The 120,660-nt window shown below is 46.7% G+C and overlaps 2 protein-coding genes across 2 annotated transcripts in view; both read right to left on the bottom strand.

The window, feature by feature from the left end:
- Positions 1-11,432: 11,432 nt before the first annotated feature.
- On the bottom strand, positions 11,433-96,296 carry LOC137525344 (zinc finger protein 585A-like). Its single transcript, XM_068246398.1, has 6 exons — positions 96,214-96,296; positions 90,346-91,258; positions 39,378-40,669; positions 38,893-39,047; positions 23,427-24,000; positions 11,433-13,568 (listed from the first exon to the last, which is right to left on the bottom strand). Exons 1-6 carry the CDS (start codon positions 96,221-96,223, stop codon positions 12,622-12,624), a joined length of 3,891 nt encoding a protein of 1,296 aa, XP_068102499.1. The 5' UTR covers positions 96,224-96,296; the 3' UTR covers positions 11,433-12,621.
- A 22,023-nt stretch (positions 96,297-118,319) lies between these two features.
- LOC137525343 (uncharacterized) overlaps positions 118,320-120,660 on the bottom strand; it is a 440,546-nt gene continuing 438,205 nt past the window's right edge. The window contains 1 exon segment of the mRNA XM_068246397.1: positions 118,320-120,660. This exon segment is cut by the window's right edge and continues 17 nt beyond it. Within this exon segment, the coding sequence (XP_068102498.1) occupies positions 119,723-120,660 (938 nt within the window). The 3' untranslated portion in view covers positions 118,320-119,722.

The following is a 120,660-nucleotide window of genomic DNA, read 5'->3' as shown; positions in this document are numbered from 1 at the left end:
GTACTTTGCATGAGAAAATGTATGTGTGCTCAAACACGAAGTTTAAGGCCTCTTTTCCATGGACTGTTGAGCTGTGTGCGCAGCAAGCAGTTACCAGGCAGCAGCAAGCAGTTACCAGGCAGCAGCAAGCAGTTACCAGGCAGCAGTGAGCAGTTGTGAGAGTTTGAGAGGCATTTCACTGCCTATCAACAGTCCATGGAAAAGAGGCCTTACCCTAGCAAGTCTGACTTTGCAAATCTGGCCTAATTGACTATTCATGAGGCAATGCTCATGCAAATGCATGCACAAACCAATACCACAAAGCAGTCACCCTGCTACATGCTACATTAGCACTATCCAGGAGCGCCACGGGAAGGATTCCCAATGCCCCCTTTTTATACAACCGGGGGGACCGCAGGGTCCCAGGCTCTCTTACCGCCTGGGAACCACAGCGGCACCCCAGAGGGGGAGGCTGGGTGGCGCAGATGACCCCCCCAAGTGTGGCCAGCGCCGGGGAGAGCCGTCCGCACCCACCTCCCAATATTAAAAACAAGCACTTACCGTAACGTCCATTGCGTTCTGCTACATGTGCATTAACTTGGGGGCACCACATGAGAAAGGAGAGAAGCATGGGTCACCCTGAGCTTTAGAGCTCAGGGCTGGCTCACATACAGCACTCCAGAGGGAGGGGGGGGGGGGAGGACAGGCGCAGACAACTCACTCCAGGGTTCACACCACCGGAGCAAGCCATCCACCACCTGCCTCCAGAGGATACAAACTGCACAAAATGCTTTCCATGAGAAAATTAATGCGCATGTAGCAGAACTCAATGCACGTTAAGGTAAGTGGCTGTTTTTAATATTAGGAGGTGGGTGCGGACGGCCCTCCCCAGCGCTGGCCATGCTTGCATGCTTGGGAGGGGGGGGGTGTCGGCTGCACCACCCAGCCTCCCACTCCAGGGTGCCGCTGTGGTTCCCAGGCAGCGAGAGAGCACTTTGCGGTATTGTTTTTTTGACCCTGCATAGTTTGGCATGCGAAAGCAAATGCATATTTGCATGAGCATTGCCTCATGAATAGCCAATTAGGCCAGATTTGGAAAGCCAGACTTGCTAGGGTAAAGGTGCATACACACATCAGACTATAGTCTTTGGAAAATGAAAGATCACAGACCAATCTTACCACCCTTCATGTAGTATGAGAGCCATACCTACACAGTCTTTTCTATGGAGCTGAACTCCCCATCAGAAAAAAATCTTTGCAAGATGCTGCACACACAGATGCTGCACAGACACAAAAGATCAGTATCTGCAAAAGATCTGTTCCTGCCAAAAATCCATTCCTGCAAATTGCAATGAAAGTCTATGAGATCTGCAGATCATCATACACACATGATTTAACTGATATTCATCTGCAGATCAAGCAATCATCCGCTGATCTGAAAATCCATCCTGGTGGATCTGATCTGCAGATGAATGTCAGTTAAATCATGTGTGTATGATGATCTGCAGACAGGGGCGTAACTAGGCCCCACCGGGCCCCCCTGCAGATTTTCTGAGCGGGCCCCCCCCCCCCGGGGCCCGCTCGCGGCCGTTTTGTGGGTGCTGGAGGGGTGGCAGCATGAGGGGAAAGCCTTGCCCACAGTCGGCGGGGAGAGGGGTAGTTCCCCCCTCTCCCTCACCTCGGGGCTCTCCCCTCTGCGCTCCCCTCCAGCTCGTAAGTGGCTGTGGTGGGCAGCGAGCGGCGGGCAGATACATACCTGCTTCCGTGCGTTCCATCGGAGACTTCTCCCTCTAGCGGCTGACGTCACTTCCGGAAGTGACGTCAGCCGCTAGAGGGAGAAGTCTCCGATGGAACGCACGGAAGCAGGTATGTATCTGCCCGCCGCTGCCCGCTGCCCACCACAGCCCCACAGACACTTACGAGCTGGAGGGGAGAGCCCCGAGGTGAGGGAGAGGGGGGAACTACCCCTCTCCCCGCCGACTGTGGGCAAGGCTTTCCCCTCATGCTGCCACCCCTCCAGCACCCACAAAACGGCCCCGAGCGGGCCCCAGGGGGGGGGGCCAGGCCCCCCCGCGGGCGCATGGGCTGCAGGGCCTATTGTTACGCCCCTGTCTGCAGACCTCATAGACTATCATTGCAATTTGCAGGAATGGATTTTTGGCAGGAACAGATCTTTTGCAGCTACAGATCTTTTGAGTGTGTGCAGCATGTTTGTGTGCAGCATCTTGCAAAGATTTTTTTCTGATGGAGAGTTCAGCTCAATAGAAAAGACTGTGTAGGTGTGGCTCTTCTACTACATGGAAGGGGTAAAATTGGTCTACGATCTTTCAGTTTCCAAAGACTATAGTCTGATGTGTGTATGAGCCTTATGGCTCTCATACTACATGAAGGGTGGTAAGATTGGCCTGTGATCTTTCATTTTCCAAAGACTATAGTCTGATGTGTGTATGCACCTTAAAACTTGGTGTTTGAGCACGCATAATTTTTCTCATGGAAAGCATTTTTTGCAGTTGTATCCTTTGGAGGCAGGTGGTGGATGGCTTGCTCTGGTGGTGTGAGCCCTGGAGTGAGTGGTCTGCGCCTGTCCTCCCTCCACCCCGGAGTGTTGTATGTGAGCCAGCGGTGAGCTCTAAAGCTCGGGGTGACCCATGCTTCCCTCCTTTCTCATGTGGTGCCCCCAAGTTAATGTGCATGTTGCAGAACGCAATGGACGTTAAGGTAAGTGCCTGTTTTTAATATTGGGAGGTGGGTGCGGATGGCTCTCCCCGGCGCTCGACACACTTGAGGGAGGGGGGGCGGCTGCGCCACCCAGCCTCCCCCTCCGGGGTGCCGCTGTGGTTCCCAGGCAGTGAGAGAGTCTGGGACCCCGCGATCCCCCCCGGTTGTATGGGGGCATTGGGAAGCCTCCCCGTGGCGCTCCTGGATAGTGCTAATGTAGCATGAACTAATTCCCGCAGGGCGATCGCTTTGCGGTATTGGTTTTTGGACGTTGCATAGTTTGGCATGTGAAAGCAAATGCATATTTGCATGAGCATTGCCTCATGAATAGCCAATTAGGCCACCTACACACATCAGACTATAGTCTTTGGAAAATGAAAGATCACAGACCAATCTTACCACCCTTCATGTAGTATGAGAGCCATACTCTACACAGTCTTTTCTATGGAGCTGAACTCCCCATCAGAAAAAAATCTTTGCAAGATGCTGCACACACGGATCTGTACAGACACAAAAGATCAGTATCTGCAAAAGATCTGTTCCTGCCAAAAATCCAGATCTGCGGATGATTGCTTGGTCTGCAGATGAATGTCAGTTAAATCATGTGTGTATGATGATCTGCAGATCTCATAGACTATCATTGCAATTTGCAGGAATGGATTTTTGGCAGGAACAGACCTTTTGCAGATACTGATCTTTTGTGTCTGTACAGCATGTTTGTGTGCACTGTGCAGCATCTTGCAAAGATTTTTTTTCTGATGTGGAGTTCAGCTCCATAGAAAAGACTGTGAACGGTATGGCTCTCATACTACATGGAAGGGGGTAAAATTGGTCTGTGATCTTTCATTTTCCAAAGACTATAGTCTGATGTGTGTATGAGCCTTTAGGCCGAATTTGCAAAGCCAGACTTGCTAGGGTTAAACTTGGTGTTTGAGCACGCATACATTTTCTCATGGAAAGCCTACTTCTTCTTCTTGCTTCAAGGTTGAGGCACGTGCTCTATTAAATAGATAGATGCGGCGTATGCTAGTATTATATAACAAGCAATCCTAATCAGGCTGTCAGCTGCCTCTGCATAAATACAGGGACTGTCTGTACTCTTCTGTTATAAAACAGGGCTTCCTAGTGACTGCAGTAACTAGCCAACAGCTCATCAGCGTGATACCGTACCTGGGCAATCCTACACTAGCTGGCAGCATGCCTATGTACTGTGCCCAGAGCTTGCAGCTCCACACCAACCTCCTGTCATGCCCTCACTGGCATTAGTTGTGTATGATGCAGTGGAGGGCAGCTGGGAAATGTACCGGGGGAGACGGAGGAGGAACGGAGCGGCCGGGGAGGACGGTGATGGAGCCCAAGGCCTGCATGGGGCTGGAGGAAGTCTCAGGTAAGTATAAAAGGTAGTACATGTATCTGTACATACACCGCTCAGCCACCATACCTTCCGAGGGGAGGCAGGTCCCAGCAGCCAACACTCATATCCAACATTCCTTCACAGGAGACCGCTCTGCTCATCAAGGATGCACTTACATTGTCTTTATTGATAAAAGCAGAACATCCAGGAATAGATAACATGTGCCGGACAGAAATGAGCTCTTAGTCACAGCCTTAATTACACTCAACAGATGTGTGCTTAAAGTGGACCTGAATTCCTTTCACAGGACAGAAGGAAAACAGAGAGAAATGCCCCCTGTATGTATTTAGAGAGTTTAGTGTGAGAAAGCGCGGAGGAGCCGCCGCCATGAGCCGGCGGCGGGCGGCTCCTTCCGCACTCAGCCTTGTCTCGCACGGAGAGGCAGCCGCCTCCTCGCATCATGAGGCGGCTGCCTCCGTGCATGAGGCCGCAGAACGCGGCGAAACCGCCGCGTTGGGTGCGGCGAGTAGCCCGCAGGTCCCCGCTGCGGAGTCACCGCTGAGCGGGGCTGCGCTGGCTGGGACTCGTAGTCCCTCTAGTTTTAGAGTGACGCGCGCGCGCGCATTCAGGCAGGGGATATATGGCAGCAAGGAAGGGGTCAGCTGACCAGGCTGGTCAGCTGATCCTGGCTCCACACCTCATTGGTCCAGCACTTAGGGAGGTGCTGGAGAGAGGATATGTATATATACTGCTAGCTGTTCATTTGTTCCTTGTCTGGCGTTGCGTTCACATACGTGGGAGCACCCAGATCCGTTAGTCAGATCCGTTAGTGTGCCGGGACCAGCTGGAGCTGTAATCCTACACTAAGCTAGATTTGTTGATAGCTTAAAGTACTAGTTTGATTGTGATTATTTGTTATGACCTTTGCCTGCCTCGACTATCCTTCTGAACCTTGACCTTGTACCTCGTTATCTCTGATACTCCGTTGCTGAACCCAGCCTGTTCCTTGACTCCGCCTCTGCCTCCTGATTTTGTACTCCGATATTTCTGATACCCCGTTGCCGAACCCTGCCTGTACTTTGACTCCGCCTCTGCCTCTCGATCTTGTACTTTATCTGTCTGTGTGTGTACGACCTGGCTTGTCCGACCTCGAGAACCGACCTCACCATTGGAGGAGGTTCCTCGTTCTGTTAGTAACCCTTCCGCCTGAGGGTGACTTTCAGAAGATACTTCCTGCTAGCAGTCTGACTCCTCCCGTCTTGGAGAGCTCAGGGTTGCGGAAGTAATCTGTACAGTACGTCTTACTGTACTGAGGCCTAGTCCTCTAAGTGTTACTGTTACACCTAAACACTACACTCTACTCCGGTGAACAGAGGTTAGCTAGTATATTGGATTATCGGTGATACTGCAGATCACATATAATCTAGTATACGTCTGTATTCCCCGTGACGCTGCAGGTCACCGGTAATCAGACCTCTCTGCGCCCACCGATCGTTACAGAATGCCAGACCCAAAAAAAATGCAAATGGACGCACATACTGACCGTCTGGGCGCACTTGCCACTTCGGTGGAAAACATCAACCAAGTGCTGGGTAGCCACAAGACTATGATTGATGTCCTGTCAGGCTCTGTGCAAACCCTCCAGACGTCAGTTGATTCAGTGCGATCCTCTCCTAGTACTGACATACGTATGCCTGTACCTGAAAAATTTTCCGGCCACAAGTCTGACTTCCGGAATTTCAGGAGTAGAGTGCTATCATATTTTGAATTGAGACCCCGATCCTCGGGGACTGAGACCCAACGGGTCATTTTTATTAAAACGTTGCTGACTGGCGACTCCCAGTCCTGGGCATATAACCTACCCTCTACTGATATAGCTCTGACCTCAGTAGAAGAATTCTTTAAGGCCATGGCCGTAATTTACGACGACCCTGACCTTGCTGCGTCCTCTGAGCGGAAGCTCAAACTCCTGCGGCAAGGCAGAGGTTCGGTTGAGGATTATGCGGCAGAGTTCCGTAGGTGGTCAGTCACGGCTCGATTTGACAACTTTGCTTTAATGGACTACTTCTTGTCTGGGTTGTCGGAGGAGGTCTCCGACTTAATGTTAACAGTACCCGAGCCCAAGACAGTTGACGAGGCCATATCATCGGCCATCCGAGTGGATCGCAGGTTGCGCCATCAGAGGCAGGTTAGGGGCAGTCACCGTGTCAGGGTGACATCATATGTGGCACCGTCCGCTACACCCCTAGTAACACCTTCTCCGCCTGTCTCTCCCTCCCCAGCCTTTCCGCCGCCCGAACCAATGCAGATTGGTCGGTCGAGACTGACCCAGGTAGAGCGAAGGCGAAGAATGACAGAACAGCTGTGCCTGTACTGTGCAGCAGCAGGGCATAGGGTGCGAAACTGTCCTAACAGGTCGGGAAACGAGTTTGCCTAGGAATAGTGGGGGGTGACACCCTAGGCACACAAACTGCACCCCTTAAGGAAAAGAAGTTACTGCTCCCTTGTACGGTTACATGGGAGAATAAGTCTATGGCCACTGAGGCATTTATTGATTCGGGCTCAGCGGCCAATTTTATGAATTTTGAGTTTGCGCAGGAATTGGGTATCCCTCTTTCTCCTGTGAGACCCCCCATTCAGGTCACAGCAGTGGACGATTCCCCTCTGCAACGGAATCGTGCACTGTCTCAGACTCCGGAGGTGAAGGTCACCATAGGGGTACTTCATGGGGAACAATTATCGTTTTTTTGTATTGCACATGTCAACCTCCACTATCATCTTAGGCATGCCCTGGTTGCAACTCCACTCACCTCAAATAGACTGGGCCACAGGGCAGCTAACCACTTGGTCACCTCGTTGTTTTCAGCAGTGTTTGGGGAAGTTGACCCTGGGGCAAACCAGAATTCAGGTGGAGGGGGTACCCGACCAATATTCCGAGTATTCCGATGTGTTCTGTCCCAAGGCAGCAGACAAGTTGCCCCCACATCGCCCTTTCGATTGTCCCATTGACCTCCGTTCAGGATGTGTACCTCCCCGGGGTCATTTGTACAACCTGTCGGGACCCGAAAAAGTAGCCATGCAGGATTATATACGTGAAAACTTGGCCAAAGGTTTCATTCGGCCGTCTAGGTCACCTGCTGGAGCTGGTTTCTTTTTTGTTAAAAAGAAAGACGGAGGCCTGCGACCCTGCATTGATTATCGCGGCCTTAACAAAATTACAGTCAAGAACCGCTATCCCCTGCCACTGATAGACGATTTGTTCACACAAATTACAGACGCTAAAATCTTCTCTAAACTAGATTTGCGGGGCGCGTATAACTTGATACGCATAAGAAAGGGCGATGAGTGGAAGACGGCCTTTAATACACCAGACGGGCATTACGAGTACCTGGTGATGCCCTTTGGGCTCTGTAATGCCCCGGCCGTCTTCCAGGAACTCATTAACGAGGTATTTAGAGAGGTGTTGGGGAAATTTGTTTTAGTCTATCTTGATGATATTCTTATCTTCTCCAACAACCTCTCTGAACATAGAGACCATGTGAGGTTTGTTTTGAATCTGTTAAGGCAGAACTCCTTATATGCAAAACTTGAAAAATGTATCTTTGAAGTAACGTCCGTCGCCTTCTTGGGGTATATAATTTCCACCACAGGCCTGTCAATGGATCCTGCTAAGGTTTCGGCTGTGCTGGAGTGGCCACAGCCGGTGGGGCTGAAATCTCTGCAGCGCTTTCTTGGCTTTGCCAATTACTATAGACGGTTTATAAAGGGGTACTCCACAGTCATTTCTCCCCTTACAAGTCTCACCAAGAAAGGGGCAGATACAACTCACTGGTCTCCTGAGGCTTTACATGCTTTTTCCACTCTGAAGGGCCTATTCTGTTCAGCACCCATCCTCAGACATGTGGATACGTCCTTCCCGTTCATTGTGGAGGTGGATGCTTCAGAGGTAGGAGTGGGGGCTGTGCTGTCTCAGCGATCAGGCTTGCAGGGTAGAATGCACCCTTGCGCTTATTTCTCTCGCAGGTTTTCCCCTGCAGAGAAGAATTATGATATTGGTAATAGGGAGCTCCTGGCCATCAAATTAGCTTTCGAGGAATGGCGACATTGGTTAGAAGGAGCTGAGCATACCATTACGGTTTACACCGATCATAAGAACTTAGAATACATCGAGGGGGCTAAGAGGTTGAGCCCTCGTCAGGCTCGATGGTCGCTATTTTTCTCCAGGTTCACCTTCATCATTACATATACCCCGGGGAGCAAGAATGTTAAGGCAGATGCCTTGTCCAGATGCTTTGAGGCAGAGACAGCACAGCCCTCCGTTCCTGAGACCATTATTCCTCAGAGATTGATACTGGCAGCCACTGGTACTTGGGAGGATTGGAGGGAGACGCTGAGTCCCTTTCAGCAGGACATCCCGGAAGGGAAGCCCGCAGGGGTTCTGTTCGTTCCTCTGCCGTTTCGCCTTCAGGTTCTGGAGATGTTCCACGCACATAAGAATGCAGGGCATCCGGGGGCATCCAGAACACAAGATTTAGTAGCCAGATGCGCCTGGTGGCCTTCTCTGGCGGCGGATTGCAAGGAATATGTGAAGGAGTGTGTGACATGTGCCAAGAGTAAACCCTCCCGGCTGGCACCTGTCGGTACCTTGCAGTCATTGCCCACCCCGACTGAACCGTGGACCCACCTGTCCATGGATTTTGTAGGCGAACTTCCCAGGTCTGAGGGAATGGCGGTCATTTGGGTCGTGGTCGACCGGTTTAGCAAAATGGCCCATTTTGTACCTTTGAAAGGACTCCCCTCCGCTCAAGAACTGGCCGAGTTGTTCATTACGCATGTTTTTCGTTTGCACGGTATTCCCGAAAACATAGTTTCAGACAGGGGAGTTCAATTCGTCTCACGTTTTTGGAAAGCTTTTTGCCAGCTCATGGACATAAAACTATCTTTCTCGTCTGGATATCACCCTCAGACCAACGGCCAGACTGAGAGAATAAATCAATCGTTAGAGCAGTTCTTAAGGTGTTATGTAGCTGAAGCACAGGACGATTGGGTCAGATTTCTGCCGTTTGCAGAATTTGCCCAAAATAATTTAAAAAACTCGTCCTCCGGTTTTTCGCCTTTTCAAGTAGTGACGGGAAGATCACCCAAATTTTCCCCATTGCCGATAGCCTCCACTCCGTTTCCAGCCCTGGAGGTCTGGCAAAGGTCATTCAAGGACCTGTGGGGGACAGTAAGAAATAACCTGGAGAAGGCCTTCTTGAGTCAGAAGGGTCAAGCCGACAAGAGACGGTCGGTGGAGTGGAGATTCCAACCAGGAGACCCGGTTTGGGTATCCACACGTCACTTGGCCCTAAAACAACCTTCTAATAAGCTTGGTCCCAGGTTTGTGGGCCCATTTCCGATAACCAAAAGGATCAACAATGTTACTTATACTGTCGAACTTCCCACTAGCATGCGGGGGGTAAGGTCTTTTCATGTTTCCCTTCTTAAGCCAGCGGTCCAGGTGGGTCCCACTCCTCCCCCTCCTGTGTTGGTGGATGCCCAACCTGAATACGAGGTGGAGAAGATAATTGATTCACGTACTGTACAGAACTCGGTGCAATATCTCGTACATTGGAAGGGGTACGGCATTGAGGAGAGGCAATGGGTGCCTGGGAACCGCATGCATGCGGACAAGTTGGTGAGAGAGTTCCATGCTGCACATCCAGGGAAACCTGGAAGGAGCTGTCCGGAGTCCACTCCTCGGGGGGGGGGGGTACTGTGAGAAAGCGCGGAGGAGCCGCCGCCATGAGCCGGCGGCGGGCGGCTCCTTCCGCACTCAGCCTTGTCTCGCACGGAGAGGCAGCCGCCTCCTCGCATCATGAGGCGGCTGCCTCCGTGCATGAGGCCGCAGAACGCGGCGAAACCGCCGCGTTGGGTGCGGCGAGTAGCCCGCAGGTCCCCGCTGCGGAGTCACCGCTGAGCGGGGCTGCGCTGGCTGGGACTCGTAGTCCCTCTAGTTTTAGAGTGGCGCGCGCACTCAGGCAGGGGATATATGGCAGCAAGGAAGGGGTCAGCTGACCAGGCTGGTCAGCTGATCCTGGCTCCACACCTCATTGGTCCAGCACTTAGGGAGGTGCTGGAGAGAGGATATGTATATATACTGCTAGCTGTTCATTTGTTCCTTGTCTGGCGTTGCGTTCACATACGTGGGAGCACCCAGATCCGTTAGTCAGATCCGTTAGTGTGCCGGGACCAGCTGGAGCTGTAATCCTACACTAAGCTAGATTTGTTGATAGCTTAAAGTACTAGTTTGATTGTGATTATTTGTTATGACCTTTGCCTGCCTCGACTATCCTTCTGAACCTTGACCTTGTACCTCGTTATCTCTGATACTCCGTTGCTGAACCCAGCCTGTTCCTTGACTCCGCCTCTGCCTCCTGATTTTGTACTCCGATATTTCTGATACCCCGTTGCCGAACCCTGCCTGTACTTTGACTCCGCCTCTGCCTCTCGATCTTGTACTTTATCTGTCTGTGTGTGTACGACCTGGCTTGTCCGACCTCGAGAACCGACCTCACCATTGGAGGAGGTTCCTCGTTCTGTTAGTAACCCTTCCGCCTGAGGGTGACTTTCAGAAGATACTTCCTGCTAGCAGTCTGACTCCTCCCGTCTTGGAGAGCTCAGGGTTGCGGAAGTAATCTGTACAGTACGTCTTACTGTACTGAGGCCTAGTCCTCTAAGTGTTACTGTTACACCTAAACACTACACTCTACTCCGGTGAACAGAGGTTAGCTAGTATATTGGATTATCGGTGATACTGCAGATCACATATAATCTAGTATACGTCTGTATTCCCCGTGACGCTGCAGGTCACCGGTAATCAGACCTCTCTGCGCCCACCGATCGTTACATTTAGCCTGTCTAATTCATCCTTATCTGTGACAAGTGTATTTGATCTCTCAGTTGTCAGCCTACTGCCTCTGCAGAACAGCTAATTTGTAAACAAAGGATGTTAACCCTGAGCTATTTCCTTGAAAGCAGGAAGTAGACACACTGCAGAGTAATTGCAGGATTTGTATCCTCTGTAATAAATGTTATTATGCTGTTGCTTATCTTTTAGAGCAGAGAGGAAGATCTGAGTTCAGGTCTATTTTAAATAGTAGTGTGATGTCCCCCCGCCAGGCAATGCAAATGACAGTCTAAAGGGGAACACAACCTCACATAGAGTAACAGACATGATGATGTAGTAAGAACAGGATAAGAGCATCTTCCATGAGGAAATATGAGTAATTACAACCATAACACATTTTTTTTTAAAGTAACCAAGTTTATTGTAGAAGTAAGGCAAATACACATTAGTGAGAGAGTACAACAAAGTGTCAGATGATACATTAGAGGCCTGGAATAGGCACATCAGGATACATGTAAACGTCAAGCACTTGGCCTACTTTTAGATATATAAAAAACTATAAAACAGCCATAAACATTAACAGTTGCCCTACAGGATACAAAACAACCAGCAGTAATATGAAGGAGCTCGGACGTCAGCTGGAGATTAATAACAGTGATGGGTACTCAGTATAGGGGATATATTATAATTAGTGTGTGGGGAATTTATCCAGGTAGAGCAGATTTGGTCACATTAGATTGGGTACCTCTGCGGTGATATACTGCCTTGTGGAGGGGGAAGCATCCGATTCACAGACCTGACCCACTCAGTGCACGATGGCGCTGTGGTAAGTCTCCAACACTTGGTGAGGAGTTAGCGAGCTATGTGACGCGTCTCTATAGCAAACTGTATCAGAAATTTTCCAGTAAAGGATTCAGGAAATATATAGAGAAGCCACATCTCTGGGGCAGCCCATATAGTCATTATGGAAATAGATGACTTGCACCCAATATGTGAGTCTTTCATAGCTCACATGTGTACACAGCTGTGACGGTACAGTCAGCACTGTGACACGAACAGCTACATTTCCAGCAAGCGGTTCCAGTGACTCTCCCTCCAACTACAAGCTTCCTTCCTGGGGGGAAAAGAAGCTGCAACCAACCTGCTCCCTGGTCAGAAGGGGACATAAGCCTGCTTGCTGATAACTCCAGTATGGGCTTGTCAGCTATATCTTCAGGTGAGATCTGTCTACGACCGTCTAGCTTTCTTCCTATTTCCAGTAGTCTGAGTGCACTCTTTGTTTTCTCCCTACCCCGGTCCTCTGCAAACCTCCTCAGCAAGCGCTTGTGGAAGAATGTGTCTGTTCACACTCCATTCCATGACAAGTGTGGCTGCACTGGTGAGAAGCTCTATTACTGCACTGAGTGTGAGAAATGTTCTGGTGGTAAGTGTTATTTTCCAATATTTCTTTTATTTCTTGCTAGATGCACCTGGCAGCATATTATACAGATCCCGGGGCTCTTTCATGCTACTCAGTGCATTGGTTTATAAGGCATTAAAGCGGAACTGAACAAGCCTGTTATTGGCCGCTGCACGCCACTCTCCATACTCCCTACTTCAGTTTTCTTGAGGAGATGGAGAGCAGTATGCTGTGGCCAGTTCAGGCTCACTAAAGGTGAAGTTATGTTTCACTGATTCTTACTTACCACCAGTGTGAGATCTCATGTCTGAGAAGATGAGATTTCTGTACAAAACATTTCCCACACTCAGCACATGAATAAGGCTTCTCTCCAGTGTGAGATCTCTCATGGATGACAAGGTTTGATTTCCGTACAAAACATTTCCCACACTCAGCACATGAATAGGGCTTCTCTCCAGTGTGAGATCTCTCATGGATGTCAAGATGTGATTTCTGTAAATAACATTTCCCACACTCAGCACATGAATAGGGCTTCTCTCCTGTGTGAGATCTCTCATGTATGACAAGCTCTGATGTCTGTACAAAACATTTCCCACACTCAGCACATGAATATGGCTTCTCTCCAGTGTGAAATCTTTCATGTATAACAAGACTTGATTTGTTTACAAAACATTTCCCACACTCACCACATGAATAGGGCTTCTCTCCAGTGTGAGATCTCTCATGACTAACACGTTTTGATTTCCGTACAAAACATTTTCCACACTCAGCACATGAATAAGGTTTCTCTCCAGTGTGAGATTTCTCATGTATGACAAGACTTGATTTCCATGCAAAACATTTCCCACATGCAGCACATGAATAGGGCTTCTCTCCAGTGTGAGATCTCTCATGGATGACAAGCACTGATTTCTGTACAAAACATTTGCCACACTCAGCACATGAATAGGGCTTATCACCAGTGTGAATTCTCTTGTGTATGCCAAGACTTGATTTATTCACAAAACATTTCCCACATATGGAACAGGAATGAGACCCTCCAGCAGAGGGAGAGCGGTGCTGGGTATGAGGCCCCTCAGGATCATACAGGTGAGGGGGGTCTGGGGGAATATTTGGGGTAACCAGGATATCTGCAGGAGACTCTTGTCCAGTGACATCATCATCCGTTGTACAGTCTGTGGATACAGAGAGTCGAGTCTCTGAGAGGTTCCTGATGCCGGGACTCTGTGCTGCAAATAGAGAAACATCATCACTTCCTGTTAGATAATTCTGAGGGGAGGAACAATTATCATTAGGGATGGTCAGTGAGCTGCTGATAATTCCAAGTTGAGGCAAAGTTTGTGCAGGCTGGAAATGGACCAGATGCAGCAGCTGCATAGCTTTGCATAAAATTAGCATACAGTTTGCACCATCTCAGAGTTATTGGCATGTCACTGACCATCACAAGTTATCAGCCTGACTGAGAACTGCAGAAAGTGGAGCTCATTACAGGCGGCCAATCACATGACTACAACTTTGGCTTGCATGAAAATTTTATGTAGCTGGGAGTTCAGCCAATCAAATGCATTTCCTGACCAATCTGATTATCTGCATACAATCTGCATTATATTTGCATACACGTCAGAGTTATTTGCATCTCACTGACCCCTCCCACACCTAAAGCATTGGCCATACATTGAGCAGCAGTGAATGTAGAGCTTGATGAGACAGTGGAAACAATGTGTTACTCCTGTGACAACAGACCTATATGTACTTATAGCAAGAGATCTGTGTTATGTTTGTAGAGCAATGTGGTGTCACTTCCACATTCTTATTACCGCTGTGTCCTCGTGTCACTCATATGCCCCGTGTAATGTACATGTTTCTCTCTCTTATTCCCAATTGTGCAAAATAACCACTTGAGGACCAGAGGTTTATACCCCCCTAGTGACCAGGCCATTGTTTACAATTCTGCACTTCACAACTTTAACGGTTTATTGTTCGGTCATACACCTTAGCACCCAAATTAATTTTACCTCCTTTTCTTCCCACAAATAGAGTTTTCTTTTGGTGTTATCTGATTGCTGTTGCAATTTATTTTTTTATATTAATAAAAAAAAAGGAGCGAAATGTTTGCATTTTTTTTTCTTTCCTTCCCCCCTCCCCCCCTCCAAATTGGCCCTACACTACGATACATACGCTACACTGTACATATATAGACATAAGGAGTTTGCGCTCGTGTGAGCTACTGTCACATCTCGCTCCTCGTGAGATGATGGCATATGGCGGGGCTAAAAACAACAGAACCACTCTGCAGCCGCCAATAAAGGTTAGGCGGTCGCAGGATGGTTAAGAAACTGTGACTAGGGATGGTTTGAAATGTCTATCGGAACGCTGGTTTCCAAAACATAAATGCAGCAATGTCAGAATGCCGCATTACAGCAACTCGGAAATGTCACCCAATCACTGAGCTCAGAAGCATCGGACCAATCAGAGATTGGTCCAATACTTCCGAGTATTTCCCAGTCCTGTGATTGGACTAAAATTTCTGAAAATTACCATTGAAAAAAAAAAACGGGGTCATTTTAGTCCAATCAGTGTACCACGGTGTGCATATAAGAGAGGTGAGACTGTCAGCCATTCTGTGGGCTCAGTGAGGAGGAGGATATTGAGGGAGACAGTGCGCTGCATTGTGCTGCAGAGAATCAGTTGTGTGTGGATTGAGTTGTGTGACAGAATCTGGTGAGTTGTGAGATAGTGAGTGAGTGAGGAGTGAGTAGATAGACAGACACTAGTGAGTGCACTCGTCTCTGTTCTGTTACTGATTTTACTAATGATCAGCTCCCTCTCTCTGACCATAACTTGCTAAACTTCTTTCTCTCCTCCTCTTTCCCTACCACCCTGGCACAAGCACACTCACATACTTGCAGAAACTATCACAATCTAGACATGCAACCTGTCTCTGATGCCCTGGCACCTCTCCTCACACAATCCTCCACTGACCCAGACTCAGCAGCTACACATCTAGACATGTAACCTGTCTCTGATGCCCTGGCACCTCTCCTCACACAATCCTCCACTGACCCAGACTCAGCAGCTACACATCTAGACATGCAATCTGTCTCTGATGCCCTGGCACCTCTCCTCACACAATCCTCCACTGACCCAGACTCAGCAGCTACACATCTAGACATGCAACCTGTCTCTGATGCCCTGGCACCTCTCCTCACACAATTCTCCACTGACCCAGACTCAGCAGCTACACATCTAGACAAGCAACCTGTCTCTGATGCCCTGGCACCTCTCCTCACACAATCCTCCACTGACCCAGACTCAGCAGCTACACATCTAGACATGCAACCTGTCTCTGATGCCCTGGCACCTCTTCTCACACAATCCTCCACTGACCCAGACTCAGCAGCTACACATCTAGACATGCAACCTTTTTCTGATGCCCTGGCACCTCTCCTCACACAATCCTCCACTGACCCAGACTCAGCAGCTACACATCTAGACATGCAATCTGTCTCTGATGTCCTGGCACCTCTCCTCACACAATCCTCCACTGACCCAGACTCAGCAGCTACACATCTAGACATGCAATCTGTCTCTGATGTCCTGGCACCTCTCCTCACACAATCCTTCACTGACCCAGACTCTGCAGCTACACATCTAGACATGCAACCTGTCTCTGATGCCCTGGCACCTCTCCTCACACAATCCTCCACTGACCCAGACTCTGCAGCTACACATCTAGACATGCAACCTGTCTCTGATGCCCTGGAACCTCTCCTCACACAATCCTTCACTGACCCAGACTCAGCAGCTACACATCTAGACATGCAATCTGTCTCTGATGCCCTGGCACCTCTCCTCACACAATCCTTCACTGATCCAGACTCTGCTGCTACACATCTAGACATGCAACCTGTCTCTGATGCCCTGGCACCTCTCCTCACACAATCCTCCACTGACCCAGACTCAGCAGCTACACATCTAGACATGCAACCTGTCTCTGATGCCCTGGCACCTCTCCTCACACAATCCTCCACTGACCCAGATTCAGCAGCTACACATCTAGACATGCAATCTGTCTCTGATGTCCTGGCACCTCTCCTCACACAATCCTCCACTGACCCAGACTTAGCAGCTACACATCTAGACATGCAACCTGTCTCTGATGCCCTGGCACCTCTCCTCACACAATCCTCCACTGACCCAGACTCAGCAGCTACACATCTAGACATGCAACCTGTCTCTGATGCCCTGGCACCTCTCCTCACACAATCCTCCACTGACCCAGACTCAGCAGCTACACATCTAGACATGCAACCTGTCTCTGATGCCCTAGCACCTCTCCTCACACAATCCTCCACTGACCCAGACTCAGCAGCTACACATCTAGACATGCAACCTGTCTCTGATGCCCTGGCACCTCTCCTCACACAATCCTCCACTGACCCAGACTCAGCAGCTACACATCTAGACATGCAACCTGTCACTGATGCCCAGGCACCTCCCCTCACACAATCCTCCACTGACCCAGACTCAGCAGCTACACATCTAGACATGCAACCTGTCTCTGATGCCCTGGCACCTCTCCTCACACAATCCTTCACTGACCCAGACTCAGCAGCTACACATCTAGACTAGAGATGGGCAGAACCTCCGATTTTAGGTTCGCGAACCGGGTTCGCGAACTTTCGCGTAAAGTTCGGTTCGCGTTAAAGTTCGCGAACCGCAATAGACTTCAATGGGGATGCGAACTTTGAAAAAAAAAAAATAATTATGCTGGCCACAAAACTGATGGAAAAGATGTTTCAAGGGGTCTAACACCTGGAGGGGGGCATGGCGGAGTGTGATACATGCCAAAAGTCCCGTAGAAAATTCTGGATTTGACGCAAAGCAGCGTTTTAAGGGCAGAAATCACATTGAATGCTAAATGACAGGCCTTAAGTGCTTTAAAACATCTTGCATGTGTATACATCAATCAGGTAGTGTAATTAAGGTACTGCTTCACACTGACACACCAAACTCACCGTGTAACGCACCACAAACAGCTGTTTGTGTAGTGATGGCCGTGCTGGACTGGTGCGCACCATGGCGAGAGTGCAGGTTTTGGTGGCTTTACAGCCCATATGGTCGCCTGGCTGATGTAGCTGAATGACAGAACAGTGACTGTCCAGCTGATCAAATTTGGTCTGACCACAATGAAGCAACGACCTTATTATCTTTTGTGTGCCCCCCGAGACACTCATCGAGGCGCCGGTCATTGCTTCATTGTGATACGCAAGCCCCTTCACCACGGCAAGGTAATGATCACGAAGGGGAATGGGCGCATGTACATGCCTTTTCTTTTGTTGTTGCAGCTGCCCGCAGTGCAGCCAGAAAAATTAGGCAGTCATGTACACGCACCAGAAAAATTATTACAGCGGCTGCTGCTAGCAGCGGCCTAAAAAAATTCAGCAATCCACTGAACAGTACAGGTATACAGTGGCAGGTTCACTGAACAGAACAGGTATGCAGTGGCGGGTTCACTGAACAGTACAGGTATACAGTGGCAGGTTCACTGAACACAACAGGTATGCAGTGGCGGGTTCACTGAACAGGTATACAGTGGCGGGTTCACTGAACAGGTATGCAGTGGCAGGTTCACTGAACACAACAGGTATGCAGTGGCGGGTTCACTAAACAGGTATACAGTGGCGGGTCCACTGAACAGAACAGGTATGCAGTGGTGGGTTCACTGAACAGGTATGCAGTGGTGGGTTCACAGCACAGGTATGCAGTGGTGGGTTCACAGCACAGGTATGCAGTGATGGGTTCACAGAACAGGTATGCAGTGATGGGTTCACAGAACAGGTATGCAGTGGCAGGTTCACTGAACAGGTATGCAGTGGTGGGTTCACAGTACAGGTATGCAGTGGTGGGTTCACAGAACAGGTATGCAGCCAGCCAGGAACAAGTTAAGCCTAACTAATCTTTCCCTGAGAGACAGTCTGCAGCAGCTCGCCCTACTCTCACTAACGCAGGCAGCACACGAGTGACCGTAATGGCCGCCGCTGCCTGCCTTATATAAGGGGGGGTGGGGCTCCAGGGGCTAGTGTAGCCTAATTGGCTACACTGGGCTTGCTGACTGTGATGTAGAGGGTCAAAGTTGACCCTCAAGGTGCATTATGGGGCGAACCGAACTTCCGCAAAGGTTCGCCAGCGGAACGCGAACCACCGAAGTTCGCGTGGAACCGTTCGGCCCATCTCTAATCTAGACATGCAACCTGTCTCTGATGCCCTGGCACCTCCCCTCACACAATCCTCCACTGACCCAGACTCAGCAGCTACACATCTAGACATGCAATCTGTCTCTGATGCCCTGGCACCTCTCCTCACACAATCCTCCACTGACCCAGACTCAGCAGCTACACATCTAGACATGTAACCTGTCTCTGATGCCCTGGCACCTCTCCTCACACAATCCTCCACTGACCCAGACTCAGCAGCTACACATCTAGACATGCAACCTGTCTCTGATGCCCTGGCACCTCTCCTCACACAATCCTCCATTGACCCAGATTCAGCAGCTACACGTCTAGACATGCAACCTGTCTCTGATGCCCTGGCACCTCTCCTCACACAATCCTCCACTGACCCAGACTCAGCAGCTACACATCTAGACAAGCAACCTGTCTCTGATGCCCTGGCACCTCTCCTCACACAATCCTCCATTGACCCAGATTCAGCAGCTACACGTCTAGACATGCAACCTGTCTCTGATGCCCTGGCACCTCTCCTCACACAATCCTCCACTGACCCAGACTCAGCAGCTACACATCTAGACAAGCAACCTGTCTCTGATGCCATGGCACCTCTCCTCACACAATCCTCCATTGACCCAGATTCAGCAGCTACACATCTAGACATGCAATCTGTCTCTGATGCCCTGGCACCTCTCCTCACACAATCCTCCACTGACCCAGACTCAGCAGCTACACATCTAGACATGCAACCTGTCTCTGATGCCCTGGCACCTCACCTCACACAATCCTTCACTGACCCAGACTCTGCAGCTACACATCTAGACATGCAACCTGTCTCTGATGCCCTGGCACCTCTCCTCACACAATCCTCCACTGACCCAGACTCAGCAGCTACACATCTAGACATGCAACCTGTCTCTGATGCCCTGGCACCTCTCCTCACACAATCCTCCACTGACCCAGACTCAGCAGCTACACATCTAGACATGCAACCTGTCTCTGATGCCCTGGCACCTCTCCTCACACAATCCTCCACTGACCCAGACTCAGCAGCTACACATCTAGACATGCAACCTGTCTCTGATGCCCTGGCACCTCTCCTCACACAATCCTTCACTGACCCAGACTCAGCTGCTACACACTACAACAGCTCCATCACAAAAGTTATGGATGACTTCACCCCTCTTACCAATTTCCGCCCTCATCGGGTCAGTCGCCAACCCTGGCTGACCATAGCTACTAAACAGTCGAAAAAATTCTCTAGAGTAGCTGAACAGCGTTGGAGGAAAATTAACACAAGTGAGGACTTCATCTCATTCAAAACAGTCTTGAACAACTTCAATAATGCACTCTCTGTGGCAAAACAGTCCTGTTTTTCATACCTAATATCCTCCCATTTCCACAATCAAAAGCGCTTGTTCCGCACCTTTAACTCCGTTCTCCACCCCCCTCCCCCTCTTATTTCTTCATGCTTATCAGCTGAATATTTTGCAACATACTTCTTGCCTTCCTCTAGCCATCACTCTGTGCATCATGTGCAGCCTGCCCAGTCCCACTGCACGCAAACCCTCTGCACACCAGGCTGGAAGCAGCATCCAGACCTCATCAGCTGTCTTCTCCCCCCGGTTTGTCGCCCAGCTCCAGGCCTTTCTCCCAGAAATTATTCCCCCAACATTGATGCACAAGAATGGGCTCCTGGCAAGATTGTTGGCCCAATAGCTTTCTGCCCTATCAGCTGGTATAAAGTGTCCCCTTCCACCAGTTGATGTGCTTTTTGGAGCCACAATGGCAGAACTTCTGCCTCCATTATTTTACCAGGGCTGCTATCCCAGCCCTACATCGGCATGTAGTGGAATGTGTATCCTGGTTGTTGGACCACACAGTCGGCAGCAGGGTGCACCTCACTACACATGCCTGGAGCAGCAGGCGTAGGCAGGGACGGTACCTCCCTTTCACTGCCCATTGGGTCCCCCTACATGGTGCTGGGAAGGGTAGGAGTTGTGGGGCAGCATCTGGTCTGGTGGTGTCGCCCTGGATGGTCAAGGGGAGGCCAGTCTAACTCCCTTTTGCCACCTCCATTGTCCCATGTAGTGTTGGGCGTAATGATTTGTAATTAATGGATATCTGTAGTGACAAGTCTTAATAGTGGACTACAGCACCGTAGTCATAATCCGTATTTTGTCGCGATTACAAATTCTCACTACCAGTGCACCCATGTCTACGGATGCAAGCTGTAATTATGGCTTTGAGTCCATTACAGAAGCACAATTTTTTAAAGCTGAGCTCTGGGCACACCCTTTCCTATATAAGGCGGATGCCATCTTGGATTATCTCCTTGCTGTTACTCAGTACTGTGTGAGAGGTTGTGCTGGAGAGAGCAGTGCTGTGTATTTGCATTTTGTAATTGATTTGTGCACATTTGAGACTCACTGAACCTGTGATTGATAGTTTAGTGATTCAGTTAGAGAGTTAGCTTAATAATTGTTAGCTTTGTCATTCAGTTAGAGTTAGCTTATTGCACTAGTGAAAGCAAGAAGTTTTGAATTAAGATGATACCATTTATTGGCTAACTTAGAAGAAAAGTAGTAAAGTTTAAGCTATGAAGCCTTCCTCAGACTCGACTCCTGTATACATTTGGAACACACAGCTTACAGTGCTGCCCATAATTACTCATACCCCTAGCAAATTTTGACTTAAAGTTACCTTTATTCAACCAGCAAGTCATTTTTTGACGGGAAATGACATTGGTGTCTCCCAAAAGATAATAAGACGATGTACAAGTGGCATTACTGTGGAAAAAAACAAACATTTGTCAGCTTTTATTTACACTTGAGCAAAAAGTGTCCAGTCCAAAATTATTCATACACTTCTCAATAATCAATAGAAAAGCATTTATTGGCTATTGCAGCAATCAGACGCTTCCTAAAATTGCAGACCAGCTTTTTGTATGTCTGCCCAGGTATTTTTACCCATTCATCTTTAGCAATGAACTGCACATTTTCCAGGTTGGGGGGTCTTCTTGTGTGCCGTCTCCAATTTGCTCCAGTGGGGGGTCTTCTCGCCATCACCCTGATCATTAGCTCCATCCACAGATTTTCAATTGGATTCAAGTCAGGACTCTGTCGGGGCCACTCCAAAACGTTAATGTTGTTGTCTGCTAACCATTTCTTCACCACTTTTGCTGTGTGTCATACTTAAATGTCCACTGGTGGCCAAGGCCAAGTTTCTCTGCAGACTGCCTGATGTTGTTGTTGAGAATCCTCATGTATTGCTCTTTTTTCATGGTGTCGTTTACTGTGATTAGGTTCCCTGGTCCATTGGCTGAAAAACACCCATAAAGCATTAGGTTCTCACCACCATGTTTGACAGTGGGGATAATGTTCTGTGGGTTGAAGTTTTTTTTTTTTTTTTCCCAAATGAAGGAAACATCATTGTGACCAAACAATGAAATCTTTGTTTCAACTGACCATCACACAGAAGTCCAGAAGTCTTCTTCTTTGTCCAGATGAGCATTTGCTAAGACCAAGCAAGCTTTTGTGTGCCTTATATGGAGAAGTGGCGTCCTCCTTGGTCTGCATCAGTGGAACCCAGCAATGTGCAGTGTCCGTTGGATTGTCTGCCTCGAGACATTGCCACCTGCAGAGCCCAAATTCCTTATGATGGCCCTGTTGGTGATCCTTGGATTCTTTTCACCTCTCTCACTATCCTCCTGGCCAGCACAGGTGTCACTTTTGGCTTCCGACCATATCCTCTGAGATTTTCCACAGTGTGGAACATCTTGTATTTTTTTAATAATAAACACTGGTCCACATGACAGCCCAGGGGCCGCAGGTCTCTCTCACTCGCTGGGGCCCTCAAACCACCATGCGACACCTAGAGGGAAGTGTTGGCAAGCCCTGGACCTCTCACCTCCAGGGAACTCACCCCACCACCTCTAAACTGAATGCCAACTGCACAAAAACACAATTGCTAACTTCCAGCTAGAGCAATATCCTGCCTCTATCTGGCCAGCAGACGCCAGTCAGCCAATCAGGTGTACGGTCATACACCCTTTGCCTGCTGTACCGAATCTAGCAGGAATTACATAAATTAGCATTCAGGTGGGAGGCTTCAGTTGGACGCAATCGTGAATTGCATCGTTTACAGGGACGCCCCGTGTAGGCACATCTCCCACACGGTCCCCTCCCTAACCACTCACCTGTCAACTGCATCCTAGAAGCTGCAAAAAAGAAATTTAAAATCACAAACACTGGTCCACATGACAGCCCAGGGGCCCCAGCTGGAAGTTAGCAATTGTGTTTTTGTGCAGTTGGCAATTTTTAATAATACTTTGCACTGTAGCCACTGGAACTTTCAGAACATTTAGAAATGGTCTTGTAGCCCTTTCCTGAGCAGCCACAAAGCACAGCCGCAGGTCCTCACTGAGCTCCTTTGTCTTAGCCATGACTGTCTACAAACCAACTGCAGAGAGCTGCTGTTTTTTACTTGCTGGGTTGATTAAAACAGCTGTTCCATATTAATCAGGGTATTAGGATGCTTTAGAAAAGCTTGGACTATTTGGAGTGGTATAGAACTTTGGATTTTCCCACAGACTGTGACAGTTTGTGAAGGGTATGAATAATTTTGGACTGGACACTTTTTGCTCAAATGTAAAAAAAAAAAGCTGAAAATATTTTTTTTTTTTGTTACATCGTCTTATTATCTTTTGGGAGACACCTATGTCATTTCCCGTCAAAAATTACTTGATGGTTGAATAAAAGTAACTTTTAAGTCAAAATTTCCCAGGGGTATGAATAATTATGGACAGCACTGTATATGCCATGGACATTGAAAGGAGATACATTTATCACTCACCAATGCTCATCCCAGTAATAATGTCCTCTTCACTAGTCCTTATCACGTCACCCTCCTCCATAGACTGCTGGTCACTCCTCACATATGTTTCATCTTCTTCCTTTTTAATTGTCATCATCCTCCCACCCTCCACCACACACTGCTGATCACTCCTCACATATGTGTCTTCTTCCTCTTTAATTGTCCTCATTATGCCACCCTCCTCCGTAGACTGCTGATCACTCATCACATAGGTCTCTCCTTCTTCTTTAATTGTCATCATCCTGTCACCCTCCTCCATAGAATGCTGATCACTCCTCACATAGATCTCTTCTTCCTCTTTAATTGTCCCCATCATGCCACCCTCCTCCATAGACTGCTGATCACTCCTCACATTGATCTCTTCTTCTTCTTCTTCTTCTTCTTTAGTTGTCCCCATCATGCCACCCTGCTCTATACACTGCTGATCACTCCTCACATAGGTCTCTCCTTCTTCCTCTTTAATTGTCCTCATTATGCCACCCTGCTCTATACACTGCTGATCACTCCTCACATAGGTCTCTCCTTCTTCTTTAATGGTCCCCATCATGCCACCCTCCTCCATACACTGCTATCACTCCTCACATAGGTCTCTTCTTCTTCCTCTTTAATTGGACGCATCATGACACCCTCCTCCACAGAATGATTATCACCCGTCACACAGGTCTTTTGTTCTTTGAGCTCAGATCTTAGCTCTAAAAAAATACATTAAAGCAGTGAAATATTAGAAAATATTAGAAAGCAGTAAAATATTAAAATCAGAGCACAGAAAAGAACATACATTGCTAGAGGGTGATAATATCCCATAAGCTGTGGTATCTGCACATTCAGCACCACAGTTCTCTCTCCCAGTGCGCCTTGCTCATCATCTGGTGCTTCTCTCCTCCTCTCCATGCTCACATTCCTGGGAGGTTACAGCAGTGCCGGCAGCGGTAGATGGATGAGGGTGTGAAGAGAGAACAGCTTTAGATATAGGATAAGAGATAGAGATAAGGTAACACAGAGAGTGTCAGGCACCAGCTGGAGGTGGGAGCTGCTCCACGAGGATCTTATGGGCTCAGTATTCCATGGCATACAAGATCAGCCAATCACAGGTCTGCACTATTCACAGATTATATTATTCTCTAGGTCTCCCTCCCTAAGGGGCAATTATGTAAACAAACCCCCACACAGATACTTTGTATCATTCTCAGGAATAAAGGCAGACTACCCTAACAATAAAACTACTACTCCCTGCAAGCTCTCTCCATAGAGATGCATGCGCCTGGATTCCTGCTCACACCCTTCCTATCACTAAACATTCACCTTTTTCCTCGGTATAGAATTCAGACATCTCTCATCTGTAGATAGTCCTTTTCACTCCAGCCATTGATAACAGAGTGATGGAGCTCAAGGCAAGGGGTGGTCTGACTTGTCAGCATCTGGAAGACCCGGGAAGCCATCATAAAGGGGGTAAGAGGCACCCGGGAGTGTCTAAAACTGAGTTGAAAACAAATAAAAGAGAAAAGGGGGAGGTGGCTTACCTCAATAATGCCAAATTCCTTTATATAAATATTAATTTTTAATAAGCACAGGCAACATGTATTTTGTGTCTCTGCCCACTTCCTCAGGCCAAATAAAGTGCTGAAGGGTTTCAAATGCCAGGTGCATCAAGTAGTCTTCCTCCCCAAGTTAGATATCCAGATTTGCCTCCAGTTTTAAGCAGTCTCTCTCCCCAAGCTGACTAGGCAGAAGTAAAAGACAAAGAAGACAAACACTTATACAGCGCTTTTCTCCTGGCGGACTCAAAGCGCCAGAGCTGCAGCCACTAGGACGCGCTCTATAGGCCGTAGCAGTGTTAGGGAGACTTGCCTAAGGTCTCCTGCTGAATAGGTGCTGGCTTACTGAACAGGCAGAGCCGAGATTTGAACCCTGGTCTCCCGTGTCAGAGGCACAGCCCTTAACCATTACACTATCCAGCCAGCCCCACTATCCAGTACCCCCAGTAGTAGGCAGCCCACCCTCCCCATTAGAGATACCTGGATGTACCCCATATATAAGGCATCTCCCCTCCCCAGGTTACATGTACCCCCAGTATTAGGGATCCTCCCTTCGAGGATAGGCAGATGTACTCCCAGTATTAGGATACCCTCCTCCCAGGCTAGATAGCCAGACGTACCGCAAGTATAGATTTCTAAATATACCCCCAGTATAAAGCAGTCTCTCTTCCTAGGACAGGCAAGTGTGCCCCAATATTCAGCAGCCCCTCTCCCCAAGTTAGATAGGCAGATGCACCCCCAGTATGAGGCAGCTTGCTCCCCAATATAGACTGCCAGATGTATGCCCAGTATTAAGCAGCCTCCCTTCCCAGGATGGGCAGATGTAACCCCAGTATTAGGTAGCATCTCAAACATGCAGAGTCGTAACTCTAAACTGTTCGGGGAGGGGTGGGGGGCACAAACACACCCTCAGGGCTGCACTCCCAGAGACTGGTGCCCCGGGCCTCTGCCCTGACGACTACCCAAGTTTAGTATTACCCCAGGAGGGAGTTAAATACTGGGGGGGGGGTGGAATGATAGGGGATATGGCTATAGTGCATGGTTATAAGGCAATGCTGGAGGCAGAGGAGGGTATACGGGGAAATGCCAGCACTGGAGGAACATAGCTATATTCTGTATATATAGGGGCGTAACAATAGGGGCTGCAAGCCATACAGCCCTGTTTTGGGGGGCAGAAGGGGTCACAGCATGAGCATCAATCAGTAGCAGCTGCGGTCGGCAGCAACACATACAGTGTTCTCCCCAGAAGTTTTTCCAGCTGGGTGGCATGAAAAAGTAGCCAACCGTGGGAATGCATGGCCAATGCAAGTCTGCTTACAGCATAGGAGAAGAATGAGGAGGAAACAAGCTGATGTCAGCTTGTGGAGCTGGCTAAAAGAGCCTGGAGAGAACACTGAGCCTCCATGTGACTGTCAGTTCAGGTGTGCTTAAAGAAATGATCCATCTGTCTTAAAGTGAACGTGACAAGCCAAAACCTGGAAAAAGTACATCACTTTCAGGTGGAAAACCTCTACTCAATCAACTGCTCTGTACAACAAATACTAGAAGCTCTGGCATAGAACTATTAAAAAACTGGGGTGCATGGCTTAATTATCAACGATACCTAAAATCACCAATTTTGAAATGCTTGTGCAGTGCCCAGACTCACCGCTGCACCCATTAGTTACAACACTTTGTGTAGGCATTGGGGCTGCACATGCACAGCTCACAACGTGGAGCAAAAACTGGCTCTACCCACTGTTATCCATGTACAACTGCATATTCTAAAAGCCTTTTTCAGGATTATTTGCTGCTTATACAAAGTTTCTGCGTCTCATGAGGGGTAAGGAGGTATTCCTAGTACACACCATACAATTTTCTGTAAGATTTTCTGTTATGCTGGGTTTACACCATACAATTTTCTGTTATGCTGGGCATACACGGCGGTGTATTTTCTTATCAATCGAGCCGCTAATGGCTCAATTGATAATTTCCGACGTGTCCGATCACCGCTTGGATCGATTCCCGGCTCGATCCCCACGGGCGGACAATGGGCAAAAACAAAGCGCAGATAAGGAAGTGCCCACCGGGATGAGTGGGAATCGATCCACGCACCGCTGGCTCTATACCGGTGCATTATCGCGCCGTGTATGCCCAGCATTAAGCTAGCCATACACTGGTCGATTTGCCATCAGATTCGACCAACAGATAGATCCCTCTCTGATCGAATCTGATCAGAGAGGGATCGTATGGCTACCTTTACTGCAAACAGATTGTGAACCGATTTCAGCCTGAAACCGTTCACAATCTGTTGTGGTGGTGGTGGTGCTGCCGCCGCTCCCCATGCCTGCATACATTACCTGCTCCGCCGGCACGACTCCAGACCCCAGGTCTCCGCTGCTCCGTGTCCGCGCTGGTCTCCAGGTCCAGCATGCTTTACTTCTTCCTGCCCGGCAGGAAGTTTAAGCAGTAGAGCGCGGACACGGAGCAGCGGTGACCGGGGGGAGTCGCGCCGGCGGAGCTGGTAATGTATTGCCGCTCTATTGCGTCAGTCGTCGGGCCACTCGAACGCCGCTAGCGACGCGCTCCCTACCCGCGGGCGACCGACGGTAATTTTCCGCACGGAGCGATCGATGGGATCGGACGAAATGGATCGAAATTCGGCGTGTAGAGCGAACGATTGGCAGCAGATTCGATCCCAGTGATCGAATCTGCTGTCGAAACGGCGGAAAATCGGGCCAGTGTATGGCCAGCTTAAGATTTAGCTGCCAGATAGATAAAGTTCAACATGATGGAAATGTATCTATCTTACAATCTATTTCCCGAGCAATTAGGCATTGTTGTTTAGGAGATAAACAGAAGACAATGCACCAGAGATACTTATCATTCTCTACAGAAAATAATCTAATTATGCATTCTAAAGCCCAATCTACACGATACCATTCTTTGTACGATTCGATTACGATTCTATATACAATTTGATTAAATCCGACATGTCCGATCGGGATTCGATTCGATTCAGTTTGATTTGCCATTGCAAAAAAATGGCAAAACGAATTAAATCGAATCCCGATCGGACATGTCAGATTTAATCAGATCGTACATAGAATCGTAATCGAATCGCACAAAGAATCGTATCTTGTAGATGGGGCTTTACAGAATATCTAACAGAAAAATCTAACAGAAGAATCTAATGCTGGGAATACACGGGTCGATCCGGCGGCCGATTAGCCGCCGGATCGACTCCGTCCGCGCGGATCGATTACCGCCTGTCCGCCGGCCGGGATCGAGCAGGCGTGGGTCGAGCAGCGTGATCGGACCAGCTGAATATTATCAGCTAGCCGGATCAGCTGCTCGATACACGGTGCAGAAACGTACCGTGTATTCCCAGCATAACAGAAAATTGTATGGTGTAAACCCAGCATTAGATTTACCTGCCAGATAGACAATATCCAACATGTTGGAAATGATCTATCTAACCATCTATCTGCCGAGCAATTAGGCATTGTTCTACTCAGCAGGAGATCACCAGAAGACAATGCACCAGAGATAATGACCAGTCTCTACCAATACTTTACAGAAAATAACCTGATTACAGAAAATCTAACAGAATATTGTATGGTGTGTACTAGGCATTAGATCTAAACAGAGGAGCATGGCACTTTCCATCTGTTTGAAGCCTGGTACACACCATGCAATTTCCTATCAGATAGATGGGTCAATATTTTCCGACAGATCTGATCTGATTTCCAATCATATTTCTGATCACTTCTATGCAAATCGATCACAAAGATGATCAGAATTCAGATCGGAGCTGTCGGAAATTATCTATTCGACCCATCTATCTGATGGGAAATTGCATGGTGTGTACCAGGGTTTATAAAAACTGAATTAGTCTGCTAACAAGGCATGATACATGCCAAATTACAGGTGGCTCCCTGTGTACAAACAGGTTGTGTTTTGGGATATTGTATGTTGAAGTTGTAAGTTGAGTCCTGTATTCAACATAATGAAGCGTGGATAATCCTCTTTCGGACAACTCTGGATTTGGACATTTTAGTATAAACTGCTTTGTGGTTGTTTTCGATGTGATATGACAGTGCTTTTTGTTTGTTTTTGTTTTTTTAAAGCAAAAATAGACTTTTATTTGCAGCTACACAAATCCAGCTCACAGTGCAGGTGCAACACACATCACATAGCTAACACGTGTCCAGTACTATACAGTTATATGTATTGGGCATCGTTAATGGTAGCAATCAACCACAATCGTTCAGTTGATGTTTTGGGGTTTATTCCACCACCAATCATCTGTTTGGTAAAGTTTTCCCTGCTGTTTGAGGACACCATTGATTGTTTCCAGCTGAATGCATTAATTTGATGAGGAATCATTGTGGAACCACAAGGCTCAGCATGTCCTACAGATCAGATCACAAAGAGAAGCTGCAAACTCAAACATAGATATGAACTAGGGTTTTCTTTGTTAAAATGCAAAGCCCAGCATGGTCTGAAAGTGCATGCTGGCCCTGGTGATTTCAGAGTTTAATAAGTGCATCCTTAGGGTTAAAAAAAAAGGTGGGGGGAGGGGGAATAAACTTCAGAACAGAGCCTTATGTATGCAAACTAATCTTACCAAGGTCACAGCTGGGCTGCCAGCTACACGTGTTTTGCCTGTACCTGTCAGATCAGAAGGTTATTTTCCTTTCAGCGCTGCTGTCTGTGTGCTCTGTTCTCCAGGTAGGCCCGTTCTCTGCTAGTGGAGTGATTGCCAGCACTTCCCACTCCTCTCTACCGTGTTCTAAACAGAAGTGCCGTATTTCACTGAGACGGTTGGCAATTAATTACAGATACACATTCAGTGGGGAGGGAGAGATAATTGACTTCGTGACGCAACTGTGAGAAGGAAAGGAGGCACTGAATTACTAATTACAAAGTCAAAGAGCCTTATGCTGGGAATACACGGTGAGTTTCCGTGCCTCGATTCTGCCGCCCGATCGATTCCCCGCTTGACCCCGTGGGCGTTTCTCTTATCTTCTGCTCGTTTTCCTTATCTTTTTCCATTGTCCCCCCTGCGGTATCGAGCGCAGAATCGATCAGGCGGGTGATCGGAAATGTCTGAAATTATCAATCGAGCCATACCGTGTATTCCCAGCATTAGATTGCCCAGGCCTGCCTTAGCCACACAGGCTCCAGCGTCCCTTCTCTGTACTCGAGCGGGCAAATGGCTTGCTCGTTCCTGGAGGAGCACTCTGCAGTCAGTAGTACAGAATGGTCCCGCCTATTGCTATGCCGAGCCAATGACTGTACCAGCCTGCCGGAAAGCACAAGATCTCGTACACAGATGTGAGAGCCCAGCGTGTGTTGCAGCCGGACGGGAGCTTCGTGGGAGGTGCCGAGGGACAGAGCAAAAAAGACGAAGGTAAGATTAACTCCCCCTCGCCCATCCGCACAGGTGATGTAATTAGCGGGATGAAAGAACACCTATTAGGATTTCATCCAAATTAGTTATTTGAGCATGCCTGGCTGCGACCTCTCCTGCCCCCCAAAACGGCCTTGAGCTGGCCCCCATCCAAATTTTTACAGGGGGCCCGGTGTTTTCCAGTTACGGCCCTGAGTATAGATATCTTCTCTTGTCTCTGTTATGTGACTGAACTAAGTTATTACTAGCAAGGTGAGATGCCACGCATAATCTATGTAGGGGAGCAATAGAAAACTGTCACAGCAGTTATATATAAGTCTCATCAAGAGGGATGATCAGGATAGTGACAGGTGTACTATGTCCTCCTCTGTAACAAAGCATGCCCACCCCAAACCTCTGCTCTGCTCCATATATAACAAGATTCACACAATTACCTCTTCCAGCCACGTGTTCTCTCACCTCCTGCAACTTCTCTTCCTGCTGTTACATCATTTCCCTTCTTTGGGTAAATATAATCCTTTCTGTGCCTTCCACGTGGTAGAGGCGAGATCGACATCTTGTGGTGAATAAGCTAACTGCAAGCTCTTTTTGTGGAATCACGTGCAGTCAGCCTTTGATTCAATAATTACTTAACTTATGACCAGGGCCGGATTTGTACTTTTTACCGCCCAAGGCCAACTATATTGTTTGTATGGTTGTTAGCTCTGTGTGCCCCAACGAGAATTCTCCTTACTTTCCATCATTGGTGTCACAGACAATAGCGATTTTAGTAATATGCATATAGATTATATGTTATGTTTTGAACTTTTGTGGTATGCTTGCTATCTCGTTAATGATGGACCCAATGTGTCACCATGAGAGCTAGGCTGATGTGTACCTGCAAGATAGAGCTTACATATCTTGCAGGGACAGCACAAGTACAGGACAAAGAGTTCAAATGTTAAAGCTGTCCTTGTAGATAGGGATGGCTGCATAGAACAGCTTTACTGCCCCTCACTGAGCCGCCCCTAAACTTCTGGTGCCCTAGGCCATGGCCTATGTGGCCTTGCCAGAAATCCGGCCCTGCTTATGACTTAACTCAGACATGTGTAGGAGGCCCCTAAAATGCCAGGGCAGTATAGGAACCCCACAAGTGACCCCATTTTAGAAAGAAGACACCCCAAGGTAGTCCGTTAGGCATATGTTGAGTTCATAGAAGATAATAATTTTTGTCACAAGTAAGTGGAAAATGACACTTTGTGAAAAAAAAAAACAATAAAAATCAATTTCCGCTAACTTGTGACAAGGAATAAAATCTTCTATGAACTCACCATACTCCTAATGGAATACCTTGGGGTGTCTTCTTTCTAAAATGGGGTCACTTGTGGGGTTCCTATACTGCCCTGGCATTTTAGGGGCCCTAAAGCGTGAGGAGTAGTGTAGAAACTAAATGCCTCAAAATGACCTGTGAAATCCTAAAGGTACTCATAGGACGTTGGGCCCCTTAGCACACCTAGGCTGCAAAACAGTGTCACACATGTGGTATCGCTGTACTCAGGAGAAGTAGTATAATGTGTTTCGGGGTGTATTTTTACACATACCCATGCTGGGTGGGAGAAATCTCTCTGTAAATGGACAATTGTGTGTGAAAAAAATAAAAAAAAAATCTAATTTACAGAGATATTTCTCCCACCCAGCATGGGTATGTGTAAAATAAATACACCCCAAAACACATTATACTATTTCTCTAGAGTACGGCGATACCACATGTGACCCCTTTTTGCAGTCTAGGTGCACTAAGGGGTCCAAAGTCCTATGAGCACCTTTAGGCTTTACAGGGGTGCTTACAATTTAGCACCCACAAAATGCCAGGGCAGTAAACACCCCACAAATGACCCCATTTTGGAAAGTAGACACCCCAAAGTATTCAGAGAGGGGCATGGTGAGTCCGTGGCAGATTTTTTTTTTTGTCACAAGTTAGCAGAAATGGAACCTTTTTTTTTCTTCAAAGTGTCATTTTCCGCTAAATTGTGACAAAAAATAAAATCTTCTATGAACTCACCATGCCTGTTAGTGAATACTTTGGGATGTCTTCTTTCCAAAATGGGGTCATTTGAGGGGTATTTACACTATCCTGGAATTTTAGCACCTCATGAAACATGACAGGTGTTCAGAAAAGTCAGAGATGCTTCAAAATGGGAAAATTCACTTTTGGCACCATAGTTTGTAAACGCTATAACTTTTACCCAAACCAATAACTATACACTTATTGGATATTTTTTTATCAAAGACATGTAGCACAATAAATTTGGACAAAAATGTATATAGAAATTTTACTTTATGTGAAAAATGTCAACACAGAAAGTAAAAAAAAAAAATCATTTTTTTGACACAAATTCATGTCTTTTTTTGATGAATATAATAAAAACTAAAAATCACAGCAGCAATCAAATAGCACCAAAAGAAAGCTGTATTAGTGACAAGAAAAGGAGGAAAAATTAATTTAGGTGGTAGGTTGTATGACCGAGCAATAAACCGTGAAAGCTGCAGTGGTCTGAATGGAAAAAAAGACTCTGGTCCTTAAGGGGTGAAAAGACTGTGGTCCTTATGTGGTTAATTATACTAGCGAACACTACAAGCCATGCCAATGGCTAACAAAAATGTACCGTTAGGCCATTTTAAAAGGATCAGGAGGAACCAAAGATACAAAAACCACAGATTTTGAGGAACAGTCAAAGATCCTGAAGAAGAGATTCCTCCAAGAAAGGTCCCCAAATAAAACAGTTACCGACACCTGGATAAAAGCATTGAGATTCAAAGAACAGATCCCAGAAAAAGGGGACCCCGCTGCACCAGATGATTTGAAAGTAGAAATGTCTTTATTGTTCCACCCAGCATTACAGCAACAGATAAAAGCTCCCACGTATCGGAGCAGACGGCTACTCATATGATTATTAGGAGCTATGACTAAGGAGCCGTCTGCTCCGATACGCGGGAGCTTTTATCTGTTGCTGTAATGCTGGACTGAACAATAAAGACATTTCTACTTTCACATCATCTGGTGCAGCAGGATCCCCTTTTTCTGGTTGCTGTGGACTTTGGTGCTTGGTTTCCCTGCTCCCATTTGTTGGGTGAGTGCATGTGCAGCCGGCACCCTCCATTTTTTGCCTCAAAGAACAGATTGCTCGCTACCAAAAAAAAAGCTCCTGTGATCAATGTGAGCCAATGGGATTGGCTTACAGTGATGGCAGGGTCAGGAGCCAATGAAATCAGCTCCTGACCAGCCCATGGAGCTCTGCTGTCATACCGACAGAAGGGAGAGTGAGCTGCGGCGCAATGCGATCGGTGGGAGCTGCGAGCGAGGTGACAGCGCATGGCGGTGGCGAGTGAAATCTATGCTGTGGCAGGAATAGCAGCTCCCACAGATTTACATCATCCCAGTCCGAAACAAGTTAATTATTTAACTACCATTCAACCCACTATAAACATCAAAGTTAACGAAAACTCTAAATGCCACATATATTTCCAGTAATTACTAGCAAATAGCAATACAAAGGATTTTTTTTCACCTTTTTTTATTATGTGAAGAAAATATGACATTTACAGAGAATAGTTTTCACTGTGGGCATTACTATGGAGGACTGTGTCCAGCACATCCAACATACAGAGACAATCTTCACTGGCTGTAATACTGTGAGTAAAATCTCTTCAAAATTATAGAAATCCGAAATATACCTTCCAATAATGTGTAAATAACTCATCAGCTGCAGTTCTGTGTACCTGATTCTGTGTCCCTCTGCCTCACGCGGTCTGAAGTAAACAGAGTTTACAGCCTTGAACTCATTTTGAATGAAGGGGGGGGGGGGGTCATGCAAATACAGGAAAAAGTACAGGTGCTTCTCTTTAAAACCTTCTCTGTAGCTAAAAAAAATTCTCAGTTGTTCTTATATGATGTGTGAGAAAGCAGGCAAACAGCAAATCATTCCTCTGAATAGTGACAGAGAAGTGGAACCTATGTGGGGTTCACAGAAGGACAGTTTCTTTGATAGTTCCTCTTCAATGACTCCTAGCCGCAATTAAAGGAACACTATCAAAGTTTAAGTTGTTTTTTTCCAGAAGCCCTATAGGAGTTAGAAGAGATTTTTTATGGCAGATAATACTAGTAGACTAGGAAAAAAACATCCTCTCTTCCTCTGCACAAGCCTTGCCAGATGTAAATAAACAATCAATGCCGGGCCAACAACACAGAGACTTCTTGTTCGAGGGCAGATTATTTCACACGCTGTACTAATAGATTCACACTGATTCAGTCAGTAATTCTCTCACTACAGCATGTGAAATAATCTGCTCTCACATAAGAAGTCTCTCTGCTGTTGGCCCAGCATGGATTGTTTATTTGCCTCTGGCAAGGCTTGTGCAGAGGAAGAGAGACATTCCTGTTGTTGCCTAGAACGCTGAATACAGAAACTCCTCAGTCACCCATCACCCCTGCACTGTCCCAGCAATATACAAAATCTTGTAAGCTGTTGAATTTTTTTTTTCATTTACTACTATTATCTGCCATTACACATCCCTTCTAACGCCTAAAGGGCTTCGGGAAAAAAACAAACTTTGATAGTGTACCTTTAATGTTATTACTCAATCATTAGTGACCACTTATGTAAAAATTTATGTAACAATTTAGTAACAAGTTCTAGAAACAATTAATAACTACATGCCCCCCAAAATGGGGGAATGCACCCTCTGTTGGATGAGGATGGAACGGCAGGGTTTATTGGTTTAGATAAGTGCACTGTAGTGGCAGTTTTATTTTATGACTCTCTTACTCACTTTTATACCCCTTCATATACTTACCAAACCCACTTAGTGCAAGAAATTTTTTACATCTCATGGTCCCTGATTAAATTTGCATATAGACACGGATTGGCCCAGACTGCCTCAATGTCCTACCAATTGTTCTTTGACTTATTGTATTTAAATGTGAGACATGGCTTACCCCCTCTGACTCTGCAGCAGAGGCTGCCCTCTCCTACAGGGGGCTTCACCTCAGTCACACCCCCAGATCAGTCAACAGGACCGTGGGAGGGGTGGGTCTGCTCCTCTCCCCATCCTGCACATTCCATGTCCTCACTCCACCTTCCTCCCTACAATTCACATCATTTGAGGCCCACACTATTCGCCTCGACAATCCCCTCCCAGCCATTGTTGCAGTCTTATACTGCCCTCCGGGCTCCGCACGACAATTTCTCGACAACCTTGCTCCTGGTTCCAACACATCCTCGACTCTGACCTTCCCACCATCATCTTCGGGGATTTCAATATTCCCATCGATAAACCCCAGAACTCTGTTGTGACCCGGCTACTCACCATAGCCAACTCACATGGCCTAGTACAACACACCAACACACTGCAGGTCGCACTCTCGACCTTATATTCTCTAAATCCACCACCACTGCAGACCTCGACATCGCACCATTTCCACCCTCAGACCATCACCCTTCAACCTCCTCACGGAAGGCACCTCCAAACTACCCTCCCACCCACCTGGTCAATGGCAGCGAGACCTACGCAAGCTCAACCCTAGTGGCCTTGCTGACCCCCTCCATGCCCTCTCCTCCACTCTCCCCACCCTAACCTGTCCTAATCTTGCTGCAGCTCAGTATCGCCAAACTCTCTCATCAGCCCTAGAGAAAGCTGCTTCACCAATATTTCACCGCAACCGACCCCCTCACTTACTTCACTCCTACTACCATTGAGGAAGTCAACCACCTACTGCAGACTTCCCATACCACTACCTCCCCTCTTGACCCCATCCCTTCTGATCTTCTTCAGCCTCACTTCACGGATCTGGCCCCAGTCCTCACTACCCTTTTTAACCTCTCCCTATCCAGAGGCACCTTCCCTTCAGACTTCAAGCAGGCCACAGTACTGCCCCTGCTCAAGTAATCCATCGCTCCACCAGGGCTGCTCCCCTCCGTGAATCCCTCCACTGGCTTCCTATCCAGTCCAGAATCAGATTCAAGATATTGTGTCTGACCTAGAAATCTGTCCACAAAACCTGTCCAACCTACATTTCTGATCTTACTCAGAGATACACACCTAGCCGCTCACTCCGCCTGACCTCCCCCCGCATCACCCAGTCCCATGCACGCCTCCAGGACTTCTCAAGAGCCGCTCCAACACTATGGAACTCCCTACCTCCACCCATTAGGGCAGCCTCCTTCTTCAACATCTTCAAGAAGGCCCTCAAAACTCACCTTTTCACTCTGGCCTATCACACCTCACAATTGCTTTAAACCCACAGCTGAACTCTGGTCTCCTACCTTTCGTGTCTCTACCTCTCCCTCTAGATTGTAAGCCTTTGGGCAGGGTCCTCCTCCTTTTGTGTCCTACCTGATCATGAACTTCCATTACTGTAAACCCATGCTATGCATTTGAGTGAACCTAACTTGCCTAATCTCCATGCTCCCCTCCAGTGACTGACTAAGCATTACCTTGTACTCATACTGTGCTGTGTGATCTCCATGCTCCCCTCCAGTGACTGACTAAGCATTACCTTGTACTCATACTGTGCTGTGTGATCTGGTTTTCTTGTATTCCTGTATTGTCATATTGCTGTATGTCATCCCTAAATATTGTCTGTAATCTAAATTAATGTCCAGTGCTGCGTAATATGTTGGCGCTTTATAAATACAATAAATAAATAAAATAAATAAATATGTAGCAAAGCAACTACTATTTGCCTGATGAAAAGGGGGGTTGCCCCCCTGAAATGCAAAGAGATACTTTCAATTAAAGACAAAAAGTATTCCTCATGCTTTTATGGATTTTATGCGGGCCCTTTTATAGGACTCCACCAATATGATTGCTCACTTGATACCGCATTCTTTCCCACACTGTATTCTGATTACTCTTCATCCTTCTCTGTATTATGGCCAGCTATGTCCCCCTTAATAGGAATGGCCCCCTTTGTCCTTGTTAGCAATTATGGCTCCCATGTGCCTTCCCTTAATAACAAGTGTGACCCCCATTTGTGTGGCTGCATTTTCCCCCTTGTTTGTGGGACTGTCTCCTTCCCCCCCAGTTTGTGTGGCTTTTTTGTCCTGTTTGTGGTTGCTTTGTCCCCCGTTTCTGTGGCTGCATTGTCCCCCCTATCTGTGGCTGCATTGTCCCCCGTTTCTGTGGCCGCATTGTCCCCCGTTTCTGTGGCCGCTTTGTCCCCCCTTTCTGTGGCCGCTTTGTCCCCCCTTTCTGTGGCTGCATTGTCCCCCCTTTCTGTGGCTGCATTGTCCCCCCTTTCTGTGGCTGCATTGTCCCCCCTTTCTGTAGCTGCATTGTCCTCCCTTTCTGTGGCCGCTTTGTCCCCCCCATCTGTGGCTGCATTGTCCCCCCTTTCTGTGGCTGCATTGTCCCCCCTTTCTGTGGCTGCATTGTCCCCCCTTTATGTAGCTGTATTGTCCTCCCTTTCTGTGGCGACTTTGTCCCCCCTATCTGTGGCTGCATTGTCCCCCCTTTCTGTGGCTGCATTGTCCCCCCTATCAGTAGCTGCATTGTCCTCCCTTTCTGTGGCCACTTTGTCCCCCCATCTGTGGCTGCATTGTCCCCCCCATCTGTGGCTGCATTGTCCCCCCATCTGTGGCTGCATTGTCCCCCCATCTGTGGCTGCATTGTCCCCCCATCTGTGGCTGCATTGTCCCCCCATCTGTGGCTGCATTGTCCCCCCATCTGTGGCTGCATTGTCCCCCCTATCTGTGGCTGCATTGTCCCCCCTATCTGTGGCCGCTTTGTCCCCCCTTTCTGTGGCTGCATTGCCCCCCCTTTCTGTGGCTGCATTGCCCCCCCCCCCTTTCTGTGGCTGCTTTGTCCTCCCTTTCTGTGGCTGCATTGTCCCCCCTTTCTGTGGCTGCATTGCCTCCCCTTTCTGTGGCTGCATTGCCTCCCCTTTCTGTGGCTGCATTGCCCCCCCCCCCTTTCTGTGGCTGCATTGTCCCCCCTATCTGTGGCTGCTTTGGTCGGTGTCAGCGCAGGGAAAAAAAACCCATACTTACCATCTGACGTCCTTCCCTCCTCCTTGAAGCAGGGATTCTGTTTGAACTCCCGCGCGTGCCGGAACTATAGACCGGGCTTCAGGTGATGCGGCTGCTTTACAGATCCATCCACCACATCCCTCGCAGCAGCATGAAGGAATCTTTCCGCTGCTGCAGCCATATGCCAAAGCGGGACTATTTTGCCCCACAGAAATGGGGAAAGTGGGACTGTTGAATCCCACGGAAGTGTCAAATTGACATGGATCCCCGGTTGAGTATAGCTGTTCTACAGGGTGCAGCGCTGAATCGCTGGTCGGGAAAAGGATGTGGGGAGCCTGGGGAGGACCCAGAGGGGTACGGATCTGACTTGTGCTTTATTTTCAATTACATCTTTAACACTTGCAATGGAATAAATAGAAGATGAACACAACCAATTACTAATTAGGCTTAGTACTATATGTAGCCATGTTTATCCCATCATCCCACCTCAGCTCAGGGACTTGCTTTACAACCCAATGCGCTGAGTAGCATGAAAGAGCCCCGGGACTCTGTATAATATGCTGCCAGGTGCGTCTAGCAAGAAATAAACCACAACCAAAACATTTCCCACACTCAGTGCAGTAATAGAGCTTCTCACTAGTGATGGTCAAGTAGATGCAAATAACTTCAAGTTGATGCACATTCATGCAAATTGTTATGCAAATTTATTCAGATTGAAAATGAACCAGACTTTACCTCAGCAGGAATTGATTGGTTAATTTTCAAGCTGCATACATTTGCATCAACTCGAAGTTATTTGCATCGACTTGACCATCACTACTTCTCCCCAGCGATGTGAGAGGGATAAGCGGAACTGAACAAGCCTGTTATTGGCTGCTGCACTCCACTCTCTATACTTCGTACTTCCAGCTTTGTTGGGGAGATGGAGAGCAGTATGCTGCGGCCAGTTCAGGCTCACTAAAGGTGAAGTTATGTTTCACTGACTCTTACTTACCAGCTGTGTGAGATTTCTCATGTCTGAGAAGATTTGATTTCTGTACAAAACATTTCCCACACTCAGCACATGAATACAGCTTCTCACCAGTGTGAGTTCTCTCATGGAGGACAAGATATGATTTCCGTACAAAACATTTCCCACACTCAGCACATGAATACGGCTTCTCACCAGCATGAGTTCTCTCATGACTGACAAGTGTTGATTTTTGTATAAAACATTTCCCACACTCAGCACATGAATAAAGCTTCTCACCAGTGTGAGATTTCTCATGCCTGACAAGGTCTGATTTCTGTACAAAACATTTCCCACACTCAGCACATGAATACGGCTTCTCACCAGTGTGAAATCTCTCATGACTGATAAGGTCTGATTTCTGTACAAAACATTTCCCACACTTAGCACATGAATACAGCTTCTCTCCAGTGTGAGATCTCTCATGGACGACAAGATATGATTTCTGTACAAAACATTTCCCACAATCAGCACATGAATACGGCTTCTCACCAGTGTGAGTTCTCTCATGACTGACAAGAGTTGATTTCTGTACAAAACATTTCCCACACTCAGCACATGAATACAGCTTCTCACCAGTGTGAGATCTCTCATGCCTGACAAGGTCTGATTTCTGTACAAAACATTTCCCACACTCAGCACACGAATACGGCTTCTCACCAGTGTGAAATCTCTCATGACTGATAAAGGCTGATTTCTGAACAAAACATTTCCCACACTTAGCACATGAATATAGCTTCTCACCAGTGTGAGTTCTCTCATGGAGGACAAGATATGATTTCCGTACAAAACATTTCCCACACTCAGCACATGAATACGGCTTTTCACCAGTGTGAGTTCTCGCATGACTGACAAGAGTTGATTTCTGTACAAAACATTTCCCACACTCAGCACATGAATACAGCTTCTCACCAGCGTGAGATCTCTCATGCCTGACAAGGTCTGATTTCTGTACAAAACATTTCCCACACTCAGCACATGAATGCGGCTTCTCACCAGTGTGAAATCTCTCATGACTGATAAGGTCTGATTTCTGTACAAAACATTTCCCACACTCAGTACATGAATAGGGCTTCTCACCAGTGTGAGATCTCTCATGCCTGACAAGGTCTGATTTCTGTAACAAACATTTCCCACACTCAGCACATGAATACGGCTTCTCACCAGTGTGAGATCTCTCATGGATGAAGAGCTCTGCTTTCCGAACAAAACATTTCCCACACTCAGCACATGAATACGGCTTCTCACCAGTGTGAATTCTCTTGCGTATGACAAGACTTGATTTCCTCACAAAACATTTCCCACGTGTGGCACAGGAATGAGACCCTCCAGCAGGGGGAGAGCTGTGCTGGGTATGAGGCCCCTCAGGATTATACAGGTGAGGGGGGTCTGGGGTAATATTTGGGGTAACCAAGATATCTGCAGGAGACTTTTGTCCAGTGACATCATCATCCGTTGTACAGTCTGTGGATACAGAGAGTCGAGTCTCTGAGAGGTTCCTGATGCCGGGACTCTGCGCTGCAAATAGAGAAACATCATCACTTCCTGTTAGAGAATTCTGAGGGGAGGAACAATTATCATTAGGGATGGTCAGTGAGCTGCTGATAATTCCAAGTTGAGGCAAAGTTTGTGCAGACTGGAAATGGACCAGAGGCAGCAGTTGCATAGCTTTGCATAAAATTAGCATACAGTTTGCACCATCTCAGAGTTATGGGCATGTCACTGACCATCACAAGTTATCAGCCTGACTGAGAACTGCAGAAGGTGGAGCTCATTACAGGCGGCCAATCGCATGACTACAACTTTGGCTTGCACGAAAAATAATTCAAAAAGGATTGTCACATGTTTTCCTGTTTCCACCTCGTCTATGTTACATTTTTAGGCTTCCAAAGAGCAAAAACATAATATAATTAAGGTAAGAAAAGTAATATTGAAATAAAGTTAATCAGAAACAACTTACTTTGAGTGATTATTTTGCTTGTAAATGTGCTGAAAGGTTATTTTTATAAATGAGGTGATAAGTCATGTATGAGAAGTTTTGTGAATAGAGCCCAATGTCAGAATGCCGCATTACAGCAACTCGGAAATGTCAGCCAATCACTGAGCTCAGAAGCATCGGACCAATCAGAGAATGCAGAATATTTCTGTGGAAATGGGAATCCCGCGGGATGCCTCCGCACTCTCTGATTGGTGCAATACTAGCGAGTATTTCCCAGTCCTGTGATTGGAGTAACAATTTCAGAAAATTACTGTGGAAAGCGGAACACCATGGTCATCTCAGGCCAATCAGTGTACTGCGGATTACATGCAGAAATGTGCAAGTTATGCGTACATCCACAATTATAGCTTACATTGAATATAGCAGCATTATCCGGCCAATCGGATTCTCTACCAATCTGGAGCAATTATAGGCCCTAGCAACCAGATCCTAGCTACCTATCACAGGCTATCCCTCCCCTCTTGTATATAAGAGAGGTGAGACTGTCAGCCATTGTGTGGGTTCAGTGAGGAGGAGGATATTGAGGGAGACAGTGCGCTGCATTGTGCTGCAGATAATCAGTTGTGTGTGGATTGGGTTGTGTGACAGAATCTGGTGAGTTGAGATAGTGAGTGAGTGAGGAGTGAGTAGACAGACAGATTGTAGTGCACTAGTGAGTGAGAAGGAGGAGTTTGCTGAAGTTAGTGTGATACAGCAGAAAGTCAGATGTGAGTGTAGAGAGGCCTAGTGACAGTGAGAGAGGGTGTGCTGTAGTGTGACAGAGAGCAGAGGCAGATTGTAGTGTAGTGCAGGGATGGATCTGTACTGTCACCAGCCGCCCCCTGACCAACAGCATCTTCTCCAACATCCCCTCCCCCCTTCTCTTCAGTATTGGAAGGCAGATAACCCCCCTCTTCAGTATAGTTAGCCAACTGCTCCCCCGTCCCACAGCAAGACAGGAAGCCAGACACTCCCCCACTTGCAGCACAGGTAGCCAGATGCACCCCCCCCCCCCTTGTAGTATAGATGGCCAGATGTTTCCCCTCCCTCGCCCCTAAAAGCTTAGGTAGCTTGATAGTCCCATCCCCATTACGCAACAGCTACCCCCACAGCAGCACCACCAGTCACTCACCTCTCCTCCTGCCTCCAGCACCAAAACTTCCTCTTTCCCTCATTCCCATCATTAGCCACCACTGTGCATCTCATTCTACAGCCCGCATCTCTCACCTGTGGCTTGTCGGCACATTACTGGTGAATTATGATAGGAAACACCAGAAGCAGAAAGAGATGCACAGCGGTAGCTAATGATTGAGGAGGGGAAGAGGAAGCTTTGGCGCTGGAGGAGAGCGGAGGGGTGAGTGACTGGCGGTGCTGCTATATGGAGGAGGGAGGTGGGAAACATCTGGCGAGTGACGCTATGCCCACAAGACCAGGCAGTTCCGGTTGCCCGCAGCTATTGTGAAGTACTGAAACAATGAAGCAAGGCGGGCAGCCACAGACCAGGTCTGGCAAGCAGCCAAACACACTACACAGCCAGCCACAGGCAACAGCAGGAGAGTTCTGCAGTCACACGCTCACCCGATCTCTCCCTGCACTGCAAGCTTGCAACTGAAAATTCAATTGTTAACTGCACAGTAACAGCCCACTGCCCAACTGCCTTTGCTCCTGTGGCGCCCTAGGCCATGACCTATGTGACCTGGGCTTTAATCTGGCCCTGGTGTAGTGAGTGACTAGTGAGTGAGGAAGGTGGTTTGTTTTAGAGTGTAGTCAGTGATAGTGAGTGAGCGTTAAAAGGGAGCGGAAATATGAGGTATACGGCGGCTGCCATATTTATTTCCTTTTAATCAATACCAGTTGCCTGGAAGCCCTGCTGGTCTATTTCTCTGCAGTAGTATCTGAATCAAACCAGAAACAAGCATGCAGCTAGTCTTGTCAGATCTGACAATGTCAGAAACACCTGATCTGCTGCATGCTTGTTCAGGGGCTATGGCTAATAGTATTAGAGGCAGAGGATCAGCAGGAGGGCCTGGCAACTGGCATTGCTGAGATGGAAATAAATATAGCGCCTCCATATCCCTCTCACTTCAGTTGTCCTTTAAGCCCCCATACACACACTCAACTGCTGTCTTTTATGCAGCATAATTATCAAACAACTTTTGTTGTGAAACAAGTTGAACAACGAAAAAAAGTTGCATGCTATTGTTCAAAGAACTGATAAGACTGATAAGCCGTCAATCCAATTGTTGTGCTAGATCCACACCATACAATTTTTTGACAGATTTGCCTGCCCGGTCGAATATTTACAGCATGTCCAATCTGAAGATCAATTGATTTTTTTTAAGCGATTTTCTGACCGATTTCTGTCGAAACAGATGGAAATCGCTCAGAAAATCGCAAAAAAAAAAATCAATCGATCTTCAGATCAGACATGCTGGAAATATTTGATCAGCCAAGCAAATCTGGCAAGAAATTTTATGGTGTGGGTCAAACATTGGATTGACGGTTTATCAGTCTTATCAGTTTTTTGACCAATAGCATGCAATTTTTTTTTTGGGTTGTTCAACTTGTTTCACAACAAAAGTTGTTTGATAATTGTGCTGCATATTAGACTGCTGTTGTGTGTGTTTGTGTGTGTGTGTGTGTGTGTGGGGGGGGGGGGGGGCTTTACTGTAGTCTGTTTATCTTTTTATTTTATTATTTATTTTTTTATATCTTTTATTTAACCACTTGAGGACCTAGGGCTTTCTACCCCTTAAGGACTGGCCACTTTTTTTCCATTCAGACCACTGCAGCTTTCACGGTTTATTGCTCGCTCATACAACCTACCACGTAAATGAATTTTGGCTCCTTTTCTTGTCACTAATAAAGCTTTCTTTTGGTGCTATTTGATTGCTCCTGCGATTTTTACTTTTTATTATATTCATCAAAAAAGACATGAATTTTGGCAAAAAAATGATTTTTTTAACTTTCTATGCTGACATTTTTCAAATAAAGTAAAATTTCTGTATACATGCAGCGCGAAAAATGTGGACAAACATGTTTTTGATTAAAAAAACCCCATTCAGTGTATATTTATTGGTTTGGGTAAAAGTTATAGCGTTTACAAACTATGGTGCAAAAAGTGAATTTTCCCATTTTCAAGCATCTCTGACTTTTCTGACCCCCTGTCATGTTTCATGAGGGGCTAGAATTCCAGGATAGTATAAATACCCCCCAAATGACCCCATTTTGGAAAGAAGACATCCCAAAGTATTCACTGAGAGGCATAGTGAGTTCATAGAAGATATTATTTTTTGTCGCAAGTAAGCGGAAAATGACACTTTGTGAGAAAAAAAAAAAAAAAAAAAAGTTTCCATTTCTTCTAACTTGCGACAAAAAAAAATGAAATCTGCCACGGACTCACCATGCCCCTCTCTGAATACCTTGAAGGGTCTACTTTCCAAAATGGGGTCATTTGTGGGGTGTGTTTACTGTCCTGACATTTTGGGGGTTGCTAAATTGTAAGCACCCCTGTAAAGCCTAAAGGTGCTCATTGGACTTTGGACCCCTTAGCGCAGTTAGGGTGCAAAAAAGTGCCACACATGTGGTATTGCCGTACTCAGGAGAAGTAGTATAATGTGTTTTGGGGTGTATTTTTACACATACCCATGCTGGGTGGGAGAAATATCTCTGTAAATGACAATTTGTTAATTTTTTTTACACACAATTGTCCATTTACAGAGATCTTTCTCCCACTCAGCATGGGTATGTGTAAAAATACACCACAAAACACATTATACTACTTCTCCTGAGTACGGCGATACCACATGTGTGGCACTTTTTTGCACCCTAACTGTGCTAAAGGGTCCAAAGTCCAATGAGTACCTTTAGGATTTCACAGGTCATTTTGAGAAATTTCGTTTCAAGACTACTCCTCACGGTTTAGGGCCCCTAAAATGCCAGGGCAGTATAGGAACCCCACAAATGACCCCATTTTAGAAAGAAGACACCCCAAGGTATTCCGTTAAGAGTATGGTGAGTTCATAGAAGATTTTATTTTTTGTCAAAAGTTAGCGGAAAATGACACTTTGTGAAAAAACACAATTAAAATCAATTTCCGCTAACTTGTGAAAAAAAATAAAATCTTCTATGAACTCGCCATACTACTAACGGAATACCTTGGGGTGTCTTCTTTCTAAAATGGGGTCATTTGTGGGGTTTCTATACTGCCCTGGCATTTTAGGGGCCCTAAACCCTGAGGAGTAGTCTTGAAACGAAATTTCTCAAAATGACCTGTGAAATCTTAAAGGTACTCATTGGACTTTGGGCCCTTTAGCGCAGTTAGGGTGCAAAAAAGTGCCACACATGTGGTATCGTCATACTCGGGAGAAGTAGTACAATGTGTTTTGGGGTGTATTTTTACACATACCCATGCTGGGTGGGAGAAATACCTCTGTAAATGGACAATTGTGTGTAAAAAAATCAAAAGATTGTCATTTACAGAGGTATTTCTCCCACCCAGCATGGGTATGTGTAAAAATACACCCCAAAACACATTATACTACTTCTCCCGAGTACGGCGATACCACATGTGTGGCACTTTTTTGCACCCTAACTGCACTAAGGGGCCCAAAGTCCAATGAGTACCTTTAGGATTTCACAGGTCATTTTTGTTTCAAGACTACTCCTCGCGGTTTAGGGCCCCTAAAATGCCAGGGCAGTATAGGAACCCCACTAATGACCCCATTTTAGAAAGAAGACACCCCAAGGTATTCCGTTAGGAGTATGGTGAGTTCATAGAAGTTTTTATTTTTTTGTCACAAGTTAGCGGAAATTGATTTTAATAGTTTTTTTTCACAAAGTGTCATTTTCCGCTAACTTGTGACAAAAAATAAAATCTTCTATGAACTCACCATACTCCGTACGGAATACCTTTGGGTGTCTTCTTTCTAGAATGGGGTCATTTGTGGGGTTCCTATACTGCCCTGGAATTTTAGGGGCCCTAAACCGTGAGGAGTAGTCTTGAAACCAAATGTCGCAAAATGACCTGTGAAATTCTAAAGGTACTCATTGGACTTTGGGCCCCTTAGCGTACTTAGGGTGTAAAAAAGTGCCACACATGTGGTACCGCCGTACTCAGGAGAAGTAGTATAATGCGTTTTGGGGTGTATTTTTACACATACCCATGCTAAGTGGGAGAAATATCTCTGTAAATGACAATTGTTTGATTTTTTTACACACAATTGTCCATTTACATAGAAATTTCTCCCACCCAGCATGGGTATGTGTAAAAATACACCCCAAAACACATTATACTACTTTTCCTGAGTACGGCGGTACCACATGTGTGACACTTTTTTGCAGCCTAGGTGCGCTAAGGGGCCCAACGTCCTATTCACAGGTCATTTTGAGATTTGTTTTCTAGACTACTCCTCGCGGTTTAGGGCCCCTAAAATGCCAGGGCAGTATAGGAACCCCACAAGTGACCCCATTTTAGAAAGAAGACACCCCAAGGTATTCTGTTAGGTGTATGACGAGTTCATAGAAGATTTTATTTTTTGTCAAAAGTTAGCGGAAAGTGACACTTTGTGGAAAAAAACCAATAAAAATCAATTTCCGCTAACTTTTGACAAAAAATAAAATCTTCTATGAACTCGTCATACACCTAACAGAATACCTTGGGGTGTCTTTTTTTCTAAAATGGGGACACTTGTGGGGTTCCTATACCGCCCTGGCATTTTACGGGCCCAAAACCGTGAGTAGTCTGGAAACCAAATGTCTCAAAATGACTGTTCAGGGGTATAAGCATCTGCAAATTTTGATGACAGGTGGTCTATGAGGGGGCGAATTTTGTGGAACCGGTCATAAGCAGGGTGGCCTTTTAGATGACAGGTTGTATTGGGCCTGATCTGATGGATAGGAGTGCTAGGGGGGTGACAGGAGGTGATTGATGGGTGTCTCAGGGGGTGGTTAGAGGGGAAAATAGATGCAATCAATGCACTGGGGAGGTGATCGGAAGGGGGATCTGAGGGTTTGGCCGAGTGATCAGGAGCCCACACGGGGCAAATTAGGGCCTGATCTGATGGGTAGGTGTGCTAGGGGGTGACAGGAGGTGATTGATGGGTGTCTCAAGGTGTGATTAGAGGGGGGAATAGATGCAAGCAATGCACTGGCGAGGTGATCAGGGCTGGGGTCTGAGGGCATTCTGAGGGTGTGGGCGGGTGATTGAGTGCCCTAGGGGCAGATAGGGGTCTAATCTGATAGGTAGCAGTGACAGGGGGTGATTGATGGGTAATTAGTGGGTGTTTAGGGTAGAGAACAGATGTAAACACTGCACTTGGGAGGTGATCGGACGTCGGATCTGCGAGCGATCTATTGGTGTGGGTGGGTGATCAGATTGCCCGCAAGGGGCAGGTTAGGGGCTGATTGATGGGTGGCAGTGACAGCGGGTGATTGATGGGTGGCAGTGACAGGGGGTGATTGATGGGTTATTGATAGGTGATTGACAGGTGATTGACAGGTAATCAGTGGGTTATTACAGGGGAGAACAGATGTAAATATTGCACTGGCGAATTGATAAGGGGGGGTCTGAGGGTAATCTGAGCGTGTAGGCGGGTGATTGGGTGCCCGCAAGGGGCAGATTAGGGTCTGATCTGATGGGTAACAGTGACAGGTGGTGATAGGGGGTGATTGATGGGTGATTGATGAGTAATTAGTGGGTGTTTAGAGGAGAGTAAACGCTGCGCTTGGGTGGTGATCTGATGTCGGATCTGCGGGCGATCTATTGGTGTGGGTGGGTAATCAGATTGCCCGCAAGGGGCAGGTTAGGGGCTGATTGTTGGGTGGCAGTGACAGGGGGTGACAGGGGGTGATTGATGGGTGATAGGTGATTGGCAGGTGATTGACAGGTGATCAGTGGGTTATTACAGGGAAGGATAGATGTAAATAATGCCCTGGCGAATTGATAAGGGGGGGGTCTGAGGGTAATCTGAGCGTGTAGGCGGGTGATTGGGTGCCCGCAAGGGGCAGATTAGGGTCTGATCTGATAGGTAACAGTGATAGGGGGTGATTGATGGGTGATTGATGGGTAATTAGTGGGTGTTTAGAGAAGATAACAGATGTAAACAATACATTTGGGAGGTAATCTGACGGCGGGTTTGCGGGCGATCTAATGGTGTGGGTGGGTGATCAGATTGCCCGCAAGGGGCAGGTTAGGGGCTGATTGATGGGTGGCAGTGACAGGGGGTGATTGATGGGTGATAGGTGATTGGCAGGTGATTGACAGGTGATCAGTGGGTTATTACAGGGAAGAACAGATGTAATGAATGCACTGGTGAATTGATAAGGGGGGGTCTGAGGGCAATCTGAGCGTGTAGGCGGGTGATTGGGTGCCCGCAAGGGGCAGATTAGGGTCTGATCTGATAGGTAAAAGTGACAGGTGGTGATAGGGGGTGATTGATGGGTGATTGATGGGTAATTAGTGTGTGTTTAGAGGAGAGAATAGATGTAAACAATGGATTTGGGAGGTGATCTGATGTCGGATCTGCGGGTGATCTATTGGTGTGGGGGGGTGATCAGATTGCCCGCAAGGGGCAGGTTAGGGGCCGATTGATGGGTGGCAGTGACAGGGGGTGATTGATGGGTGATTGACAGGTGATCAGGGGGGATAGATGCATACAGTACATGGGGGGGGGGTCTGGGGAGAATCTGGGGGGTGGGGGGGGGTGATCAGGAGGGAGCAGGGGGCAGGGGGGGGGGGTATAAAAAAAAATAGCGTTGACAGATAGTGACAGGGAGTGATTGATGGGTGATTAGGGGGGTGATTGGGTGCAAACAGGGGTCTGGGGGGTGGGCAAGGGGGGTCTGATGGGTGCTGTGGGCGATCTGGGGCGGGGGGGGGGGAGAAAATCAGTGTGCTTGGTGCAGACTAGGGTGGCTGCAGCCTGCCCTGGTGGTCCCTCGGACACTGGGACCACCAGGGCAGGAGGCAGCCTGTATAATACACTTTGTAAACATTACAAAGTGTATTATACACTTTGTATGCGGCGATCGTCGGGTTAACATCCCGCCGGCGCTTCCGTATGGCCGGCGGGATGTTGCGGCGAGTGAGCGGCGACAGGCGGAGGCGGAGGATCGCGTCATGGATGACGCGATCGCTCCGCCCATGCCCAAACAAGGACCGCCGCATTTTGTCAATACGGCAGTCCTTGCGGCGTCTGCTTCCCGGCCGCCATTTGTCTATACGGCGGTCGGGAAGTAGTTAAAATTTGATAGAATTTATTTTTTTAAAATATATTTTGATTTGAATTTTATTTGATTAGAAAGTTTCAGTGTTCTTTTTATCTAATTTTTATTCTCCATTTCATTTATTTTAATTCTTTTTTATTTTCTTTTTATCAGGGCTGTGGAGTCGGCACAAAAATCCACCAACTTCGACTCCTCAGTTTAGGATTCCACCGACTCCTCGACTCCTCTAATTTGCATATTACAATCTTGTTGATTGAAAGTATGTAACATGAAATTCGTCTCTTAACTGCCAACGCTTAGGAATTTTAAAAGACGATTTAAGTGAGAAGGACATGGAGACTGCCATATTTATTCCCTTTAGTCATAGACTAAAACTAGTCCTTTGTAAGAATACTTGTAAAAAGTACAGACCGGAACAAAGAAATCTATCAGGCCCTAGGCCAGGGCTTTTTAACCTGTGGTACGCTTACCACTAGTGGTACTTTGCTGTTGGCCAGGTGGTACACTCCAAGCTTGCCTGTCACTTAATTGCTTGCCTGCCTGCCGCTTGTCCTGGTCCTGTCTTGCTCCTTGCTGTGCTGCCCTGCGACATACGGAGACAGCCAGGCGAATGGTGCACAAGGACGGCAGGTATACTTCAAATACAGAAGTAGTATACTTAAAATACTGGAAGTGAACAGTGATGTCACTTTATTGTATTTGAAGTAGACGTGCCAACACTGTGCACCGTTCACCTGGCTATCTCTTCACTGCGGCCAGATTACCACTGATCTGAGGTCTGAACTATTCCGCAGGGCAGCATTGCAAGGAGCGAGCAAGTGAGAACCAAACTTTGTGGTGAGTCACTGCCCAGCTCTCTGGAGGAGGGGGGAGGCTACCGATATTGGCTGTCTACCTGCAGATTGCCAGTAATGGCAATCTGTAGGCTATCAATATAAATTGAATCCTTTTCCCCACCAATGCCTCCTGCAATTCCCCTCCCATATGCCCTTCTTTTCTTAAAGTGTACCTGTAAGAAAAAAGTGCCCCTGGGAGGTACTTACCTCGTGAGGGGGAAGCCTCCGGGAACCCCCGAAGATCTCCTTCTCTGTGCGAGCACATGCACAGTAGCGACTTTCCGCTAGGGGTCCGGTTGAGACAGCTGAGCCTGATCAGGTTAGATCTACTGCGCAAGCATACTGGTGGTACATGAAATTTTTCAGGCAATACAAGTGGTACAGTTAGTGAAAAGGTTGAAAAGCCCTGTACTAGGCAATGTGACTGTGGGTACATGTAAGAGTGATGTGCAGGTACTCTGCAGGGGAATGAGGAGATTCTTCCTCTATTACACATTCTTCATGCACAATCTGAACTATGTTTATGGGTGATAGACAACACCTCTGTGTTCAATGTGCACAACATTCTCAGTGGATTCCCTGAAGCTCTGTGGGGAGTTCATATGTATAGTACTACTGTGTAAAAGTAAACCTGAGAGATGAAATTAAAGTTTTATACATACCTGGGGCTTCCTCCAGCCCCCTTCAGGCTAATCATTTCCTTGCTGTCCTCCTCCGCCACCTGGATCTTCTGCTATGAGTCCAGGTACTTGAGCCAGTCTGGCGTAGTGCGCATGCACACACTCCGCCGCCAGGAGCGTACTACACCTGTGCAGCACGAATTGCACAGGTGCAGAATGCTCCTGGCTGTGGAAGCGGCAAGTGGCCGGACTGCGCTAACTGGCTGAATTACGGGGACTCATAGCAGAAGATCCAGGTGGTGGAGGAGGACAGCGAGGGACTGATTGGCCTGAAGGGAGCTGGAGGAAGCCCCAGGTATGTATAACACTTTTCTTTTCATCCGTCTCAGGTAGCCTTTAATTCGTAGTCACCAAACCAAATTTTAACAACATAGCAAATTATTTGATTTCATGAGCAAAGAGAGTGCATACATTTGCATAAACCAGAATCAATGCAGAATTATTTCCATCTCATTGACCATCTCTATTAGTGACATGGCTACACATCAGGCTTTATACTTACAGCATAGATGTTATTTAGTATATATAAGAGATTCCTGTGTACACATCATATATACTGTACAGTCACAATCAGATATGTATCGTATATCTGACTTTAAAAATATGGGGACTGCTTTATTGAAGCAGCACAAGTAACTCATTTTAAATTGGTTTATTTCATTTTTGTGGACAAAGCACAGCTATTGCTGTATATATAAATTATTTATGATGACTATTATCTGATAAATAGAACATTTTATCATATTTTCTATTTTAATTACAATTTAAATTCATTAGGAGTCTGAGTATTTTTTCCCGACTCCGACTCCAGGCACCCAAAATTGCTTCGACTCCCCAGCCCTGCTTTTTATCTCACTTTTTATTTTAATTTTTGATTTTTTTCTGTACTTCAGTCTAAATTTTTTTATCTTCATAAAAAAGAATTCACAGGTCAGCAGTGGACAGAGTGTGTCAGGAGGAGAAGCAGCAGCAAGAGGCCCCTCTCGTCATCACTCTGTGCATCATGTGCAGCCTGCCCAGTCCCACTGCACACCAACCCCCTCTGCACAGCAGGCTGGAAGCAGCATCCAGACCTCATCAGCTGTCTCCTCCCCCCAGTTTGTCGCCCAGCACCAGGCCTCTCTCCCCGAAATGATGGCACGGAAGAGGCCTATCACCCCAACTGACCCAACAGTGATCCGCAACAATGGGCTCCGGGTAAGATTGTTGGCCCAACAACTCCTGCCCTATCAGCTGGTGGAAAGTGCCCCCTTCCGCCAGCTGATGTGCTGTTTGGTGCCACAATGGTGGATCCCCAGCCTCCATTATTTTACCAGGGCTGCCATCCCAGCCCCACCAGCATGTAGTGGAATGTGTATCCTGGTTGTTGGACCATGCAGTCGGCAGCAGGGTGCACCTCACTACAGATGCCTGAGGGCCCTTTCACACTGGCACAGCGCGGTGCCACATTTCTGCCGCAGCCTACCGCTAGGGCAATGTTAGTCTATGGGGTCTTCCATACCGACGTGGTGCGGCACAATGCGATGGAAGTGATGTTTTGCCTCATCCCTGATGCAAGTGCATACCTGCGTTACCGTGCAGCTCTTGCGGCGGACCGGAAGTCATGTAAGTCTATGGAGACGCACGGGTTTTTAAACTGACCGCCACATTTTGACACGCTGCGCATGCAAAGAAGCGTATTTAAACAAAACGAATCTGCGCACGTGATTGCTTCACCAACAGGAAGTGAGTGTCACTTCCTGCTTGGCCATCTGCCAGACAGGAATTACCGTGTACTAACGTGGTAATCCCTGAAGGCCTGTTGTTGGCGGTGCGGCCCCCAGGGGGTCAAGAAGAGGCCAGTCTAACTCCCTTCTGCCCCCTCCTTTGTCCCAGGTAGTGTTGGGTGTAATGACCTGTAATTTATGGATAACTGTAATGACAAGTTGTAATTGCGGCCTACAGCACCATAGTCATAATCCGTAATCCACCGCGGTTACAAATTCTGACTACGAGTGTAATCAGCTGTAATCACAACTTCGAGTCCATTACGGAAGTGCATTTTTAATCAGAATATCTCTAGCAACCAATAGGAATGAGCGGAGCTCTGGCCACACCCTTCCCTATATAAGGCGGATGCCATCTTGGATTATCTCCTTGCTGTTACTCAGTACTGTGCGAGAGGTTGTGCTGGAGAGAGCAGTGCTGTGTGTTTGCATTTTGTGAATGATTTGTGCTCATTAGAGACTCACTGAAACTGTGATTAATAGTTTAGTGACTCCGTTAGAGAGTTAGCTTACTAATTGTTAGCTTTGTCATTCAGTTAGAGAGTTAGCTTACTGCGCACTTATTGGCTAACTTGGAAGAAAAGCTCTGACTTGGGCTATTGCTGGGGGAAATTTTGTCACTTGGTGTGGGGACAGCTTTTACTGTATTTATTATGTTGTGCACTATTTTCTCCAGACGACGCCCTATACAAGGGTGAAACAATTGTTGAGAGCACTGTATATATACTTAGGCACCTTGGCACCCACTGCATATTGTATACCCCAGTTTCCTTCTGTGAAGGCGCATTACCTATCATTGTAACCCCTATGGGGTCTCTTTTTTAGTGCGGCCACATCCTACATAGAACTGTGTGCACAATACCAATGCCCTGAGATGCAATGCGTGATTTGCATAGGTAATACAATTAACCTAGAGGCAATAGGACTGTATTTCAGGTCTTTAGTGGCGATACCGGGGATGAGATAGCTACACTCCACTGTGTGTACAATCCAGTGGGGGGGATCAGCAACGACCCTCGCCCCTTAGTATTGACACCATTACCATTGACCATACAAAGCGCGGTCCACTTGTCCTCATTCTGTGATACAGCAAATCTTCCATATGTTTAGATGCGACTTCATCTTACATATGGGATAGTCTCATTTTGAGACTAATTTTGGTACTTTTTGGTCGAGTCCTGTGGGCAGTGTGTAATTGATTAACCTAGAAGAAAAGGAGTAAGCTTTCAGCTATGAAGCCTTCCTCAGACTCGACTCCTGTATACTGACAACATGTAGAACACACAGCTTATATGCACTGGACATTAAAAGGAGATACATTTATCACTTACCAATGCTCATCCCAGTAATAATGTCCTCTTCTTCCTTTTTACTTGTTCTTATTATGTCACTCTCCTCCATAGACTGCTCATCACTCCTCACATAGACCTCTCCTTCTTCTTCTTTAATTGGTTCCATCCTGCCACCCTCCTCCATATACTGCTGATCACTCCTCACATAGGTCTCTTCTTCTTCCTCTTTAATTGTCCCCGTCACGCCACGCTTCTCCATAGACTGCTGATCACTCCTCACATATGCATCTTCTTCTTCCTCTTTAATCGTCCTTATCATGCCACCCTCCTCCATAGACTGCTGATCACCCCTCACATATGTATCTTCTTCTTCCTCTTTAATCGTCCTTATCATGCCACCCTCCTCCACAGACTGCTGATCACTCCTCACATAGGCCTCTCCTTGTTCCTCCTTAATTGTCTGCATCATGCCACCCTCCTCCGTAGATTGTTGATCACTCATCACATAGGTCTCTCCTTCTTCAAATGTAATCATTTCACCCTCCTCCATAGACTGCTGATCACTCCTCATATATGTAATTTGCTCTTTAAGGTCAGATCTCAGTTCTGAAATGGATAACAAATTATAGCTGTAAGATATCAAATAATCAAAGCACAGAAAAGAACATACTTTGCTAGGGGTTGATAATATCCCATAAGCTGTGGTATCTGCACATTCAGCACCACAGTCCTCTCTCCCAGTGTGCCTTGCTCATCATCTGGTGCTTCTCTCCTCCTCTCCATGCACACATTCCTGGGAGGTTACAGCAGTGCCGGCAGCTGTAGATGGATGAGGATGTGAAGAGAGAACAGCTGGAGATATAGGAAGATAAGAGCTGAGGTCTGCAGCTAATTAGCTATGAATTATCGTTACTTACTCAGGGCTGTGGAGTCGGAGTCGGATGATTTTGTACAAAATCCACAGCTCTGGTAAGTATTGGACTCAGGAGTCTGAGTCGAGGAGTCAGAGCCATTTTGGGTACCTGGAGTTGGAGGTTTTATAAACTGAGGAGTCGGAAGTTGTTTTGTACTGACTCCACAGCCCTGCTTATGATGAACTGGGCAGATGGGACTGCAGCTCCATATACTGACCCTACCTGTCCACCACCTACTAACCCCAAACCATCCAAGAGCCATAGCAACAAATCTCCCAGCTGGGACAGTGCCAATACCAGGACAGAAGCAGCAGAGGCCACCCAACCACTTTTCAGCTGCAGCCTCCATCTTCTCTGCCTGTCCGACCATCATCTTTGTGCAGACTCCAACCTCACCCACTGTGGGCCACCCAACACCAGTGGCTCCTGACTGCACATTGGCATCTTCTCATCGGAGATACAATGCAGTGTTCTCCCCAGAATTTTTTTTCCAGCCGGTTGGCATGAAAAAGTAGCCGGGTGGGTCGGCACTGGAAAATATGGTGGCGTGCGTAAGTTACCAGAGCACACTATGCTGCTCTACCGCAACATAGCGTACGCTGGTCTCTCTAGCTCTGTCCACTTTTACAGTTTAGTTTCCAGTTGCATTGGTCACGGGGTATTGCAGATAGTGTGCAGGGGCCACATATAATGATTTATTAAAGGAAATGTCAGAGGAGTTAAAAAACAAAGATCTACTTACCCAGGCCAACGTAGGGGATCCCGGGACACCAGAGCTCCGGCGAGGTCACATGACGGCTGCCAGGGACTGGAGGAAGTAAACCTTTGTTTTTTAACACCTAGGAAATTTCCTTTAATATACTATGATTATTATAGGTGGCCCTTGCACACTATCTGCAATATCACACCATGCCCCCATTTACCTCTCAGCCCCCCTTCCGATATCGTACACATAAAATCATATCCATGGTCAGCCAGTGTCAGTGAACATCACAGCCTGCATATAGAATCTGATTCAGCGTCAGCCATCAGTGAACTGTGCGCATACCTCTGTCTCCTTACACATCTCTGCACAGCTCACAGACACACGGCTCTGCAGTCCACGGCCAGCGCTAATGGTCACGCCTCTTATGCGCTGAGCCAATCAAAGTACGAGCTCGCCGGGAAGCGCAAGATCTCATGCACAGAGGAGAAGCACCGCATCCTGACAGCCGGGCACTTGTCAGCGACGAGCGGGGCTCACTGTGACAGTGACACAGTGTCATCAACCGGGTAATTTATTTTACTTGGACGCGGTGATAGCGTGGCATGCAATCTCACCAGCCGGGCGGTAATTAAATTTACCCGGGCTCTCCGTCCGGCTGATTGATCCTGGGGAGAACACAGCAATGGATATAGTCATATGATGCACCTGTCTCATCTGCTGAAAATGGATGCAATGCATAGATCCTGCTCCTTCAGGACCTCCCTCCCCTGAGACCTCCACTGAGCCACAACAACTCTATTGTACAACATTGTATTCATGACTGTTGCTATGAACAGCTGCTGGTAAAAGCTATCAGGGAAAGTTTCCCCCTTCACAGGGAAGAGATACCGGCCTGCCTTCCATAACGCCTGGGATAAACATGAAACACCTCTGACAGCACAAGAAGTGAGGGAAATCCAGAGATAAGATAACACAGAGAGTGTGCATACGTGTGAGGCACCAGCTGAAGGTGGGAGCTGCTCCACGAGGATCTTATGGGCTCAGTATTCCATGGCATACAAGATCAGCCAATCACAGCTCCGCACTATTCACATATTATATTATTCTCTATGTCTCCCTCCCTAAGGGGCAATTATGTAAACTAACCCACCACATAGATACTTTGCAGCATTCTCAGGAATAAAGGCAGACTACCCTAACAATAAAAATACTACTCCCTGCAAGCTCTCTCCATAGAGATGCATGCGCCTGGATTCCTGCTCACACCCTTTATATCACAAAAAATTCACCCTTTTCCGCGGTATAGAATTCAGACATCTCTCCACATTTCACTCCAGCCATTAAGCCTCATCTACACATGTAGATGAGGCGGCGATCCGGCGGCTCGATTAGCCTCTTCCGCGTACCCGCCGCGTCCCCGCTCGATTCGATTCCCCGCCGGCGCGACTTATCTTCCGCTCGATTCCCTGCCAGTGTCCCCTCGGGGGAGCGAGCAGGGATTCGGCGGTGGGGAGATCCATCCTGTCGGATCTTATCAATCGAGCCGCATCAGCGGCTCGATTGATAAGGAACATCGCCGCCGCATCTATGCATGTAGATGCGGCTTTAAAGACATAGCAATGGAGCTCAAGGGGTGGTCTGACTGGTGGCTGGTCTGATGGATGACTAATGTCTGGAAGACTTGGGAAGCCATCATAAAGGCATTAGGAGGCACCCAGGTGTGTATAAAACTGAGTTTAAAACAAATAATAGAGACAAAGGGGAGGTAGCTTACCTAAATAACGATACATTCATATATAAATATAATTAATTTTTAATAAGCACAGGCAACGAGTTTCATAATTCTCTGCCCACTTCATCAGGCCAAATAAAGTGCTGAAGGGTTTCAAAAGCCAGGTGCATCAAGTAGTCGCTCTACCCAAGGTAACAAGGCAGACGTGCCCCCAGTATAAGGTAGTCCCCCTCCCCAGTATAGATAGCCACTATTAGGCAGCCCACCATCCCCATTACAGATAGCCGGATGTATCCCCAGAACTAGGCAGCCCCCCAACCCCAGATTAGATATCACAATGTACCCTGTGTATTAAGCAGTACCCCTAATCAGGTTAGATAGCAATTAGGCATTATCCCCTCAAATATAGGCAGATGTACCCCCAGTATTAGGATACCCCCTCCCAAGCTAGATAGCAAGACGTAACCCAAGTAACGATAGCCAAATATATCCCAAGCAGTCTCTCTTCTCAGTACAGCCACATGTGCCCCCAGACCCTTTCCCCATGTCAGACAGGCAGCCTCCTCCCCAGTATAGGCAGATGTACCCCCAGTATTAGGTAGTCTTCCAAATATGCAGAGTCGTAACTCTGAAGTGTTCAGGGAGGGGTGGGGGGGGGGGCAGGCACACCCTCAGGGATGTACTCCCCGCAGGGCCGGGCCGAGGCATAGGCTGGAGAGGCTCCAGCCTCAGGGCGCAGTGTAGGAGGGGGCGCAGAATTCATTCAGCTGTCATTCCTAATTGTAGTAAATACGAAGGAGGCACTCAATTGGCTTCAAACTTGCGTTTTATAAAATCCCAGTAATACACGACATGTTTCGGGGCATATCCCCTTCATCAGGTGTACATACATTGAATGGCACACAGTGAATAAATACATACTTCTAACCACCACACCCTAAATTGGACCACCTCCATCTTGTCAGCTGACAAGTCAGCTGATCACTGACATCACACAGTCCAAAGTCTTGTTAACCCCTTAGGGCACTGATCAGAGGCATTACTATATCCGTCTACCTCGGTAAACCTGATTAACAAATCAAATTACTGCATCTTAGGTAAACCTAATACAGACAAAACTGCGAAAAACTTCTGTTGCAAATACTTGGACCACAGATCCATCTTACCACCCTCCAACCGACACCCCCAACCAATCACGATGGTGTGTGTCCCATTAATACCTGGGGATTGGAGAGAGAGAGAGAAATTAAGTCAGTAACACATAATACAGCATCATAAAAAACATTTCAAGCTGAACATTTCATTCATCCCCTTGGGGTTGATGGACTCCAACTTTCTCATCCACCGGGCCTCCTTCTGTAGGAGAATCCGGTCTCTGTTCCCACCTCTCTGCAGCGGTGGTACGTGGTCCAAAACTAGCCATCTTAACTGTGACACCCTATGTCCGCATTCAAAAAAATGTCGGGCTACTGGGGTGTCACAGCTTTTTTCTCCTGGCTTATAACCACGAATGTCACCCTTATGCTCCTGAATCCTAGATTTTACTATTCTGGTGGTTTTACCCACATAGAACATCCCACAAGGGCATTTCAAGGCATAAACAACAAACATGCTGTTGCATGTATACATTGAGTTAATCTTTATTCTGACACCAGAGTATGGATGTTCAACATAAGCACCTTTTATAATTGCATGGCAGCAATTGCACTCCAAACAGGGAAAAGTTCCCCTTTTCCCTGTCAGATCACCAATACATTGTTTCCTGGTTGACAGATCAACCCTGCTCACCCTGTCACGTATTGTTTTACCTTTCTTGTAGGAGAATAAAGGTGGCTCAGTGAATAACATTCCAAAACTTGGGTCATGCTGAAGTATGGGCCAATACTTCATAACGACCCCCTTAATCATTCCAGACTGTTTACAGAATGTCTGCACGAACGGGATCTTGTTTTTCCTCTGGTTGTTCCCCTGTCTACTACTATTCAATAGGTTATCTCTTGAGATTTGAGCCACCTCCTTCTCCACTTTCTCAAGCTCACCTTTCTTGTACCCCTTCTCTAGAAATCTGTTAGTAATCCGTTCTGCAGCAACCCTGTATCCATGGTGTGTGGATGCGACTCTCCTTGCCCTAAGATATTGCCCCTTAGGGATACCTTTCACCACTGCGGAGTTATGGAAACTGTCCGTTCTTAAAAGATTGTTGCGATCAGTCGGTTTCGTATACAAATCTGTATGTAACCCCTGGGGTGAAACCGAGATCGCCACATCTAGATAGTGGATAACCTCTGTGGAGTGTTCCAACGTAAATTTAATGGTTGGATGCGCATGATTTGCCTCATCCACCATTTCCCTCAGAGTTTCCACTGGACCCTTCCATAAAATTAGAATATCATCCACAAACCGCAGATACCTGTGTATCATGTGACAATATTTGGGATTCTCAATAAACATTGATTTCTCTAGTTTATGCATGAAAAGGTTTGCAAAAGAGGGAGCTACAGGGGACCCCATGCTCGTGCCCTGTTTCTGTAAATAAAAATCATCACAAAATTTGGAATGATTAAGGGGGTCGTTATGAAGTATTGGCCCATACTTCAGCATGACCCAAGTTTTGGAATGTTATTCACTGAGCCACCTTTATTCTCCTACAAGAAAGGTAAAACAATACGTGACAGGGTGAGCAGGGTTGATCTGTCAACCAGGAAACAATGTATTGGTGATCTGACAGGGAAAAGGGGTACTTTTCCCTGTTTGGAGTGCAATTGCTGCCATGCAATTATAAAAGGTGTATATGCATTAAAAAAGAGAAATATAGGGAGCACAGAGCTGGTGTAAAATAGTATGAAATATTTATTGCAACTTCTTATGGCCTATAGACATACAAAAACAGACAAACATGTACCCTCCCTTAAAACCAAAACCTGGAGCAACCGTGGGGCTATAGCAGCTGCATAAGACCGGAGTGCACTCCTATTTGGTCCATGAACATGCATGTAATTGAATTTTTCTTCAGGCCCAACGGTAACTTTAAGTCCAGGTGCAAACCAGATGAGGTCACCGGCAATGGCACATTCAATCAACCCGTATAGGTATTTATATCAGTGTAAACCTCTGCAAACAAATTGCATACGCATCTCATTACTGACACTGCAATCGTGTCAAACCTCCGCTCCCCGCAGATGGAGCATAGCTTACTTTCCCATCACTTCATATAATAAACAGCAGCCGTTCATTGAGCTTTGCCGTAGATATAATCTCACCACACCGTAGTGTCGGTCGTCATCGGGGCATCATGCAGCGCTGTGAGGATTCTTAGTTCTGTCAGTAGCGAAGCGGGGGGAGGAAGAGATGCGGAGGTTCGGGTCACCCGAACCTCCGCATCTCTTCCTCCCCCCGCTTCGCTACTGACAGAACTAAGAATCCTCACAGCGCTGCATGATGCCCCGATGACGACCGACACTACGGTGTGGTGAGATTATATCTACGGCAAAGCTCAATGAACGGCTGCTGTTTATTATATGAAGTGATGGGAAAGTAAGCTATGCTCCATCTGCGGGGAGCGGAGGTTTGACACGATTGCAGTGTCAGTAATGAGATGCGTATGCAATTTGTTTGCAGAGGTTTACACTGATATAAATACCTATACGGGTTGATTGAATGTGCCATTGCCGGTGACCTCATCTGGTTTGCACCTGGACTTAAAGTTACCGTTGGGCCTGAAGAAAAATTCAATTACATGCATGTTCATGGACCAAATAGGAGTGCACTCCGGTCTTATGCAGCTGCTATAGCCCCACGGTTGCTCCAGGTTTTGGTTTTAAGGGAGGGTACATGTTTGTCTGTTTTTGTATGTCTATAGGCCATAAGAAGTTGCAATAAATATTTCATACTATTTTACACCAGCTCTGTGCTCCCTATATTTCTCTTTTTTAATGCATATACACCTTTATGGGTGAGACGAGCCGATTTTGGGTGATATCCCGTACCCTCTTTGTTAATTGCTCAATTATAAAAGGTGCTTATGTTGAACATCCATACTCTGGTGTCAGAATAAAGATTAACTCAATGTATACATGCAACAGCATGTTTGTTGTTTATGCCTTGAAATGCCCTTGTGGGATGTTCTATGTGGGTAAAACCACCAGAATAGTAAAATCTAGGATTCAGGAGCATAAGGGTGACATTCGTGGTTATAAGCCAGGAGAAAAAAGCTGTGACACCCCAGTAGCCCGACATTTTTTTGAATGCGGACATAGGGTGTCACAGTTAAGATGGCTAGTTTTGGACCACGTACCACCGCTGCAGAGAGGTGGGAACAGAGACCGGATTCTCCTACAGAAGGAGGCCCGGTGGATGAGAAAGTTGGAGTCCATCAACCCCAAGGGGATGAATGAAATGTTCAGCTTGAAATGTTTTTTATGATGCTGTATTATGTGTTACTGACTTAATTTCTCTCTCTCTCTCCAATCCCCAGGTATTAATGGGACACACACCATCGTGATTGGTTGGGGGTGTCGGTTGGAGGGTGGTAAGATGGATCTGTGGTCCAAGTATTTGCAACAGAAGTTTTTCGCAGTTTTGTCTGTATTAGGTTTACCTAAGATGCAGTAATTTGATTTGTTAATCAGGTTTACCGAGGTAGACGGATATAGTAATGCCTCTGATCAGTGCCCTAAGGGGTTAACAAGACTTTGGACTGTGTGATGTCAGTGATCAGCTGACTTGTCAGCTGACAAGATGGAGGTGGTCCAATTTAGGGTGTGGTGGTTAGAAGTATGTATTTATTCACTGTGTGCCATTCAATGTATGTACACCTGATGAAGGGGATATGCCCCGAAACATGTCGTGTATTACTGGGATTTGATAAAACGCAAGTTTGAAGCCAATTGAGTGCCTCCTTCGTATTTACTACATTGAACCGTGTGTGGAGTGGTGACCCACAGAGGGATTGTGCACCGGCAACATAGACCTGACTAGGCCTATTCCACAGGGACTCGCTGCAGTTTGCTTGTCATTCCTAATTGTGTTTGAAGCAGAAAGAAATAATAAAAGGAATACATGGCAGTGACTGCAAGCCAGAAAACTAGATATTAAGGTGTTGGGGAGGTTGTGGGCCCTGTGGCGCCTCTTAGTCTAATAGCAATCAGTGTGTGACGGATGGGGAGGCAGGGATGGAGGGGCGCACTTTGCTGTCTCAGCCTTGGGTGCTAGAGGACCTTGTCCCGGCTCCGAGACTGGTGCCCCCTGAGCCTCTGCCCTGACGACTACCCAAAATTACTAATACCCCAGGAGGAAGCTGAAAACTGTGGTCTGTGATTGGGGGGATACGGCTGCACTGCAGGGTAATACGGCAATGCTGGAGGCAGAATAGGCTATACAGGGGTAAATGCCAGCACTGGAGGGACATGGCCATATTCAATATATATCTTCTCTTGTCTCTGTGATGTGACTGAATTATTACTAGGAAGGTGAGATCCGACCCATAATCTATGGTACATGTAGGGGGAGCAATAGAAAACTGGCAAACTAGTCACAGCAGTTATATATAAGTCTCATCAAGGGGGATGATCAGGATAGTGACAGGTGTACTATGTCCTCCTCTGTAACAAAGCATGCCCACCCCAAACCTCACCTCTGCTCTGCTCCATATACAACAAGATTCACACAATTACCTCCTCCAGCGCGTGTTCTCTCACCTCCTGCTGCAACTTCTCTTCCTGCTGTTACATCACTTCCTGTTTTTGGATTAATCTCCTCCTTTCTGTGCGTTCCACGTGGGAGAGGTGTGGGAGCGGCACCTTGTGGTGAATAAGCTAACTGCAAGCTCTTTTTTGTGGAATCACCTGCAGTCAGCATTTGAATGCTGTTGTTATTATTATTATTATTATTATTATTATTATTATTATTATTAATAATCACAGCACATCTGCCTTATCTTCATCACCTTCTATTATCATTACTAGCTCATGTTTGCCAGTTGGACATTTCTCAGGTTGAACACTGACAATTTCAATGTATTTTGCTAATTCTACATAGCAGAAAACACACACAAAATCAAACTCAGTAAAAGACTATGGGCTGCATTCCAAATCACAGTGCTTTTCCTTTTTTTTTTGTACCATTTTAAAATCGTACATTTTGGATCTTCCCACATAGTGCAGTTTTAATATAGTGATTTCCTATGGCGAAATATGCATGTGTTTTGCAATATATATATATATATATATATATATATATATATATATATATATATATATATATATATATATATACTAGCTGATGACCCGGCGTTACCTGGGTATGTATGTGGCTGGTGTTTGGCTCCTCCCACTTTTTCTAACCCTAACACACAATTACTCAATGACCAAGTTTGTGAACTTTGGGTTCTTTGGCATCAATAATTTGTATATTCCCATAGAAATTAAACAAATCAGACTGGCTGTTTGTGGCTACGTCCCTCTCCAGCATTTGAACCCCAGTCACCCAATGACCAACTGTAGCAGGTTTGAGGCATCTGCTATCAACAGTGTAAAAATAGCAGCAATTTAAATATTCCCCTTGAAAATGAAAAGGTGAATTTTGATTGGCTATTATAGGCTCCACCCACTTCCCTGAATATTAATCTCAGTCACCCAATGACCATCTGGGCAAAGTTTGAGAACCCTGCCATAAAAAGTGTAAAAAGGGCTCCAGTTTATATTTTCCCAGTGAAGTTAGTTTTTGGCTCTGCCCACTTTTTGTAACCTGGACACAAAGTCACTCAATGACCAAGTTTGTGAGCTTTGGGGTCCTTGGCATCAATAATTTGTATTTTCCCAGTGAAATGAAACAAATTTGATTGTCTGTTTGTGGCTTCACCCCCTTTTCAGAATTTGAACCCCAGTGATCCAATGACCAACTGTACCAGGTTTGAGGCTTGTGCAATTAACAGTGCAAGAATTGCAGCAATTTTAATATTCCCCTTGACAATCAACCGGTGAATTTTGTTTGATTTTTTTAGGCTACACTCACTTTTCTGAATATTAATCCCAGTCACCCAGTAACCCACTGTGCAAAGTTTGAGAACCCTGCCATTAACACTGAAGAAGGGTTGCAGTTTACATTTTCCCAGGGAAATCCATTTTTGTCTCCACCCAGTTTTTTGTAACCTTGACACACCGTGACTCAATGACCAAGTTTGTTAACTTCCGGGTTCCTGGCATCAAAATTGTGTGAATGGAAGCAGTTTATCAAGCAAAGAAATCTAATTGGCTGTTTGTGGCTCCACCCCTTTAGTGAATTTGAACTCCAGTCACTTAATGACCGACTGTAGCAGGTTTGATACGTTTGTCATTAACAGTGTAAGAATTGCAGCAGTTTCAATATTCCCCTAGAAAATCAATAGGTGAATTTTGATTGGCTGCTGCAGGCTTCGCCTACTTTCCTGAATATTAATCCGAGTCATTCACTAACCAAATGTGTTAAGTTTGAGAAACCTGGCAATAACATAATGGCTGAAATCAACCTAACAAATCTGATTATTTATTTGTGGCTCCACCGCCTTTAGTGAACTTGGACCCCAGTCCCCCAATGACTGACTGTATCAGGTTTATGGCCTCTGCCATTAACAGTGTAAGAATGTTAGCAATGTAAATATTCCCCTTGAAAATCAATAGGTGAGTTTTGATTGGCTGTTGTAGGCTCCACCCACATTTCTGAATATTAATCCCAGTCACCCAGTGGCCAACTGTGTCAAGTTTGGGAACCCTGCCATGTAAAAAATGTAGTTGTTGGCACTGCCCACTTTTTCTAACTTTGACATACAGTCACTCAATTATCAAGTTTATGAGCTTTGGAGTCCTTGGTATCAATAGTTTGTCTATTCCCATTGAAATTAAACAAATCTGATTGGCTGTTTGTGACTCCGCCCCCTTTCTGAATTTGAACCCCAGTCAACTAGTGACCGACTGTACCAGGTATGAGGCATCTGCTATTAACAGTGTAAGAATGGCAGCAATGTAAAATAAAATAACCAGGTAAATTTTGATTGGCTGTTGAAGGCGCTACCCATTTTCCTGAATATTAATCTCTGTCACCCAGAGACAAACTGTGCAAAGTTTCACATCCCTGTGATTAACGTAAGAATGGCTGCAGTTTACATTTTCCCAGTGAAATTTGGTTTTGTTTCTGCTCACTTTTGGACCTTGACACACACAGTCACTCAATGACCAAGTTTGTGAGCTTTCAGGTTCCTAGCATCAAAAATGAGAGAATGAAGCTCTTTATCCACCAAGGAAATCTGATTGGCTGTTTGTGACCCTGACCCTTTAGTGAATTTGGACCCCAGTCATCCAATGACCGACTGTAGCAACTTTGAAGCTTCTGCCATTAACAATGTAAGAATGACATCAGTTTAAATATTACCCTTGAAAATCAATAGGTGAATTTTGATTGGCTGTTGTAGGCTCCACCCACTTTCCTGAATCTTAATCTCATTCACCTCATGACCAAGTGTGCCAAATTTGAAAATCCTGCGATTAACAGTGTAAGAATGGCTGCAGTTTACATTTTCCCATTTAAAATGAATGGCTGAAATTTGATTGGCTGTTTTATGCTCCGCCCACTTTTCCCAGATTTGTAACCTCGGTTACCAAGTGACCAACTGTGCCAAGTGTGGGGACTATGGCTTGATTACTGTGAGAATGGCAGCCTTTTCCATTGACATGAATGGGTGAAATCTGATTTGGTTTGTAGCTCCATTCAGGTGTGCAGGGGGACGCAAGACCCCCAGAACATATCATCACAGGCAGTAAGGGATCTGCATACCAAGGTTCCTCAAATCGGTCAAGGCGTTTTTGCGTGATTGCGGCACATACAAACACACATACATACATCTGATTTTATATATATATATATATATATATATATATATATATATATATATATATATATATATATATATATATATATATATATATATATATATATGATTTATTTTATTCTATTTATAAAGCCCCAACACACTACCCAGCGCTGAACATTAGTTGAGGTTACAGATAATATTTAGGGGTGACATACAGCAACTAGAAGCAAGACAATACAGGAATACATGCAAACCAGATCACACAGCACAGTATGTGTACAAGGTAGTGCTGTGCATAGTCACTGGATGGGTGCATGAAGATTAGGCAAGTTGAGTTCCCTCAGATCCATAGGATGGGTGTAGGTTGATGGAGGTGCATGATCAGGTAGGAGACACAAGGAGAAGGACCGTGCCGAAGGCTTACAATCTAGAGGGAGAGGTAGGGACACAAAAGGTAGGGAACTAGAGTTCAGTGTTCAGCAGCAGGTTTACAGCACCAGTGAGGGGGGATTGGCCAGGGTGAAAAGATGCATTTTGAGGACATTGTTAAAGATATTGAAGGATGGTGCGCCCCGATTGGAGGGAGGTAGGGAGTTCCATAGTTTTGGAGCAGCTCTTGAAAAGTTCTGGAGGAGGCATGGGATTGGGTGATGCAAGGGGTAGTCCGACAAAGTTCATTGGAGGAGCAGAGTGAACGCTAGGTGTGTACCTCTGAGTAAGATCAGAAATATAGGTTAGGCAGGTTTTATGGACAGATTTGTAGGTCAGACACAGTATCTTGAATCTGATTCTGGACTGGATAGGAAGCCAGTGGAGGGATTCACAGAGGGGAGCCGCCGTGGTGGAGCGATGGGAGGAGCGGATAATTTTGGCTGCCGCATACATACCGGACTACAGCGGGGCAATTCGGGTCATAGGCACACCAGACAGAGGAGCATTGCAGTAGTCGAGGTGGGAAATTATGAGGGCGTGGATGAGGAGTTTGGCAGTGACAGAGGTCAGGAAAGAACAGATCTTGCAGATGTTGCGGAGGTGGAAGTTGCAGGAATTTGTGAAGTTTTGGATGTGGGGGTGGATGCATGAGAATTGCAAACCTAACCCCAGACGCATACAAAAACGCAAAATGCAGATAAAATTAACATAGTAGCAGCCGCTCTAGTGAAGTATCGTCATCGCGGAACTTCAAAGCCGTGGCCGGCATTATAAAGGCTCTTTCACACTAGAGCCCTTTTTCGGCGTTTCAAGTTGAAACTTTGCATTAACCAAGGTAAAATTATAGTCCATAGACTTTCATTTTACGTTTCACACCGGACGCTGCGTTTCGATGCATTGCGGTACGATGCACCCGGGAGCTTTTTATCGTCGGGAATCAGTGGTTTCCTGTCTATTTGGGTCAGTTGTGTGACCGGTCCTTGGACCGTTTCTCAAATGGGCTGACTTTAAACATTAATAGCAAAGCCCCTATGCATGTTAGATTGACTTAATCTGCTATGTATGTGTAGGAGAGCAGTGGCAACATAAAGAAAGTTACAAAAGACCTTGTGGTTTTCCCATACTATGACCTCTGCACTCACTATAGCTAATACTAACCTTCCATTCCACAAGCCCTGCACTCACTATAGCTAATAATAACCTTCCATTGCACAAGCCCTGCACTCACTATAGCTAATAATAACCTTCCATTGCACAAGCCCTGCACTCACTATAGCTGATACACTGCCACACCACAAGCCCTGCACGCCTGTGTCTTTATGTCCCTTTCACCCCCTGCTCCACCCAGTGGAGGTCTCCTGGCTGCCCACAGGCTGCTCTGACAGGTGCTCACAGGGAGCCATGTACTGACATATAAGCATGTCTGCAGCAGACTGGGAGTAGTTGGATAATATAGGAGGAAACTATCAATCCACAACTACATATCTGACAGGAGGTGCTGGAGGGGGGCATCTTATATAACAAGCAATCCCAATTAGGCTGTCAGCTGCTTCTGAATAAATACAGAGACTGTCTGTACTCTTCTGTTATAAAACAGGGCTTCCTAGTTACTGTAGAAACTAACCAACGGCTCACATCAGCGTGATACCGTACCTGGGCAATCCTACACTAGATATGGCTCAAACCTCAGATTTTGGGTTCACGAGCCGCAAATGCGAACTTCCACAAAAGCGAACCAGCGAACTTGGCGAACCGCATTAATCTTCAATGGGCAGGCGAACTTGTAAAAACTACAAACACTGTTTCTGGCCACAAAAGTGATGGAAAAGATGTTTCAAGGGGGTCTAACACCTGGAGGGGGGGGGGGGCCATGGCGGAGTGGGATACACGCCAAAAGTCCCGGGAAAAATTACGGATTTGACACACAGCAGTGTTATACTCCCTAAAGGGCAGAAATCACATTGCTTTCCTAAATTGGAGCTATAAAGTACTTGAAAACATCTTGCGTGTGTATACATGGATCAGCAGGTAGTGTAAGTAGTGTACTGCTTCACACTGACAGACCAAACTCACTGTGTAACACACCGCAAACAGCTGTTTGTGTAGTGATGGCCGTGCTGGTGTGCACGATGGCGGTTTTCCAGCCCATATGGTTGGGCTGAGGTAGCGCAATGACAGAACAACAGTGGCTTTCCACCTGATCAAATTTGTCTGTCCACAATGAAGTAACAACCTTATTATCTTGGGTGTGCCCCCCCCAACACACTCATATAGGTCAGTGCTTCATTGTCATATGCAAGCCCCTTCACCGCGGCAAGCTAACGATCACAAAGGTGAATTGACACATGTACAAGCCTTTTGTTTTGTTGTTGCAGCCACAGTGCAGCCAGAAAAATTAGGCAGGCATGTACACACACCAGAAAAAATTGTTATTCATTTTGTTAGTGGCTGCTACTAGCAGTCTTAAAAATTCAGGCATCCACCTGGAGTCCTGGACCCTGTCGGTGGTGGCGGAGAAGTCAGTCAAGTGGCCTGCAGGCAGAGATGCTGTGTGGGAACTGACTTAGTCTTGGGGCAGGCAGAGATGCTGTGTGGGAACCCGGCCAAAAAGTTCCCTGTGATCCTAACCCCCTGGCCTATTTGAAACTTTTTTTGGACGAGGCCATAATCCAAATTATAGTGGAGGAGACCAACCGCTATGCGGAACAGCAGCCTGGTCCATTCAGGAGGTTTGCTAGGGGAAAAAGGTGGGAACCAGTCACCCAGGATGATATATGGCTATTCCTGGCCATCCTCATCCTCCAAGGGGTTGTGGGGAAACCCCGCCAGACATCATATTGGAGCACCAACCGACTGATTGCTACACCTTTTTTTGCGACTGTCATGTCAGAAAACAGATTTAGCCTCATCATGAAAAACCTGCATTTCATGAATAATGAGACCTTTGATGAGGCCACCCATCCTGCCCCCAAACTGTGGAAGATCTACGACCTATTTCAAATGGTCATACGCAAATTTCAGTCCGTGTATGTTCCAGAAAGAGACGTTAGCGTAGATGAAAGCCTAATGGCGTATAAGGGGAGACTTGCCTGGAAACAGTATATCTCTTCCAAGCGTGCCAGATTTGGGATAAAATCGTTTGTATTGTGCGAATCTAATTCCGGATATATTTGGAATGCCATTATATACACTGGTAAAGGCACACAATTTGACCCCAGCTACAGCCAGTTTGGCCTTGCATCTGCCTCTGTCCTCTCCCTCATTTCACCGCTTCTTGGTCAGGGATATTGCCTGACCACAGATAATTACTACACCTCCCCTGAACTATATGAACACCTCATCAGACACAAGACTGATTCATATGGCACTGTCCGGCCTAACCGTCGCAATCTGCCATCAGCCTTTTCAGCTCAGAAGCTGAAGCCAGGGGAAATCACAGCATGGCAGAAGGGTAAACTGATGGCCCTCCGCTGGAAGGACAAAAAAGATGTTTCCGTTTTGTCAACAGTCCATAACACTGACACTGCTGCAGCCAAGAATCGTGCTGGGAAGACAATCCAGAAACCCCAGGTCATTCTGGATTATAATCAGACAATGGGTGGGGTGGACCGTGCTGACCAGTGCATAACATTCTACCCCGTTGTGCGCAAACAGCAGCGCAAATATTACAAAAAAATCTTTAGACATCTGGTGGAGCAGTGTCTTTGGAATTCTTATGTCCTCTACAAGAAACAAAATGACAGGCCTCTTCCTCACTTTGACTACATTTTGAAGGTTTGTGAGGAAATATGCTTACAACATCAGCAACCACATGCTGAGGCGAATAGACCAGGACGTCGTGCCTCCTATGTCGTAAATCCAGTGCGACTAACAGGACGTCATTTTGTAGAGCATGTGCCACCCACTGAGCGCAAAGCAACACCTACCCGCATGTGCGTGGTGTGCTGCTCTAAGAGGGGGCCGAATGGAAAAAAGGTGCGCAAGGAGACGCGCTTTTACTGCCCTGAATGTGATGTAGGACTTTGTGCTGTCCCTTGCTTTAAAATATTTCATACTCAGGAAGTGTATTGATGTTTCAATACTTTTTGTGCTGCAACTGCTGCTTGATCTGAATTAAGATGTTTTGTTTACGTATTGTTACTATTAAATGTTTTTTTTGCCATGATTTTCATGTTTTATTATTTTATTATGCTTAGGATAAGCACTAGAACCTTGTTTGCTAATGATTTGGTAAGTTACAGGCCTGAAATATAAAAAAAAAAATTCATTGGAAAATTCCATAGACTTTTTTGGACAGAAATTAAGGGAGAATTGAAACGCCCAGGAGGTTAAATAACTTTTTCTGCTGTCTGTGCGGTTCCTTCAATGAGAATCTGTTATGGAGGGCAAGTCTAAAATTCATTTAACTGTGTGATAAACTTTCCATGGTACTTTCTCAGTAGTATGGTGACAACGGTCCGGAGTGGAAGCCTGAGAAACGGCCACCACCACACATCCAAGGAAGGACCCAATGTGCTGTATAAGTAATGTACCTGCCCTGACCGTGCTTTGCAGACCAGGCATCCGTGGTCAGATGGACCCTTGACCCAACGCTGTGTGCCAGAGATGACACCACTTGCCTTTCAATATCACGGTACAGTTTGGGTATCGCTTTTTTACAAAAATAATTGCGGCCTGGTATCTTCCACTGCGGTGTCCCAATCGCCACAAATTTTCGGAAGGCCTCAGAGTCCACCAGCTGGTATAGTAACAGCTGGCAAGTTAACAGTTCCGCCATGCCAGCTGTCAGACACCGGGTAAGGGGGTGACTGGCACACATTGGCTTCTTCCGCTCAAAGATTTCCTTAATGGACACCTGGCTGCTGTGGGCAGAGGAGCAGGAACCGCTCAAGGTGAGAGGTGGAGTGGAGGAGGGTGGCTGTTAAGGTGCAAGGGATAAAGTGGCTGAAGATGCTGCACCTGAAGGAGATGGTATTATACCACTGACTGGTATAATACAGTGACAGTGTGCAGTCACACAGATGAAGTGAAAGGTATGCACTGACTGTACTAATACAGTGTACAGTCACAGAGATGCAGTGAAAGGTATGCACTGACTGGACTAATACAATGTGCAGTCAAAAAGATGCAGTGAAAGGTATGCACTGACTGGTATAATACAATGTGCAGTCACATAGATGCAGTGAAAGGTATGCACTGACTGGTATAATACAATGTGCAGTCACAGAGAGTGAGAAAATGGCCGATGCTGTTGCCTTTTAAAGGGGGGCGGGGGTCCAGGAGGGAGTACAGCCTGATTGGCTGCTATGTGTCTGCTAACTGTGATGTAGAGGGTCAAAGTTTAGCTCAATTATGTGGTATAGCGGGCAGTTTGAACTCGCTATGTGTTCGCGATTCGCGCGAACAAGTTCACCGGTAAACCATTTGGGCAATCTCTATCCTACACCAGCTGGCAGCATGCCTATGTACTATGCCCAGAGCTTGCAGCTCCACACCAACCTCCTGTCATGTCCTCACTGGCATTAGTTGTGTATGATGCAGTGGAGGGCGGCTGGGAAATGTACCGGGTGAGACGGAGGAGGAACGGAGTGACCGGGGAGGACAGTGATGGAGCCCAAGGCCTGCATGGGGCTGGAGAAAGTCTCAGGTAAGTATAAAAGGTAGTACATGTATATGTACATACATCGCACAGCCACCATACCTTCCGAAGGGAGCCAGGTCCCAGCAGCCAACACTCATATCCAACATTTCTTCACAGAAGACCGCTCTGCTCACCAAGGATGCACTTAAAGAACAACCAACTGAAGAAAGAGGTATTTGGAAGCTGCCATGTTTATTTCCTTTTAAGCAATACCAGTTGCCTGGCAGCCCTGCTGACCCTCTGCCTCTAATACTTTCAGCCATAGACCCTGAATAAGCATGCAGCAGATCAGGGGCTTGATTCACAAAGCGGTGCTAACTGTTAGCACGACTGTGAAAACCCCCTTAGCACGTCTAAACGAGCTTTTCGCGCGCAAAACTTTATGCGCGTAAAACTTTACGCTCCACGCGAAGTGCCCATTAAAGCCTATGAGGTTGCACATAGAAGTTTGCGCGCGCAAAACTTTGTGCGCGGTACTTAGCGCGCGATCTAATTCAGAGATTCGGTGATAACCTACTTAGCACCCTGGTTAGCACGTCTAAAGACTTTAGACATGCTAAGTAGGTTGGCACCACTTTGTGAATCAAGCCCCAGGTGTTTCTGACATTATTGTCAGATCTGACAGATCAGCTGCATGCTTGTTTCTGGTGTTATTCAGACACTTCTGCAGCCATACAGACCAGCAGGACAGCCAGGCAACTGGTATTGTTTAAAAGGAAATAAACATGGCAGCCTCCATAGTCTTCTCACTTCATTTGTCCTCTAAATCGTCTTTATTAAAAAAAAGCAGAACATCATGGAATAGATAACATGTGCCGGACAGAAATGTGCTCTTAGTCACAGCCTTAATTACAATCAACAGATGTGTGCTTAAAATGGACCTGAACTCTTGCACAGGACACAAAGAAAACAGAAAGAAATGCCCCCTGTATGTATTTAGAGAGTTTAGCCTGTCTAATTCATCCTTATCTGTGACAAGTATTTGAACTCCCAGCTGTGTCAGCCGACTGCCTCTGCAGAAAAGCTAATTTGTAAACAAAGGATGTTAACCCTGGGCTACTTCCTTGAAAGCAGGAAGTAGACACACTGCAGAGTAACTGCAGGATTTGTATCCTCTGTAATAAATAAATGTTTTCTTTAAATGCCATTATGCTGTTGCTTAGCTTTTAGAGCAGAGAGGACGATCTGAGTTCAGGTCTATTTTAAATAGTAGTGTGATGCCCCCCCCCCCCCACCAGGCAATGCAGATGACAGTCTAAAGGGGAACACAACCTCACATAGAGTAACTGACATGATGATGTAGTAAGAACAGGATAAGAGCATCTTCCATGAGGAAATATTAATTACAACCATAATACATTTATTTTTAAAGTAGCCAAGTTTATTGAAGAAGTAAGGCAAATACACATTAGTGAGAGAGTACAACAAAGTGTCAGATGATACATTAGAGGCCTGGAATAGGCACATCAGGATACATATAAACGTCAAGCACTTGGCCTACTTTTAGGGCTGGTTCAGACGAACATCTGCGTAGCGTCGCGTTTGGGGGCGTTGCGGCGGCTGCGCGGTCAGGCTTTCAGTAGCCTTCGTGGCGCGTTCTGATGCGGTCGTGTTTTTTTCTTCCCCTAGGGGGACATTAGCCATCGCAGGTCGCCGCCCCCTGGAAGCTACATGTCGCTTCCAGGGGCAGCTGAAACGCTAGCGAAAATCGGGACTCGAACGCCACGATCGTGTAAATGCTCGCAAAAGCTCGGTGTAAACGCTCCTATTCACTTGACTGGGAGCATTTACCGCGACATTCCGAACGCTGGCGGTAAACGCTCCGCAAGCGTCCATCTGAACCAGCCCTTAGATATATACATAAACTATAAAACAGCCACAAACATTAGGAACATGAGGAAATATGTTTAATTACAACCATAAAACATTTATTTTTAAAGTAGCCAAGTTTATTGGAGAAGTAAGGCAAATACACATTAGTGAGAGAGTACAACAAAGTGTCAGATGATACATTAGAGGCCTGGAATAGGCACATCAGGATACATATAAACATCAAGCACTTGGCCTACTTTAAGATAATGTATAAAAACTATAAAACAGCCATAAACATTAACAGCTGCCTAAGAGGATACAAAATAACCACCAGTAATATGAAGGAGCTCGGACGTCAGCTGGAGATTAGTAACAGTGATGGGTACTCAGTATAGGGGATATATTATAACTTAGTGTGTGGGGAATTTATCCAGGTAGAGCAGTGAATGTGTTTAAATTCAGTGTGAAAACCCACCTGTTCAGTTTGGAAATTGCAGAAATATAATTTTATGCTCAGTGTTAACACTTCATCCCACTACCAATTACTGAATCTGAGAGAGCCTAAGCGCTTTGAGTCCTATGGGAGAAAAGGAGCTATAAAAAAAAGGTATTGTTATTGTTACATTTGGATAGGGGTACCAGAGTAGCGTATAAGTACAGCAGTCTATCAGGTGTGTGGGGAGCAGCCTTAGTCACTCGCTCCAGTGTCACATCCCACTCACCCTCTGAGATATCCCCTCCATCCCTCTCCCAGGCCGTCCGGCGGGAGGCAGCACAGGGGCTGGCTGAGGGAGGCATTATCATATTACACAGAGCTGAAATAAGCTGCTTAGATGATGGACCCCGAATAGGAGTCATATTTGTAGGGAAGTTCTCACACTGGGTCTACATTGCATGTCTGAGCTGCAGAAATGCAGAAGACGGTGTGGTGCAGGTCAAATTCAGATGCTTGATGCACAAAAGATTTAACTAGTTCACCACTAATGGGTTTTTCCTTTATGGACCAAAGCAATTTTCACAGTTCAGCGTCCTCCCTTATATTCACCAATAACTTTATCACTACTTTTCGCAACAAAATGATCTATATCTTGTTTTTTTGCCACCAATTAGGCTATTTTTGGGTGGTACATTTTGCTAAAAAAAATATTTTATTCTAAATGCATTTTAACGAGAATAATAAGAAAAAAATGGAGAAAAAAATCATTGTTGTTTCTCAGTTTTCAACCATTAAAGTTTTAAAATAATATATGCCACTGTAATTAAAACCCGTGTATTTTATTTGCCCATTTGTCCCGCTTATTACACCATTTAAATTATGTCCCTATCAGAATATACTACAACAAAATTGTATTTGGAAAAAAATGTGTATTCTTCTAGTTTTGCGTCTGTCACTAATTGCAAGCCCTTATTTGCAAGAATAACAGTAATATACCCTCATGACATACATATTAAAACAGTTGAGTCCGTAAGATAACTATTTTTTTGTAAAGGTCTTTTTTTTAACTTTTATAAAAGGGTTTTATTTAGGTAACTATGGGAAGGGAGGTAAGGTGTTAATTCATGGGGTATTTTATGTATCTTCATTTATTGGGATGTATGTAGGTGTAATTTTACTATTTGGCCTCAATTTTACCAATTTTACTATTTGCCCACTACGTCCTAGAAACACCAAATTTTCACAGCATGGAAAGGAGAACAGTGGGGACAAGAGAAACATTTTTCAAAAAGTGCTCTAGGTGCCAGAATGGGTTGGTGTCTTAGGTGTGTGGGGTGTCAGGGGCCGGGAGGACGGGGGGAGCCAGTGATGCAGCGTCGGGAGGGACAGGCTCTCAGCTATACTAAGTATAGCTGAGGGAAGTGCGGCGGAGTGGCGTGTGTGGCGGCAGCTGGGAGAGAGCTTCAATCAAGGTAACGAGAGGATGTTGGCATAGAAACATTTTTTAAAGGTAAATATTTATTATTAATTTAGAACATTAAAATACTTTAGGCCTCGTTCCCATTGGGTGCATTCAGAGATGTGTAAAAGCGCAGGATAAAAGTGCATGCATTGGTGCACGTTTCAGTGCGCTTTTTTAAAGCATGCTTTGCTTACTGTAGCAGTAGCAGCTGTCAAAAAAGGGGGGTCCCCTTCCAGATGCCACCATGATGGCCCCCAACTTCTCCTGGAGCCCCATGGATTGGACAAGGGCTCCGGGGGAGGCTTAGCTACCCCTCTCCTCCAGAGCCCCCCCATACCACGTACTATGAGGGCTGGCATAGCTCAGGGTACGAAGCCCCATGTGGCTGGGGCTCTGCATTCTGGCTATCCCAGCCTGCATGGGGACAAGGGGCTAAAGAGGCTAAATTTGCATGAATTGGGAGTAGATGACTCTATATAGATTCGTAGTGGTGTTCCACTTCAACAATTCGAAACCACGATTAAATACAGATTGTTGTATTTCAAAAGGGATTAAAGAGGCTCGAGAGGGGGGACCCCAAGTCATTTTTTTTTATTATTTCCCAAATTCTGAACAAAATTTTTTAATGGTCCAAAAAATAGGTAAAGTTTCCAGGGATCCTTATCCAGCCATATTGCGGATGTATAGCGATCCCCGGCCAAAGCGTTGCCACATTTCCACAGGGTTTCCAGGTGGTCAGTACTGACTGCGTAATCACCACCAGGAAACCCTGTCATGATGTCACTGCTCTTTCTTTTCATAAATGTAAATTTACATTGCTGATAGGTTTATACATCATCTGTAAATTAACCCCATTTACATATAAGTCATCCGCCTCTGCATGGGACGCCACGCCGCCCCGACCCCCGCTCTGACACTGTGGTGAGGCCATTACCATCCAGCCTCCTCCGGTCACCCAGCTCTACATCTTGAACGACTCTGGTGCTGATGCCAGCGGTCAACCGCTCCCACATGCAGCACTTCAAAGGTGGATTACCAACAAGCCCGCAGTGATTCTCCCTCCTGCAGCCCATGAGCTCTTCTCGTGAGTAGGGTGAGACACACACTGAAGCCCTGCGAGGAATTGGTTAGATCTATGCATACTGTATTGGCTTTAATGTTGGGGAGACCTGAGATGGCACCCATGGACACATCTGCTTCATGAATCCATTTGGCTGACTTACATCCTGCTTGCTGTGCTGTTGCTTGGGTGAACTGTGTCCTGCAGGTCGCGTTGCACATCCTGTCTGCTGTGCTATTGCTTGGATGAACTGTGCTTTATATGTCACGTTGCAACAATAATATCAAAGCCTGTGTGTATAGCGCTGGATGGTGTCCAAATCAAGCTTTCCCGCTTTTGGCCGTATCCTCCTGTTGCTGTAGGGGGGACATCATGTACTTTGCACATCCTGTATAGCTTTTGTTGCTTACATCATCTCAGAAGCTGCTGTTAGCATTAGATGCCGGCGGGTGTATGTTGGTGTGACGTGGGTGTCTGAGTGGGTGAGTTGTGGCGGGGTGGCCATCCCATGTGATTTTTATTATTTTTTATCAGTTTTTGTGGACCTAATAAAGGAATTGATATTTTCATGAATTTGGTATTTATGTCGGATTATTGGGGGTGTATGTCCTACCGTTTGAATTGTCTTCACTGCCAAGCTTGAATAGTACCATTTACATATATACTTTTTTTCCTTTCAAAACTTTAAAACCTATTTTTTCCAAAACGACAAGGTCTTTTGTTCCTATTCTCCCCACTGTTCTCCTGAACATTCCCCGAATACTGGCTGTTTCTAGAATGTACGAGGGCTTTGCTATTAACTGTTAATCACTTTCCCACACTCTGACCATGAAGATTAACCACTTGAGTACCAGAGGTTTATACCCCCCAGTGACCAGGCCATTTTCTACAATTCAGCAGTTCACAACTTTAACGGTTTATTGCTCTGTCCAAATAAATGAAATTTATTGCTCACCCGAATTAATTTTACCTCTTTTTCTTCTCACTAAGGCCTGGTGCACACCAAACAACCGCTAGCAGATCCGCAAAATGCTAGCAGATTTTGAAACGCTTTTTCTTCTTTTTCTGCAGCGTTTCAGCTAGCATTTTGCGGTTTTGGGAAGCGTTTTTGGTGTAGTAGATTTCATGTATTGTTACAGTAAAGCTGTTACTGAACAGCTACTGTAACAAAAAACGCCTGGCAAACCGCTCTGAAGTGCCGTTTTTCAGAGCGGTTTGCGTTTTTTCCTATACTTAACTACTTAACATTGAGGCAGAAACGCATCCGCAATCCAAAATCTGCAGCAGCCCGGGAGTATGCGTTTCAACAAAACGCCTCCCACTCTGGTGTGCACCAGCCCATTGAAATACATTACCCAAGCGGATCCGCAGCCGCAAGCAGATCGCAAACACGCTCTGGTGTGCACTAGGCCTTATAGTGCTTTTTTTTGGTAGTATTTGATTGCTGCTGCGATTTGTATTTGTTTTTAATTAGTAAAAAAAAAATCAATTTTTTTAAAACCCATATTTTTTAATCCCCCCCACCTCCCTTAAATTGAAAAATATAAAAAAATATTGTTTTCAATTAATAAAAAAGGTCACATTTGTTTTAAAAAAACAAACTATTTTTTTTTGTCCCCCCCCCCCTTCCCTTAAATTGACCCTAGGCAGATACATGCACTGCACTAAACACACATAGGTATGTAACTGTGGTAGGGATTAGATTGTGAGCCCCCCGAGGGACAGTTAAGTGACAAGGACATCCTCTGTACAGCGCTGAGCAAGATCACAGAGCTAAACAAGCAATTCTTTCATTGATTTGTAAAAAAAAACAGCCTGCCAGCTCCGATCGCAGGCTGGCAGGCTGATTGCTGCGGCCCCCTGTAAACAGTGATGGGAGCTCGCGCTAGTGTGAGCTCCCTGCAAATCTCACCTCTCGTGAGATGACGCCATATGGCGACGCTGAAGAACAACTCATCCTCTCTACTGCCCCCGATCCACGTTAGGCAGTCGGCAATGGGTTAAAATCAAAAAACTATACGGTCTTTGTGGAAAAATGTTTAGGGAATTCTAGCAGATATGGAGGCTTTGCTATTAACCACTTAAGTCACCAGCGCAAATGTACAGGGTGGGCCATTTATATGGGGATGGTTGGTGATATTAACTTCCTGTTTGTGGCACATTAGTATATGTGAGGGGGGAAACTTTTCAAGATGGGTGGTGACCATGGTGGCCATTTTGAATCCAACTTTTGTTTTTTCAATAGGAGAGGGTCATGTGAGACATCAATCTTTTTGGGAATTTCACAAGAAAAACAATGGTGTGTTTGGATTTAACATAACTTTATTCTTTAATGAGTTATTTACAAGTTTCTGATCACTTGTAAAATGTGTTCAATGTGCTGCCCATTGTGTTGGATTGTGAATGCAACCCTCTTCTCCCACTCCTCACACTGCGATAGTAACACTGCAGGAGAAATGCTAGCACAGGCTTCCAGTATCCGTACCCTCTTCTCCTACTCTTCACACTCCGATAGCAACACCGCAGGAGAAATGCTAGCACAGGCTTCCAGTATCCGTACCCTCTTCTCCCACTCTTCACACTCCGATAGTAACACTGCAGGAGAAATGCTAGCACAGGCTTCCAGTATCCGTACCCTCTTCTCCCACTCTTCACACTCCGATAGTAACACTGCAGGAGAAATACTAGCACAGGCTTCTAGTATCAGTACCCTCTTCTCCAACTTTTCACACACTGATAGCAACACTGAAGGAGAAATGCTAGCACAGGCTTCCAGTATCCGTACCCTCTTCTCCCACTCTTCACACACTGATAGTAACACTGCAGGAGAAATGCCAGCACAGGCTTCCAGTATCCATACCCTCTTCTCCCACTCCTCACACACTGATAGTAACACTGCAGGAAAAATGCCAGCACAGGCTTCCAGTATCCGTACCCTCTTCTCCCACTCTTCACACACTGATAGTAACACTGCAGGAGAAATGCTAGCACAGGCTTCCAGTATCCGTACCCTCTTCTCCCACTCCTCACACTGATAGTAACACAGCAGGAGAAATGCCAGCACAGGCTTCCAGTATCCATACCCTCTTCTCCCACTCCTCACACACTCATAGTAACACTGCAGGAGAAATGCCAGCACAGGCTTCCAGTATCCATACCCTCTTCTCCCACTCCTCACACACTGATAGTAACACTGCAGGAGAAATGCCAGCACAGGCTTCCAGTATCCATACCCTCTTCTCCCACTCCTCACACACTGATAGTAACACCGCAGGAGAAATGCTAGCACAGGCTTCCAGTATCCGTACCCTCTTCTCCCACTCTTCACACACTGATAGTAACACTGCAGGAGAAATGCCAGCACAGGCTTCCAGTATCCATACCCTCTTCTCCCACTCCTCACACACTGATAGTAACACCGCAGGAGAAATGCTAGCACAGGCTTCCAGTATCCGTATCCTCTTCTCGCACTCTTCACACACTGATAGCAACACCGCAGGAGAAATGCCAGCACAGGCTTCCAGTATCCATACCCTCTTCTCCCACTCCTCACACACTGATAGTAACACCGCAGGAGAAATGCTAGCACAGGCTTCCAGTATCCGTACCCTCTACTCCCACTCCTCACACACTGATAGCAACACCGCAGGAGAAATGCTAGCACAGGCTTCCAGTATCCGTACCCTCTACTCCCACTCCTCACACACTGATAGCAACACCGCAGGAGAAATGCTAGCACAGGCTTCCAGTATCCATACCCTCTTCTCCCACTCCTCACACACTGATAGTAACACCGCAGGAGAAATGCTAGCACAGGCTTCCAGTATCCATACCCTCTTCTCCCACTCCTCACACACTGATAGTAACACTGCAGGAGAAATGCTAGCACAGGCTTCCAGTATCCGTACCCTCTTCTCCCACTCTTCACACTCCGATAGTAACACCGCAGGAGAAATACTAGCACAGGCTTCTAGTATCAGTACCCTCTTCTCCAACTTTTCACACACTGATAGCAACACTGAAGGAGAAATGCTAGCAACGGCTTCCAGTATCCATACCCTCTTCTCCCACTCCTCACACACTGATAGTAACACCGCAGGAGAAATGCCAGCACAGTCTTCCAGTATCCATACCCTCTTCTCCCACTCCTCACACACTGATAGTAACACCGCAGGAGAAATGCTAGCACAGGCTTCCAGTATCCGTACCCTCTACTCCCACTCCTCACACACTGATAGCAACACCGCAGGAGAAATGCTAGCACAGGCTTCCAGTATCCGTACCCTCTACTCCCACTCCTCACACACTGATAGCAACACCGCAGGAGAACTGCTAGCACAGGCTTCCAGTATCCATACCCTCTTCTCCCACTCCTCACACACTGATAGCAACACCGCAGGAGAAATGCTAGTACAGGCTTCCAGTATCCATACCCTCTTCTCCCACTCCTCACACACTGATAGTAACACCGCAGGAGAAATGCTAGCACAGGCTTCCAGTATCCGTACCCTCTTCTCCCACTCTTCACACACTGATAGCAACACCGCAGGAGAAATGCTAGTACAGGCTTCCAGTATCCATACCCTCTTCTCCCACTCCTCACACACTGATAGTAACACCGCAGGAGAAATGCTAGCACAGGCTTCCAGTATCCGTACCCTCTTCTCCCACTCCTCACACACTGATAGTAACACCGCAGGAGAAATGCTAGCACAGGCTTCCAGTATCCGTACCCTCTTCTCCCACCCTTCACACACTGATAGTAACACCGCAGGAGAAATGCTAGCACAGGCTTCCAGTATCCGTACCCTCTTCTCCCACTCCTCACACACTGATAGCAACACCGCAGGAGAAATGCTAGCACAGGCTTCCAGTAGCTGTACCCTCTTCTCCCACTCCTCACACACTGATAGTAACACCGCAGGAGAAATGCTAGCACAGGCTTCCAGTATCCGTACCCTCTTCTCCCACTCCTCACACACTGATAGCAACACTGCAGGAGAAATGCCAGCACAGGCTTCCAGTATCGGTACCCTCTTCTCCCACTCCTCACACACTGATAGCAACACTGCAGGAGAAATGCCAGCACAGGCTTCTAGTATCTGTACCCTCTTCTCCAACTCCTCACACACTGATAGCAACACCACAGGAGAAATACTAGCACAGGCTTCCAGTATCCGTACCCTCTTCTCCCACTCCTCACACACTGATAGTAACACCGCAGGAGAAATGCTAGCACAGGCTTCCAGTATCCGTACCCTCTACCCACACTCCTCACACACTGATAGTAACACCGCAGGATAAATGCCAGCACAGGCTTCCAGTATCCGTACCCTCTTCTCCCACTCCTCACACACTGATAGTAACACCGCAGGAGAAATGCTAGCACAGGCTTCCAGTATCCGTACTCTCTTCTCCCACTCCTCACACACTGATAGTAACACTGCAGGAGAAATGCTAGCACAGGCTTCCAGTATCCGTACCCTCTTCTCCCACTCTTCCCACACTGATAGTAACACTGCAGGAGAAATGCCAGCACAGGCTTCCAGTATCTGTACCCTCTTCTCCCACTCCTCACACACTGATAGCAACACCGCAGGAGAAATGCCAGCACAGGCTTCCAGTATCCGTACCCTCTTCTCCCACTCCTCACACACTGATAGTAACACCGCAGGAGAAATGCTAGCACAGGCTTCCAGTATCCGTACCCTCTTCTCCCACTCCTCACACACTGATAGTAACACCGCAGGAGAAATGCCAACACAGGCTTCCAGTATCCGTACCCTCTACTCCCACTCCTCACACACTGATAGCAACACCGCAGGAGAAATGCCAGCACAGGCTTCCAGTATCCGTACCCTCTACCCACACTCCTCACACACTGATAGTAACACCGCAGGATAAATGCCAGCACAGGCTTCCAGTATCCGTACCCTCTTCTCCCACTCCTCACACACTGATAGTAACACCGCAGGAGAAATGCTAGCACAGGCTTCCAGTATCCGTACCCTCTTCTCCCACTCCTCACACACTGATAGTAACACTGCAGGAGAAATGCTAGCACAGGCTTCCAGTATCCGTACCCTCTTCTCCCACTCTTCCCACACTGATAGTAACACTGCAGGAGAAATGCTAGCACAGGCTTCCAGTATCCGTACCCTCTTCTCCCACTCCTCACACACTGATAGTAACACCGCAGGAGAAATGCCAGCACAGGCTTCCAGTATCCGTACCCTCTTCTCCCACTCCTCACACACTGATAGTAACACCGCAGGAGAAATGCTAGCACAGGCTTCCAGTATCCGTACCCTCTTCTCCCACTCCTCACACACTGATAGTAACACCGCAGGAGAAATGCCAGCACAGGCTTCCAGTATCCGTAGTTTCAGGTGCTGCACATCTCGTCTCTTCACAGCATAGACAATTGCCTTCAGATGACCCCAAAGATAAGAGTCTAAGGGGGTCAGATCTGGAGACCTTGGGGGCCATTCAACTGGCCCACGATGACCAATCCACTTTCCAGGAAACTGTTCATCTACAGTGTTCTCCCCAGGCTCTTTTAGCTGGGTGCTCCACCTGGCTAGTTTTGGTGAGCACCTGGCTGTCATTGGCTCATCTTCTCCTTTGCTGTAAGCAGAGAAGCGCCTGCCCTGCATTCTGTCATCTCACTCCACTCGGCTACTTTTTCATGCCACCCGGCTGGAAAAAGATTCTGGGGAGAACACTGATCTAGGAATGCTCGGACCTGACACCCATAATGTGGTGGTGCACCATCTTGCTGGAAAAACTCAGGGAATGTGCCAGCTTCAGTGCATAAAGAGGGAAACACATCATCATGTAGCAATTTCACATATCCAGTGGCCTTTAGGTTTCCATTGATAAAGAATGGCCCCACTATCTTTGTACCCCATATACCACATTATACCATCATTGTTTTTGTTCCAACAGTCTTGGAGGGATCTATCCAATGTGTGTTAGTGTCAGACCAATTGCGGTGGTTTTGTTTATTAACTTCACCATTCACATAAAAGTTTGCCTCATCACTGAACACAATCTTCTGTGTAAACTGAGGGTCCTTTTCCAATTTTTGTTTTGCAATCTAAAGTGTGTCTGCCCGCCTCTGGGATGAATGAGTTATAATGGGGAGTCCAGTCTGGGCTAGAGGTCCATCACTCCTCCTCAATAGCCCAAAGCAAGAAATGTGCCCAATTAGGACTTGACCCTCCACAGATGTATATCCAATGTTTATTGCATGTCAGTAGCAGTAGTACAAAAGCATGACAAACAGCATGACGTTTCGGGCGGAGCCCCTTTCTCAAATGCTGAAGCTCCCTTCATTTCATTCCAACATATAAAGACAATTAGACAACACGCCCCCATCAATTACAAGGGGGCGGGCACAAATCTTGAAGTTACTTAACCCTTACTAGGGAAAAGAGCAGCAACCGGTGTTCACAAAAAGCATCTAGGGCTGAAATCCTTGTTTAACCTGCCTGGTGACTGAGTTCCCAGCCTGTCCATCCAATGAGCCCCACATCTCAGAAGGGTATGCCTGTGATCCCTCCTTTCCTGAAACTGCACCACCTCTAATACCTAATCTGTGTCACTCTGTGTCTCAGTTCTATGAAGTGACGTGCCAAGGGGGACTCCCTTTTGGTCTGGGTTTCTCCTTCTTTTACTTTTGGTGGATTTTGTATGTTACTTTTACGCTCATTGAGCCTCGTCTATATATCCCGAGTGGTCTGGCCAACATCCGCCAGACCACACGGCATTTGATGAGATACACCACCCTCTTGGTATCACATGTGGCAAAGTGTTTAAGAGGGATGGGAACCCCTGAACTAGGATGACGTACTTCAGGACCTTTAATTATGCTGTTACAATGTTGGCAGTTTAAACATGGGTATGTCTCAACTTTTCCGGGGCCTAGAAACATCTGTGTCTTACCTCTTGTATGGCCTACATCAGCCCGTACAAAGAGATCCCTCAAAGACTTACCTTGTCTAATTGTTGTCTAATTGTCTTTATATGTTGGAATGAAATGAAGGGAGCTTCAGCATTTGAGAAAGGGCCTCCGCCTGAAACGTCATGCTGTTTGTCATGCTTTTGTACTACTGCTATTGACATTCAATTTTTGTTTTGTCCATTCTGCAAATTCAGTGCACCGATCTGGGTTATCCTTGTTGAGATGCTGCAGTAGCTGGAGTTTGTAACAGTGTCATTTGTGAATAGCCAATGTCCGCCGAAGAGATGTATGATTAATGCCTCTCACCAGTGACATGCAGCGAGTGCTACCCTGTGGGCTCTTGCTGAATGAAGCTAGGACAGCCACTGATGTTTCTTCACTAGTGACAGATTTCATGAGTCCACATTTCAAACATCCAACACTGAACCAGTTTCACGAAACTTAGCAAGCAGTTTGCTATCTGTAGCATGGGAGATGGGTGGTCTCCTAGGGTGTCCGGTTACTGCGTTCACCAGACACCAACACAATTTCTATCAGCTTCTCACGTGTTAACCTCGGCGACAGGTCAATGGCTGCAAACTTGTAAATAACTCATGAAAGAATAAAGTTACGTTAAAACCAAGCACACCATTGTTTTTCTTGTGAAATCCCCAATAAGTTTGATGTGTCACATGACCATCTTCCTATTGAAAAAAACAAAAGTTGGATTCAAAATGGCCACCATGGTCACCACCCATCTTGAAAAGTTTCCCCCCCTCACATTTACTAATGTGCCACAAACAGGAAGTTATTATCACCAACCATTCCCATTTTATTAAGGTGTATCCATATAAATGGCCCACCCTGTATTTTTGAGCCACTCTCTGGGTTTTGCCACACTTTTTTTTTAAAGAAATTGTGGCTGCAGAGATGCCATGAAAGTTGTAAAAGTTCACCTGCCCATTAAAGGCTATGGGGCTCGGTCAATTTTTCAAGGAAAAATATGATCCTCGGCCATCACTACCAGGGAGTTTTTACGAGGCATCTCTGAAGATCTCCTCCTCAGACTGAGCGTTTCACCCGCTCTACTCCCTGGAAAGCAAATGTGTTCATATCCTGCATGGCAATTCCTGAAACTCTTAGCAACCACTGAAGTATTGTCTGTGGCCCACTGCGGGCCCCTAAAATGCTAAGAAATTCTGAGCCGTAGGGGGCGCCCCGTGCACCCCACATGCTGCATACGGCAGGATATACCAGATATGACTCATGATGCTGCATCATTAGAATAGAATAAAGCACCAAGTTTATTCAAATAAGCCTGAAGGGAAAAAGCGCCCCAATGAGTACTTACCTCAGTATCCCCGTACCTCTCCCCCCCACCAATCCAGTGCTGGGACCCCCAAACCTCCTCAACAAGCACCTGTGGAAGGGTGTGTCTATCTGTGCTCCTGCCCATGAACAAGTGTGTTAGCACAGAGTAGATGCAGGAAGCCTTCGACTTTTTATCTGCCTAGCCGAGTCATTCTGTGCTACAAAGCAAGCACAAGGCATCCTCTGCAGTGTGCCCACCTGGATGGATGGGAGCCTGACTGTGACCTTCCAGAGGGTGCAAGCACAAAGCATCCCGCGCAGTGTACCTGCCTGCATGGATGGGAGACCGGCTGTGACCTTCCAGCTGATGCAACACAAAAAGACACCAGCTATGGCCTCAATGAACCGCACCACATCAGACATGAATCATATAGAAAAAAGTTACATCCTTTATTTATCAATCCACAAACAATTAAAACATACTTAAAAAATTGTCTATCACTACTCTTTACATGCTTTACATTTTCAGGGGATTTCTCCTTCACACTATCTGAATATTGGTTGATATTGATCAGTTGTTGTTTGTTATTTCACTGTATTACATCCAGTTATACAGTGATCATTTCAGTGGTTATATGTGTGTTTTTTCATGATTGTTATTTAATTATATTGTTGTATGCACTTTGCACTTTGGTCCCTTGTTTTTGGTATTCATGCTGTGTACTATCCAGCCCCAATGTTCACTCATTATATCAGTGTGTCACCAATAATGGTTCACACCCTTAGTGGTGTGTCATACACAATATTAGCACTTTATATTCCTGCCGGTTCTCCGATAATCTGGGTTGACATGCTATTCCCCACCTGTTTTTAAGTATGTTTTAATTGTTTGTGGATTGATAAATAAAGGATGTAACTTTTTTCTATATGATTCATGTCTGATGTGGTGTGGTTCATTGAGGCCATAGCTGGTGTCTTTTTGTGTAGTATTGTAATTCATTGGCCATTCTGCACATGTCAGGGTTCCTCATAAATTATAGACAGGACTGTACTAATGTTATGGATGGTGCGCCCCAAATTGTTGTATTTAGTTTAAACTTCCAGAGGATGCAATCACAAGGCATCCCGCGCAGTATGCCCGCCTGCATGGATGGGAGCCTGACTGTGACCTTCCAGAGGGTGCAAGCACATGGCATCCCGCGCAGTGTGCCTGCCTGCATGGATGGGAGCACGGCTGTGACCTTCCAGAGGGTGCAAGCACAAGGCACCCCGCGCAGTGTGCCCGCCTGCATGGATGGGAGCCCAGCTGTGACCTTCCAGAGGGTGCAAGCACAAGGCATCCCGCGCAGTGTGCCTGCCTCCCTACATGGATGGGAGCCCGGCTGTAACCTTCCAGAGGATGCAAGCACAAGGCATCCCGCGCAGTGTGCCTGCCTGCATGGATGGGAGCCCAGCTATGACCTTCCAGAGGGTGCAAACACAAGGCACCCCGCACAGTGTGCCTGCCTGCATGGATGGGAGCCCGGCTGTGACCTTCCAGAGGGTGCAAGCACAAGGCATCCCGCGCAGTGTGCCCGCCTGCATGGATGGGAGCCTAGCTGTGACCTTCCAGAGGGTGCAAGCACAAGGCATCCCACACAGTGTGCCTCCCTACATGGATGGGAGCCCAGCTGTGACCTTCCAGAGGGTGCAAGCACAAGGCATCCCACACAGTGTGCCTGCCTGCATGGATGGGAGCCCAGCAGTGACCTTCCAGAGGGTGCAAGCACAAGGCATCCCACGCAGTGTGCCTCCCTACCTGGATGGGAGCACAGCTGTGACCTTCCAGAGGGTGCAAACACAAGGCACCCCGCACAGTGTGCCTCCCTGCATGGATGGGAGCCCGGCTGTGACCTTCCAGAGGGTGCAAGCACAAGGCATCCCGCGCAGTGTGCCCGCCTGCATGGATGGGAGCCTAGCTGTGACCTTCCAGAGGGTGCAAGCACAAGCCATTCCTGGCTCGATTGTCGGGAAAAGGATGTGGGGAGCTTGTGGAGGATCCAGAGGGGTACGGATCTGACTTTGGATTTACTTTTAATTACAGATTTACTTTACCACTTGCAATGTAATAAATAGAAGATGAACACAACCAATTACTAATTAAGCTTAGTACTATATGTAGCCATGTTTATTCCATCATCCCACCTCAGTTCAGGGACTTGCTTTACAAACCAATGCGCTGAGTAGCATGAAAGAGCCCCGGGACTCTGTATAATATGCTGCCAGATACGTCTAGCAAGAAATATAAGAAACATTGAAAAATAACACTGACAACCAAAACATTTCCCACACTCAGTGCAGTAATAGAGCTTCTCACCAGTGATGAGAGAGGGATAAGCGGAACTGAACAAGCCTGTTATTGGCTCTTACTTACAGTGGTGTGAAAAAGTGATTGCCCCCCCCCCCCCTTGTTAAAAAATAACTTAACTTTAGTTTATCACACCTGAGTTCAATTTCTGTAGTCACCCCCAGGCCTGATTACTGCCACACCTGTTTCAATCAAGAAATCACTTAAATAGGAGCTATCTGACACAGAGAATTAGACCAAAAGCACTCCAAAAGCTAGACATCATGCCAAGATCCAAAGAAATTCAGGAACAAATGAGAACAAAAGTAATTGAGATCTATCAGTCTGGTAAAGGTTATAAAGCCATTTCCAAAGCTTTGGGACTCCAGCGAACCACAGTGAGAGCCATTATCCACAAACGGCAAAAACATGGAACAGTGATGAACCTTCCCAGGAGTGGCCGGCCGACCAATATTACCCCAAGAGCGCAGAGAAAACTCATCCGAGAGGCCACAAAAGACCCCAGGACAACATCTAAAGAACTGCAGGCCTCACTTGCCTCAATTAAGGTCAGTGTTCACGACTCCACCATAAGAAAGAGACTGGGCAAAAACGGCCTGCATGGAGGATATCCAAGGCGCAAACAACTTTTAAGCAAAAAGAACATTAAGGCTCGTCTCAATTTTGCTAAAAAAACATCTCAATGATTGCCAAGACTTTTGGGAAAATACCTTGTGGACCGACGAGACAAAAGTTGAACTTTTTGGAAGGTGCATGTCCCGTTACATCTGGCGTAGAAGTAACACAGCATTTCAGCAAAAGAACATTATACCAACAGTAAAATATGGTGGTAGTGTGATGGTCTGGGGTTGTTTTGCTGCTTCAGGACCTGGAAGGCTTGCTGTGATAGATGGAACCATGAATTCCACTGTCTACCAAAAAATCTTGAAGGAGAATGTCCGGCCATCTGTTTGTCAACTCAAGCTGAAGCGATCTTGGGTGCTGCAGCAGGACAATGACCCAAAACACACCAGCAAATCCACCTCTGAATGGCTGAAGAAAAACAAAATGAAGACTTTGGAGTGGCCTAGTCAAAGTCCTGACCTGAATCCTATTGAGATGTTGTGGCATGACCTTAAAATGGCGGTTCATGCTAGAAAATCCTCAAATAAAGTTGAATTACAACAATTCTGCAAAGATGAGTGGGCCAAAATTCCTCCAGAGCGCTGTAAAAGACTTGTTGCAAGTTATCGCAAACGCTTGATTGCAGTTATTGTTGCTAAGGGTGGCCCAACCAGTTATTAGGTTCAGGGGGCAATTTCTTTTTCACACAGGGCCATGTAGGTTTTGAGGTTTTTTTCTCACTAAATAATAAAAACCATCATTTAAAACTGCATTTTGTGTTCAATTATGTTATCTTTGACTAATAGTTAACGGTTTTTGATGAGCAGAAACATTTAAGTGTGACAAACATGCAAAATAATAAGAAATCAGGAAGGGGGCAAATAGTTTTTCACACCACTGTATCTGTGTGAGATCTCTCATGTCTAAGAAGCGTTGATTTCCGTACAAAACATTTCCAACACTCAGCACATGAATAGGGCTTTTCTCCAGTGTGAGTTCTATCATGACTAACAAGGTCTGATTTCTGTACAAAACATTTCCCACACTCAGCACACGAATACGGCTTCTCACCAGTGTGAGTTCTTTCATGTCTGACAACATGTGATTTCCGTACAAAACATTTCCCACACTCAGCACATGAATAGGGCTTCAAACCAGTGTGAAATCTTTTATGACAGACAAGGTCTGACTTCTGTACAAAACATTTCCCACACTCAGCACATGAAAAGGGCTTCTCACCAGTGTGAGTTCTCTCATGCATGACAAGCAGTGATTTCTGTACAAAATATTTCCCACATTCAGCACATGAATAGGGCTTCTCACCAGTGTGAGTTCTCTCATGGATGACAAGATGTGATTTCCGTACAAAACATTTCCAACACTCAGAACATGAATAGGGCTTCACACCAGTGTGAGATCTATCATGTCTGACATGGTGTGATTTCCGTGTAAAACATTTCCCACACTCAGCACATGAATAGGGCTTCTCACCAGTGTGAGACCTCTCATGTCTGACAAGGCATGATTTCTGTACAAAACATTTCCCACACTCAGCACATGAATACGGCTTCTCACCAGTGTGAGATCTCTTGTGTATGCCAAGACTTGATTTTTTTACAAACCATTTCCCACATGTGGAACAGGAATGAGACCCTCCAGCAGACGGAGAGCTGTGCTGGGTATGAGGTCCCTCAGGATTATACAGGTGAGAGAGGTTGGAGGGAATATTTGGGGTAACCAGGATATCTGCAGGAGACTCTTGTCCAGTGACATCATCATCCGTTGTACAGTCTGTGGATACAGAGAGACGAGTCTCTGAGAGGTTCCTGATGCCGGGACTCTGTGCTGCAAATACAGAAACATCATCACTTCCTGTTAGAGCATTCTGAGGGGAGGAGCAATTATCATTAGGGATGGTTAGTGAGCTGCTGATAATTCCAAGTTGAGGCAAAGTTTGTGCAGACTGGAAATGGACCAGATGCAGCAGCTGCATAACTTTACATAAAATTAGCATACACTTTGCACCATCTCAGAGTTATTGGCATGTCACTGACCATCACACGTTATCAGCTTGACTGAGAACTGCAGAAGGTGGAGCTCATTACAGGCGGCCAATCACATGACTACAACTTTGGCTTGCATGAAAATGTTGTGTAGCTGGGAGTTCAGCCAATCAAATGCATTTCCTGACCAATCTGATTATCTGCATACAATCTCCATGACATTTGCATACACATCAGAGTTATTTGCATGTCACTGACCCCTCCCACACCTAAAGCATTGGCCATACATTGAGCAGCAGTGAATGTAGAGCTTGATGAGACAGTGGAAGCAATGTGTTACTCCTGTGACAACAGACCTATATGTACTTATAGCAAGAGATCTGTGTTATGTTTGTAGAGCAATGTGGTGTCACTTCCACATTCCTATTACCGCTGTGTCCTCGTGTCACTCATATGCCCCGTGTAATGTCTGACGCATTACAGCAACTCGGAAATGTCAGCCAATCACTGAGCTCAGAAGCATCGGACCAATCAGAGAATGCAGAATATTTCTGTGGAAATGGGAACTCCGCGGGATGCCTCCGCACTCTCTGATTGGTCCAATACTACCGAGTATTTCCCAGTCCTGTGATTGGCGTAACAATTTCCAAAAATTACCCCCGACATTGGAACACCACGGTCATCTCAGGCCAATCAGTGTACTGCGGATTGCATGCGGAAATGTGCAAGTTATGCGTACATCCACAACTATAGCTTACATTAAATATAGCAGCATTAACCGGCCAATCGGATTCTCTACCAATCCGGAGCAATTATAGGCCCTAGCAACCAGATTCTAGCTACCTATCACAGGCTATCCCTCCCCTCTTGTATATAAGAGAGGTGAGACTGTCAGCCATTGTGTGGGTTCAGTGAGGAGGAGGATATTGAGGGAGACAGTGCGCTGCATTGTGCTGCAGAGAATCAGTTGTGTGTGGATTGAGTTGTGTGACAGAATCTGGTGAGTTGTGAGATAGTGAGTGAGTGAGGAGTGAGTAGACAGACAGATTGTAGTGCACTAGTGAGTGAGAAGGAGGAGTTTGCTGAAGTTAGTGTGATAGAGCAGAAAGTCAGATGTGAGTGTAGAGAGGCCTAGTGACAGTGAGAGAGGGTGTGCTGTAGTGTGATAGAGAGAGCAGAGGCAGACTGTAGTGTAGTTCAGGGATGGATCTGTACTGTCACCAGCCGCCCCCTGACCAACAGCATCTCCTCCAACATCCCCACCCCCCTTCTCTTCAGTATTGGAAGGCAGATAACCCCCCTCTTCAGTATAGTTAACCAACTGCTCCCCCGTCCAATAGCATGAAAGGAAGCCAGACGCTCCTCCACTTGCAGCACAGGTGGCCAGATGCACCCCCACCCCCTTTAGTATAGATGGCCAGATCCTTCCCACCCTTGTAGTATAGGTGGCCAGATCCTTCCCACCCTTGTAGTATAGGTGGCCAGATGCTTCCCCTCCTCCTTGTAGCATAAATGGCAAGAAATCTCCTCCTTGTAGTATAGATGGTCAGATATTTCCCCTCTCTCCCCCTAGAAGCTTAGGTAGCCTCCTAGTCCAATCAACATCCCAGTACAGCTTCCACCACAGCAGCACCGCCACCAGTCACGCTCTTCTCTGCCTGCCTCCAGCGCCAAAGCTTCCTCTTCCCCTGATTCCCATCATTAGCAGCCACTGTGCATCTCTCACATGTGGCTTGTCGGCACATTACTGGTGAATTACGATATTAAATGCCAGCTGCAGAAAGAGATGCACAGCGATAGCTGATAATGGAGGAGGGGAAGAGGAAGCTTTGGCACTGGAGGCGAGCGGAGAGGTGAGTGACTGGTGGTGCTGCTGTGTGGAGGAGGGAGGTGGGAAACATCTGGCGAGTGACTCTCTGCCCACAAGACCAGCCAGTTCCGGTTGCCTGCAGCTATTGTGAAATATTGAAACAATGAAGCAGGGTGGGCAGCCACAGACCGGGTCTGGCAAGCAGCTAAACACACTACAGAGCCAGCCACAGGCAACAGCAGGAGAGTTCTGCAGTCACACGCTCACCCGATCTCTCCCTGCACTGCAAGCTTGCAACTGAAAATTCAATTGCAAACTGCACATTTCCAGCCCACTGCCTCAACCACCTTTGCTCCTGTGTCACCCTAGGCCAGTGATCTGCAAACTTGGCCCTCCAGCTGTTAAGGAACTACAAGTCCCACAATACATTTGCCTCTGTGAATCATGACTGTGGTTGTCAGACTCCTGTAATGCATTGTGGGACTTTTAGTTCCTTAACAGCTGGGGAGCCAAGTTTGCAGAGCGCTGCCCTAGGCCATGGGCGGGGCTTAAATCCGGCTCTGGTGTAGTGAGTGACGAGTGAGTGAGCGAGAAGATTAGCTGTAGTGTGTCAGAGAGAGTTTGTTTTGGAGTGTAGCGAGTGATAGCGAGTGAGCGTTAGTGTAGAATTTTTTTTATCTTTTTTTATTATTTAATTTCTTTCATTTCAAACTAGATTTACTTTAATTTTATATATTTTGATTTGAATTTTTTTTTATGATCTGCTAATTTCACTTTTATTCTTAGTTTGTAATTTGTTTTTATTTTCTGTATTTAGTCCATTTTTTGTTTCTTTTCATACCCCCCCCCCCCCCCCCAAAAAAAAAAAAACCAAAACAAAAAAACCTGTGCTTAGTTTTAGTTAGAGAGGGAGTTAGAGAGCTTTCACGCAACTTGCTCTTTCACAATTAATGTTTTGTTGTGTGTTCCCCAAGCCCCCCAAATCTCTTAGCTGCCCCAATACATTTGTAGTGTTTCACCCTCTATATGTTTGTTCACAATGAAGCACAGCAAGGGTGATGACACTCCAAGCCGCAGGTGGATGATGGTGGATGATGGTGGATGAGGCGGGTCCTTGTCTGGATGTCAGCAGCCAAAACCCACCAGTCACATCCACAACCTGTGCAAGGAGAGAATGAGGTGGTGGTTGGCAGCAGCAGGCAACCCCCCCCTGACCTGAGCAGTGCACCATTGGCCAGCAGCAGGCAGCCACTCTTGTGGAGAGTATTTGGGGCAGAATGTGGGGAGAAGCCCTCGAGAAGATAATGGGACCAAACACCCAAGACCTGTTGGGGACTGTGGTGAAGGAAATGGCCCGTTTTTGATTCACCCAACCCCCCAAAATAAAGTAATCCCCCAGTCGCCCTCAGAGGTGCATCATGGCCAGGTGGAGAGCCTATCACTGGATGCACCTTGTCTGTCCAGTCCCCAGGCCGAACTGTTTGGGGATGTTTTGTCTTTTGATGATGAGATGGGCAACTGATCGTGGACTGGTTCACCTACAGGCAGCACTAATGGTATATCAGTCAGGCATCAATCAGTCAGGATGGTGCGTCAGGTGCAGTCTAGGGGCATGGGCTCCACTGGTAGGGTAGGCAGCAGGGCAAAACCCAGGAGCAGCCACCCCATCTGTGAGCACCTAGTCCCATGCTGGGCAACAGCCAGCTACAACTAGCAGGAGTGTGTGGCGGTTATCCTCGGCATGGGGCTGCTTCACTGTTCATCGCTAGGATGAGTCCTGCGCGGTCTGCAACCTCTGTGGTATCCGCAACAATGGGCTCCTGGTAAGATTGTTGGCCCAACAGCTCCTGCCCTATTAGCTGGTGGAAAGTGCCCCCTTTTGCCAGCTGCTGTGCTGTTTGGTGCTACAATGGTGGATCCCCAGCCTCCATTATTTTACCAGGACTGCCATCCCAGCCCCCACACCAGCATGTAGAGGAATGTGTACCCTGGTTGTTGGCCCATGCAGTCGGCGGCAGGGTGCACCTCACTACAGATGCTTGAGGGCCCTTAACACTGGAGCGGTGTCACATTTTCACCGTAGCCTACCGCTAGGGCAATATTAGTCTATGGGGTCTTCTACATCGACATGGTGCAGCACAGTACGAGGGAAGTGACGTTTTTGCTGCGTCCCCGACACAAGTGCATACCTGCATTACCGTGCAGCTCTTGCGGCGGACCGGAAGGCATACAAGTCTATGGAGACGCACGTGTTTTTAAACTGACCTCCACATTTTGATGCGCTGCGCATGCATGGAAGCGTATTTAAGCAATACGCTTCTGAGCACGTGATTGCTTCATCAAAAAGAAGTGAGCGTCACTTCCTGCTTGGCCATCTGCCAGACAGGGATTACCGTGTACTAACGTGGTAATCCCCAAAGGCCTGTTTGTAATTTATGGATATCTGTAATGACAAGTCGTAATTGCGGCATCCAGCACCACAGTTATAATCCGTAATCCACCGCGATTACAAATTCTGACTACGAGTGTAATCAGCTGTAATTACAACTATTACAACTAATGAGTCCATTATGGAAGTGCATTTTTTAAATCAGAATGTCTCTAGCAACCAATAGGAATGAGCGGAGCTCTGGACACACCCTTCCCTGTATAAGGCGGATGCCATCTTGGATTATCTCCTTGCTGTTACTCAGCACTGTGTGAGAGGTTGTGCTGGAGAGAGCAGTGCTGTGTATTTGCATTTTGTGATTGATTGAGTGGAGACTCACTGAACCTGTGATTGATAGTTTAGTGATTTGGTTAGAGAGTTAGCTTGTCGAGTTAATAAGACGTTTTGAATCAGGATGATGCCATTTATTGGCTAACTTAGAAGGAGTAAGCTTTCAGCTATGAAGCCTTCCTCAGACTCGACTCCTGTATACTGACAACATGTAGAGCACACAGCTTATATGTACTGGACATTAAAAAGAGATACATTTATCACTTACTAATGCTCATCACAGTAAGAATGTCCTATTCTTCTTCCTCTTCACTAGTCCTTATCATGTCACTCTCCTCCATAGACTGCTGATCACTCATATATGTTTCGTCTTCTTCCTTTTTAATTGTCCTCATCCTACCACCCTCCTCCATAGAATGCGGATAACTCCTCACATATGTGTCTCCTCCTTCCTCTTTAATTGTCTCCATCATGCCACCCTCTTCAATAGATTGTTGATCACTCATCACATAGGTCTCTTCTTCTTCTTTAATTGTACTCACGATGTCACCCTCATCCATTGATTGTTGATCACTCCTCACACAGGTCTGTTGATCTTTGAGCTCAGATCTTAGTTCTAAAAAATAAATTGCATAAATAAAATATTAGTTAAAAAAAAAAAAACACATAAAGAAACATAATTTGCTAGGGGGTGATAATATCCCATAAGCTGTGGTATCTGCACATTCAGCACCACAGTCCTCTCTCCCAGTGTGCCTTGCTCATCATCTGGTGCTTCTCTCCTCCTCTCCATGCAAACATTCCTGGGAGGTTACAGCAGTGCCGGCAGCGGGAGATGGATGAGGATGTGAAGAGAGAACAGCTGGAGATACAGGAAGATAAGAGCTGAGGCCTGCAGCTAATTAGCTATGAATTATCATTACTTATGGCTCCGGCAGCTGATGAACTGGGCAGATGGGACTGCAGCTCCATATACTGACCCTACCTGTCCATCACCTACTAACCCCAAACCTTCCAAGAGCCATAGCAACAAATCTCCCAGCTGGGACAGTGCCAGTACCAGGACAGAAGCAGCAGAGGCCATCCAACCACTCTACAGCTGCAGCCTCCATCTTCTTAACCTGTCCTACCAGCCACGCCCCTTGTTACCTGGCTCCACCACCTAGCTGTGACACACCAGCCATCATCTTTGTGCAGACTCCAACCTCACCCACTGTGGACCATCCAGCACCAGTGGCTCCTGACTGCACATTGGCTTCTTCTCATCAGAGATACAATGGATATGGTCATATGTCTCATCTGCTGAAAATGGACACAATGGATCCTGATCCTTCAGGACCTCACTACCTGAGACCTCCATTGATCCACGACAAATCCATCGTACAACATATTATTAGCTGCTGCCATTCATGACTGTTGCTATGAACCGCTGCTGGCAAAGTGTCCTCCTTCAAAGGGAAGAGATACCGGCCTGCCTTCCATAACGGCTGGGATAAACATGGAACACCTCTGACAGCACAGGAAGTGAGGGAAATCCAGAGATAAGGTAACACAGAGAGTGTGCATACGTGCGAGGTACCAGCTGGAGGTGGGAGCTGCTCCACGAGGATCTTATGGGCTCAGTATTTCATGGCATACAAGGTCAGCCAATCAGAGCTCCGCACTAATCACAGATTATATTATTCTCTAGGTCTCCCTCCCTAAGGGGCAATTATGTATCGTAACCCCCCACATAGATACTTTGTATCATTCTCAGGAATAAAGGCAGACTACCCTAACAATAAAACTACTACTCCCTGCAAGCTCTCTCCATAGAGATGCATGCGCCTGGATTCCTGCTCACACCCTTCTTATCACTACTAAACATTCACCCTTTTCCTCGGTATAGAACTGAGACATTCAAAGTTGCAGATTTTGCTGCCTGGGGAGGCAGAGCTTTGGGCATTATAGCCTCATGAACCCACAGGAATAAAGGGACCCTGAGCAGATGGCATGGGAATGCAATGTACACCAGCCAGACTGGGTGGGGGGGGGGAGAGAAAAAGCTTTACAAAACAGACAGTAAGTGACAGGGGTTTACCAAGCATTTGTGGGTATGCTTAAGTGCATACACATGCCGTCTGCTTAGGGTCCCTTTAAGCAGAACCTCTCTAAGTTAAATAGCCAGATATACCCCCAGTATAGATGGCTAGAAACACCCCCAAGTTTTATGCAGCCTCATTCCCAGGTTAGCAGATGTACCCCCAGCATGAGGCAGCCTCCGCCCCACCCCCTAATAGATAGCCAGATATACTCTCATTTTTAGGCAGCCTCCCTTCCCAGGATGGGCCGTTGTACCCCCAGTATGCAGACTCATAACTGAAGTGGTGGAGCGAGGGGTGGGGGGACAGGCGCGTGCTGTACTCCCAGAGGGCTGGTGACTCCCAAACCTCTGCTCTGTCGACTACCAAAGATTATCATTACCTCAAGAGGGAACTAAGATCGGGAGGGGGGGGGGGTGATAGGGAATATGGCTACACTGCGGGTTAATATAGTACATGTAGGCATACTTCCCAACCTCCCCGATTTTGTCGGGATGGTCCCGCTTTGGGAGGCTTCATCCTGCCTCCTGCGATTGCCTGCCTGAGTCCCAGGCTGAGAAGTCAGGATGGAGAGCAGCAGAGCAATTACAGAGAGCAGAGCAGTCACCACAGGACTTCCTACACAGAGCAATGATGATGTCAGCAACAAAGCCCCAGGTGATTGCTCTGCTCTCCTCTTTCAAACCTGCGGTGTCTGCTTTCCCACATATCTCCTGTCACTGTGTCTGCGTCTAAACACTTCTGTGACATGCAAGGTCCTCTGCCTTGCTGTCACGCTTCAGCAGCTGTGCCCTATGACCTTACTTCCTCCTCTCCTCTAAACTCTCTGCACAATCTTCGGAGGAGGGGATGGACACTGGCTGCAGGGACCGTGCTGGAAGGTAAGGCATGGGGAGACACTGAGCAGCACTCCACTCACAGCACCCATCCACATTCCACACACTATATGTATAGCAAAAAATGGTAAAGTAAGCAATAGCTTCCTGTGTGCATTTTTTTTCCTCTGTGCTTCCTTATTTCCTATGTGAATTTTTAAAATCTTAAACTCCTTTCCAGGAAGCAGAATGTTCCAAACCCACAGAGCAATCCTTCCCCAGTTAGACAGCCAGCATCCATCTAAAGCCTGCTATACACTGGCAGACTTACTCCCAATGTGCTCAAAAGATTGATCCCTCTCTGATCGACATCTGATCAGAGAGGGATCTATGACTACCACACACTGCACATCATTTTTTTATGGATTTCAGCATGAAATCTATTAAAATCAATAGTACTACCACTCTCCCAGGCATCCCGCCCTGACGAAGCGTCTGATGACGCGAAATGCATAGGCAGGAGGGGCCATCAACTTCCGTGCAGAGCAGCACGTGAGACGCCAGGCCGCTTACACCTCCTTACCTCAGTATACGCAGCCACGCTGAAACCTTTGAGAGGAAGCCGTTGGATATAACCCAGGAGCAAGAGACTGCACCCGCTGATGAGGAAATGGTCGCCCATCGCTGGGAAAAAGGCCTTGGAAGAACGGCATCTCTCTAACACAGGAAGCTGCAAGTATATTTCAAACTACCCAGTGTTCTATATCACATGACTATACCAGCTGGTGCATGCTGTTATGCTGAGCTTTTAAGCCTGATAAACACTGATGAAAAATGCAAAACTTTGAATGCTGCAAGCTGTCAGTATACCGCTTCACTAACAACTGCCTCTGTGCTGCATAATCCATGTGAATTGCTTCTCTGCTATGCTACTGTGCGGTGTTTGGAAAGAAGTTTGCTTTATACTGAATATAGCTGAATAGCTGAATAGATGAACTGCTATCACCTTCTCTTGCCGGCCAACTGCGCATATATGTCATAGCCATATGGACTCTGTCCCTGTTAGTAGGGAGGCAGCTGCTGTATGAATGCAGGATTGTCATCGTATGATTGCAGTGGTAGGAGGTGGGCGTCTGACTGCGGGGACGTTTTGAGTCAGCATGGCCGCCGTCCCCGTAAGCAGATGAGACCTGACAAAAAACATCTAGATATTGATGGCCCCCCGTGGTTTTTAAACACTTTCTGCGCAGAAAATTATTTTAATATAATACTGTGTCTGGCTCTTTTCAAAGAGCAAGTCTGTGAGTTCTATATGTGTAATAAATTCTTTTTTTCACCCATTTTTTGCAACAATGAGCAGTGCTTAGACCAATTTGTTCTATGTTTTATGAAGTCCAGTTATACGGTTGCACTAAGTCAGGCAATTTATGGGAAAAATATGTTTTAATGAAGGGACACATTGGTTGTATAGCAGAGGACAAGACGATGGCTAAACTTATTAACAATCCCTCTTGTTAATGCTGCTCTCCCCAGGGCCCCTGCAGAGTACAGTATTAGCACAGTGGAGTGCTCCGACACTCACCTGTCCAGCCATGCGCTCCTTCCTGTGTGCTTCCATGTTTTCCCGGTGCCTGTACTGTGTGACCTGGAGGCGCTATGCCAATTTATACATGCTTCTGGGTCACAGAGCAAGAGCACAGGGAGATGACAGAAACACACAGGAAGCAGCGCGGCCAGAGAGGCGTGTGTCCGATTGTTACACTGTGCTGATACTCTGCAAGCACCAAGGAGAGCAGTATTAGCAGGGGGACACCTGCAGGGCCCTTTACTATCTCTACCTCCCTAAGGTGCATGCCAGTCACTGTGTCCTTGCCTTTTCAACCACCAAAAAAACCCATCTTGTCCAATCTGTAATGACCATTGATTTAGGCCAGAATTGGATCGAAATTACGATTGGCAGGCATTTTAGGGCATTGATCTTTGGCAGATCTGATCACAGTGATTGAATCTGCTGAGGAATATTGTATAGTGTGTATGGACCTTAAGAGGTGCCAGCTAGACTGTACATGCAGCTATTTAGGAGCAGACCGTTATTTTGGTTTTTTTTTGCCGATCTTGTGACAGGCCTCTACAAACCTCTGTTTATAATCAAAGCTGGGTCACTATACGCCACGGAACTGTATAGGGGAGGGAAGTGGGCACGCGATGCATGTAAATTTGGGGTGTGGCAGCAGCGGGTTTAAGTGTCCCTCTTTCCTGGCTCCAAATGTTGGGAGTTATGCATGTGGGGGGGGGGGCAAAAGATAACTGGAAAACAAGTTACAGCAGTTATATATAAGTCTCATCAAGGGGGGGGGGGGGTAATCAGGATAGTGACAGGTGTACTATGTCCTCCTCTGTAACAAAGCATGCCCACCCCAAACCTCTGCTCTGCTCCATATATAACAAGATTCACATAATTACCTCTTCCAGCCTCGTGTTTTCTCACCTCCTGCAACTTCTCTTCCTGCTGTTACATCACTTCCTGCCTGTTTAACGTCATTTTCAGTCTGGGCTTCTCTCTGTGTGTCCGTCCTGAGAGAGGGGAGATCGCCATCTTGAGGTGGATAGGCTAACTGCAGCCTCTTATTATGGACTCACCTGCATCTTATTATGGACTCACCTGCAGTCAGCCTTCTAATAAAACTATTTATTATCATCATCATCGTTATTATTGTTATTATTATCTCTCACTGCACAACTCCCTCATCTACAGCCTCATCATATTCCATTTTTATTATCACCTCACATCAGGGCTGTGGAGTCGGTACAAAAATCATCCGACTCCTCAGTTTATGAAACTACCGACTCAGACTCCAGGTACCAAAAATGGCTTCGACTCCTCTACTCCAACTCCGACTTCACAGCCCGGCCTCACATTATTATTTATATTATTATTATACTAGGCCCATTTAAAAACTGGCGCTAGGCTGTGGCCGTGCCCCCCAGCCCCTGCACTGGTCTCTCTCTTTTAGCTTAGCCGCTTACACCCATGTGCGCCTGAACCCGCCCATGCACGCCGTGCGCTCACAGGCCCACCCCCTTCGGGATCCATCCTCCTCTGCCGTCCATCATTCCCCCCAACTCTCGAGTGTCTCTGCGTCCCTCCCTGATCATGCGCTGTGCAAAAACAGCACTGACACAGGGACAAAACAGGAGGCAGAGACGCAGGCAAATTATATAAAGAGATTATCATCAATCACAGCACAAATCCCTCATCTACATCCTTATCACCTTCTCTAATCATTGATAGCACATGTATGCCTGTTGGATGTTGCACAGGTTGAACAGTAATGATTGCAATGTATTTTACTGCATCCGAAAAATTGCAAACAAACAAGAAAGGAAATTGCCTACAAAATCGTGACAAGTGAGCTCCCTGCCTGAGTCTCCAGGAGGGTGTAAACTAGGGTGGTGGTTTGTAAAACACACGGCCACTTGTGTGCAGAACAAGGCAACCATATGCCTAGGCCACTATTACTGTATAATACATGTATAAATTGTCTTGTATGAAATATTGAGGCTGGGAGCACCCTAGTTTGAATCACATACATTTTGTTGCATAGCAAAAAACATGTGCAAAATCTAACTTAATAAAAGCCTATGAGCTGCATTCAACATCACAGCTCTTTGCCTCTTTTTTTGTGCCGTTTTAAAATCAAACATGTTGGATCTTCCCGCAAAGTGCAGTTTTCATATAATGCCTTCCTAAGGAAAAAATGCATGTGTATTGCATTCCTTTTTTTTAATACAATAAATATGATACTGTATTTTTCTTAATTTAAAACAAGGCAGATTCTTAAAAATAAAACAAAACATAAGATGCATGAAAAATGCAAACTCAACCACAAACACATAAAAACATGCAAAATGCAGAGAAAAAAACAAAAATGCACATGGCAGAAAACTCATGGTACCCCCAGTGTGCTCCCAGCCTTACTGTAACATTATGTGTGTGATATTGAACAGCATGTAGAGATGAACAAAAATGTCTCTGACGTTATCACAAAACGCTTGTTAAATGTACAATCACATACCTCTCAACTTTTTGGGATAAGAAAGGACACTTCACCCACACCTCCAGCATACGGCTAGTCACACATACCATATGTCTTTGTCTGATACAGCTCCTGGCCGGTGTCTGTCCCCCCAGGTGACACATGTACTGCCTGATCTCAGGATCTGCAATATGAACGCTGCTGCTATATTTTATCCTTGCTTTGATTGTAGCCTGAAGTTGTGCTTACTTAGGATTTATGGCCTCATTTGATACGTACTGATGTGTTATATGCCGGGCTATCTACATGTGTTGTCACCGCAATTTACTGGAAAAAAATTCAAATAAAACAAGTTTCTTTGGATTTGCTGTTTATAGTGTGCTGGTCTTTGTATCACAATGCTTGAAAAATCTGCTTGTGCTCCGGCGGACGCACCGCTGCACCTGCTACTTGGGTCAGTTGTGCAACCAATATCTGGGATTTCTCTCAAAATGGATGACTTTAAAGGAAACATCCAAGCTGAAAAAAAATAAAGATCCACTTACCTGGGGCTTAGTCCAGCCCCCTGGCAGCCGTCCTGTGCCCTGGCCGCAGCTCCGGTGGCTCCTGTTCTCCTCTGCTGGCCAAGTAGACCTTGCCAGGTCGGGTTCCAGGTCGGCATCTTCTACGCTCCACCGCGTGGGTCACGTGGCCTCGCTGACGTCATCAGGAACGAACTGCACAGGCGCAGTAGTTCTGCAGTACATTCCTGATGACGTCAGCGAATCCACGTGACCCACGCGGTGAAGCGCAGAAGATGCCAACCCGGAACCCGACCTGGCGAAGTCGGCTTGGCCAGTGGAGGAAGCCCTGGGTAAGTGGATCTTTATTTTTTTTTCAGCTTGGACCTTCCCTTTAAACATAAACAACATATGCATTTAAGATCGACTTAATCTGCCAGGTAAGTGTAGGAGAGCAGTGGCAACAAAGGGAAAAAGTTGCAAAAGATATTGAGGTTTTCCCATCCCTGCACTCACTACAGCTGATAAATCCCCATACTACAAGCCCTGCACTCATTATAGCTGATAAATCCCCATACTACAAGCCCTGCACTCACTATAGCTAATAAACTCCCATAACACAAGCCCTGCACTCACTATAGCTGATACACTCCCACACCACAAGCCCTGCACTCACTATAGCTGATACACTCCCATACCACAAGCCCCGCACTCACTATAGCTGATACACTTCCCATACCACAAGCCCTGCACTCACTATAGCTGATACACTCCCATACCACAAGCCCTGCACTCACTATAGCTAATAAACCCCCATACCACAAGCCCTGCACTCACTATAGCGGACACACTCCCCCATACCACAAGCCCTGCACTCACTATAGCTGATACACTCCCATACCACAAGCCCCGCACTCACTATAGCTGATACACTCCCATACCACAAGCCCTGCACTCACTATAGTTGATACACTCCCATACCACAAGCCCTGCACTCTCTATAGCTGATACACTCCCAATACCACAAGCCCTGCACTTACTATAGCTGATACACTCCCATACCACAAGCCCTGCACTCACTATAGCTGATACACTCCCAATACCACAAGCCCTGCACTCACTATAGCTGATACACTCCCATACCACAAGCCCTGCACTCACTATAGCTGATACACTCCCATACCACAAGCTCTGCACTCACTATAGCTGATACACTCCCATACCACAAGCTCTGCACTCACTATAGCTGATACACTCCCATACCACAAGCCCTGCACTCACTATAGCTGATACACCCCCATACCACAAGCCCTGCACTCACTATAGCTGATACACTCCCATACCACAAGCCCTGCACCCACTATAGCTGATACACTCCCATACCACAAGCTCTGCACTCACTATAGCTGATACACTCCCATACCACAAGCCCTGCACTCACTATGGCTGATACACTCCCCATACCACAAGCCCTGCACTCACTATAGCTGATACACTCCCCATACCACAAGCCCTGCACTCACTATAGCTGATACACTCCCATACCACAAGCCCTGCACTCACTATAGCTGATACACTCCCCATACCACAAGCCCTGCACTCACTATAGCTGATTAGAGATGGGCCGAACGTGTTCGCCGGAGAACGGTTCCAGGCGAACCCAGGGTGGTTCGCCTTCGCCGGCGAAGGCGAACTTTCCCGGAAGTTCTATTCGCCCCATAATGCTCTATGAGGGTCAACTTTGACCCTCTGCATCACAGTCAGTAGGCACATTGTAGCCAATCCGGCTATACTAAGCCCTGGAGCCCCAACCCCCATATATAAGGCAGGCTCCGGCGGTCATTAGCCTCACTCATGTGCCTGCTAGAGACAGACTAGGGACAGCTGCTGCAGACTTGTTCTCCTAGGGACAGATTAGTCAGGCTCTTGCCTTCTTAGTTTGCTCCTAGCTGAATCTTATTGCTATAATAGCACCCCAGAACAGCTCTTTTCAGAGCTCATCCTGCTCGTGTGATCAATTTTTTTTTTCTGTGTTTGAAACTGACACTTGTGTTGCTTAGACAGCATTGCTAATTCATACTGTGTGTGTCCCACTGACAGCAGCCCACCAGCATCAGCAGCACATTCAGTGACTACCTGTGTGTGTGACAAGGAGCTGCGCATTTTACTACCCACCCAGTACTGCATTTACCTACTACTAGTACCTGTTGTCTTTAGTTAACCCACCTCATCACTGCATACACCTACGTTTGTGTCAAGTGATCCCACCTCGCTGCTCATAACTACCTTTTAAGTTGAGTGAACTCACCTCACTGCATATCTACCTGTTGTGTTCAGTGAACTCACTTCACTGCATATATAACTACCTTTGGGTTGAGTGAACTCACCTCACTGCATATAGCTACCTTTTGTGTTCAGTGAACTCACCTCACTGCATATATAACTACCTTTGGGTTGAGTGAACTCACCTCACTGCATATAGCTACCTTTTGTGTTCAGTGAACTCACCTCACTGCATATATAACTACCTTTGGGTTGAGTGAACTCACCTCACTGCATATAGCTACCTTTTGTGTTCAGTGAACTCATCTCTCTGCATATAACTACCTTTTGTGCTCAGTGAACTCACCTCACTGCATATATACCGTATTTTTCGGACTAGAGGACGCTCCGGACTATAAGATGCACCTAGATTTAGGGGGCAAAAACCAGGGGAAAAGAATACTGAGCCTAGGTGCGTCCCTAGTCCAGGAGTGGTAGAACAAGGTATCCAATATGCTGTAAAGTATATGATACTCCTAGAACCATAGGAGGAGCAATCTGGATGGATGGTAGTAAGTAAATGGCGGACAGTTGAAGATCCCTGGTGCTGCTTTGTGTGTGCCACTATAAGTGGTAAAATTCTATTAACACAGGGTGGGGGAGGAGATGAAACAAAATGGGAGAGAGCACACTCTCAAAGAAATGCTGGCAAGCTTCTCCATGGAGTAATCTCACCTCAGGGTGTTGCTGACTTGCCCTTATCAGTCAGTGGAAGTGCTTTGTCCCTCTCCAGCCAGGGACATAGGCTATGGGTATTTTCCTAGTCCTGCAGGTATCCTGGGGATCTGCAAAGATGCTCAGCAGGTGTCCTCCTGCCAGATCAGTGTCTCTGCCTCTAGGAAAAGTGAGCCTGTGTCAGTGTTGCTGCATGTGGGGCTTCTCTCCGATGGTTGTAAAGCGGAGCTGCGTTGTGACCACCCACATAGGTGGTTAGGTGTCTAGACGGGGCTCACGCTCAGTGACTCTTCATCCCTGCCACAACTGCTTCCTCCATCAACCGATCAGCACGATCCGATCTGGGGGCTTCCATTCTTTGTTCTGTAGTGATGTCCGCGGTGGTAAGGCAGCAGCAGCGCGATGCTAAGTGTTTCTGATTCACACCCACTTAAAGAATACCGGTACTTGACCTGGCTGTAATACTGGCGTCCGCGGTGGGGAGGCAGCTGAATCACGCTGATCCACGTGTTTTCTAAGTGGCATAGCAGCAGCCGCTATGATGATCTGAAATGCTGCTCCTGGCTCGGATCTTCTAGTCTGATCAGCGCGACCCCGCAGAGAAGGACAGTACATCTTCAGCCGCTATAGCGGCAGAGTCCTCATAGGTTTCCGTACTGTATTGTTTACTGGCGCTCTTTCATGACCCAGCGCACATGCGCAGGGTCATGTGATGACACCAGTAAACAATACAGTACGGAAGCCTATGAGGACTCTGCCGCTATAGCGGCTGAAGATGTACTGTCCTTCTCTGCGGGGTCGTGCTGATCAGACTAGAAGATCCCAGCCAGGAGCAGCATTTCAGATCATCATAGCGGCTGCTGCTATGCCACTTAGAAAACACGAGGATCAGCGCGATTCAGCTGCCTCCCCACCGCAGATGCCAGGATTACAGCCAGGTCAAGTACCGGTATTCTTTAAGTGGGTGTGAATCAGAAACACTTAGCATCGCGCTGCTGCTGCCTTACCACCGTGGACATCACTACAGAACAAAGAATGGAAGCCCCCAGATTGGTAAAACTGCCACATTCGGACTGTAAGACGCAGTGACTTTTTCCCCCCACTTTTGGGGGAGAAAAAGTGCGTCTTATAGTCCGAAAAATACGGTAACTACCTTTTGTGTTCAGTGAACTCACCTCACTGCATATAGCTACCTTTTGGGTTCAGTGAACTCACCTCTCTGCATAGAACTACCTTTTGTGTTCAGTGAACTCACCTCTCTGCATAGAACTACCTTTTTTGGGTTGAGTGAACTCACCTCACTGCATATAACTACCTTTTTTGTGTTCAGTGAACTCACCTCCTGCATATAACTACCTTTTTTGTGTTGAGTGAACTCACCTCACTGCATATAACTACCTTTGTGTTGAGTGAACTCAGCTGACTGCATTTAACTACCTGTTGTGTTCAGTGAACTCACTTCACTGCATATATAACTACCTTTGGGTTAAGTGAACGCACCTCACTGCATATAGCTACCTTTTGTGCTCAGTGAACTCACCTCACTGCATATATAACTACCTTTGGGTTGAGTGAACTCACCTCACTGCATATAACTACCTTTTGTGTTGAGTGAACTCAGCTGACTGCATTTAACTACCTGTTGTGTTCAGTGAACTCACCTCACCTCATATATAACAACCTTTGGGTTAAATGAACGCACCTCACTGCATATAGCTACTTTTTGTGTTCAGTGAACTCACCTCTCTGCATATAACTACCTTTTGTGCTCAGTGAACTCACCTCACTGCATATATAACTACCTTTGGGTTGAGTGAACTCACCTCTCTGCATATACCTAGCTTCCCCCCGAGATGGACAAAATGGACAAACCAGGTAGAGGAAGAGGTATAGGCAGACCCAGAGGAAGGCCACCTGGCACTGGCAGGTCTGTGCGAGGTGGTGTTGCTGTGATTTTGTGCGGACCTGGCCCAAAGTACAGTGCTCAGAAGAAGGCACGTGCCATCACTTCCCGTGCTTGAGTATTTAACACAGAACACCTCATCTCCCGCAGCCACCAGCGCTACAACAAACACCACATCCGCTGCATTTGACACTTCGCAGGAGTTATTTGGTGGTGGTGGTGAAATCACTGATTCACAGCCACTACTGCAACAACAAGAAGAAGGCGCAGGTACACCACCTCATACGTCTGAGTTAGGTGGCGATAGTATGGACGTAACGTGTGAGGAGGGGCATGATGAACCACCTGAAGTTGGTGCAGTTGTGGAGTTGTCTGAGGAAAGCGAAGCTGGGCAGGAGGATTATGATGACGATTATACGGATGTCACGTATGTTCCCAATAGAGGAGATGACCAGGGGGACAGTTCAGAGAGGGAGTCAGAGAGGAGTAGGAGGAGATGACTCCATGATAGAAGCAGAGGGAGCTCGTCCTCAGAAACAGCTGGGGGCAGTGTCCGGCGCCATGTATCGTCAGCTATGGCCAGCCAGCCAACATGCCCTTCAAGGTCAGCTGTTGATGCCACCGTAGTGCCATCACTCCAAGGGGGCTCAGCGGTTTGGAAATATTTTAACGTGTGTGCCTCAGATAGGAGCAAAGCCATCTGTTCTCTCTGCCTCCGAAAATTGAGCCGTGGAAAGGCCAACACTCACATAGGGACAAGTGCCTTACGAAGGCACCTGGAGAAAAAGCACAAACAGCTATGGGAAGAACACCTGAGGAAAAGCAGCACCCCTCAAAAGACAAGCCACCCTCCTTCTCCTCTTCCTCCTTCAGGTGCATCGTCTTCATCCGCTTTCTCCCTTGAACCTTCACAGCCACCCTCCTTCACACCGCCTCTGCCCTTGAGCGGTTCCTGCTCCTCTGCCCACAGCAGTAGCCAGGTGTCCGTAAAGTAAGTCTTTGAGCGGAAGAAGCCAATTTCGGCCAGTCACCCTCTTGCCCGGCGTCTCACAGCTGGTGTGGCGGAACTATTAGCTCGCCAGCTATTACCATACAAGCTGGTGGAGTCAGAGGCTTTCCGTAAATTTGTGGCCATTGGGACACCGCAGTGGAAGATACCAGGCCGCACTTATTTTTCACGAAAGGCCATACCCAAACTGTACCGTGCAGTTCAGAGGCAAGTGGTGTCATCTATTGCAAAGAGCGTTGGGTCAAGGGTCCACCTGACCACGGATGCCTGGTCTGCCAAGCACGGGCAGGGCCGCTACATTACGTACACAGCCCATTGGGTCAACCTGGTGACCGATGGCAGCAAGCAGGAAGTACGTGGCTGCGCAGCGGACCAACTTGTGACACCTCCACGGCTTGCAGGCAGGCCTCCTGCCACCTCCTCTCCTTCTCCTCCAGCTACATCCTCTTCGCTGTCAACCTCCTCCTCCTCCTTGGCTGAGTGTCAGTTGAACTCTAGCGGTGCTGCCATCTCCTCTTCCTCTCCAGCTACACAGCCCCATCTCCCCAGAGCCTACGCTGCATGCCAGGTACGACGGTGTCACACAATTTTAGACATGTCTTGCCTCAAAGCGGAGAGTCACACTGGAGCAGCTCTCCTGGCTGCTCTTAAACAGGTGGAGCAATGGCTGACCCCGCACCAGCTGGAGATCGGCAACGTGGTGTGTGACAATGGCAGCAATCTCCTTTCCGCTTTGAATTTGGGAAAGCTGACACATGTACCCTGCATGGCACATGTGCTGAATCTGGTCGTGCAAAGATTTGTGTCCAAGTACCCAGGCTTAGAGGACGTCCTGAAGCAAGCCAGGAAGTTGTGTGGGCATTTCAGGCGGTCTTATACGGCCATGGCACGCTTTGCGGACATTTAGCGGAAAAACAACTTGCCGGTGAGACGCTTGATATGCAATAGCCCAACTCGCTGGAATTCCACCCTGCTCATGTTCTCTCGCCTGCTAGACCAGGAGAAAGCCGTCACCCAGTACCTGTACAACTACAGTAGAAGGACACAATCTGGGAAGATGGGGATATTGTGGCCCAACAGCTGGACACTGATGCGAAATGCATGCAGGACCATGCGGCCGTTTGAGGAGGTGACCAACCTGGTGAGTCACGCTGAAGGCACCATTAGCGACTTGATCCCCTACGCTTACTTCCTGGAGCGTGCCGTGCATAGAGTGGTGGATGAAGCTGTGGAGGAGCGGGAACAGGAACAGCTAAGGCAGGAGGACTCGTGGGAACAATTTTCATCCGAACCACGTTTCCTCGACACCTGCGGCACCACAGAGGGGGGAGGAGGAGGAAGAAGAGGAGTCGTGTGGGGAAGGAGAGGAGTCAGACTCGGATGACGATTATGAGGAAGGTGTTTCTGTGGAGGAGGAAGAGGCGGCGGCGGCAGAAGAACAACCGCAGCAGCCGTCACAGGGGGCTTCTGCTGCTCCACGTTCCCGTGGTATTGTTCGTGGCTGGGGGGAGGAAGAGGAGTTGCGTGGCGTCACTGTGGAAGAGCAAGAGGAGATGGAGAGTACGTCTGTATCCGACTTTGTGCAGATGGCCTCTTTCATGTTGTCCAGCCTGTTGAGGGACCCCCGTATCAAAAAACTCAAAACCTTTCAGCCGCACTCCCAACAGTCGATTCCCTCACAAAGGAAGTGAGAGAAACACTACAAATTGTTGATGTAGATTCAGGGGATGAACAAGTCGGGAATAGGATTGACATTGAGCCAGGTTTCAAGGAAATTTTTCAAACATATAAGAAATACACCAGGTCAGCATGGGAAGTTGCAAGTTTTGATGTTTATTTAAAGGAAAAGATTACTGTAAGGGGACTAAGAATATTAACCAAGCCACACTCCCATACGAATGATGTTGAGTTTATGAAAGGGTGGGAGGAGTTAAAAACTAGACACACCCTTGAACAAATGAAATTTTTGAGAGATTTTGAAAGTACGTTTTTAGAAAAGACCAAAACTAAACTTGAACAACAACAGAAACTCATTTTAGAAGCCTCAGGTCATCCTGACTTCGATCGGTTAGAAGCCAAGCTTGAGTCACGTATTAACCTGTACGGGGAAGAAATTAAAACATGCAAACAACGCAAGTTTGCGAGAGACAGTGAGGATTTTAAGAATCATAAAGTCTACTCTTGGGCTGAGAAAAAAAGTCCCATAGCTCACACAGGGGAGTCACAGTCAGAGAGTGAACCCCAATCAGAAACTGAATCGGATTCGTCTACAAGGTCTGACAAATTACATAAAAAAAATCTCTGAACAAACCTCCGGGTGCCCCCCACAGGGGGAAAAGTTCTAGGAATTACCCCCCCCCCCCCCCCTAAGAGCAGGAATCTTAGGGGAGCTATGGGTTTTTTTAGGACAGGCCATAGAAACTCCCCAAAGTGTTCCCCACAGACAACCACCAACAAATATACCAACTCTCAGGAACAGGGAGAAATGGGGATACACGGGAAATCGGAAGGGGAAATCTCAGCACCAATGGTAATAGACATGATAGAAGATTCAAAGACACCGTTAAAAATCATCAATTTATCGAGCATAAACCTGACAAATGATCAGCTTACGGTCCTACAAAAAGGACTTACATTTGTGCCACGAAAAGTTTTTTCCGCATTTGAGTGGACCAAAGATGTCCACCTTTTTGCTAGAAAATTGGCACTGATTAAACTACACGAATCACAAACAGGGAAGGATAAAAATTCTGACCGATCGGAGAGATTAGCGCTTGAGGCCCTTAACCTCCCCGGCGTTCTATTGAGATCGCCAGGGAGGCTGCGGGAGGGTTTTTTTTAAATTAAAAAAAAACTATTTCATGCAGCCAACTGAAAGTTGGCTGCATGAAAGCCCACTAGAGGGCGCTCCGGAGGCGTTCTTCCGATCGCCTCCGGCGCCCAGAATAAACAAGGAAGGCCGCAATGAGCGGCCTTCCTTGTTTTGCTTAGATCGTCGCCATAGCGACGAGCGGAGTGACGTCATGGACGTCAGCCGACGTCCTGACGTCAGCCGCCTCCGATCCAGCCCTTAGCGCTGGCCGGAACTTTTTGTTCCGGCTGCGCAGGGCTCAGGCGGCTGGGGGGACCCTCTTTTGCCGCTGCTCGCGGCGAATCGCCGCAGAGCGGCGGCGATCAGGCAGCACACGCGGCTGGCAAAGTGCCGGCTGCGTGTGCTGCACTTTATTTGAAGAAAATCGGCCCACCAGGGCCTGAGCGGCAGCCTCCGGCGGTGATGGATGAGCTGAGCTCGTCCATACCGCTCAGGAGGTTAATGAGTTGATAGCCGAAAATGAAGGCACAAAGGAAATGACCCCATCCAGCACCCTGAGTCAAAAGAATAAATATTGCCCTGCCTTTTCACAGTACACACATATTCAAACATTTGTAAACATGGTTGTGAGGGACCTACGCCAGCTAGAAAAGAAAGTCCACCAAAGAGATGATAAACAAGGAAATCTATCTGTAAGTGAATTGCAAGCCCTAGAATGTTTATCCAGTAATAAAGATATCATAATAAAACCCGCTGATAAGGGGGGTAATGTGGTGGTTATGGATGTGGAAAAATATGTTAACGTGTGAAAAAATCCTAAATCACAGAGATCAATATGGAGTATTGAGATCTAATCCGTTGAATGAACAGAAGAGAGTGTTGAAAGGGTTATTAAATGAGGGATTGAGTACTGGGGCCTTGGAAAAAAATTACTATGAACTCCTAGAACAATCGATGAAACATCCAATCACATCGGTCTTTTATGCCCTATCCAAAGTACACAAAAACAAAATGGACCCCCCGGGCAGACCGATCGTGTCGAGGAGAGGGAATTTAACAGATACTTTGAGCCAATATGTAGACTCATTTTTGAGACCGTTCGTGCAGGCCCTACCCTCATACTTGCGTGATACTAAAGATGTATTAGTTAGATTGCAAGATCTTGAGGTTTCCAGTACTACATTCTTGGCGAGCCTGGATGTCGAGGCGCTCTACAGCAACATCAGACATGACCTTGGCATCCAGGCTACACAATACTTCCTCAGATCGAGAGGCACGCACCTTAGGGCACACTCTGATTTCCTTGTAAAATCTCTGGAGTTCATTTTGACACATAACACGTTTCTCTTTGGTGACAGATGGTACCACCGGCTTAGGGGCAGTGCTATGGGGACGGCGTGTGCCCCCTCATATGCAAATCTGTTCCTGGGCTGGTGGGAGGATACACAAGTGTTCAATGAGGACTTGTCATTTTTCACGTCCCACATCTCCTTTTGGGGGAGATTTATAGATGATGTGCTGCTACTGTGGGAGGGACTGAGAGACCTCTTTGTTGACTTCGTTGAGATTTTAAATCAAAACGACATAGGGATGCACTTCACATTTAAAATTGATCCTCACAAAATATCGGTTCTTGATCTGGAAATCAAGAAGGGAGAAGATGGCCTTTTACAGACTAAAATCTTTAGAAAGGCAACAGCTACTAATTCCCTCCTGCACTGGTATAGCGCACACCCCATATCCCTAAAGGCTGGTATTCCAGTGGGGCAGTTTCTCCGCACTAGGAGGAACTGCTCCCCTGAGAAAAATTTTGAGGAAGAAAGTAGCCTCTTAAGAGAGAGGTTCCCCCAAAGAGGTTTTCCCATGCATACCATTGAGAAGGCGTATAAGAGGGCCAAAAACAGTAAACCTGAGTGTACCCTAGCTGATACTGATCCCCCCCACAGACAGGAAAAGCACCAAACACTGAGAATGAACGGTTCTTTCTCAAGACAGTCACATCAGATCTACAAGATCATGGAAAACTACTGGCCCGTACTGCATCAGGATAAGGACCTGACCAAACATCTGACAACCAAGCCCTCGATTACTTACAGACGCACCGACAATCTCAGAGACATCCTGGTTTACAGTACATACACAGAAAAAAAGGCAGAAAGGACAGATTTAAATTGGTTGTCACCTAAACCATCAGGGACCTTCAAATGTGGACATTGCAAGGCATGCCTATACATATCCAAACGCAACAAGTTTGGGGCAAGGTCGGTTAACAGGGAGTTTGAAATCAGGTCATTTTTTAATTGCAATACAAAAGGTTTAGTGTACGTGGCCAGTTGTGAGTGTGATCTCCTGTATGTGGGAAAAACACGGGCTTTGAAGGATAGGGTACTAGAACATGTGGGGGATATCAAACATAAAAGGGACACCCCAATAGCCAGGCATATGAATACCCACCATGAGCTGGCACCACTGGCTATCTCCTTCTGGGGTCTCCAACAGTGGAGAACAGGGAGGAGGGGTGGAGATCTGGATAAGAAACTTCTGCAATTGGAGTTAGCCTGGATCTTCTGTATGGATACGATAGCCCCACGTGGTTTAAGTGAGGAGTTTTCAGTGAAGGGTTTTTTGTTGGGGTCTTCCCTCAATGTTCACTAATATACTGTCCTGTTGCTATGCAACACTTTTTCCTGAAGCGTGCGCCACGTTTTTTGACGTTAGACAACTGGATCATGGCCCCTTCGCACTTTCCACCACTCCCCACCCCTGTCCCCCGCCCATCCCTCACACCTCCCCTGCTTTCCATGCACCCTAGCGCTTTTAATTACCCTAAAGCTGTCAAGGCAAGCTTGCCAAATGGAGTACATTCCAATGAGAGTGGTGGCATAGGGGGGCTCTTGGTCTCTTCAATAAGAGGTCCCCACACACCCTCCCCCTCTCTAGTTTGCACACATGCCCTGATCATCCACTTATACAGGCGGATATGCATAAATTATGTGACCACATGGGTGGACATGGATGTTACGAGTGCATTCTGGTAGAGCAGAGGATACTCTTCTTTGGGGATACAGGGTAAGCAGCCCTTCTCGTTATAATGAGCTGTCTGCTAATACAGTTATATGGATGCAAGGGCAGCAGCCTTACTCTATGTGCTATGCGTATGCGAGTGCAACAGCCAGATTCGATATGCGTAGCAAACATCCAGTAGTAGGAATATATAGATGCTGGGGTTGCAAGTTTAATATACATAACTTGATATGACAGCACACTGAACGACAGATAGACCGGAGGATAATAGGTGTATGTACTACATATGTCCCGCACCACTATGACTTTGAGGTATGCGCTGGAGCCATGCGATGATCTACCGCATGGCAAGGTGCTTGTTTACACACAAATACATTTTTTCATCCCTCATTCTATGTCCTATGTGTATGCAAGGGCAACAGCCCTATTCCATATGCTTGGATGTTTAATTTATGTGCCCTTATAGGCGAACATGTATTTCACATATGAGCGCATCCCCATAGATTGGGGGATGCGTTCTGTTAACGATGAGAGCAGTGGTGAGTCTGTGTGGATGCAGGGGAAGTAACCCTTTCCCTCACCAGGAGCTGTCTGCTAATACGGCTATATGGACGCAGGGGCAGCAGCTTTATCCTATAAATTATGTGTATGTCTGTGTGGATGCAGGGGAAGCCCCCCTTTCCTTGTCTAGGAGCTGTCTGCCAATACGGCTATGTGAACGCAGGGGCAGCAGCTTTATCCTATGTATTATGTGTATGTCTGTGTGGATGCAGGGGAAGTAACCCTTTCCTTGTCTAGGAGCTGTCTGCTAATACGGCTATGTGGTCGCAGGGGCAGCAGCTTTATCCTATGTATTATGTGTATGTCTGTGTGGATGCAGGGGAAGCCCCCCTTTCCTTGTCTAGCAGCTGTCTGCTAATACGGCTATGTGAACGCAGGGGCAGCAGCTTTATCCTATGTATTATGTGTATGGGAGGGCAGTAGCCCCATGTGATACGCCTAGCAACTATCCAGCAGCAGGACTATATAGATGCTGGGGATGCAACTTTAGTATATTCAACAGGAGATGACAGACAACCAAGGGGCGTTCACTCACAGACACAGGATGTGATGTCACACACCAGGAAATCATTTGCCTGGCATCACTACATCAATTTCAGACTAATGCTCTATGCAGGGCACCAATTGTGATGGAGGCAGGGTGGAAAGCTGGATTCCAGAAAAGGTGGGTGTGGCTCTGGAGTATGCGGGCGGAGACACTTGATCCTATTTAACCCCCTTGCCATTCCAATTATTGCGCAAGGGGGCAGCGCAGCACTTTTTTTATTTATTTATTTTTTAAATCATGTAGCGAGCCTAGGGCTCGCTACATGACAGCCGATGAGCAGCGGCATCCCCCCACCCCTTCCAATCGCCTCCGGCGATCTTTGCTACCAGGAAATCCCGTTCAGAACGGGATTTCCTGGAGGGCTTCCCCCGTCGCTATGGCGACAGGGCGGGATGACGTCATGGATGTCAGAGGGAATCCCGATCTACCCCTCAGTGCTGCCTGGCACTGATTGGCCAGGCTGCACAAGGGGTCTGGAGGGGGGGGGGGGGGGGCGGCGAGCTGCGGCGATCGGGCACTGCACGCAGCTAGCAAAGTGCTAGCTATGTGCATTCAAAAAAAAAATGTGAAAATCGGCCCAGCGGGGCCTGAGCAATCCTCCTGCGCAGGTTACCCCGAGCTCAGTTCGGGATAACCGGCAAGGAGGTTAATCTGGCCTATTTCGCCACTCGTGCAGCTCTGACTTGGGCTGTATGCTGGGGGAATCTATGTGTGTTGGTGGGGGGATGATTATTGTATATTCATTGTAAATACTTTGTGCACTACACATACTCCTGACGACGCTTCGCTTAAGGAGTGAAACGATTGTAGAGTTGGCACTCTATCTGTTCACCACTTTTGTCTCACTGTACACAATGCAGATATGGTATACCACCCAGCTACCTTCTATGAAGAGTTATTGTTGACCCCTATGGGGTCTTGTTTGTTCTGATCTACCAATATCAGAGGCAGGGTTTTTTCATGGTTTAAGCCCTTCCAATAGGCAGGTGTGTCCCCTATATTCAACAGTTACTAATCAATTTGGGTTAAGCAATAGTTCATCTGGTCTGTTTTGATGCAAACGCTTGCAAGATAGCTACACCCCATGGAAATTAATGGGGGGGATCAGCAAAGACCCTTGCTAAAGTTTTGCAGTCAACTGATGATACACTTTGCTGTAAACTTAAAGAGAACCAGAGATGAAGCAACCTCATGTATTTTACCTTATAAATCAGTGGGAACATGACAGTAAACACCTAATCTGCTCTTTGTTACATTGTTCTCTGTTTAATTTGCCTGTTATCACCTCTAAGATAAGAATCCCGACTAAGCAGTCGGTCTGGCTTTGCTACAGAATAATTATAGCTGAGACTGTGTTCTTTGCTGTTTTCAAGTCCAAGCCTGCCCCCTGCTGGCTTTGCTCAGAAATCATTATAGCTGAGTCATTATAGCAAAGCCAGACTCAATGCTCAGTCCGGGATTCTTATCTCAGCTAGATAACAGACACTTTTAGCAGTGAGGATGGAACAGAGAGCATGGTAAGTGTTTTCTCTAATGTTCCCACTGATTTCCATGGTAAAATACATGAGGGTGCTTCGTCTCTGGTTCACTTTAATAAACCCATGACAGTTGCATTTGACACACTTTATTTTAAAGTAAACCCTCTTATGAATTGTGAATACATACAGTGTTTTTAATCATAAAGGGGAACAAGGAGACCTACATATATCTCCATGTATACATGATGTACATATGTGGTTAGGCCTCTATAGGCAAAGTGCTTCAGTGTCCGTTTACCTAGTACAATTTATTCGGTAGTGCAAAACCCCCAGTGACCAGACCATTTTATACATATAACAGTTTATTGCTCTGTCATACAACTTAGCACTCAAATGAATTTTGTCTCTTTTTCTTCTCACTAATAGCACTTTATTTTGGTAGTATTTGATTGCTGCTGCGATCTGAATTTTTTAAATTAATAAAAAAAGATCAAAATAAAAAAAACACTATTTTTTGTTCTCCCCCCCCCCCCCCCCCCCTTTAAATTGACCCTAGGCAAAGATATATGCACTACACTAAACACACATAGGCATGTGACTGTGGTAGGGATTCGATTGTGAGCCCCCCGAGGCACAGTTCAGCGACAAGGACTTCCTCTGTACAGCGCTGCACAAGATCGCAGAGCTATATAAGCAATTCTTTGATTTGTAAAAAACAGGCTGCCAGCTCTGATCGCGGGCTGGCAGGCTGATCGCTGTGGCCCCCTGTAAAGAGTGATGGGAGCTCGCGCTCATGCGAGCTCACTGCAAATCTCACCTCTCGCGAGATGACGTCATATGGCGGTGCTGAGGAACAGCTGATCCTCTCTGCAGCCGCCGATCCGTGTTAGGCAGTCAGCAATGGGTTAAAATCGATTTTCTCCAACACTATACAGTCTTTGTACACAAGTGTTTTCCTCTTGTACCCACTCTTCTCCTTTCCATACCCTGCAAATTGGGGGAATCGAGCTTGTATGTGGCTTTGCTATTAACCGCTAAAGTCGGCAGCGCAAATGCATTTTTTGGTGACTATTTCACACTTGCTCCTCCTCCGTTATGCCACTGGTTTTCCCACACTTGGTTTTAAAGAATTTGTGGCTGCAGAGATGCCATGAAAGTTTTAAAAGTTTGCCTGACCATTAAAGGCTATGGGGCTCGGTCAGTCCGCAAATCTTTACAGAAACATGTGATGCTCGGCCATCACTACCAGTAAGATATATAGGAGGCATCTCTGAAGATCTTCTCCTCAGACTGAGCGTTTCACCTGCTCTACCCCCTGGAAAGCAAATGTGTTTATATCCTGCATGGCAATTCCTGAGACACTTAGCAACCCCTGAAGTATTGTCTGTGGCCCACTGCAGGCCCCTAAAATGCTCAGAAATTCAAGCACAACGCATCCAGCGCAGTGTGCCTGCCTGCATGGATGAGATCCCGGCTGTGACCTTCCAGAGGGTGCAGCGCTGGCTCGATTATCGGGAAAAGGATGTGGGGAGCTTGTGGAGGATCCAGAGGGGTATGGATCAGACTTTTAGCTTTACTTTAAATTACAGATTTACTTTAACACTTGGAATTGAATAAATAGAAAGTGAAAACAACCAATTAGGCTTAGCACTATATGTAGCCATGTTTATCCCATCATCCCACCTCAGTTCAGGGACTTGCTTTACAAACCAATGCGCTGAGTAGCATGAAAGAGCCCCGGGACTCTGTATAATATGCTGCCAGGTGCGTCTAGCAAGAAATAAAAGAAACATTGGAAAATAACACTGACAACCAAAACATTTCCCACACTCAGTGCAGTAATAGAGCTTCTCACTAGTGATGAGAGAGGGATACGTGGAACTGAACAGGCCTGTTATTGGCCACTGCACTCCACTCTCCATACTCCCTACTTCAGCTTTCTTGGGGAGATGGAGAGCAGTATGCTGTGGCCAGTTCAGGTTCACTAAAGGGGAAGTTATGTTTCACTGACTCTTACTTACCACCAGTGTGAGATTTTTCATGTCTGAGAAGAGTTGTTTTTAGTACAAAACATTTCCCACACTCAGCACACGAATACGGCTTCTCACCAGTGTGAGTTCTTTCATGACTGACGAGCTCTGATTTCTGTACAAAACATTTCCCACACTCAGCACATGAATAGGGCTTCTCCCCAGTGTGAGATCTCTCATGGATGACAAGATTTAATTTTCGTACAAAACATTTCCCACACTCAGCACATGAATAGGGCTTCTCCCGAGTGTGAGATCTCTCATGTCTGAGAAGAGTTGTTTTTAGTACAAAACATTTCCCACACTCAGCACATAAATACGGCTTCTCACCAGTGTGAGCTCTTTCATGACTGACAAGCTCTGATTTCTGTACAAAACATTTCCCACACTCAGCACATGAATACGGCTTCTCACCAGTGTGAGATCTCTCATGGATGACAAGACTTAATTTCCGTACAAAACATTTCCCACACTCAGCACAAGAATATGGCTTCTCACCAGTGTGAGATCTCTCATGGATGACAAGGTCTGATTTCTGTGCAAAACATTTCCCACACTCAGCACATGAATAGGGCTTCTCTCCAGTGTGAGATCTCTCATGTCTGAGAAGAGTTGTTTTTAGTACAAAACATTTCCCACACTCAGCACATGAATACGGCTTCTCACCAGTGTGAGTCCTTTCATGACCGACAAGCTCTGATTTCTGTACAAAACATTTCCCACACTCAACACATGAATATGGTTTCTCACCAGTGTGAGATCTCTCATGTATGACAAGGCATGATATCCGTACAAACCCTTTCCCACACTCAGTACATGAATAGGGCTTATAACCAGTGTGAGATCTCTGATGACAGACAAGCTGTGATTTCCGTACAAAACATTCCCCACACTCAGCACATGAATACGGCTTCTCACCAG

Source organism: Hyperolius riggenbachi, chromosome 7 (assembly GCF_040937935.1).
Source record: "Hyperolius riggenbachi isolate aHypRig1 chromosome 7, aHypRig1.pri, whole genome shotgun sequence".
Lineage (NCBI taxonomy): Eukaryota > Metazoa > Chordata > Amphibia > Anura > Hyperoliidae > Hyperolius > Hyperolius riggenbachi.
The sequence above is the reverse complement of the archived record's forward strand: the minus strand, read 5'-3'. Positions and strand labels throughout refer to the sequence as shown.

What these genes read in the sequence shown, in the direction of transcription:
- LOC137525344 (XM_068246398.1), bottom strand. An exon ending in GCTACTCAGCGCATTGGGTT is followed by an intron (nt 24,001 to 38,892) that starts GTAAAGCAAGTC and finishes TGTATGGAGGAG; the next exon opens with GGTGGCATGATGGGGACCAT. An exon ending in TATTACTGGGATGAGCATTG is followed by an intron (nt 13,569 to 23,426) that starts GTGAGTGATAAA and finishes CTCTATTTGCAG; the next exon opens with CACAGAGTCCCGGCATCAGG.